This window comes from Cupressus sempervirens, chromosome 3, assembly GCF_028749045.1.
Source record: "Cupressus sempervirens isolate cs-2001-9-10 chromosome 3, ASM2874904v1, whole genome shotgun sequence".
In the NCBI taxonomy this organism is placed as follows: domain Eukaryota; kingdom Viridiplantae; phylum Streptophyta; class Pinopsida; order Cupressales; family Cupressaceae; genus Cupressus; species Cupressus sempervirens.
In genome coordinates, this window is record NC_143120.1 from 513540115 (window position 1) to 513684293 (window position 144179).

At 35.0% G+C, this 144179-nt stretch overlaps 1 protein-coding gene across 1 annotated transcript; it reads left to right on the forward strand.

The window, feature by feature from the left end:
- The first annotated feature begins 38955 nt into the window (after positions 1-38955).
- LOC149567429 (uncharacterized) lies at positions 38956-117072 on the forward strand. Its single transcript, XM_089820615.1, has 3 exons — positions 38956-39433; positions 48813-48896; positions 116705-117072. Exons 1-3 carry the CDS (start codon positions 39148-39150, stop codon positions 116761-116763), a joined length of 429 nt encoding a protein of 142 aa, XP_089676741.1. The 5' UTR covers positions 38956-39147; the 3' UTR covers positions 116764-117072.
- The last annotated feature ends 27107 nt before the right edge of the window (positions 117073-144179 follow it).

A 144179-nucleotide genomic window follows, 5' to 3' on the forward strand; every position in this document is an offset into this window, starting at 1 on the left:
CTTTCTTCTAAGATCATCGTTAAAATATCCTCAGTTTTTGCCTCCAGAACATCTCACTCTCAGTTTTGCATAATCTTTGTAAGATATAACTTCCTCCAAATTTGCATTCTTTGCATCTTCTCTCAACTATCTTGGAACTTCCTCAAAGGTTGTTTTCTTTCCTCTGAGTGGTACCTCCATCAGTGGAGGGAGAAATGACATGGAAGGTCAAGAGCGTGTTGGATAAGGGTTTTGCTTACCTAACACTAAGTCCATGTTGTGACCATTTTGTTCACCAGATATTTTATTATCTACCAATTTCTTAAGAGTTTCTTCCATAAGTCATTGATTCTCATTGATGTGCACCTGATTCCTCGAAATATCTCTTAGTAGTGCCATGAGTTCAATAGTAGTGAGTTCTTATTCTACCATTCTATCAACTGAATGGGATCTTCTTCTTTTTCGACTATAAACTCTCATTCATTGTCCATAGGTTGGTAGGATGATTGGCTCTGATACCACTGTAATGATCTGTTCTAGACATCACTTCCAAAAAGATAAGTTGGTCATATGGTGTGTTTTGGACTCTATGGGAACATTGTATCATAATGTGGGAGTAGGTTAAATACACTAGAAAGGTCATATGGTAGTTTATGTAGCAGGGTCATATGGTAGTAGAATAGGGGTCGTATAGTGTGTATCAATGTCGTACGATGGTGCAACAAGGCCGTATGGATTGGAGGAAGAGGTTGTATGGTCATTGTGGAGGGAGACATATATTAATTAGGGAATGTCATATGGTGATTAGGGAATGTCATATAGTGTCAAGATATAGAATGGATGATGGGGGAATGTTTGTATGATAGGATGGAGGGGTGTACGGAGCTGAGAGATCTTAAGGATGATGGGTATAGTGGGGAAGAGTAACAAGACAAATGCTAATATGCACACAAACAAAATCCAACACAAGTAATTGCACTTTAATGGAGAGTATAAATATTTTCTAATAAGAATATTGATCAAATTTGATAGTTTTGAATCAATAAATACATAGATGGAATAGGGTGAGGGTTGAAGCCCACCAATAGTAGAGAAAGTCAAGTAGGGAAGATCTTTCACTTTTGAAATGGTGAACAATACTAAACTCCAAGAGGAATTTGCAGTACAAATAAATAATCCAAATTGCCTACCAACTACTACCGTAATGTTGTGCTAAAATACTCATTGGAGAAACTTTTTGAGGGTTTACAAAGATAGTTGACGACCACACCTACCTACAAAAATAATTAAGTAAAAATTGGTTAAAGATATACTAAATCAATCAGCCCATTAACAAAGGTTTGATTAATTATTTGTTTTATGATGCAAACATTATAGGGGATGGACTACAGTGCTAGTAGATGCATATGAAGTGGAAGTCAAAAATTGAGGGAAGGAGGATGCAACACCACTAAGTGGGATAGAAGTAAATTGTGAAATTGGAGTAGTGATGGTGGTGGTGTTTATAGATGCAAATAGTGTAGTAGTGGTATGTTGGGTTGTTGTGTGGACTAATGATTGTACCATGGTGGGTTGATTACCTTATGGGATGGGAGCACCAAGTTGGGTTGATGGTATATTTGGATCTATGGGTTCTGGTTGCATCATTTGATGTCCTCATTCTGGTATGGAAAAGGGATCATTTAGATCAAGTGGACCAATGGGGGGTGGTGGTCTTCCAAATAAGGGATGGGTAGGATAAAATATGTCAAAAGGTGGTGGCCTCCCAAAGCCAAAGACACCAATGTTGTCTCTTAGGAAGTTCGCCATGATGGTTTCCCTATTTCTATCTATGGTGACATTAACAATGGTTGCATGTCTTCATTTATTCATAAAGGTGCCTATGTCTAGTGAGGGACCTGACTGTTATATATTCTATGGTGGTGGATCATGTGTGATTATAGATACTATTGGGTACAATTGTGCACTAATTGAACTACCACTTAGATTAGGATCTATGTCTTTCTTATTCCTTTTATTCTTAGCGAGATGTGTGGTAGGTGGCATGAAACGATGATGTTTTCTAAGGATGAAATACAAGATGGTAGGACAAAGTGTAAATATATGTGGGTGGATGTTTTTCCTAAAAATTTCTAATGATATAACTATGATGGTGGGAATTTCTAGGATGAATAAAGATGTTTGATAGATGTGCAAGAAGGATCCTAGTTCTACTGATATGATACCTAGGAAGCCTAAGGATGAGTGATATGATGTCAAAGTGAAAGAGGAGATTTTTTTCCCTATGTGTAGCTCAAGATATGATGGTGATGTCAACATTAAGGTAGACTTGTGACCCTTTCGAAGACAAATGATAATCACGTGTGGAGCCCAACCTTTTTCTCAAGGTGATGAGGGACACAAATGACAAAGATATATTACCCTAAATAGTGCTTAGTTTAAAGGATAACCAACTACTATGATGGATGTAGGATGTAAGGTAGACAATTCTCAACAAAGAAACACCAAATGCTTAAGTATGATGAAGATGATGGGGGGTGTTTTGATCTACGATGTTGATTTGGATGGGGTTGGATTTCTAAAGCACATGACCTAGAAATGATGAAACCATAAAATACCTAAGTAGGATGAGAACTTATATGAAGACCTAAATCTATGATATGATAAGTGTAAAGTGAGTGTGGAAGAAGAAGATCGTAATCAAAGTAGGTGTAGCTAGTGTAGTCAATGAGGCTTTGGTTGACCCCATGTATTAACGTTATGTTCAAAACCTAACGGTCCTACTCAATTTGTAGAGAAACTTCAAAACCTTCTTTCTCGATTTAATCTAGTTTGGCAAGTCTTAGAATAGGTGCATGCTTTTTGTGTCTTGCTTCTATCTCTCTATAAATTGTTGTTTGTGGAAGCTTGAATTTTTTTGAACTTGTTTTTTTGGCTGGTCTAACATAAGGTTTTCTCACTAGGTTTATCTCAACTATGGGTCAAGGTAGTGACTATGCTAAGTATACCTTTTTCTTTAAGTTGGACAATATGAACCTTCTTGATAATAAATAGGTCTAAGTAGATAAAGAAATAGTTTTCATCAAGGGATGGTATAATGACTTTCGTTAGAAAGAGGTGGAATAAAACCAACATAGACTTAGGGTTGTTGTGAATAGACTTGCTAACAACCATTTTGAAATAATGAGGATAAGACTCTTTTGATAATGGATATGTTGTATTGTGAGCAAACAATCTCTCAAAGGACAAAACAACTCTAAGAGAGATAAACATGTGACCTCTTTAGCAAAAGGATCTAATAGTAACCACAAATGTGTATGTTCTACAAATATTTTTCACAAGGTATTTTATAAAAATAAGACAATTCAAGCACACATTTACCCCTAAGGTCAATTTGGTTTCAATGTGTTACTCATTAGGCTTGCCAAGAGGAGCCCATCTTGATGTTTTCTAGATCTAGTGTGATATTTCCCTCTAATCGAATAGGTGAGTCAATACAAGAGTTGATTGAAAAACTTACATGTCAATGATCCTTCAAGGTATGACAAATAGAAGCCCCTCTTCTATGGGGACAATGACTCTTGGAGATGAAACCCAAGTAGCCTTATGCCTCTACCAAGGAAAACACATATGTCAGGTAACTTTAGAGAAGCCTTATATTCTCTTGCACCAAGAGTAAAACACCAAGGATATAGAGGTAGCTACTAAGTTGGTTTGTAATTATATTTGTGGAGTTAGCCAATTGACTGTTATGTATGTGATTCACTTAAGAATCTATTTCAGACATACTGAAATCATGGGAAAAAATTTCCCACCTCAGGCTACCCCAAGAAAGACACTGCCCAAACTTGCTTGATGGAGCAGGAAGGTTTACCCTTTCTCTCATTTATATACTGACCAAAGTATTTTATCAATTTGAGCTTCTATCCAAAGAGGATGTGCTTCCCAAAGGATGATGAACTCACTAGAAGCACTCCTAGGTTCTTGTGGATAATCTTTGCAAACAACTTTCGGTACATGCATCACATATTTAAATGTTTCTATCTTGCATGAAATAGAGAAGTCAAAGATGTGTTAAAGGCACAATCTCAATATACGCAAGGCACTTGATTCATTCTATTTTTGAAGCTTTTAGTTTGTCTTTCCTATTTTATGACTTTGAAAACACTCGTGATTAACATGAAAGGTTTATTTGAACTTAACAACAATGGTCAACAAAGGAAATTGAGTCAACATAATAAATTGTTCATATGAAAGCTTTGAAAAGGATGGAAATAAGAGCAATTTTTCCTTTAGGGCATTCAAGATTGTATGAGTTTGTTTTATGCGCTAAATTTTGAAGTGTTTGATCCATAATGTTCTTTTAACACTCAAATCAAATGTCATCACATTTATTCTTTTTAACGTTTAGCATTCAAGATTTATTCCCTATTTTTCCATTTATTCCATTCAAAAAAATATTAATTTTAAGGCATTCAAGAATTAATTTGATTATTACAAGACTATAGTAAATCTACAAGCAAACAGTAAAAGAACAAAATGGAAAATAATACTTGCATGTTATTCCTCTTGCAAGAATTCAACATAAACAAATTAAAAATACCAGTGAACCCATAGGAGTCAACTTGTGATCTCACAACATGGGAATGCAGCCAAATTTTGTGGGATCATGGTGCAAAAATTGGTGAAAAGGAAAAAAAATTGTGGGCTACGGACAAAATACTCACAAAGCGAACCCACTAGAAATTGATCCCGCGATTATGATAAGCATTCCCTCTAAAAGGTTTTACTATGCATTTGAAGGCAAAAGTTTAAACATGATTTCTAGGATTGAATGTTTTGGTAGAGCGATCCTACATGTATTGCAAGAAAACTCGCTAGTAGTAACAAGCATTCTCCTAGAGAGAAGGAAGGCGAGAATGAAGGGAGGGATGTTAATGAACACATGGCAGGTTTGCGTTCATGGGTTCATGTTCCCACAAAGTTCTTCCTTCAGACTTGTGGTTGCGGGTTCACAGAAATTAGGTGTTTTTAGGTCTTGCTATTTGAAAATAGATGAGATGGTTGGGAGTGTGTTGCCCATATTGGGATTGATACACTTGCATGCATAGTTAAAAATATAACATGCAAAATAAGATGCACAACATGTTAGTTTTTAGGTTAGTGAGCACAAGTGCAAAATAGTTAGATAATGACTCGAATACGGGGTTCCACCAAGCATGCCAAAATGTAGTGCTATGAAATTAGTGTGTAAAGAACATCAAAGTTAATTTAACATTCACAAACTAAAGGAAACAACAATACCTATGCGAGGATGAAGGAAACACTATAGAGGAATGCAAACCAAGTATGGTGAGCTCCTCAATTGTACTTGATACTTCGATGTGTCCAAATGTTGGTAGATGTGTGCTCGAGCATCCTTCAAGCTTGAAATGATGGGATATAATTGATCATGAGGGTGAGTGAATGGTTTTAGAAATGGGAGCATGGAGGGATTTTTCCATTATAGATGGTATTTTGGTAATTTTTAGGCTCACAAAATAGCATTATAAATTAGCATAAAAGTGTGTTAAATTGTGAGAGGGGAAGGATCTAATTTATAGGATAATGGGTGGTGAAATGGATGGCTAGGATGCAAGGAAGGGGTAGCACATGGATTGTGCTTCTTCAAATCCATAGCCTTGTAACAAGTGTCACAAGGGGATGGGATGGGGGAAGTGTTGATATCAGATTGCTTTTGACGAGTGAGTGTCAACACACTTAAGTTATTTACTTAGTTCATGCCAAACTAGTAATACATGTTGAGCACAACATGTAAATATTAGACCATGCCAAGTTGTGAGTCACTCAAGTGCCGAGCAGATAGACCATGCCAAGTGATTCAAGAGCTGAGTAAATAGTGGATCTCGAGTAATGTAGGTGCCGAGTAACAATATAAATAACAGTGCATGTCGAGCATCAGAGACTTCATATGTCGAGTGATATAGTTTTGACATATTTTTTTGTAATGGCACAAATAACTATGAAAACCATTTTTGAGCTGACTTAAGATTATATTTTAAAGATAAGGAGGAATCTAGATTTGGATTCCCTATACAATTACATGTAGCCAATCAAAAAAATGGAAGGATTAAGTGGCAAAATGGATGAATCTTAGCCATAGATTAATACCTAACCCCAAGCCACCTAATTCTTCTTAAGGAGGAAAAAGCCCTAAACTCTTTATCAATGGGTGAATGATCGATGAAGAAGAATTGAAAGAGCAAAAAAGTTAGTTTACGTGCAAAGCATTCGAGGTGACTTAGAAATTATGATGAAAGAGTGAATTGCAAAATCAGTTAGAGAAGAATAGAGGATAGAGTAAAGGATACAACATTGAGACATCCAATCATGAAGGATCAAGAAGATATTGTGTAGAGGTGATATGTTATCAGGCAAGCAAGTGTCAATCGCAAGATCCATGTTGAGACATGTTAACAGGTGATTTCAGTTAAATCTCTTAATAGAGTAGTTGTAATAGGCTGTATGATATCCTTTAAGAGGGTGCTTACTTAGTTGTAAGTTAAATTCTTATAACAAGGCACATTCCTAATAGGGTGTTGAAATCCTCTAACAAGGTGAGACCTAACAGTCTTTGTAAGACTTTAACAACGTAGATCATGTTTCATGGTCAAAACATTGTAACCTTCATTGGATACACTTTATTACTGTAGTAGTAAAGATTTGTGGGTGTTGTCTCCACACTATTTTTACCTTCTCACTTGGAGGGTTTCTGGGTAATCATATTTGGTGTTATGTGTGTGAATGCTTACATGGTTATACGATTTAGATGCATATGCTTTACATGTTATTTCAACTTAATTATTGAATGCAAAATGCATGTGGTGAATGTATGGTTAAAGTTTTATGGGTCCAAGTTTAAACTACTGATTCGCCCCCCCCCCCCACTTAGAAGTTTACCTTTCCTCTTATAATTCCAAAAATTGGTATCAGAGCTTTGTTCTCTAAAAGGGAAGCTTTGTAGCTTTGAGGAAAGATCTTGAAATGGAAGTCTACAAGTTGGGAAAAACTATTGAAAACTAGGAGATTGAAATGCATCTCATACTACATTAACTGAATGAGGCAAGAGAGGAACTAAATAAATCCTTGAAGAGAAGGAAAGAGATTGTTATTGTGGAGAATGACACATTATACACAGAGATAGACACTACCAAGCTATTTGCAAATGGTGACTCCAATGAGTTTAATGCAACAATTGCAGATCTAATGGAAAAAAGTCCAAGCTAAGGAAATTAGAAATCTCAAGATAGAAGAAGAATTACAAGCTATACTGCTATGTGAGGTGATTGAACAAAAGAAGAAAGCTATGGAAGGCAAAGCTATGATTGAAGAAGACAAAAGAATTATGTCCAAAAAATTGGAAGAGAAGTCAACAGAGCTAACCAAGATTTCCAACATGCTTTTGGATACCCTAAGTCAAACGATGAATGCCAATGATGAGTTGAATGTCAAGGACATTGAGATAACTACATTGAAGTTGTAGAATGAACAATTGCAGAATGACCTAAAGAGAGAAAAGGAATTTGTTGAAAGTTTCAACAAACCAAATGAAGCCATCAAATACTTTGAGCAATTGTTGAGATCCCCTACATCTAATAGTGATACATCAAGACTAGGCTATTCAAGCACTGAAGAAGGAGAATCATCCAAAGTTGCAGAAGAAAGGAACATCAAAGGTAAGAAATCCAAAATTGCTTGTCATAATGGTGGTAAGAAAGGACATACTGCTAATGTGTGTAGGAGAAAAACTACAAATCAAAATGTCAAGCCTACGAACATAACTCATTGTCATAAGTGCAACAAGCAAGGTCATCAAGTACATGAATGCAAAACTAGGACCATGCATAGACAAAGATTTGAAAGATATTGCTACAATTGTCAGAAGTATGGACATAGAGCTTTTGAATGCAAATCCAAATCCATGTGGTCATCAAACAAGATAACAAATGTAAGAAACAATGGGAACTCTTACAATTAGGATTATAATACAAGATATAGCTATCATTATTGTCAAGAATGTGGAAATGTTCCTAAAAATTGTATTAGGACACACTCACTAGCAATTACAAAAGATGGTTAAGTCAAACTACATGTTTTAGCTATTTGAAGATTGGTCACATCAATAAATATTGTCCAACAAGGTCAAAGGCACCAAGTTGTGAATTTGATAAAGGTAAAGGCAAGGTAAATGTTGAACACATCAGAAATGAGATGAGCAAGACATGGAAAAAGAAAGATGTTTGCAGAACATCAAATGGAGAAGGGATCACTTCACCCAATGGGTTAGGTGTTCACACCTCATCAAACTAGGCAAACAAGAGGCATGTGGGACTGATATTTAAAGGTTATATCATACATCAGATCCAAAAAGGAGATAGTACTAAAAAGAATACATTAGCATGAATAAAGATGCAAGATGGTTTTTAGAAATTCAAAAAAAATCTTTAAGTTTTTCATGTTGTTGCCAAGTATGAAAAGTTTCCTATATGTGCCAAGTGAAAATCTAGTTGATGACAAGTTATCAGACTAGATAGTTGATGCCAAGTTCGTAGTAGTTACTGAGTGATGGAAATGTTAATGGATGGCAAATAAACTCGAAACTGGTTATGGCCAAGCTTATAGCTGTGTAAGCACTTAACATGAAATGGAAGGTTTTCAAAGGGTATATGATCGATTTGAACTCATTTTTCATCATTTCAAAATTGAGAAAGAGCAAGAAGAACTAGAAGCAACCTGAAATTCGTCAAAGGTCATTGCAGAAGATTTGTGTAGCAATTCATCACCATTTTGACGATTTCTAAGCTATTTATCGAGAGCTGAGCTACATAGTTTAAATTTTCATAAACCCTAGGTTGTCACAATGGCGTCAAGTTCAAAAATGTTGAAGGGAAAGAAGTTTTAAATGTTCAGCTAGTCATAATAAAGTTAAGCAGCCTGTATTTAAAGCTATTCTTGACATCGCCAATAAACAAGACCCTTATGGCACATTATCAATGATCCTGCCAAATGTGATAATGGTGCAAGATGTGAGGAAGTGCTACAATTGCAAGATAGGAAGCATCATAGACATTTAAATAAGAGTTGCATATAACAAATTGTGCGAAAATGGTGTTTTGAAGGAAGAATACAAAATTGTTGAGAAAAAGGGTTTAACACAAGCCGTAGATTTTTTTAATGTATTTAAAATTGAGTGGATAAGAATTGTGTTGAGCCAAATTCATGATGGATCCTTGTGGATGGAAGGAGGACCAATCAAAATAACCAAGAGAATAATTCATAGGGTTACGGGCTATCCAACCCTAGATCAGCCCAAGACGCTCATAAATGATTCCAAGGAAGTGATTGAGAAAAATACTGGAGCAGTTTGGAATAAGAGAGGTATGACTATAGATACAATCACAAATCCTCTTATCAATTTTGTTGTAAGGGTAATCTCACATAAATTCTATCAATCTAGTAGATTGAACAGTGTACCTTGCATAACTATGGATGTTGGTTATAAAATTGTTAAGAAAGATCATACATATGATCTAGCATAACTTCAGCTACAACAACTCATGGAGAACCTTAGAGCAATAAGGAAAACCAAGAGTGAACAATGCAAGTTTGGTTCAATACTAGTTTGTTTATTCTTTTATGTATGGAACACATTTCCTTCATTTGGAAAATTAGGATGGAAAATTAACAGATTAGTTGCAGTACAGATAAGTGTTTACTTTGAGCAACTAGGAGAAAACTTTGAGTCCATCATGACTAGTTATTTTGTAGATTTCAAGAATTCAACGAATTAGAGACTCAGAATTCCAATTTCCTTAGTTGAGAAACATTACAATGATGTATGTTTTCTTTTTGATGTTGAGTATACATTTGTACAAGCTTCCACACAAAGGGTAAGATGGTTGAGACCCTTAGGTTATGAGGTCAATGTAGATGAAGCCTCAATAGCCATAACAACTCTACTTGCAGAAGAAGTAGACAAGACTACAAAAGTCTTTGGAAATTATGAGATGGTGAAATCAAAGATTTCCATGGAACTAAAAACTACATCCATAATCAAGAAAAAGGACAAGTTGGTTAAGAAGTTAAAAGCAAAATTTGGAGATGCTACCAAGGAGGAAGAGGAAGAAGATGAAGAGGATGAACAAACACAAGCTCAAGAACCTCTAGCTTTAACTGAAGGCATGGAAGAAGACAAAGAGGAGGATATTGAAGGTCTCGAGGAAGAAGAAGCCAATGAAACACCTACTCCTGCCGAGTCAAAGAAGAGGAAGGCAATGGCACAACTAGTGACAATGACAAAGAAAATTGTAAAACCAAGTTAGCCAAAGCCTACTACACTTGCAACAAGGGATACCACACGTGCAACTACTCAAAAGGCCAAGGAAAAGTCAAGGCAAACAAAGCAAGGTGGACAGGAGAAGAAAAGACAGAGAAGGAAGTATATGGCTCAACCAGATTCAGATGAAGAAAAGATAGAATTAGAGTATATCAACCAATTCAAGGTGGTAAGTCACAACCCTCTCTCTAATCTTGAGAACTTATGTGAAAATGTTAAAAATAATGTCGATTTATCAGGTTTTAGACATATAGATTTTGACAAATTGAGTAAAGAAGAGAAAACTCAAGTGGAAGAGGCATTATATGCCATGATGTCAAAGTTCAAGAACACACCACTTGAATTTGCCAACTCTATACCTAAAAGTCTATACGACTTAGTTGAGCAAAATTGGCATTATTGTCTAAATTTGGAAAGACAAATTAGGGAGAAAACTTTAGCCCAAGTAATGCCAGAGTTGACAAAGGGACAAATTACTAAGGCAGTGAAGAAATATGCAATTAGGTTCACACCTAAATATAGAGCCTTTAACATTCTCCAAAAGAATATTGAAGATGTGGTTAAGAAATTAACTCAAATATGGAAACTCATTTATGGGTTAACCATTGTTAATCAAGGAGAAGTAGACCCTAAAGAGGGTAAAGATGATAAAGATGATGATAAGGAAGATGATGATAAAGACAATACAGTTGGAGGAGAGGCAGAAAAACAAGATGATGACAAGGCAATAGCTGAGGAGCAACAAGAAGAACAAAGTGTGCATGACACACAATTACCGAGTGTTAGTCCTCCCCATGACATAACCAAAACCACTAAAACTATAACTATCAATGATGTCTCTAATCCATCAACTTATAATATCAATCCTCTTACTATAGAAGATTTGAAGCAGATTTTAGATCAATCCACACTACAAGCAAAACTATGTGGTAATCATGTTTTGATTAGTGTAGAAGAATTGCAAAAAGTAGTAACTGATGTCACAAGGGAAAAGGTGAATCCACAAGAACCACCTTCCATCATCCCTTCAATTACTTATGTACAACCTTTGATCCAAATGATGGTAGATACATCTACTAAGGTTGTTACAATTGAAAAGAAAGTAGAAGATCCAGACACAATTGCAGGACAACAATAGGAAATAGGACAGATAGATTCATCTGTACCTACAACACAAGCACAAGGTGCAAGCCAAGTCATAGTAATAAACTAGGGCAAGCCTAAAGGGATGGAACCAAAAGTGAAGGAACAAGTGGCCATCCAAGCACTGGTAGCCTTACTAGCATCTGCCACTCCCTCTCCACAAACTCTTTAGAGGCCAAGCACAAATGCTACTCCATTGCAGATCTTAGTGCCAAGCCTAAGCTCATCAAAGGTTGGCAAGGTAATACATTATGGAGATATAAGCCTTGATGAATAAATTATTATTCCTAAGTATGACTATGATACTATGACATTGGAGCAAATAGGCATTTTACAACAAGCCTTAGAAAGGAAAAAGCATCAAGAAATGCTTAGGAGAGAACATAAGCAGAAGCAAGCACTTCAAGATATCAAGGACATCTTTTTAGATACATTTAGCATGCCAACTTCGGACGAGACCAAGCCACTAATAGAACAATTGACAGACATGGTGGAGAATGTCAGTAATGAAGACCTTGATACAAATGTAAAACTATTGGAATGGTTTGAAAAGAAGTTTCAAGGCAAGGTAATTGAGAAAATATCCAATGAGATGGCACTACAACAAGTTGCATTAGCAACCAAGGTTGAGGATGTGAAGAAGGTACTTGAGAATATATTCTCATTGTACACCAAACTATGTAATCCTACACTCTTCACCCAAGAGACTAGAAATAACATTCTAAGTTTGGAAAGCAAAAAATCTGCATTAGGTGCAAGCCTACCTACAAATCCAGCTCAGAGTGAGAAGCATTTCAAAACATTGCTTTAGACACAAATCCAGTTAGTTGTCTTAACAACTAATGAGGCTAACATTAGAGCTAAACTGACAAGTATTCAGGCTACCCTCACCCCACATATGGAGATAATGCACAAGGAGCTAGGCTATGTTGAAACTCTATTGAAGAAAGACTCCAATCTTTCTACTTTAGATGGTCTAGTACACCTTGTTGCAGCTCTAAGACTCCAAGACCTTCTACTTTAGATAATAATGGAGGTCCATAAATATTTTTTGGACAAACACACAATAAGTGTATAGCCCATTTGACATAAGTGTCAAAAAGGGTGAGAAATGTACTATAGGGGGAGATATATTTTTGGGGGAGAAATATCATTTAGGGGAGTATGAACACAAAGGGAGAAATAATAAAGGGGGAGCATAGCAATAGGGAGAACACAATAGAGCAGAGATACATCAAAGGGGGAGATATACATTTTTGGAGAGAAAGTAGCAAATAGGGACAGATATCAGCTAAGGGAGAGCATACCAGATGAAAGATTATCAGATACAACACACTAAAGTCAAAGTGTATTAGTAAAGACACATTTACTCAGGGGGAGTTAGATTTTGGGGGAGTCATAAAATTTTGAGGTATACAAGTTAGTACACAATTTTGAAATTTTGTGTATAAGTCGAGTCATGGATATGTTATGCTCAAGAATATTAAGGATAATATTGTATATTCAAGTGTTTTTGGCACTCATGTCAAAAGGGGAGATTGTTGATCTCAGATTGGTTTTGACAAGTGAGTGTCAACACACTTAAGCTATTACTTAGTTCATGTCGAACTAGTAATACATGTCAAGCACAACATGTAAATATTAGACCATGCCGAGTTGCAATGAGTGTCGAGTCACTCATGTGCCAAGTCACTCAAGTGTCAAGCAGATAGACCATGTTGAGTGATTCAGAAGCCAAGTAAATAGTGGATGTCGAGTAATGCAGGTGCCGAGTGACAATATAAATAATACTACATGCTAAACATCAGAGACTTCATATGTCGAGTGACACAGTTTTGACAAATTTATTTGTAATGGCACAAACAACTATGTAAACCATTTTTTAGCTGACTTAAGATTATTTTAAAGATAAGGAGGAATCTATATTTGGATTCCCTATGTAATTACATGTAGCCAATCATAAAAAAGGGAAGGTTTAAGCGGAAAAATGGATGAATCTTAGCCATAGATTCATACCTAACCCTAAGCCACCTAAGTCTTCTTAAGGAGGATGAAGCCCTAAACTCTTTATGGATGGGTGAATGATCGATGAAGAAGAATTAAAGGAGTGAACAAGTTAGTTTGCATGCAGAGCATTCAAGGTGACTTAGAAATTATGATGAAAGAGTGAATAATAGAATCAGTTAGAGAAGAACAGAGGATAGAGTAAAGGATACACCATTGAGACATATGATCATGAAGGATCAAGAAGATATTGTGTAGAGGTGATCTATTATCAAGCAAGCAAGTGCCAATCGTAGGATCTATGCTGAGGCATATTAACAAGTGATTTCAGTTAAATCTCTTAACAGAGTAGTCCTAACAGGCTATATGAAATCCTTTAACAGGGTGCTTAGTTGTAAGTTAAAGTCCTCTAACAAGGCACACTTCTAACATGGTGTTGAAATCTTCTAACAAGGTGAGACCTAATAGTCTTTGTAAGCCTTTAATAGGGAAAACCTTTCACATGGTCAAACTATTGTAACCTTCATTGGATACACTTTATTACTGCAGTAGTGAAGATTTTTGGTTGTCATTCCCACCCTAGTTTTACCTTCTCACTTGGAGGGTTTCTGGGTAATCACATCTAGTGTTATGTGTGTGAATGCTTACATGGTTATATGTTTTAGATGCATATGCTTTACATGTTATTTCAGCTTAATTATTGAATGCAAAATGCATGTGGTGAATGTATGGTGAAAGTTTTATGGGTCCAAGATTAAACTACTAATTCACACCCCTGCGCCCGCACACCATCCCCCCTCATAAGTTTACCTTTCCTCTTGTAATTCCAATAGGAAGAGGGTCAAAATGTAGGTTCAAAGGGAGTTACAAGGGGATGGAGTGTGGAAGAGGGATGTAGGAGCCATTAAAAAGCCATTAAGGCATATACGAGCCTTAAAGTCTTTGGATAGGAATGTAAGAAGGATGGGATAGGACTTTGACTTAGGCTTGGGTTAGAAAGTCTTAACCTTTGTTTATAGTTGTGCACATGTTTAGGAGGAGGATTAGGATTATCTTAGGAGGAGATTATGATGTAAGTGACCTGGCATTAATGAGATAGGTTAATTAGTTGGCTAAGTGAGGTTAGCATGGGTGAGTGGGTTGGGTTTGGATCATGATAGGGTTTAGGAATGGTTAGGGATTGGGAATTGATTTATTAAATGACTTGTTTTAATAAAAGGGGGTCTGAGATTAAATTAAATAGGTACAGTGCAATTATTTAATTTAATAGAGGAGTAGGGATTTAATTAATAATTAAACTTTGGGTTGTCATTTAATTTTATCAATTGGACTATAGTTAATTAAATAAATAAATAAATTAGGGGGTGACAATTAATTAATTTAATATTTAATAAATAATGTCCTAGAAGATGACTAAATAAGATTACTTAGTGATGTAATCAGATTTAGGTGTATACGCCTGGTACATGTTCAGTAAACAAGAAAATATCAAGTGTATATGCTCAATACATAATAGTTGAAGTACAGAAAGCATACATAATCATGTAAAGTAGAGTGAAACACTATGTAGATCCCACAAGCAAGTGAATATGACTTTGTTCCCACTTCATATTGGCACCAACAATCAATCCACACATAGACGTGGTAGAGTACAACATAACAACATACAACTACATAATAAAGCATTTAAATTAAATATTTAAATAATCATTATTCATCAGTTGAGCATATATTTACTCAAGGTAAAATACATATATCCACAACATAAAAAACACTAGAAATGAATCCAATAATATCCATCTGATAACTCATAAATCATAATCCATGTTCAACTACAAAATAAAGCACATATCATGATAAGGCATCATGTCGCATCACTAGCATCATCATGCAGATATGATCAAACTAAATAGTAATACATCTAACATCTAGCACCTATGATACCAGTAATCAAAATAGTGTTCAGCTGTCAAAGCATCTCAATACACAAATAAATATAAAAATACATCAATGTATATCTTAGGTCAAAATAGCCAAGGAACATAATAGAAACATGTGAGGCACTACATACTCCCCCACTAAGCACATGCTTACTCCTAGAAGCTTGTAAAAAGGTAAGTGTACAAATCTCTCAACTATGTGACGTCCTCCTAAGTGGTTGAAGACTCATAAGTCAGGTTCCACTAGACCCTTACTCTATATATTGACCTCTAAGGGTCAACCTATGATGTCAAAGAATGTGAATGAGATCCAAGAAATTTGTCTACCCTCTACCTGTAAAGCATCCCAATCAAGTACATGAGTCTCATTGAGAATATATTGTCTCAAAAAAAAAACATGGAAAACATCATGGGTGTGCAATAGGATAGGTGGCAATGCTAAGTGATAATAAACATGATCAATCTACTCTAAGATCTCAAAAGGTCCAATAAAATGTGGTGCTAATTTAGAGTTTTTCCCATAATGGATTGGGCTTTTATGTGAATGAACTTTCAAAAATACCTCGTCACCAATAGAAATCTTACAATACAACCTATGGGCATCTACATACTTATTCTATCAATCCTAGGAAGTAACCAAATGCTCTCTAATATGAACAACCTACTAGTCTATATCATGAATCATCTTAGCACACAAAACTACATCGTACTCCAATCGATCCTAACTCAAAGGTGTATGACAAGGTCTATCGTACAAGGCCTGAAAATGTGACATTCAAGAAAACTATGACACCCATTGTTATAGACAAACTCAACCAAGTATAAATAGTGTTAGCCCCAACTTATAATATAATCGAGAATGTTATTATTGTATGTGAAAGAGTCATAGTATTGTATGTGAAAGAGTCATATCAGTTATTATGTTTTCATTGATGTCAAGGCTTAGTTGGTTAGACATTATGCTAATTCAATAGAGTGCCATATCATTTGATTGATGAAGAGGATTTGAAGAACTATGACGATGATAGAGTTGATAAGTATTGGTATTCAATGGACACTTGAATGCATTAGATCTTGAGAGTACAATGTTGGTTTTGTTATTTTGCAATCATTTAAAATTGTAATAAATTTCATGTATTCATTGAGCTACACCAGTTACACTAAGTGTAAGAACAAATTGAATATTGCCCAAGCTACTAAAGTAATAACCAAGCACCTAACTTTAGTAGCTCGAGAAATACTATATTCATTCTTTCACTTAGTGTAACTAGTGTAGCTCAATGAATACATGAAATTCATTACAACTTTACATGATTGCAAAATAACAAAACCAACATTATACTCTCAGGATCTAATGCATTCAAGTTCCCATTGAATACCAATACTTATCAACCAAAAAAGTAAATATGGAGTTCAGTGTTAACCAAGTAATCTTAGTGTTAACTGAGCGTAGTTTTGCCAAAGTGAAGTGGTAATATTCACTGAGTGGAGAGAAAATGGAAAGATAAGATCTAGGGCTGACAAATGATGAGAATTAAGAATTTTTGAAAAGCATAAAGGATAAGGATAAAGTTTTCTATGAGATCTACGACTCGAATAATTCAAAGATTAATTATCATATGAAGAAGATTTACTATTTTAAGAATAAGCACAAACTTTGAGGTGAACTAGTATTGACCCAAGATGTTTTGAACCTAAACTAAAATAAAGATCTACAGATGTAATTAAGTAGAAAAATTAGGAAGGATCTAGAAGATGGTCACTATTTAAGGAGATGAGTGAGACCATTTTTGGTTGTTGATTGTTGTTGATAAAGTGTAGACTATTGAAGGATAAAGAAGAACAAGGTGAACCAAGCAGAACTGAGGAAGAAAGATCAAGAAGCGGAAGTCCAAGGTGAAAGAGAAATAGTGTGAATCATCTAGGTAGAGATTTGAAGGAAGAAAACTGAGTGAAGCATATATCTGGACAAGCATAGGTAGAGCTAATCCTAAATAGATCATTTGAGTATTACTTTGTTGCCATTGTAGCAGAGAAAATCTCTTAATCGAGTGGACCTAACCAGTCTATGAAATCTTGTATGGTAACAATGATTAGTGATTTTTGTAAGTCCTTTAAAGTAGACCACTCTTTAGAAATGTCAAGGAGTGAATAAGGTCTAGAATTTCTTTGGTTAAAATCCTCTACCCAGGTCATACTAAAAATGTGCACGTAAACCTTTTACAAGGTTGGCTCATAGCAGAGCTCACTTTAGAAGAGTGAATTATTTTGGTTTTCATTCCCAAGTGGTTATTTCCTTTACAAGGTTTCCACATTAAATTTTGTGATCAATTATGTTATTGTTTATGTGTTACAAAGTTTATTTCATGTTTTATGTTTCAAGTTGCAACTAGGTATAAGCTAATAGTTACTCTAATACTCGGTATAGTCATAGATAGTGAGATAATAGTTTAAACTAAAAAGATCATAAGTGTGAATTGAGATGTTGAATGTGGTTACCGAGTTATTGCTGTAAAAGTTTATGAAGTTTAATTTGGTGTTGTATTGTTTTCAAGGCTTGTCAGATAACTAGATATAATTGATTCACCCCCCCTCCCCCCCCCACCTTCCTTAGTTATCTAGCAATTAGTATTAGAGATGAGTGCTTAAAGGAATGGATTTTAAAGGGACTTGAGTTAAAGACTTGAAGATGTTGTACAAGAGAGAGGCACCTAAGCTAAACAAGGAGAACTTCTCCTCATGGACAAATAGAATGAGGTTGCACTTATCTAGAGTTAGAGATCATGCTCTAGATTGGATAGAAAATGCATATGTTTCTATTATTGTATTGTTGGTCCTATGACTGTGGACAAAATGAATGAGAAAAAAGAACATGACAACATGATGATTGAAACTACATCTTTCCTGAATGATCTAGAATTTGATGCTATCAAGAATTGAACCGATGTTAAAAAGATGTGGGACAAGTTGACACTTGTACATAGTGGAGATGAGAATGTATTAAGAGCTAAGTCATAAAGTTTGAGAGGAAAGTATGATGACATGAGAATGAAGGAAGGTGAGAATGCTACGTAGTACATGAATCAAATTAGGAAAGTTGTGAGTGCAATCAATGCTACTAGAGGAGTTATCAATGATAGTGAAATTGTAAGTAAAATTCTCTAAAAACTCTTGCCTATCGATGCTCTGAAAGTTTTTGTAATTTAGAAAGTTAGAGTTATGCTTGGTAATGCTCTTACACTTGATGGTTTAGTTGGTCAGTTGACTACATTTGAACTAAGAAATTATGATGATAGTATGCCTACACTTGGAAATGCTTTCAAGTCTTTACTAAAAATTGGCAGTATAAAGAAAGACAAGAGCAATAAAGATGAAAGTGAGTCAGAATCAAAAATTGATATAGCTTAGATTGAATCATTTCTTGCAAGGAGGTTACTAATAGGAAAAAGGTAAATACATAGGTAAATTACCACTTATATGTTTCAAATGTAATGAAGTTGGTCACTTTGTTGCAAAAATCCTAACAAGCACAAGAATGACAAACATGAAAAGAGAGCACAAATTCAGAAAGAACAAAGATGACAAGGATTACAAAGACAAAGAGAAAAAGTCATGATATATTGCTGAGGAAAAGAAAATTGAGTCAGATAATAAAGATGACAAATATGGAGTTAAAGTGGTGTATGTTGTTGTTAGAGAAGACCTTAATGAGGAAATGTATGAAGAAGAAAAAGCACTTATTTCGCATGTTAGTAAGAATGATTCTTGGATTGATCGCATCATATGACTAGTGATCTTAGTAAGTTTGACGAATTTGAAGAATGTGATAGTGGAACTACTATGCTAGGGAATGATATTCCGTGTCTAATGAAAGGTAGAGGATCATTGATGATTAATGATAAAATGCAATGTGATGATGCATATTGGGTGCAAGGACTAAGATATAATCTGATGAGTGTTTCTTAGCTAAATAATACAAGACATAATATTGAATTTCATAATAGGAAAGTGAAAATCTTTGATGGTGATGGAAATTTGGTTAGGACTGGTGAACAAACTAAAGTTAATATATTCTACCTTGATCCTATAGTTGATACTTGCTTGTTTGCAACAGTTGAAGATGTATGGTTGTGGCACAAAAAGTTATGTCATGTTAACTTTGAGAATATAGTTAAGGTTAGTAGAAGGAAAAAAAGATAGAGGCTTACTGAATTTGCATAAACATGAGAATACAATGTGAAAACAATGTCAACCTAGTAATATGACCAACTCAAGTTTTTCAAGAAAAATAAATACTTCTAATGATATATTGCAACTTGTGCATACTAATTTGTGTAGACCAATGAAAGTGTGAATTTATTACGGCTATAAATATTTTGTACTATTTGTTGATGATTTTTGTAGGATGATGACTATCATGTTCATAAATGGAAGCCTAGGCATCTCATTTTCAAATCCCCAATTAGTATAGCAATCATGCACACAAGGACAAGCATTCAAGTAAGAATATTTTTATCAAGCATTCAAGATTCAAGGGTCCTTTGTGAGCATCTCCTTTTCAAGATCTAGAGTTTTGTTGGCCATCAAGGGAGGAAATCTACATTGAGACATTCATTGTCATCTTCATTGATGAACATTTATGTCTATTACTCCATGATGTGGTTTTGGTAGATCCATTACATTTGTAGAGATTCCCTATATCCTTCATTGTAAATTCAACATTGACAACACACAAGCATTTACAAAATCCTTATTGATAAGGGTTTCTTCAAGCAAGGTAAATATTTACATTTGTCTTCCTTTACTTTCATGCTTTACATGTTAATTTCAAGGTCGATTACACAATCTATTGTTTGACCAAGGCAAGCCCTCATCAAACCAAAACTAAAACCAAGTTATCATGTGTACAAGAGCAAGATATTTGAATTATGACCAAAGATCTAGAAACTAATTGTTTAACCATTTCTAAAGAAGTTGGGTCAAATTTTCTACAGTGTCCCCCATCTTCCCATAAAGTATCCATACATATTACCACTAGATTAGCATCTTCTTGAAGGTATGAGAAAAATAACATTTGTTGGGTTTTTCACTTTGATTGCGAATTCATAATTAAAATTTCAGTCACGGGTTTAGATCTATGATTTTTTGATCAAAAATTCCCTTACACATTTCGAGGTGAGAAATTTATCATTCATTTCACTTTTTAGTCTAGACCTCTTTCCATACCCTAATTTGGTTGATTGCATATATCTAGCACCTAGAGCTATCTTGCACTTCTCATTTAATCAACTAGTTCAATTTCACATTCATATTTACATTTCTTAAATAAATTTTACATTGCATGACAAAGGAATTTCTTGCATATTTACTTGATATAATTTGGGTTCAACATTGGCATCCCTTCATCTCTTCGGATTCTACTAACCTAACTTGGATTACATTGAGAGTTATGTTTGGAAGCCCCTCTTTCTCTTGTATTTTAATGTTAGTATGAAACTGGATAGCCAATTAATTCATCTCACATAGTTTATATTGTTAAATTCATTTCTTCCATTTGTTCTAAATAGTTTGTTGTGTAATTTATGTGACATTTTGAGGAATTTTGTAACGCATTGTTAAAGTTACATTGTTGCAAATGTATTTATTGTATACAAAGAACATCAAATGACATTATATTATGATTGTTAAGTATTCTTCTATTTGTAGAGGTGTCTTACAAGTACTTGATGTATATAAAATAAATAAGTGTTATTAAATTCTTACAATAATTCATTTTTAAACCGCCAATTTGTATTTACTTAGAGGTGTGACATTTCAAAAAGAGTTTTATCTAAAACATTGAACTAGATTTGTGTTATAGGTGTAGTTCCTACCCCTAGTTTGCTTTCAGTTATATTATTGAACTCTTTTAGGCCAGTTTCCATGCTTATGTTATTTGATTTAGTAAAAATTGGTTTCTTAGATGGTTGACACTATTTCATATTAAATTCATATATGATGAGCTACTTCGTACTTGAGATATTCCGTTCATTATTCTGAATCATGATTATTTGTTTGCTAAGGATATTTTTATATGCTTTTACATAGTGATTGTAGTTATTTTCATGATGATGGTTATATGGATTGTTTATATGGATTTCTAGTTACTTGCCCCATACTTTCATGTGTACGGTGTACATGTATGTTTTATCTTTGTTTGACATATTTGATGTGGTTAAGGGAGGGAGTCGTAGTCACCTGTGAGTTGGGATCTATACAATGCCCCACTCCCTACCATTGCATGCTTAGTTTATGTTTATACATACATATAATGTATGTATGTATATGTATGTACGTGTGTGTGTGTGTGTGTGTATGCATGCACGTATATGTATGTATGTATGTATGTATATGTATATGTATATTTACATGTACATGCTCATCTTTTATGCAGGTTGTAGGTACCAAGCATCGAATTCCTTAAATTTTCAAGATGAGTGTACCCTATCACATAATCTCAATGCTAAAAGAGGGGAGATAGTTTTCAAGTCTAAATCCCTAACGTGAGCCTATTTTGTCCTAAAACAAAGGACAAGTATCTGATTTTTCTACCCTTCTAAAATCTTCAAGATCACGTGAATTTAGGACTTAACCCTTGAGTATGATTTTTATACTTTTATTTTAGTCGTGCCTCTTGTTGGATTACATTGTATGTTTTGTGGTTTTGATTGTATTTATTTAGCCAAGAAAAATTATTAAATAATGTTAGTATTACTCTCCCATGTCTTGAGTGCTAGTATAGGTTAGGATGGAAGTGTGAGAAGATTCTTTGTAGTAACCATGAATAGTTAGTTTCCTTGTCTATACAAAAGGGTTAATGATATCACATAGAATTACTAGGGGATAGGATCCAGAGAGATTGCCAGGGTAACCCTATATTTGGGTCATGTGATGACACTCTCCCATATGTATAATAGGTTCCTACATATTTTTGGTTGCCTCTAGGATAAGATGTTTACTTAGTTATATTTGTGTGCCCTTGAGATAAAGAGTTATGAGGATATCTTTACCTAGATTCCTTGTTGTGATTTGTGGATTGTTATCCATTTGGGGCTTGGTGTTTACTCCTTAGCAAGGTGGGAGTATACCACTTAGGTTCCATGAGGTCAGTTGGTAGTGATTATTTTGCTATTGAGATTTGATAGTTGAGTACTGCTACTGGATGTACCTTATTGAAGATGTTCTATTATTTTCTCATCGTATGGAGACTTGTTATTATGTTTTGTGGTTTTGTTCTAGTATTTTGTACATTGAGTACTTTGAGATCCTACAAGATGTTTCATCATATCATGTTGTATATTATTTTAGCATTTCATACCCTATGACATGTGCAGTGGATGATTACGCATTCTAGTTATGCCCTATAGCGTCTTATGCACCTTATATATTCTTTTATGAGATTTTGTATATGTGATTTATCTATGTCATGGATTTTGTATGATTATTTAACATGTGTGTGATTGAACATTATGAAACCCTTGAGAGATGTAATTGTTATTGTATTGTTTACAATGTATGTGGTGCGTATTTGGTTATTGCTTTCGCTTTATTGTATTTAATTTTTTTAACTTTACAAAAATATAATCAGCAAACTTAGTACATTATAGGTTAATTTCTCTTGAGTTCCCTAGTGGGGCATCACAAGAGGTTTTGACCAAAAACATTATCTCAATTGCATTTATGTGTGAAAGTGTTGTATATGCCAATTCATGTTTGTTAATGCCAAGAGGATCAATGTTAATACTTGCATTGCAAGTCTTGCAATTTATGAATAGTATCCAGACATGTTAGTTGGATTATTTCTTCTTCTAGGAATTAATTTATATTAATTTGAAAATTATTTAATTGGCTTTAATATCAAAATGTGGGCATCTAGCTCTTGCCAATACAATTATTGTAATATTGTGCTAATATTCTATCTCGTTAATGTCTAATTTGTAGATAATTATTTTTGATCCAAAAAATGTCAATGTTATTAGCTTTCATATATGATTTAATTGTTCCATTTGATCCATTTAATAAACTATCTTTTGCAAAGTTTTTTAGCACATTTCAATTAGCATGTTTCATTTAAAGAGTATTTCTGATTTTAGGTTCATTGTTGTATAGTTCTAAAAAAACACCCATTAATTTAGAAGCTCTAGGACATATTGGGCTCCATTTTAGTGATTTCCTAGATTTGGATGTATTTATTCTTGAGTTTCAATCACCTAACACTTCTCAAATCTTGCAATACACCTCAAAATTTACACTTTCCAGGTATAGTTCAAACATATTTTGATCTATACCTTATGGGTTGAATTTTAGTGGGTTTTAGGCCTAATGCAAGGCATTTTCATTGTCTTGCCCAATGTAGTTGACCTTCACAAATTTGGACTCTAAAATCAAAATAAAAGGAGGCACATTCCCTTCATTTTCACATCTCAAGCTATCACATCACGTCCACTCTCAAGCATTCAAGTCCAATATGCATTCAAGAGATTTTTTGTGACTTCTAGAAGGAAATCAAGAATTTAGTTCTGAGATTTGAAGGTTATCATCCCTTAAATATCTCCAAGTGCTTATCCATCCATTCAAAGGAAAATCTTCTATCGATTGTGTGAATCTCTCTCATGTGATCGATTATTAAAGGAATTCCCAATAAAGAAAGGAGATCCACATGCATTCTTCTTTCCCCTTCTTCTCCACCCAAGCTATTGATAATATATACATCCATGATCTATGATTTTCCAAGTTTAGATCCATTGTATTTGTGAAGATATCCTACAATCTACAACACAACATTCAAGCAAGTATTCATACATATTTGTGGATGTAACATATTCATATCCATTCATGAAGGTTTGACAAGCAAGGTGAATACTTACATTTATCTTACTTTACATGCTTTAATTATTTCTCTACAAAGTTAATTCTTATGAATGGGATTCACCAAAGAAAGCCCCTTCCCCTAAATAATTTCCCATTCTCCTTATGTGGAGGTGCATTACCGTGGATCTACAAATCTAGACTTACAGATTTGTGAATATAGTATCATTCATAGTCCATAAACCTTCAATATTAGCCATTATGGTAGAGGTTAAAAGTGTTTTGACCTCTACCTAGTATAGGATGAGCTTGTTTCAACTAGGTTGAACTTGTCTCAACCTATACCTAGTATAGGTCAAACATATTTTGACCTATTCCCATAGCTTTGAGATTTTGACAACTAGCAAATATAGTCTTCAATTTTCCAGATCATAACCAGTTCTCAATCCTAACAACTTCTAACAAGGTTTTTACAACTTTGAAGTTTCCTCCCCTTCTAACCCTTAAGGCGAGTACATCATCATCCTTATTCCTTCATAACACATACTTTGATACCCTAAATTTGATATCTTGTTTTCTATCATTGTACAAGTGTTTCCTTTACTTTACTTTACATTGCATATACACTATATTTAAATTCATACAAGGAAAAAACCCTATAATCACATCCTTTTGTGCTAGTTCATGCATTAGCACCCCCTCATCAATTTGTGTTGTACTAATCATATTTGTTCCAAAGGGCTCACATTTGGGCTCCCTTCTAATGCATTGGTGTGAAACTAAAATCTACCCTTGATAATTATCTTCCTGATACATTTTGGTGAACCTAACACTTTCATGCTTCATACTTTCTAATTTGGTATAGATATTAATTGTATGCATTATTGACACTATACATTTTTTGTAAACCCACAACTTTCATACTTCATACTTTATAATTTGGTAGTTAGATATGAATTAGATGTATTGGCCACCATATACAATTTGGTGAAATCAAGGTTTTAATGTAGCATATTTATGCTTTAGCAGTTAGATCTTCTTTGAAACTAGTTAGCTCTTCTTTCTATCATAGATCTAGATTTACTTTGCATGTGCTATGATTGTCTCTACTTATATTTTATCTTTTCTACATTGATTCAAGTTGTGTTGCATATTCCTTTCCTTTCATCCCTTTGTGTGTGGTATTTATCACTTTGTGTCCAAACTATAGTATTTTAGTTAGCAAAAGTCATGGACTCATGGGTTCTTTTGATCCTAAGTCTCCCTACTTCCTAGGAATCTTGATGAAACCATTATGCATCATAATGATACCAATCCTATCATGAAGAAAAACTCTTCTCATTCTTCTCACGTTGAAGGAAATGCATTAAGAGTTCCTCCCATCCAGGTTCAAAAAATTACTCATGAATTTGAAAAGTTCGAACATTAGTCGGATCAAGAGAATCATAATATTTTAACTCTTTTCTATGTATAAGGTTAAATAAATATTATTCATAATTATTAACATGGTCTTCACCTCTTTTTTAGCATTTACCATCTTATTGATTCCAATGTCAAATCTATAATGGAATGTACTCAAGAATTAGGCTATGTTCCACCTATTACAAATTTTTAAAATCTCTTTTCCTATCTCTACCTTTTTTCCTAGTGTCTCCACCTATTCTCCACCTCTCATCACAACTTCAATCCAAACTTCAAATTGCATACACATGAGTATCTCCAATCATATTCCTTATATTTCCACAAGTGTTCTATGTGTTTTATTGCCTTCATCTATGCCTACTTACCATAGTGTTCCTTTATTATATCTAACCATTTCCTTTATTAAAGATATTCCTAACATTCCCAATGTTTCTCCTTTTATCATCTCTTCTACTGATTCTACCATTAATAGTTTAGCCCAAAATTATGTCTTCTTTGCAGCAACAATTTGCTTCCATGACTCAATCCAAGTTAAACATTCCTACATGTGATATTATTAGTCTTTTGTCGATGGATATTAAGTAGGTTGTTATCCCATAAAGTATTAAGATTCTTCATCTTGATAATTATAATGGTAAGGGTGATTTTGTGACTCATTTAAACAAAAAAATTCAAAACTTGTGTAGTGATTTCTCTCAAGATTATAGGTTCATGATAAAGTATTTTACTAGAACCTCTTGAGATAAAGCTTTGCAATGACATTGTTCTTTGCCTCCTTCCACAAGATTTCTCATGCTTTTATTCAACAATTTTAACACAACATTGCTCCTCAAATTTTTACTTAGTTATTGCATTATAAACAAGGTGTTAAAGAAAAAGTTAGTGACTTTATTATTAGATTTAAGCATTTGCTTGCTCAAATTTCTTTTCCTGTTCCTAATGTTGATATATAATGAATTTCTATTGCTAATTTACAAAAATATATGAGAGATAAGACACTCATTGGATTTTATTCCTTCCACAATTGTGGGTAGTGTTTCATTGTCATCAACTCCAAGTGAGTCGATTTAAGAGCAACACTCCAATAACCCATGTTTCTATTGATAAGTGACGAGGGCACAACTTCAGAAAAAAATGAACATGAAAGAAAAGGGAAATTTCTATCATGTAAACTAAGAATCTACAACATGCATTACTGCAAAAATAGACTCAACTACATGTCATATGGGATAGCATTTTATTAGATTTTAGAGAAAACACCTTCTCATAGTACCCTTTCCCAAACTCCACACAAACTGCCTTTTCACCTCAAGGATGGGCCTTAAATAGCCCACCTTAGATTTTTGGTTAAAGAAAATAATTTATATTTTATTATTTAGAAGACGACACCAAGACAAAGGTTTTAGAATTCAAATTAGAAGTCAGTGCAAAAATAGAAGGTTCTTGAAAAAGTAGTCCAACTTCTGAGAAGCATAACTTTTGATCTAGGACTTGGATTGATGAATTGTTTATATTTATGGAAGAGTCTCTAAGATCTCTATAGCCCTACAAGTAGCCTACCAATGTAGCCCATTTTTTGGGGGTCATAAAAGGCCATTTAGTGCCTCAAATCTAACTTTGATGCATTTCTAGGAGGTCTTTGAACAACTTAAATTTGTAATAACTTTCAAATAGTGGAACATTCAGGCCTCATTCTTTTTTTGGAGTACTTAAAATTTTAATTAAAACCTTCTCTCCAATTCACGCCCTTCAATTATTCATAATTATGATTTCCAACAAAATAACCCATTTTGTGCATTTGTACGTATCTTGAGGTGTGCCAAAATACTAACCCAAAAAAGTAATAATAGAAACATGAAAGTTGGAATCTATATTTTGCCTAATGGGTATCCAAAAATACAAACACATGAAACAAAAACTATCTCTAGACATATTTTTAATTGATACATGATTGCCCTTATATTGTTGGATGCTCTTGCATCAAACACCTATGGTAATTTGAGAAGTGCGCTTATCATGTCTCGATTGGTTGAGGAAAATCCAAATGGTCAATCTTTGCCTTAGATAACTAGGTTGAGTCTTTCATAGGTCATCCTTTCCACTTCACAAGATACTCCTCAAATTGCATGTTTATAGTACTTCTTCCCACACCACTATCCAAGATTTCTTGAATCTCCTCTTCATCAAAGGCAACAATTGGACATTGCTCAGGTACCAATTCCTCCTTTATACAACATTCTTAATACTCTATTGAATATTCAACATTAAACATGGGAGAAATGTAGATTTTGTCTAGAAACTCGACCTCATATGCATTCCTTGAATCATGTTTCTTCAACATGTTGCAGGGACCGAATTTCTTTATCTTTAGCTTTTTGTAGGTTCCCACTGGAAACCATTATGTTCTCAAGTACACCATAACCTGATCCCTAGCTTGAAACTCCTTATGCATCCTCTTTTGATTTGCCTTAGCTTTATACTACATGTTCATTCTAGTGATATGTTCACACACGTCCTCATGTATATTCTTAACATGTTCGACAAAGTCCTCTACCTCAACATTAGTCCAACCTCCTTGCTCCATCTTCCTCAATTCTCATGTAGTTTTTGGAATACTCCCATACATAATTTGGAATGGTGACCTACCAGTACTCCTATTCATAGAATTATTATAATAAATTTTTTCTTGAGGTAGAATTAAATCTCATTTCTTAGGATTATCACCTACTAACACCTCAACATATTACCTAGACTTTTGTTCACCACTTTAGTTTCCCCATCAATTTGTGGGTGATGTGTAGAACTAAACTTTAACTTCATCTTCAACTTGCTCCACGAGGTTTTGCAAAAAATACCCAACAAATTTTATATCTCGGTCTAAAACTATACTCTTTTGAAGAACATGTAACCTCACCTCCTCTTTGAAGAATAAATCTATAATGTAAACCGCATCATAGGTCTTGTGCCAAGGAATTGAATGAGCCATATTCAAAAACCTGTCAATGACTACCAATACTAAATCATTACCCCTGTGTTATCGACAAACCAAGAACAAAATCCATACTTGTATCTTCTCAAGGCCTTGCTGGAATAGACAATGGTTGATTGAGTCATATGTTTTGACTAACTCCTTTAGCTATCTAACGCACTCAACAACTCTACACAAACTTCTTCGCATCTTGTGACAAATGAGGCAAAACATAATATTCACTAACAATGGCATTAGTTGTATCTTGACCAAAGTGTCATGTCATTCCTCCACTATGTTTCTCTTTGATCAAGTTATCCCTCATACAACTCTTGAAAAATTGCAGCTAAATCCCTTTGAATAGCATGTCATCTTGGATCATATAATCTAGCAACCTAGTCCTATCTAAAGAAATAAGATCCTTGGAAGCCTTCAAACCCTCTACAAAGTTAGGATCCTTAGGGTATAGATTATTGATTTCATTTGATACAACCAGCTCAACCTATATTTCTATCAGTAATATTTTCCTCCTACTTAATGCATTTGCAACCCTATTCGATCATGTACTTCTATGTGTCAATACAAATGTATATCTCTAAAAGGACTCCACCCATTTCAAGTTCCTCGTATTAAATTACCCCTAGCTATTTAGGTATTGTAATGCCTGATGACCAATATATAAAACTATTTTTTTTGGAAATAAATAATGCCTTTGTTTTTTTAATGCTTGAACTCTTGCATAGAACTCTTGATCGTGACATAATGCTTCTTCTTTGTATCATTTGCTCACTAAAATATACAATAGGCTTACCTTATTAGCTTAATACAACTTTAATGACACTACCACTAACATCACAATCCACCTAAAATACCTTGTTGAAATTAGGGACTGCTGACACATGTTGCTCTTACACCTTCTTCTTAAAAACTTAAAAACTCCTTTCAACTCTTGTAGTCCATTTGAACTCTTTTCAATTTCCCTTCATTATTTTAGTTAGTGGTGGATAGATACTATTGAAATTTCTATTGAACTTCCTATAGAAAGTAGCCAAAGTGTTGAAAGACCTCACGTTAATGGAAGACCTTGGGGTAGGCCATTCTAGGATGACCTTCACCTTCTCTAGGTCCATTTTGAGACCATTATGTGAGACATGAACCATAAGTAGACTAAATCCTTTTTTTAAGCTACACTTCAAATTAGTTCTTTTAGCTTCTTAAAGACTTTATGAATAAGAAAAAATGCTTATCTAGAACCTTGCTGTAAATCAAAATATCATCTAAGTAAGCAATAACAAATTTTCCCATAGATTTCTTTAGTACCTCATTCATAATCCACATGAAGGTTCTTGCTACATTGGTTATCCCAAAGGCCATGGCTAACCACTCATACACACCTTCCTTGGTATTGAATTCAGTCTTCCATTCATTACCCTCTCTTATATGAATCTGGTGATATCCACTCTTGAAGCCTATCTTTGTGATGTATTGAGCTCCACTCAACCAGTCCATCAGGTCATCCATCCTTAGCAGCGATATTCTATATTTGATTGCTATCTTGTTTATGGCCTTGGAGTATATGCACTTCCTCCATGTTCTATCCTTCTTTGGTTCTAGTACTTTAGGTACTACATAGGGACTCAAGCTCTCTTGAATCAAACCCTTCCTCAAAAGCTCTTGAACTTGTTTGTTCAATGCCTTAGTCTTAGTAGGAGTCATCTTATGAGTAACCTTGTTAGGAAAACTAGCTCTAAGGACTAAGTCTATTTGATGATTAATTTTCCTTACTCATGGAAACCCCTCATGGACATCATCAAATATGATATCTTGAAACTCATTTAACAAACCTGAAACCTCTACTGGAACTTTCAATAGTCACATCACAATATTTACCCTCACACTTGCACCTAGTACAAAAAAATCTCCTACTTTGTCTAGGTTTATACTCACCTCTCAAAAGGACTCTTTTGTTAACTAGGAGCTCTCATCTCTCAACATCTTCTAATTTTTTTGACTTGTCATCTTAATCCACATGTGCAACCCTTGCCTGATCTTAAGCTCTCCTATTTATCCTTGTCATTGAGGGCATTCATGAGCTCTATGACCTTCATATCTACAATGAAAACATGTTCTATGAAAGCCTTACCTTCCTATTCCTTGTCCTCTTCTTTTTCCTCTTCCTCGTTTGTCTCCATAATTTTGGTCACAAGATGGTTAAAACCTTCATTCCTCTGATTTCAACTAGAAATATGAAAGTTAGAATCTCTATTTTGCCAAAATCCCAAGGTGTACTAAAATACTGACATAGAAAAGTAAAAATGGAAATTTAAATGTTGGAATCTTCATTCCTCTAATTTCAACTAGAAATATGAAAGTTAGAATCTCTATTTTGCCAAAATCCCAAGGTGTACTAAAATACTGACATAGAAAAGTAAAAATGGAAATTTAAATGTTGGAACCTCTATTTTTCCAAAATGAGTGTGCAAGAATGCAAACACATCAAATAAAAACTATCTCTAGACATATTTTTGGGTGATATGAATTGCCCTAACATCATTGGATGTTCCTGCATCAATAAGAGTGATGCCTTATCCAATTAAAATAAATTTCATAAACCTAATAACTACATTAGGATACAAAAATTCATCTAATTGTCTTGATGAACAAGTGACAACAACATCCAGAGGTCTTGCTTGTTTGTCCTATGCTTTTTAGCTTACTCATACTTATATTCCATTGTATGAATCTTTGCGTAATGTGATGTTGAATTTAATGAAGAAAGCATGATTAAACTTCCTTAACAAAACCAACTAACCCATCTAAACCACCATCTATAATACTACAAGTTTTTGTCGATTATATCATCAATCCGGTCCTAATATTAAAAAGTGTTATTAATTAAAATTGTGGTTCAAGATGCTAGTATTAATAATGGAACAAACTAGTTTTTTATCATAATCAGAAATTTCAAATTTACACTAATTCTTTGCAATCTCTTTGAACCAATACTATTGAGCAACCTTCTTCTCCCAAGGACATTTATTATGATGAGAAAGTTGACAAAGACAATCACATGGTAACTAATTTGAACATGTTAAAACTAAACCTCAAACTCCATGCCAGTCTTGCATTCCCTTTGATCCCATTGAAATAAATAACATAATTGATGGTCCCCTTACATTGTCTGTCACTAGGGTTGATGGTATTCCTTCCTATGGTACCCTTGTTGACCCCACTTGCATAGTGAATGTGATGATTGACTTAAACATCTTTTTAGGAAACAATTGCAAAAGGATTTATACGATAAATCTTATGTCTTGATTTAAACTTGTAATTTTTTTCTATTTTCTTCTTTATCCTCCCTATGGTCCCATTTCTTTTCCTGTAGAAGTTGATAGTAAGACTTTAGATACGTATTTATCTTTCATTCCTAGTTCCAATCATTTTCAAGTTAAACTAGGTTTTCCTCACTTACCTCATGAAAGTCATGGCTTCTCCTATTCGTGAATATGTTAAATTTACTCATAATGGATATATCATGATTGTTAATCACAGTATTTATCAGCGTTGATTTCTTTGGCCCTTGCATGCCTCAACTACCTAAAATTTGTACTAATTTTCTTTTTTGATCATACCTAGCCTTCGAGATTTAAAAGATTTGTGAAATAAGTAAACCTAAGGATGCTCCTATTCATGGACTTCTTTTTGCACCACCTATTTCTCCTTTATGTGTTTACATTACACTTCCTATTGATTAAACACATCCTCTTCATGTCATCTCTCAACCTAGTGTGGTTCCTTTAGTTCTTCCTCCTAAAGAGGAAAATGACCTAATTTCGATTGATCCAATCTAAACCCAAATATCTAACAAGATCAAATGTAATTGTCATGATCATGATTCTTATTGTAAGCATTGTGCTAAAGCCCATGAACATGCTTCACAATATATTTCTCCACCTCATACACCTCCCCATACTTCACTTCCTTTTGACCAATAGATGTTTGAGCCTAGGATGAAGTGAATTTAAACAAAGTAAATGATTAAAGATGTCAATGCTAATTGTATCTTAGATTCTAATGCAATTAATATAGATGATGAAGGTACTCTTGATAATGACATTGATGCTACTAATAGTGGTATTCGTGCTAGTGATTTTGATGGTATGTATGAGACTATTGATATTGATCATGCTTTATTAGTTATGCTTTCAAACAATTATCTATCATGCATAATAATAAATACAATGACTTGTCTTCACAACATGGTCCTCGTCTGGAATTGGTTATTGTTCAATTTGTCATGCCTAATATTTCTCCTCTTGTGAGTTTCCAACCTTCTCTAAACACTAGAGAGAGATAGGGGGTGAGCGATACACTTGATTAGCTCCTTTTCTGTAGTAAATTTTGTGTTTTATTGTTGTGATATGGTTTCCTGTGATGTGTTGCTTGTTGCATGTATTGTTTAGATTTCCTTAAATGACCCTTGTTGCTTCATTAGTGCAAGATGATAAAGGAATCACATATTTTGTGATTATTCTTATATTTTTACCTCACTTCCTCTATATATTGTACATGTTGTATTATATACATATTAGGGTTCATAAATGTACCCTCGTGTTGTCTACTTGGGGTGATGCACAATAATAACACCTATTCTTTTTGGTCTGCATGATGGCGACCCAATTTGTTTTTCTTCATAACTCTTACATGTCTTCCTTTTATTGTGTTGTAGTTCTACTTCCTTTGAGGAATTATGATATTTCATTTTTACATAATATTTTACATATTATCATACTAACCCCAACATTGGTAGATCCCTTTTATGCTCTCTTTGTCATGCTCTTATTTTCCTTGATCTATCTTTTCTTGGGAGCATTTCATAGTGGAAATGTTTCTTGTGTATGCATGTATGCTTTTTAAAAGTCATTTCTCCCATTGAGGTGTTTTCACTTGCTTTAACATGGGGGCATACACTTCGCTCTTAGTTTGTGCATGCGCACACAAACACAATTTTCAAAGCTAATTTATACTTGCATACCTTATGGTCATATAATCCTTGAGGACTCATCTTCCATTTATGCTTTCAATTCATTGTGGACATATAAGCCTTAAGGACACATTGCTCTTTGTTAGATCCCTTATTGGACATACAATCCTTAAGGACTAATCCTTGATGGATTAATTAGCATGGCAAACAACCTGCTTGAAATTTCAATGCCATCTTGTGAAATGATTTCTTTGTGTGGTCAACAGTAAGGTATACAATCTTAATGGGTATATTAGTCACACTTTTCTTTCTTTGTGTGGCTCATAGTAGGACACACAATTTGACTGGGCCAAGGTGATCTCTCTCTCTCTCTCTCTCTCTCTCTCTCTCTCTCTCTCTCTCTCTCTCTCTCTCTCTCTCTCCATATCTCTCTCCCTCCCTCCCTATCCCCCTCCCCTTGTCCCCCTATCCCTATCCCCCTCCTCCTCCCCCCCCTCTCTCTCTAAACACGAGTTTTCCTCACACTCCTCTAAAGTGAGCGCTAAAATTACAGTCCTAAAAAGCTGGCACCCATTAATTTGGAAGCTCTAGGACATATTGGGGGCCCATTTTAGTGATTTCCTAGATTTGATGGATTTATGTTGTATTTCCCAGTGTATCTTTCTACTTTTCCCACAATCACCTAACACTTCTCAAATCCTTTAACTTCACCTCAAAATTTACACTTTTTGGGTATAGCTAAAACCTATTTTGACCTATGTCATGTACATATCAAATCTATTTTGACCTATACCTTAGAGATTGGTTTTTAACAGGTTTCAGATGTATTGCAAGGTATTTTTATTTTCCCACCCAATATAGTCACCTTTCACAAATTTAGACTCTAAAATCACTATAAAAGGATGCCACTTCACCTCATTTTCATACCTCAAGCTATCACATCACACCCAATCTCAAGCCTTCAAATCCAAGGTGCATTCAAGAGCTACTTGGTAAATTCTAGCAAGCAAGCGAGGATTTGGCTCCAAGATTTGAAGGTTATCATCAATTCAAGTTCTCCACTTGTCCTTATCCATCCATTCAAAGGAAAATATTCTATTGATTGTGTGCATGTGTCTTTCATGATGGAGTGATAGAGGAATTACTAATTGAGCAAGAAGATCCACATTCATTCTTCTTTCCCTTTCTTCAAAGTCCAAGTACCATACATACATACATCCATGATCTATGATTTGGAAAGTGTAGATCCATTACGTTTTTATAGACATCATATACTCTACAACACAACATTAAAGAAAACAATCTTACATCTCTATGGATATAATAGATCTGTATCCAACCATGAAGGTTTGACAAGCAAGGTGAATACTTAAATTTATCTTATTTTAGATGCTTTAGTTATTTCATTACATAGTTAGTTCCTATGCAGGGGCTTGGCCAAGGCAAGCCCCTTCCCTCCAACAATTTTCCATTCTCCTTGTCTACAAGTGGAAGTTTACGAAGTTGCAAATTTATGAACATAATAATAATCATAATCTAGAGACCTTTAATTTTAGCCCTTCTGGATATGGGGTAAACTTGTTTTGACCTAGACCTAGTACATGTCGAACCTAATCTGACCTAGTTCCAAAGGCTTGGGATTATAGAAGTAGGAAGATACAGTCTTCATGTCTTTGAATTTGAATCAATTTTTTCCAATAGCCTCTAAAAGAGGTTTTACAATTTTGAAGTTTCATCCTCTTCCAGCCCTTCAGGTGAGTAAACCATCATCCTTATTCATTCGTAGAACTTACTTTGATACACTAGATCTGATATCTTGTTCTCTATCATTTGTATAAGTGTTTCTTTTACTTAAAATTCCATATACACTATATTTATGTCCATACAAGAAATGGCCCTAAAATCACATTCTTTTGTGTTAGATCATACATTAGCAATGACCCCTCATCTATTTGGGTTGTGCTAATCAGATTTAGTTTAGAGGCATCACATCTTAGGATCTTTCCAATGTATAGGTGTGAAGTGGAAATGTACCCTTGGTAACCATTTTCCCACTATACAATTGTATGATCATATAATTATGTTGTGTTGTGATTTCCATCATATTAATTGAATGCATTGAATGTAATTAGATCTTTGAGTGTGCATTATAGAATATTTTGACTGTGGGTACTGACATCTTTTCTTCTATATAAAAGGAAAGGACATTTGTCTCCACGAGTGTTGGTCAAAAATAAATTAAATTTAATCCAAGCTAACAATTTTTTTGTGACCCAATGCATGTTATATTAAATGCTTCAATACAATTTTCACCTTTAACTGCATAATTAAGTGCAATGCAAAATATTATATACTTTTTTCTATAAAAAAATGATATTTATTTATTTTAAGTAGAATAAATTTCAAATACTGGAGAATTCTATATACATTATAATTGATAAATATCACCATAGAAACTGGTATCAATGTTTTCATAACTAGTATGTCTCTATGTATATCATAATTACTTATTAATGTAACACATAATTTACCTTAAAAAAAATAAATCCAAATAAATTGTACAATTTATTATATTGTTTGAAGTTTGAACAATTTTTTTAAATTTTAGAATGGATACAATAGTACAGTGGTGATGGATTTCAACATATGTGCCTTGTAAAAGAGATGGACTCAAAGATGAAGAGAAAGAAACAAAATGAGAGTGGAGTTTCAAATTTTGTAGATAGAGAAGAGTGAATCTAGAGATGATGATGAGAACAAGGTTTTCTCCTAGTCTATGGTCTCTTGTATGGTGGTGTTTCTTCAAGAGGAGGTGGTTCTTGCTAAGGAGACATTAACATTGACACTTGGTTTTGGTGTAAGGTGTGTTTGAGGTTCCATTTCTAGTGTGTTGGTCCCACATTTTTGGGTTACTCCTTGGCTCCTTATCTTCTTCTAATCACTTTACCCTAGCCTTCGAGTCAATGCACTAGAAAATATTGCTTTGTTTTATTGAGAGGTGTACATGTAGTGTTTTCCCTTGTTCCTCGGTCTTCTCTCAAGGCTTCACTCGTGGCTTTAGCAATTTCCTCTCCAGATCATTTCTTTGGATGGGTCTAGGAATGTTAAGTTTTCTTGGGTACTTCTCTCATTTTAGCTTTCATTTTTAGGGATTCCTCATGTCTCTATTATTGGCGTGTCGCTTGTTTGGTGGTGCATTTATTTTTTAAAACATTTTTCGTTTATTTATTTTTATTTGCCCTTATTCTTTCCATTATCCATTTTCTTCCTTGTAGGTCTCTTTAGGTAGAACTGGTTGTTTGGGTTCTTGCTAGCGTTCCTTTGTGGCCAAAGCTTTTGGGTGCTTTCTTTCTAGTAGGTTTCTTTAATAATTTTTTGGCCCCTTTGTTTTATGTTTCTTCATTTGGAGATATGCTCTTGCAGTTGTTTGGGTTCTTCATTTGAGAAGACTTTGGTTGCCATTGGTGTTTTTGGTTGCTCCTTTTTCCTTGGGGAATAAAAGGATGCTGTTAATTCTCAAGGGCCTTATTTTCTTTGTTTCATTTTTGGTTGGGTTTTTTTTGGCTAGGTTTGTGTTTATCCTTGTTAGAGCCTATGGTGCTTTCTATTTTTCTTTTCTTTTGTGAGTTTTTCCTTTTATTGCTTGGTGTTGTTCTTGTAAAACTTTTAAGGAGGTAGAGTTCCCCCCAATAGAGGTGGGGTATCTCTTGTGGCCTTATAGTTGGAAGGGCTCATTTTGGTCACATTTTCCTCTTTTTTGTATTCTATTGAAAGGGCACACTTTATTGAGGTGTTGTATTGCTTGATGATATTTTGTGTTTTTGGTTGTTTGAGGTCTTCTTATGACTGTGGCTACTTGAGGGTAGGTAAAAACAAAGTGATGGTTTCCTCTTTGGTAGTTTGTGTTGTTGCTTCTCCTATGGAGGTGGAACCCTCTCCTATAGAGCTAAAGAGGAGCTTTACAGGAGTAGTGGTTTGGTTGGCAGAGTAAATTTTTTGTTGGATTCTCTCTGGTTTTGGGAGCCATTTCAAAACCCATTATTGTAGTTTTGGGATATATTATAAAACACATCTTGATGGTTTAGGGATCCTATCAAACCCTGTTTTCTTTTTCATAGTTGTGGTTACTTGAAAAGATTTGCAGGTTAAAAGAGTTTGGAAGAACCACTAGGTTGTGTTGGAGGGTTCTATTTTAAAACCCATCTTAAAGGTTTAGGGAGCCTTGGAAAACCTTTTCTACTCTATGTTTGGGAGGGTTTCTATATCCTAGATGGTACTTCAAAGTGGTATCTTCTGGTATTGGAAGCTTTGGTTTTGGGAGTTCCTTTTTCTCCAAATGTTTAGACTTAGGGAGTTTGGAACAACCCTTGCCTCTATTGGTGGATAAACCCTTGGATTGTGATTCTTTTAACGAGTGTCTATTACAATTATCTAGTAGTTGGTGAAAGTAATGTAATGAGAGCTTGGTAAAATCTCATATTTTTCAAGTTATGGGTACTTGGTAAAATTCTTAGTTTGTTGTTACTAAGCTTAAGAGAGTATTTGAAAAACCTCATTCAAGTTGTAAGGCTTAAGCTTATTGATTTATCTATTTGTGCTTTGTATGATGTTATATTTCTAGGCTACTATTTTTTTTTCATGCATGTTAGTTGTTGTTCTAGATTGCAATCCCCTATGGAGCTATTTGTTGATGTTGGGTTCTAGACCTTTCTCAAAATCTAGCTGTGAAAGGGTTTTTGATCCCTTCAAAACCTATTTTTCTCTTATTAAAATACATCTATGTCTTGTAAATCTTCTATAAAATATATATATTTTCTACATTTTTGTTGTAAATTAAACTAATCTTCATTTCTTTCATGTATTGCATTACTCTCAATTTACCATTAACTATATGTTTGGTTTGGTTTTTGTTTTCGTTTAATTAGAGTTTTTCCTTCTTTACTTTGATCAAAGTTGTTATTTTGTTCTATTTTCACTTGGATTGTTTAGTCTTGACACAGAGAATCCTTCCCAACACCTACTACTTGCAAGAAGAGAATTATGAATTTAATGTAAAAACTACTTCTCACTCATCCTCTAGATAAATCAAACGATTCCATCTATATTCCAAAAACCATTTTCAAAATTTAGAACTTCCAAAAGTTTCAAAATTCATCATTCTTATATTCTAACAAACAACAAACCCATAATAAAAACTAATTTTCCTTTCCATATATATATTATAAATAATAATAATTAAAGTTCTAAAATTTCTTTTCCCTTTGCATCCTCCAGCACATATTTTAAATCCTAAAAATTAAATGGGAATACCTCGGGGAATTTGAAGTTGCCCTGACGTCTGGACAAACAAGACCAGTGAAGGGCATTGCGATTTGGCAAAATACCAACTTTACTGCTATCATCAGTCAGATGCACAATTGCCTGTTCGCGGAAAACTTGAGGGCTTCCTCTGCATCAAGCAACTATGAGTTTGAGTGCGTTCTGTTCACCCCCCATTCTTCACAACGGCTGTCTACAACATCGCAAGTTCGAACCCCTGAAAGCAGTTGCAGGGCTTGAAAGAAGAGCACACTGCGCTCTTCCAGTAATACAATCCAGAATTGTTGAGAGAAGAGGAAGGCCTAAGCCAAGTTATAAAAAATTACAAATTGTAGCTGGGCTGCCGCTGGTGTCGAGCATTCCCATTGTGGGTCCCATCGTCAATTTCGTTGTAAATCCTGCCTTGCTCACTGTAATTTATGTCTTTGGCGGTATGAAGACATATAGCCAATACTCGCACGCTTCTTTGTTTTTATTAGAGTCTGTATTACAATTGTGTGGAATATCTCATGATAGAAATTGTGTAGGAAATAAGGCAAACAGGATTCCTTTCCCTGCATTTTCTTTCTGGAGTTTTTCCAAATAAGGACTATTATTCGGGGAAGCTTGAATTTTTGTTTTGTATGTTGTTCTGCATTATGGTTAAGAAATGGAGTCGCCCGGGTGGTGCTTAACAGGTCCTTAATTTTTCGTGGCATTGTTTTTTTGATGCTATCTTCCACACAATTTGTCCATCATTTTTGTGAAACTTCTTTTATGTTTCTTACCGGCATAGGATTTGTAATTTTCCATTCTTCGTGTACGAGTATGAATTGCTTGAAGCTAACATTTCTGAAATTCAATGTTCATGCTTGCTACTCCAGGGCTTCATTGCAAATTGCAAAACCTTTCAGATATCAGTGTTCTCAAATTTGATTTTCTTGATCAGGCATTGCATGAGTCATTGAGGGATGCTTTAAAGCAATAGTATCTGGTTGATACAATAGATGAAGATCTGATGTAGGACTAGGTCTTATGAGTAATCTTGCATGAGCTAAAAACTATTGCTTTTTAATTTATTTTAAAGTTTAGTGGTTGCGTTCTTCTTTAGTCATTTTGGCTTGCCGCGTTTTGATTTTGTTGACAGTCTTCCATAGGTATTCAAACTTTAACTAACCGAATATAATCATCTGTGTGTTGATGTGTATTTATCAAAACACTTTGTGGTTTTGTCTAAAACCTCAATAGAGAACCGCAAGCATGTCCACATGTCTGTTTGATTTTCTATGCTCGTTTGACTTTGTTGCATGCTAGATCAACTAAGGCTGGGGTCCCATGGGCACCCGCTTGCTTAAAAATAGAGCGGGTGCCACTGAGCTTTTTTAGGAACATTTAAAGGGGAGCAGTCCCATGGGCATTACATATAAATCTGCTTTAAAAAAGAAACTCCTAAATTGAAGGAAATATTAAAAATATAAATTGTTGTTTTTAGAAGTTTTGGTAGGGTGATTTCAATTTGGAGGGAAAATGAAGGGTAGGTTCTTGCCAAGTGGCATAATTCTTCCCTAAACAGTAGGGGCTATTTCCAGCCCCCTCCCCTTTTCCATCCGCTCAACTAAAAAGTAGGGGCTCCTAGTTAATAGGAAAAGATTCCAAATTAAGCTTTAGCCCCCCCAAAATATTATCATGGGACCTCCAGCTCCTGAAATATAGAGCCCAAGCCCCCTCCATGGGACCCCAGGGTAAGAGAGGTCTATGAGATGTGTGCCAGGTTTTAGAACCTTATGCCTACTAACAACCGAACTTGCCAATAGTGTTTATAACAATTAGTGTGACTTGTTCTGTGGGCAGCAAAAAACTCTTGCAACAGATGGAGAAGTCATTATAGAACAAATGATTTTTCTATACATTTGAGAGGGCCACGTCCCTTGTATGATGGAGGTCTTGAAATGTTTGTGTACTTTTTTACCAGAAAATACAAAATGGCACAAAAAAGGAAAAAGTCAAAAGATAAAAACATGGAAAAATCCTAGACAGATTGAAAATGAGGAACCATAAATAGAAATTTTCAGAAAGAAATGGGAAAACAAAGGACAAAAGGGTAGTTTGTTTTAAATTAAATAAAAATGCTGAGTTTAGCTCTATACACACTATTATGATATTAGATAGTTTCTATTTACTCCCTCTTTTGTCTTTTTCTAATGGTCACTCTTTTTGTAATGTTTCCATAAACTCCTTTTGTTTGTTATGGAAACTTTATCTTTCTCGCTTCAAAATGTTTCTATTTCTCTCTCTTTGTTCGTTATAGAAACATTCTTGTGTATGCTTGTATGTATAGATCATTTATGATCTCTGTTTAATAACGCATTCATTATTTTACCATAATATGGTATTAGAGCAAATTCCCGACCTCCTCAAAGTTTTTTAATTTCTTTTTTGAAATTATTATTTCAAAATTTTGAAATGTTTGCTCCAGTGTGTTCCAAATTTGTATCCTTTTTTTTTTCTCTCCAAACTTGACTAGGGATTCTACATCCATTTTTTTCTATTGTAATTTTCTTTGTGCAAAATCGCAGGTCATTAAAATCACATTTTTCCCTGAAGATTGTGGGCATCTTCCTCCTGTTGCAGATGCGTCTCTGACTTCCGGTCACATTTTTCTTGTTTCTTATCAATGGCTTAGGCATTTTTTGGTCTTTTGCAACCATTTTTTATTCATCCACAGTCTCTTTCTCTGCAAAGCGCGAGTTCCGTTGCCGTTTTTAGTGTTTTTCTGCTACTTTTTGCTCAAGTGTGATGCTTCTCTGACTTTTCTTGTGATTTCTGCCTCCATTTTATGCATTCTTCAGCTAACACGACCCCCTGCATGGATTAAAATCTGCCTTATTTTTCAAAAATCTGCCTTATTTTTCAAATCTGTCCTCAGTTCAAGAACTTTGCAAATTTTTTTAAGTTTTTAAATCCGACAGAGGTTTTTTTGAAAACCCTCAATTTCCATGTCGGATTAACAATTTTTTTGTATATTTCCGAAGGGTTTTTGCAGATCTCAACTGGGTTAGTCTCATTTTTTTCTGGGTGCATCATTTTTTGTGCCTCAATTTTTGAACCAGCAAAATCAAAATCTGACAGCAAATTCTATTTGGGTTTTTTGAGTTTTTATCGGGGTGTCTCTTCAAATTTTTTGGGTCTTCTGTCAATTTGTTTTGAAGTTTGTGCCATTCTTGATATTCACTTTTTTTTTTTGCATCGAAAAATGTGCAATGGCATCTCGAACCAATCTTCTCTCAAAAGGCAGATAGTGATTCAATGGAAAGAACTACAACACCTAGAAGCAAAGAATGATGATGATCTTCGAGTATCGTCGCCTTGAGGTGCTTGTTCTGGGTACTGAGACTCATCCTCCCATAGTCAATGTTACTCAAGAGAAGTTTGATGAGTGTAATCGTGAACCGGTTATGCTTTTTTAAGCTTTCAATTATTGATGATCAACTACATCAAGTGTCGTCTGACAAGATAGCTGCAGAGATCTGGACAACACTAGAGAATCTCCACGAGACGTTAGATTAAAACAAAGCCTTCTTTCTAAGGAAGCTATTCTCCATTATTATGGATGAGCACATGTTCTTACAAGAACATCTTCTAAAGATTAAGGACATCAAAGATCAGCTTGAGGCTATTGGCCATACAATGGAGGAAGAAAACATGATGGTCATTACTCTAAATCCTATGAGCACTTAGCTCAACATTACTGCAACTAATGTTGACCTCAAGTTTCCAAATTTGTGCTCCAAACTTCTGTAGCAAGACCGTTGGAAACAATAGTTTGGCAACAGTGCTCTTTCATCCTCCTCTGAACAAGCTTTTTCAGCCCAATCCTTTAACAAGGATAAAGGCTGATCTTAACCATTTGCTTAGTCTCAGAATAGCTCCAAAAAGAAGCAAATATGGTGCAACTATTGCCACAAATTTGGTCATGTGATCCAAGAATGCAAGACTCGCATTACTTCTGACCAACAGAAGCAGGGAGGGTCTCAGCCATAGGTCAACATTGTAGAACATGCAGATTGATCACACCGACGCTGCCTTTTACACTTTGGACATGCAAATTTCTGTTTTTTGAAGATAGATTGACCATTAAGGGAGGGTATTACGATATTAGATAGTTTCTATTTATTCTCTCTTTTGTCTTTTTCTAATGGTCACTCTTTCTGTAATATTTCAATAAATCCCTTCTGTTCATTATGGAAACTTTCTCTTTCTTTCTTCAGAATGTTTCTATTTATCTCTTTGTTCGTTATAGAAACATTCTTGTGTATACTTGTATATATAGATCATTTATGATCTCTGTTTAATAATAGATTCATTATTTTACCATAATACGCACCATCAATAGAAAAATAAAAATCTGATTCTTTATTAGTTTTCACAAAATAAATAGTGGAAATGACGAGGAAATGGATCTGCATGCCAGCTCAGTAATAGCATAGAAATTAATGAGGAAAGGGGAGGGAACAAAGTTCTACAGGACATTCATCATATTCCTTCAGATCTAAACACAAAGTTTCAGTTCTTTTTTCACACATAAATAATCAAACATAAGAAAGACATGGGATCCCAAGGAGAAATCAGATGCACAAAGTTCTGTTGAAATCTTCTTATTTCTTCGCAAATGGGCTCATTGTCCCATGATATTCCCTATACAGTTCGCTATGTATTTGACAAAAGTAGGAACCTCTTTCAAATATCTTGACTTCACAATTTGTAGAAAATGAGGACATTTTGAAATTCATTGAAAAATGAATCTTCTACCAATAACTGCTCAAGTACGTCAATATAGACCTTTGAACAAAAATTAATTAATCCTAAAGCTGCCAAATTACCATATTGTCATAGCTCATTGAAATAGGTGCATTGCAGATTTTTAATGAGGCCAACTTTATTAAAAAATATTAAGTTTTCACTAATTTTGATGGGGATGAGATTGTTGCCAATTGCAACATCACGTCCAACAATTCATGTACATTGGTTGTAGTTGCATCTCCTTGTATGCTGTGTAATAGTGTGTAAAATCATTATTTATTTTATAATCCGTTCAAGCGAAGCATCTATGCTGCACTCATATACATTAGGTATTATAGTACAATTCTCTAACATGATCCAAATGTTATTGCCGACCTTGGGCCTTCGTCTGCCTGTCTTCCTTGGCTTGCAAGCTTTGCAGACAACATTTGGTATATCTTCATGCTTCTATATTTACACTCTTGTTAAAATGCACCCTACTGTTGTACTTTAGCAAATCTTGAACAAAACTTTTCGATTCATTTGTGGTATTTGTATTTGTTGAATAGATGAAGAAACTTGTGTAGTGTCTCCAAGGGGATCTTTTGTTAGTATCTATAAAGTTAACTCCTTCGGAGGAACTAATCTGAGAAGAAATATCATGAATAGTAATCGTAGTTACACTACCTTGGGGGGCAGAGGGACGTTGGTATGGGTAGACAAGTTTCTGGGTGGGGGGACAAAGGGGCCTGGATTTGGGGATGGCGGGGGGACAACGATGGAGGGTTAGTGTTAGGGGACATAAGGGGAGGTGTATATACTATATACTCTATACTATACATGTGGTACTTAAAATGCTAGTTATGAAAAGATGTATAACAATATAAGACAAATATGTAAAATACTATTTTACTAAAATTTAAATACTTGAACATTGCATTGAACATTGAACAATATATTTAAAAATTTTAAATACTCTAATCAACAAATGGGAGAATTCTAACTTCTATTATATAAATATTTATTAATAATAGTCATAAATATCAAAAATATGAGTCATCACAAAGATGATTACATTGAGCAACATGATATGATATTCAATACGACCAATAGAATATTTAAAAATGTTATTTTTGAACAATTTTTTTTTTTTTTTTTTGGTTGAACAGGAGGCGCCCAACTGTCCCTTGGAGGGGTTGAGGGACATGTTCCCCTCCCCCCGTTTCCTCAAGGGATGTCAGGACATCAACTTGTCTCTCGTCTCCTCAGGGGACACTGGGACGTCCCCTCGTCTCCACCAAAACGACGACAGACTAGTGGTGCTGCTAGAGATGCCAACGTCTTCTTATCCCTGGTGTGTCCTCGTCTCATAGCCGTTGGCTTTTTTTTTTTGGGATGCATCCCCATGTTACACTGATTTTTTACTAAAGAGGATTGGATTTCGAGTTTCTATTGGATGAAAAACCAACTATATTAGCCTTCAAAAGATCTTTTGAATTAAAAAAAAATAGAAGCCCTGAATTGGAGTCGAGAAATAGTGTCACCAAGATTTCAAGTAGAGTTGAACTCTTGAACAATGACCTCAATGTACTTGTGGGCATTGATCATATTAACATGATTTAAGGAAGAATTCAGTTTAAAATTATTTTGCAGTTCTGAATCAAAATTTTCTAGACTACCCAAGTCGAGAAATAAGAACTATAAGTAGTTTGTCTCCCATCTGAAACAACAAAAGCTTTGAGGACTGGTCCAATAAACTATTAGCATGCGACTCAAGTAACATTTTCAATTGGTTTTATTTACAATTAATTGATTTGATGACACTAGAGGAAGTGGAAAAGGTCAAAATAGTGTTTCTAAGTTCCATGTTCATTGACCTTGAATTATCTGTATTTAGTAAAAAAGATGTACATGCAAGGCTTCTACAAGGGTCATTTGCCAATTATGTGTTAATGTTATTGTAGCTATGGTTGGATTCCTTTAGGTTGACATACATAACTTAACGGTTGTGATAATATAATTAGTATATTGATGATATGATTATTATATCATATACTAACTATATAATTAATAATTATATAATATAATAATATTTATAGTATATAATATTATTATGCTGATTAGTATATTTAGTATATTGATAATACTAGCATTTGCACCTAAAAGAGGTGCAATGGTTAGGCCGATAGTAAGATATATCTTGTTCAATATTTCTTGTTACCTTCTATTGTAATGCCTCCATGTCTGGCAAAGCGTAATTGCCTTTCAAGGATGATATGTTTGAACTTCTAAAGTCTACACAAAGCTTTATGTCACCATTCCTTCTTATGATTGGAACCAGATTAGATACCCAAGTTGAATGCCCAATAGGCTTAATAATTCCAGCATCTCTTAGCTTCATTAATTCTTCTTCAACCTTTGTAGATAAAGTTGGATTTATTGGCCTTTGTCTTTTTCTGAAGGGTTTTGCATTGGTTGTGGAATCTTATGCTGAAATAAATCTTCTTCTTCTTCTTCTTCCCAATACTTTTGCCATAGTGATAAAGAGGAAAGGAGATATATATGGTCTCCTTGTCTTAGTCCTCTCGAGATATTAAAGAAGCCCTAATGTCCCATTAACCATTGCAAAGATTCTTGGACTTGAAATGCATTCAAATATGAGATTTATCCATTGTTTGGCAACACCAAATGCCTCTAGACTTACATAGGTAAAGCCAATCAACTTCATCATAGGCTCCTTATGTCTAATTTTATTATCAGACTAGGATTATGGATTTTCAGTATGGTGTGGATGACCTCTTGTGCTATGATCACCCAATTGTAAATAGATTTCTTGGGGCAAACCTCTTTAATCCATCACCTATTATGTCTAGTAGTATTTTCTTTATTTTGTTTGCCATGGTTTTCGTGAGTATTTTATAAATAGCATTGCACAGTGAAATTGGTTTGAATTCATCAAAGTTTTCAGCTTTTTCCTTCTTGGGTATGAGAGTAATAAGTGTGTTTTTCTTTTCTTGAGTAGTCTTCCCAAGTTTCTCACACTCTCTATTGCTTTTACTAATTCATCTCCTAAAAAGTGTCAGCACTTGTGGAAGAGGAAGGTTGGGATTCTATTCGGTCCCGGAGTTTTCTCTGGGTGTAACTGTCTCACAACTCTTTCTATTTCTGTCTTTATAAATTTTACTTAAGGAACTTATTTTGCCCTTCTGTAATTATCTTTAGGATATTTGCTAGGATTCTCTTTTAAGCTTCTAGATTCAATCATTCTCGATTAGTTAGATTATTCTCATAATATCTTATTGCTTCTTCAACTATCTGTCTGGGGTCTTCTAAGATTTCACTTCCATTGTTTTTAATCTTTACTATTCTATTAATATTTTTCCTTAGTTTAGTGTTTTCGTGGAAGAATTTCATGTTTTATCTCTCTTCTAACCGGGTTTCTCTAGACCTCTGCCGCCAAAATGTTTTTTTGGCTAGTATGTCTTCATACTTAGCAGGTAGCATTTTTTCTTTTATGTACTTTTCCTGGTCCATTCCTTTATCTATTATTTATTCGGATTCTCTATCTCTTCCTCTATTTTTTCTTTTGATTAAAAAATGTTTTCAAAGTGCTCCTTATTCCATTGAAGCAACTTGCTTTTGATTGTTATTAATTTAGAGATAAAACAAAATAATTTTTTTTGATTGATAATTTTAGTATATTTTATTAATAATAAAAAAGTAGGTGCATTCTTAAAACAAGGTCTTGAAACCATTGTAAACCAAAAACCCTAACCCGCTTATCAAAATACCATTGTTGCAACATTTCATTGACTAGATAGCACCCTTAAATGTTTCTACCATTCGGGATTAAACTGCAATTTTTTTTTACAAGTTCGATAGACTTCGCGCTATCATTACATGATTGACAAAAACCATCTTTACTTATTATATTGACATTATAGACTATACCCACCTATACAGACACTTCACAAAACCATCTTTACAATTTTGTACTCCCTTAACAGGGGCATTCGAGCCATTCATCAAAAAAGAAAAAAACACATAGGGCACAAATACTCCACCATGGTCCTTGATTACCCTATCCATAAGCTGCCTCGTTCCTCCTTCTGCGTCCATAGCTTGTTTTGTGTGCTCGTACTGTCAACTCCGGTGGTTGTGCTTCCACATCGAGGGCCCTGAGAATTCTGGTGTTCTCCGCATACAACATTCGTTTTGAATTTGCCCATGCCACCAGCATCTTATTTTTGTATGCCTCTCGGTTCAAATGACTTGGCCAACAAAGGGCACCGTGCTAAACCTTTTTGCCTCCTCAGGGTCAGAGGGTAGCCAACAAAGGGCACCGTGCTAAAGCTTTCTGCCTCCTCAGGGTCCTCAATACCCTCCGAGATGTCAAACCCTACACCAAGTAGTGCCCATTCAAAGATGGACTCCAGCCCCAACAGCATATAATCCGCCACTAATTTCCTCATCGCCCATTTTGATAATTTTTTCGTCCTTCGCCAATCCCATTCCCCCCGCAAGTATCATAGCCACAATATCAGTATTTATGTGATATTGGTGTCTGCTATTCGCAAATTTATCCCCTAAAGCCTCCACAACAGCCTTCACCACCCTCTTTCTTTTGCATTTCAAAAAACATTCGAGCCACCTCCCCTTTGCCTCACCAAATGTGTGTTGTTGTTGTGTCATGAGTAGAGTGAAGTTTGCCTCTGTGTGTACACCAATTCTCTGCTCAAAACAACAGGTGCCAACACAATGGGACTTATTTTTTTTCACTGGTTTATTTATGATGATGATAGATCCATGACAGTTTGATCTTTGGGGTGGATATGTTGTAACTTTTTTGCCAGATATTTTTCAATATAGAAAACAAATAATGTTTTAATGCAGTCTAACTCTATTTTGAATCATTTCTTAAAATAGTTATGTTCTTATTTGATTGTACCAAATACTCATGGATGTCTGTGGAGATTTTGGTTCTCGTCTATTTTATCTTCACATTGATTGAATGAATTACATAGTTTGATTGTACTTTTGCATTTTTTGTAGCTATCCGGTTCATATTAGGATTCTCACGGACAACATATTCTGACACAGTTATCAATCGATTTGGCTTGACAGCTATGTGGCCAGGTATTCTTCTTAACATTTAATTTGTTGGTAATATGTAGTAACTGGTGCTTCTAAGCTCTATCGGTTACAACTAAAAAGTGTAAGAAAATTTTAGTTTGAAGTCCATGGGAGCTCCATTCATTCAAACTATGTTATTCCGGAGATGTAACTAATGACATTTTGCAGCAAGTAAAGGTCACTACTATTAGCCTTTCTGCTCATTGTTTTATTTGCTGTTCCTTTTACTCAAATCTATGGCAGGTGTGCTTTATTGGTTGGAAATTTTTTTTAATGTGTTGTTGAATGTAAGTTGGATAGTTGAGCACTGGATTTATGCAAAATGGTATGTAATTGCCTTCAAAATTTCATTCTTTTTGGAAGGAGAAAAACCATACACTATGTACTATGTTTCCTTAAGATTTTGGTGTGAATGATCTTAAAGCTCAGTTGACCATTTAATAGATTTACTCCATGTCCTTGTGTGGCTGCTTAGTTGCATTTTCTCTTTAAATTTGAATAGTGGAGAGTTCCCATGCAAATTTGTAATTCTGAGAAAAGGATAATTTGATCTATCCTTCTTTAAGTGGAGCAGCTACTGTTTGGGAATTGAAAACAGCCCCCAGACTCTGCAAAAATGGAGGGGCTGGAAATAAGCAGCAATTCCATATTGACAAGAATGCCATGTGGCTAAACAAATTTCTTGTCTGATTACATTAATTTTTGGATATATTCACACAGTTCCAAATGCTGATATGATGCAAGTTGTCGATACAAATCGGGACCTGACATATAATATAGTGGATTATTGTTCTGACATGGAATGCTTCAAACTGTTGCTAATGAGATTGTGGAGTAGCTTGAATAAAGATGACTGAGCTGAAATCTGATTAAAACTTTGAAATAACTTTTTGGCTCAGAGGCATTTTATCAAACATTTAGTAGAATGACAAATAACATTACTTCTGAGTTTCCATGGTTAGATCAGCTGCAACCTTCATGTATGATCATAGAACTTCTCACCAACAGTTTGAAAACATGGAATAATCAATAATGCACAGACATTTTGACAAACATTTGTCATACAAGTAGGCAAAGCAAATATTAAAAAATACAATGCTCTAAAATTAATAATTTCTGACCCTGATATAGAAGATGTTGGTATAATATTACTGAGTATAGTGGTCAGCAAGTACAAGAAGTGAAGCACAAACCTTGACCAAACTTAATATGTTAACTTCTGAAACTGTCATATCAGTTATAATGGAGGACTGATCTACAAAATGTTTTACCTCCTTATTCCTTCCAGAAGTTAGCAGCACTATCAATAGCCATTAACAATCACCTTGGAGTTCCCTTCAAGTTGGTATGGTCATGAAACAAGATTTTATTCCGTGGATTTATTATTGAATCACAAATCATAAGTACATTTGTTAGGTTCAGCACTCATAAAAACAATTACTAAAAAATATTATTCTCTTTTCAGCACAAAATCTTCAAACTCAAACATTCAACTGGAGTGTGAATCTGTAATGTCCCCTTTTGAGACATCAATAATTCTGAAGTCAAATTCATGAAATATTTAATTTGGCTTATGAAGAGCTTAATGCCAATTTATAAAAGGGTCAATTTATTATTAAAAGGACATTAATAAAGAGACAAACTGACAAGATGACAAGGAGACAAGGTAGAGAAAGCTGAAGAGTCATGGCATTGGACAATAAAAGGAGGAGAGATGGTTTCAGTTTGGGGCTTGGATTTGAGACTTATTTTCTGGTTTCTCTTTGGAGAACTTTGGGAAGCTGCTAGCTTTCTCTTGTTGAGTTTTTTTGAGGACGGAAACCTTCAGGCTCTTCTTGGGTGGATTGGGAAGCTACTAGCTTTCTCTTGTTGAGGATCCTGAGGACAGAAACCTTCGAGCTCTTCTTGGGTGGATTGGACATAGCCTCGATACATCTTTGTGGTGGATTCATATCAGAATTCACACTTGGGATTTATAGGTGCATTTTATTGTTATTTCCAATCTCACTGTATTTTTCTGTATTTAAGATTGGACCTCTTATTAGTCATTGTATTGCTGATGCATAATGCAATAACATGCATTTCTAAAGAATTTATATGAGCAGCTACTGGTTAATATTGTTGGGTTTCAGTGCTTATTTTATTTGGTATATTCTGGAAATTATTTTAGAAAAATTAGAGATAATATCCTATTGGGATATTATAGTGGTATCAGAGCTGGTTATCCTGCTAGCCTGAAGGGTTAAGATTGAAGGAATCTTTTTTTGGAATTCTAAGCAGAGATAAATTTGAAGAAAATTGATATTCTGAAGTAATTCAATTTCTGGGAGTTCTGTCTATTGTTCACAAAGTTTTGATGGAAGGAGTCCATTTTGTATTGTCATGCATGAATAATATTACTGTCAATATGTTTTAGGCTGCTGTCTAAGTTCCCCAATTGGTATATTTTTTATGGGGTGGTTCTATATTTCTGAGTAATATTGGGCAAACATTTCTTCCATTAATTTTGAATATGAAAGATTATGTGGGCCAATTGATTATGTGGAGAATTTGGTCTGAATTCAAGCACAAAAATAATATCACTGGGTCAGTATTAGCAACCATTGGTAATTTCATGTAATGAATCTTTGGGTTGTATTAATAATATACAACATTACGTTGTCCACATTTGTATTGGCACTGGAGTATAAAGTGGTATAGGGGAGGATATTATTATAGCAATATATCTGAAGCCGTGAGTGAAGTAAGCTTCTGCAGAACTCAATATCCCGAAAAAAAGGGGTTTGGTATTAAATATTACAACTTGTTAGTAGTGGCGTAAGAGGGAGTTGAGCTCCTGTTCGTTTCTCTAGACTCATGGATTCAATATTTTTGGGTCATTTCTAATCATTGGAAAGGTAGAATAATTTCTCTGTCGAGAAGAGTAGACAATTCTTTTTTTGGGAGAAGTAACGAACTACAATGGTGCGCCGTTTCATTTGATATTGAATGAAGCTTTGTGGAGTGTTTGTTAACTTGTTCTGAACACCTGTGAGAAGCTGGAGATTGTTTGTTCTCTAAAATACTGGCCCAATAGAGCTCATAATAATTTGGGTTGAATGCATTGAAGATTGAAATGGGATCATCATAACCGAATGTCTCATAGCAGGAAGATTGAATGAAGACGGAAATAGTTGTGCAGGTTGTGAATGGTTATGGATGCATTCATTCTAATCTTCATCGGGTTAAGAATTTGATCTTCTAGAAAGCCGACCATTATTCAGAATTATCAGGAATAACAATTCATTTGAACTCTTATGAGCCTTAATGATTTAATGGCTATCTCTTGTGTCACCTGAACGAGTTTTTCTCATTGATCACAAGTTTCCAATTGTTGTTGCAGATTGGGGAAATTGCATAAAGGTGGTCAATGCTAGAAGAATGTAACTGATGTTGGCAAGGTAAGTGGTTGGAGGAAGATACAGAAAGAGGAGTAACGTTTCTGCTGTGAATAGAAATAAATATTATGGGCAAAGACATTATCTGAAGGTGTCGAAGTATTCAGTTCTGGAACGCTACATGTGGATCCTGCTATCGGGTTAAGAACAAGTGGCATAGGAGTAAATGGTGTTACTACGGGAGTTAAAAGACATTATTCTTTGTGTTCCTTGAGCCGTCCGAGGGTGTAAGTTGAACAGTCAACACACCAATAGAGCCATGTATAACCAATGAAAGGAAGTTTTAATGTTGAATACATCCATTGAGCATGTGTAAATAAAGAGTGCACATCTTTGATTGCTGATGAGTTACAAGCAAAATTGTCTTTTCCATAATCTTGTTGAGCTGGAGTTCCTATGCAGAGGATTCTGAGAGGTGATAATAATATTTGTTTGGGAATCAACATATAAGGATGCTAAGCTCAGATTGATATTATTATCAGTAGAAGGATATAAGTCCTTTACTCCTCGAGGGACTGAATTTATTATCCAGTCAATTGGTTATCACCAGGCTTCTTGTTCGAGGTTGAAATATTAAATTCCCGGTTAGTCGTTGCCGAAACACAGAGTCAAAAAGTTTATTGAGCAAGTAAAAATTGTGGATGTGTGGAGAATTTTGCCCAAGAGTCCAGCTTGAGTTTGAGGAAGTCTGGACAGTCATACCCCCAAATTCAGAGTGACCAAAAGCAACTAGTTGTTTTGTGATTGATATTCGGTGTCGAATCACCATCACTGTCGTGGAAACAATTGGTTCTTCAAGGAGTGTTTTGAATCAGTCTGGGAATAATCATACAAAGATTGAATTGTGCCATTTGGCTGGAAAAATCTTTCCTGTTACTTCTTTGGGAAAATCTACATAGGCTGGGAGCATATTAATTTGGAAACAGGGCAGTGATTTTATGCTCTTACTGAAGCAGAAAGAGAAAAAAAACTCTTCCACCAGTTGTTAACATCTGTGACACACCATTTTTTGGACAGACTTAGAATTTTTTAACTTGCTGGTAGGCAAAGGAGCATTATATGTCCACGTCTTTGCACAGTTGTACAATTCAAGCTATTGCAGACCAGTATATAAGAGCAGATTATACATGGCAAGTGCTTGGACATCAAGAACAGATTAAAAGGTCATTTTTTGAAACAGGGGTACCTTCCCCAGCTGGCCATATTTTGTGTTGTTGTTCTCCAAAAGAAAAAACTAACTGCAATATATTCCCTGATATGTTGGATGAAGTTTTGTTTCTCTATATTTAAATGCAGACTATTCAGTTGCATATTTAATTCCTGAACCTGAATATTAAATCTTGGCAATCCATCTCCTAGCAAATTGTTTGACAAATTAAAGCAGTGTTAGTACAATATAACAGAAGGGGGTGGAAGAAGGTAAACATTAAACCATCAAACAGTTGGCTATTTTTTTTTTTTTGATTGGTAATATTGTTTTGTATTAATATTGAAAAATAGAGTACATTATATTGGTATGGCATCAAGCCTTGCATTTATAGCTACCCTTCCCCCAACATATACCATTAGATAAATAAAACACAAAAAAGAGTATTAACACTCCAAAAGTACATACACCCACCCATACATTAACCAAACTTTAACCCAAAAAGCAGTGCCACCACCTCCATCGTTAGCTACACCTTAAACTAGTTGGCCGCTTCCTCCTGAGTGAATGTTGGGGTAGTACGATCATCCTCCACCGAGAGTCCCTACCCCATTTTGCGATGCTTTCTCTTGCCTTTTCCCTCCTCTGGCAGCAAAGAAGCATCAACCCACATCCCCTCTGTAGTTGACACCCCTTCTTTCAGTTGAGATTTCTTCACAATCTGATGGCAGAGTTTTTGTCCAGAGGCCAGAGTACTTTTCCTCGCCGTTGCCTTCATAAAACCGCGCCCCTCCTCCTTCGACTCCCAAATGTTCTCAACCATGTAATCTAGGATCAATTTCTGTCCCTCGACAACTTTTGGGATATGCACTCCCTGTGGGTTTGAAGACAGCAAAACCACCAATGGATGGATAGAGGAATCCCCTCTGCCAATCAATTGCTAGGGTTCGGTTCCCATTTCAATTCCCACCCCCAGAACCACTCGTTCAATGATTTCGTCCAATCGTAGAAGCCATTACTTGTCAATGCTTGCAACTACCACCCTTCGAACTTCATCTTTTGATCCCCCCATCAACTGAGCAAGCACCACAAACAAAGAGGCCACGTCTAGATTGGACCGCCTCTTCCAAAAATCGTCCAAATACTCTGGCCTAAAAAGCTACTGAACAACCTTCATAAAGTTGGGATCCTCAATAACGAAAATGTGTTTTAGTCGCTGCAGAGAAATCTGACCTTCATAAGTCTGAATTTGTGAATCCAAACCAAGAGCAAAATTAGCCTCCGTTTTTGTCTTTGTGAAAAATGATGACCTTTCCTTTACTTCCGCTTGAATTTAACACCTTCGGAACTCTTTGGAAACGCTGGAAAACGTACCAAAGCCAACCAGACACTTCTTTGCCACGCGCGAAGGATGCGTTGGTATCATAATCAAATGTGCTTATCTTGGGTTGGTTTTCTCATGAGTCTAAATCATAATGTTTCAGACATCAAAATGCAGTACCATGAGTGGGATATATTCTCCAATGGTCATCTAATTTCCTTTCTTAATTTACTCTCCAAGGTGGCGGAAGTCCTCACAAATTACATATTGAGGACCCAATGTTGAATTGACACCTAAGTTGGCTAGCCGATGTGCCACTTTATTCGCTTCCTTGTAACAGTGAGAAACTTTAAAGTCCTCAAAGACCAGCAACAACTCCTTGATTTGCCGTATACTTTGATCCAAATGCCATGCTTCCATCTTTCCTTTCTTGATGCCATTGATGATGATTTCTGAATCACCTTCCAAATGTATACATTGACCTCCAATTTTTACTCCTAACTCCAAAGCTTCCTTGGCAGCTAAACATTCTGCAATATTATTTGTTCCGTTCGGCAATCTTTTGACTGTAAATGCAATGATATTGCCTTTATAATCTCTTGCCACACGTCCACACTCTGATACACCTGGTTTGCCCCTTGCGGCCCCATCAAAATTAATTTTGATCAACCCTTCCTTTGGAGGAATCCATAATGCCTTCTCCCTTTTCGAGATTGGATTAACCCCAAAACACCCATGAACGTGCATCAAACAGTTGGCTATTATAGCAGGTACGAGTGTGCAATAAAAAACTGAAAAGTGATCTCTTCTCGAAAGAATTTAATACCACTTTTAATCATGAGCAGCTAAGGGACTTACAAAAAGAAAAAGAAGTAGGAAATTGGCTGTACCTAATTTGTTTGCAGCCAGGATCCATGAAGTCTCTTGATGCTCTTCTTCCTAAGTTGGAAGAGTAGGAGATATGTTTATCCAAAGTAGACCAGGCAGACTGTAGACTTCTCAATTAGGCTTTACAACCTTCAATGATTGCTTTGGTTCAGCATGGATTTATGGAACACCAGGATAAAAATGTTAGACTTGCAGTGGCCTCATGTCTCAGTGAAATCACACAGATAATAACACCTACAACACCCTTTAATGATGACGTGTCGAGGAAAGTTGTGTAGCTTATTGTGGACAGTCTACAGGGGATAAATGATGACAAGCATCCTACTTGTGTAAAGCAAGTAAAGATTTTAGAACTTATGGAAAAAACCAGATTTTTCATTCTCATGTTGGACTTCAGTTGTAGGGAAATGATTTGACAATTGTTAAAAAAATTTCTTAAGAGAATTGAGGAAATATCATTCTAACAATGTGAGAGTTTGCATAAAAAACATCATGTCTTTAATCATTGATAAGAATGATTACATATATAAGTAATAAAAGTCAGATTTGTTGGCTATGTGCAGGAGGGAGAGCATAATCTCACCTATGGCTTACGAGCTTGCGGAGGAAGTAATTGTACATAAGTTTGACATGTTCAAGGAGTTAATGCCTGAACTGGAGTTAACATCAGCAGGTAAACAAGTTGCAAGATCTCAAAAAATGAGCAAAAACCAAATGAGAAGAGAACATATTTGTTTCACATGCCAACAAACTTGGATCTCTAATCACATTTGTGAGGATCATAATGAAGTTAAGGCAAACAAAGAAATTCAGGCCAACAATGAGGAAAATAAAAATCTGACAACTTCACCCCTACAAAATAACACAAGTATGGGTTATGCAACTCCCTACATTGGTGATTTGAAGTTGGTTATATGCAAACATATTGAAGAGGATGGTCTAATTGGAGGAAAGAGTGTGTTGGAAACTTCAGATGATGAGAAATTGCCTGAAAATGATAACATGACAACCACCTTGTCATTGCACCCAACTCAATCAAACAGGAAGCTTGAAGCTTATGATGGCATTGATGACATCCTTGTGAGGAATGATGAGTCATGTATTTTTTATGACAACTCATTTATACATAATAGTGATTTAGTGGAACAATCAAAAACAAAATTTCAGGATGACGAGTGTTAGCGGTGACCACTTAGAGAATTCATGCCAAAGTGACAATGGTTCTTTGAAAAAACAGCTGAAAATTGATGAAGAGATGATTATTACAGCCTTGGTGTGTTATGATGATACTCACAGGATCATCAAATATATCTATAGGAAGGCACATATAGAAGAGAGGCAAAAGGGAATGGAAAGTGGTTCTATTGTTGCTGATTTACAAAGGGTTAAAGAAGCCTTAGAATCTTTGAAATCAGATTATTTGTGTTTGATTTCAGATAGGGATTATAGTATAAAGGTTGCTGAATTATATGCTGGTCAACTAAGGAAAAAAGAAGACCAGATTAATATGCTTAGCAGGGAGCTTAAGAATGCTCAGGAGACTTTGAATAATACACGAGTTGCTCTTCATGAAGCAGATAATTAGATTGTTGTCACCAAACAATCTAGGGAGCAGGAGGATAAAAGAAGGCATGAGTTTTTCGAGGAAGTGGTTAAGCAACTTCATAGCATTCAACAGACTTATGACTTGGGTAGCTGCCCCAAGAGATCAAGAAACGAAGCTTTGGATCATTTTTAGCTAATAGACAATTCCTTGTTTGAGGTGGATGCTAATTGGACATTTGATAATCCACTTTTTGAGCTAAATACAGAAGATCTTTCCAATTTTTGTGATGAGGATGATCTTGATTGGAGGATGTGGGACCTAGTTGCAATTTCTAGCAGTGAATTTGGTTCTTAGGAGTGGTGTGGTGATCCTATTTTCAGATTTAACACTGATTCTCATTCTCCAATCAGCTTACACGTGGTTTTAGTTGCCGGCTTACACACAAGTTGGATAGACTCCTTGATTCACTAGCTAAGTGGATCTTGGTTGAGGGTTGATGGGAGTTATAATTTGATCATAGGGGATGGATTCTTAGTTCTTTCTTTACTCATGACAGTATCATATCCAGGGGTATTTCAGATTGATGATGGAATGTAAGCCTCTCTACACCTTTGGTACTGATTTCAGCTATTGAGCAATTTGATTCCTTCATTAGTAGTTTAGGATGGATAGTTATGATAGAGTTCAGTATGCATTTCCAGGGGAGATCACTCATAGATGGAGAGTTGTCTAGTATTAATAGCTCCTTGAGAAATTTATATTTTCTCATATCTAATGGCCATGATGGTATAGTAGTGTGGGATCCTGGCATTGGTATGATTGATGCATTACTCCAACAATGTATTGATGAGTGGCTACATAGTTTATGGCTTGGAGCAGTTTTAATCAGAGTAGCGTAGTGGATGGGTGAAGCAGTAATTTTCAGATTGGGCTGCAGGTCTACTTGCAGATTTATATGGGATCCTGGCACCGAATTGCTTGAGGACAAGCAATCTTGAGGAGGGAGGACTTGTAATGCTCCCTTTTGAGACATCAAGCATTCTAAAGTCAAATTCATGAAATATTTAATTTGGCTTATAAAGAGCTTAATGCCGATTTATAAAAGGGTCAATTTTTTAATTAAAGGGGCATTAATAAAGAGATGAAATGACAAGATGACAAAGAGACAAGGTAGAGGAAGTTGAAGAGTCATGGCATTGGACAATAAAAGGAGGAGATGGTTCCGGTTGGGGTCTTGGATTTGAGACTTATTTTCTGGTTTCTCTTTGGAGAACTTTGGGAAGCTGCTAGCTTTCTCTTGTTGAGTTTTTTTGAGGACGGAAACCTTCAGGCTCTTCTTGGGTGGATTGGACATAGCCCCCATTCATCTTTGTGGTGGATTCATATCAGAATTCACACTTGGAATTATAGGTGCATTTCATTGTTATTTCCAATCTGACTGTATTTTCTGTATTTAAGATTGGACTTGTTATTTGGTTATTTGTATTGTTGACGTATAATGCAATAAGATGCATTTTAAAAGAATTTATATGTGCAACTACTGGTTAATATTGTTGGGTTTCATTGCATATTTTATCTGTTATATTCTAAAAATTATTTTGAGAAAAATTGGAGTGGGATATTATAGAATCTTGTGTAAATGAACCCATATCGGCTAGGGAAGATCTTTCACTCTTGAGTCCATTTTTTTCAAAGGCCCAACTCCACAACTAGGGTCTCATTAAAATGTCAAATCCCGAGATTGAATGAGTGAGTTTCTTTAACCTCCTTTTATAACCCCCTGTGGAACTTCCTAGAAATTATTTTTAAAAATGACTTTTTAAATAATAATTCTTTTAGCTCCTTATAAGTAACTTAATATCATTTTACTTTTGATATCTTTCTAGAATCTATATTTATAACCATTTAATAACTTTCTAGAAAAAATCATGTTCATCTCTTTATAAAGTAACTCTTAGTTTAATTTACTATTGAACCATAAGGGTCACTTTATGTTTAAATTATTATATTTCCACAACCATCAAGTTTCACGGAAAATACTAGTTGGTATTGGCATAGTGTGATGCTGAAGTTGTGGTATAATTTAATAACTTTCTAGAAAAATCATGTTTATCATTTTATAAAGTAACTTTTACTTTAATTTACTATTGAACTTTACGAGTCACTTTATATTTAAAATATTTTATCTCCACACAATCATCAAGTTTCACATAAAATACTAGTTGGTATTGGCACAGTGTAATGGTGAAGTTGGGGTGTTGTCTATCTTGCCAACAAGATTATTGGATGCTTATATTAAGATGGGGTCCCTTGTTTGTGACTTCACTATTTCTAGCTTTAAGGAAAAACTATTTAACCAGAGATGCATTGGTATTCGTACCCATACCCCTAAGATGCATACTGGGTATTGGTATGCATACCCAAGTACCGGGTACTCGGTGCAGAGCATCATAGCTAAGGACCTTGATTAAGATTTCTGATTTTTGTTTCAGTTTTTTGTTTGCATATCAGCTTGTTGTTTATCAAGCTTCAATATGTTATTACTAATCAGTTTGAAACTTCGATAAAATGATTGTATGACATTTCAATTTGTGTACTTAATCGTTAAAGTTAATGTTTGACAATAAACTTTATCACTGTTCTTGTTTTGAGAACCCAATGTCATTAAATTTTCTTTAAAATATTAAAAAATATATAAAACAAATTACGTACCCAAAGTAGTCCCATCTCCTACGTTGAAAAAATAGCCATACCCATAATCGTACCCGAAGTAGCCAAGTACCTGTCTTTGTGCAACCTTGCATTTAGCTTTTCAATTTTTTTTTTTGTGGAAGATTTCTTAAATAGGCCAATTAAACCATGCTAACATAAACTTGAGTTTGTAGAATACCAAACTCAATAAGCATTGGCACTTTTCCAAAAATAGAAAACTTCTCCAAGAAGTGTGGAGCACACCCAAATTGTCAAAATTGTTGAACCCAGCTTGATTACCCAAGCTCACTGCCACTGTCAAAGTTCCCTTTTGATAAGGTTGACATTCTCCTAGAAAGTTGATGTTTCCGAAAATACGGAAAGGCTACAGAAATGGGACATAACTGAGGAACGGGGGCTTGTTGATCAGTAGTAAATGATTCTTAAATTCTTACCAATTAAATTCTTTAATAATTTGCTTTAATTGAGTACGGAAATGAAAGCACTAAATTGAAAACTGAAACGAAACATCACACAATAAAGACAGTGCAAAAGAGTTGCCATGGAAATCCAAGATGGGGAAAACCACCTTGAGAAATGCTGCTGGGATCTACTGTTCTAACCCAGCCTCACAGTTGACTTCAATTACAATGTTTAAGGGCACTGACTCTAAGTATTTTCCAAACCCCTTCAAGAGCACCAACTTTTTCAATATGAGCACCCACTCAAAATTTGTAAAGTACTAACTTCTCAAAGCACAATATAATCATCTGAATACAGCGTAACTAAAGCACCTAGGGCAAGGGGGTGAATATAGGAGAGCAACAATTGCAAGTTTTACTGATTTCAACTTCAAAATCATTACACTTTACAACAATGAAAATTATAAGCTTCTCTTAGCAATCTAATTTACAACAACTGCCAAATATGCTGTGTATCTGAGTAGGATCTGCAAGTGAAATTCCTTCAAAACAAATACTGTTGAGTGTCAACTGTCACAAAGATAGTGATCCGAGAATATAAACTGCCACTGCTACTCAGAATATAAACTGTCACTGCTACTCAGAATATAAACTGCCACTGCTACATCAGAAGATTCCAGGGATGAGATGCGCACATAAACTTCTAGAAAATGCACAGTGATAAGAATGATATTCAAAAGACAAAAATTGCTGCCTGCCACTATTCTACCCGATCACTCAATTATCTGAATCGCAGCACACTGAAATGCATTCTCACCTTTTTAACAGCACTGACACACTTTGCAATCTTTAATTCTCTGTCTTCTTCCTTAGCAATTTAACAACCTCAGGCTTGTCACTATTGTACATGGCCTTCAGAATCTCCAAAGATTATCCTTCAAAATACTCTGATTTTTTACTCACTCTTTATTCTTCTGTGTTCAGCGATTTCAAATGTTCTTCTTTCGCATATATCTGAGTAAATACAAGGCATGCTGCATAACACTTCTTACCATTGACGTTAGCATATATATAAACTTTTTTCTCTCCATCAGCACTGGAAGGAGAAGTAATATAATCGACTAGGCAGTTAGACTTGGTTGGGAGGTTTCAAACTTTTATATAACTTCCATCCACTGCAAGCAACTGACAAACCGCCAAATAAGAATTCATTTCAAATGCATTAATAACCATATGTTAACATTATCAGTTTGTAACAACCAATACAAACTTCAGTTACATATTCTTGTGCAAAACTACTATCTGTGCCAAAGATCAAGACTTATTTCTATTTCCTCTGCTCCATTTATGCTGTTATCAATCTGTTCAACTTACTAATGAGCATTGCTGCATAATAAATGAACGGCTTTCCAAAATTGATCAAAGAAGGATCCAACTAGAATATACAGTCAATATATGATCGAACATTCCAGATTTCTTATATGTGTTAGCAAAGATAAATGTGTACATATGGAGAAGACCTGACAATTGAGACTGCAAAAAACACATTGCATATATGAAGCTGCTTGACCATAATACAGTGACATTACATGCCGTCTTCAATTGTAAATTTTGTACTTCATTAATATGATCTATATCAACGATGCTTTAATATTATCACTGCTGCTGACACATCATATTGCCGTTAGACTTATAATTTCAATAAAAAATCTCACTGGTGTCTTTGTCGTGGAGCATACAGTGCCTCCATGTCATACTTGGCCCAATGTCTGAAGATGCATAAACATCGGAATATGTAGAAAACCAGATAAGTCTCTGAAGTCATTCAAGCAATACCTCTGTGTTATGCAAAATGGACACGTATCATATCGTATAAGAATTTCACTTCATGTTAAAAAAGATGTGCCAAAACAAAACTCTTTATGTAACAGGCTACAAAATTTGGAACTGATATTATGAAATAATAAGAAGAATTCTGCTACGCTAACAAGCTTTTTCTTTAATAAATAAATAAAAAGATACAAGAAATATAAAGATTTCATCTCAAACAAAATGAAATGCTGCTAAGAAACAATAAGCTATCATACATGAAATTATTCAACTAATAAGAAGTGCGAAGTAGGGTTAAGAATTACCATGTTATGCACTTGTGGTTTCTCATTCTGAGTTCCTTGTGATCAAATGCAACATATAAGGGAAAGTACCACCCATCCACAATCTGCTGATCCCCCTTGCACCCTAGAAGTAGAAAATATCTTACCATCCATCACAAAAAGTGAATTATCAACTGTTAGCTCTGCCTTCATGTCAAAATGTGTGTTACCAACAAATTGCTCAGTTAAATGTTTTGTACCACCAGGCTGATCTTCTGTCTTTCTAATTGTTTCCTTGCAAAATGAATGAATCATCAATAAAATCCATACCTTAATGTGACTTATCAGCAATAGTTGTTGATTTAGCGAACTCCAAATCAGCATATGGTTCAATCTCAGCATCGTCATGGAGACTTGTGTGCTTCTCACTCGCGGATGTGCCTGAAAATTCAACTTCAACATCATCTTCAACTAAGACATTCTTTTCATAAATATTCTTAAATTCCACTTCATTTGTAATTTTCATCGAAGCAAGTCTGTCATATTCAATCTGAAATTGTTGGAGTGGTTTATCTTCTTTTGTCGTTGCAGATATAAAATCATCGCCATTATTTGCTCTTGACCTTCTTATGCAGTCATAAAGTTCTTTGTTGTTAGGATGCTTCTATTTCAAGCAACCTCAAGAATTCATCAAAAGAAACTTGATTTTTTAACTCATCGGGAAATTCTTGATATTGTTCTAAAATGTTGATGGCTTCACATTCATAATCCCATTTATCTTCATCCCTTTAGGTCTTTCAAATATTTTTCAAATACTTAAAGTAGTTCAATCGTGGATTTCTGAAATGACTTCAGCTTGTTATAGCCACTGAACATTATCATGCATTTTGCTGAAACCAACCTATAACTGCTGAAACTGACATTTAATAGATGCAAGTTGTAAAGATTGTTAATTTCATAACAGGCTGGCAAGACCACCAGCTCTGGCACTGCTGTAGTTTCCAACATTCAGTTTTGTGAATCTGAGCTCATTGACATTTTGTCAAGCACTTAGTGGAACATTAGAATTTATGAATTTACCGATCATGGACATCTATAACTGCCAATATATCTCATAGGCATTATGACAAACAGGTTCTATGCATCCATTTCATGCTTGAATGATCACTCAAACTTTAAGAATAACATGGAAAGCTAATCTCAGTAATTCTTGGATACATTTACATATAGTTCCCAATGCAATTGTTGATACAAATCATGTATAATAGATTGGATCATTTTTCTAATCTGGAATGCTTTAAGCTGCTGCTAACAATATTGTTGACTTCCTTGAATAAAGATGACTGAGGTGAAGTCTGATTTAAACATCCAGACCACCTTTTGGCTCACAAGCATTCATTGGGTAGAACAAATAACATTGTTTCTGAGTTTCTACAATGTAAATCGGCTTTAACCTTAATGTATAATTAGACATTCTCACAAACATTTTGAAGGAATAACACATAGGCTTTTTGACAAACATTTGTCTTAAAGTAATGGAAGCAAATATTCAGACTTACAATGCTTGCTCAAATATTAAGAATTTCTGATCTTTTATCTGATATAGAAGAGGCTGGTATAATATTTGAGTATAGTGATCAGCAGGTATAAGAAATTGGAGCAGCAACCTTGATCAAACTTACTTAATTTACAGTTGAAACTGATCGACACTCGTATCAACAATAGTGAGGGACTGACATGCAAGCCTTTTTACATCCTTATTCCTTCCAAAAGACAGCAGCACGCCCAATTACCATTAGCAGTTTCCCTATAAACTCTTTGAAGTTGGTTATGGCGGACTGAGATGCAAGCTTTTTTACATCCTTATTCCTTCCAAAAGACAGCATCACACCCAATTGCCATTAGCAGTTCCCCTAGAATCTATTTGAAGTTGGTTACAGGCAGGAAAAAGCAAGACTTCACTTCCATGGATTTATTATTTAAATTACTAACGTTCAATAAAATTGTAACTTCCAATATTCATAAAAATAAATACCAAAATGGAAAAAAAATTCATTTTTTGCACAAATCTTCAAACTCAAACATTCAGCTCCAATGTGGATCTTGTGTAGATTCACCTTTGGCCAGGGAAGATCTTTCACTTTCAAAATCAATCTTTGCTTGAGGGTTATCTTCTTTGGGTGGTAGAAATCTGCTGAACTCCACAACTGGGGTAGCAATAGTCAAATGCCAAGAATGAATAAAATGAGATTCCTCAACCTCTTTTTAAAACCCCTTGTGGAACTCTCTAGAATTTATATCTAAAATTCACTGTTTAACTAATAAGTATTTTAGCTCCCTATTAACAACTTTATATTATTTTACTTTTGGGTATCTTTCTATTAGCTATATTTGATGACCATTTATCAACTCTCTAAAAAAATCATGTTTATCTCTTTATATAGTGTCTTTTACTGTACCTCTGAACCATACGAGTCACTTTATAATTAAAATAAGTGTATTCCACATAACCATCAAGTTCCAGAAAATATTAAAATAGGCCAATTATGAATTCTGACCATGCCAACACAACCATGTGTACATAGAATATCAAACGTAATGAAAATTGTGCTTTCCAAAAATAGAAAACTTCTCCAAGAAATGTGGACAGCTCCTGAAGTATTGAAACTGTAATCAGAAAGTACCACTAGACTCATCTTGATTACTTGTGCTTAGTGCCACTATCATAATTCGTGAAATCTTGGACCAAATTGTTTTGCACTTCCTTCAATATTTAATGGAAGATGTTCTGTTAAATTGTTTGAGTGTAATATAGATTTGTGAATTGTTAGAATACTGCTGCTGTATTAGATTGACAATGTATATGCAATGCAAATCCTTTTCTATAGACATTCATTTCAATTGAAATTTGAAGTATTACATCTAATATTTTTTGTCAAATGAAAATAATAGTTTTTCTGTCATAAATAGTTGACCTTTTTGGAACACCATGAATCCAACTTTATTAATTGATGGTAATTGCTTGATACCCATAAGGTGATGGATCTTATAATGCTAACAAAGTGCCCAATAAACACCAAAAATGCCACTCAACAACCCATAAGTTCCCTTGGGACCAGCAACAATTCCAAACGCCACCTTTTGGGGTGCAAAATTACTTCAACCTATCCTTTATTCCTCAGGCCAGCTATCAAGCGATCCTTCACTCCATCAATAACATGCCTAGCAAATGAGGTTGTGACCATCATTCATGACAATGCTACTTTATTTTAAGAGAATTATTTTATATTTTGGCCCGGTGCTATATGTAACTTGTGGCAACCTTGTCCTTGGCAAGGACCTATGTGTAACTTGTGGATCTATTTGTCTTGGCACCATTTGTTGGGCCACTCATTTGAATTTGCATTGAGGCCGACCTGCTTGTTCATGGAGGTGTGAACCTTATAAACATTCGGCTTCTTGAGAGCATTTGTTATCATCATTGATCATCCATCTCGTTGTTTGTTATTTTCAATTTTAGCTTGGAATTGGGTCACTTTCTTGCAGTTTTGGAGGTGTAAGACCCTCCCTAGTTTGCCAATGGTTTCCAAATATGTGAAATCTCTGTAGAGACAAATTTGTAGTCAGATCCAACATTGTTTGCAGACGAAAATTATATGAATATATTGCTCTATTGTTCTTCATTGTAAAATGAAGACTTAGCAATTCAAATGCTTCTCTCTATTGTCTGCATTAAAGATAACTAATTCATCTAATTTTCGAGAGTACTTTGTCAATGAAATAACTTCTTGGTACAAAGACTTCCTCCGTTACAAATATAGGAAAGTCTATTATCCAAGCTGCTTGAAATTATTTGATATGTTGAACTTGATGCAATCTGAAGTGGTCAAATGTCTATTGACTTACTTTCAATTCAAACATGCTACATTATAGAAGATATAATTTAAGTTGTTTGCAACAATAAGTCAAAGCAACTCAATTAATTCCTACGATAATCAAGAGTTGGAATATGAATAGGATACAACAATGTTTGAGCAGTCTTTTATTAGTGTGAACCTCAAGATTGATTGAAGTTCAATAAATTAATAGCGGCACTGGAATACATTAGAGGCGAAACTATCATTGGCGGGCCAAGTCCTTAGTGGTTCGTATGCTTTGTGGAATTGCGGTCAATGAGTCAAGTACTGGGAGTTGCTTGCATTCAGTTAAAATACTATGAGGAAAACTTGATCGAATTATACATGCGTAGATTGGAAGTGATTTACCATGAGATGACTTAGGGGAAATGTAATATCCCTTTCCGGATATTTTACCAAAAATCTCATGATAAAAAGTGTAGATTTAAATCCGAACAAAAATCCAGTATTCAATATAAATTCCAAAACTTAAATCGATTTCAATCTAGCAGATTTACATACAAGAAATCTCCGAAAAGCTTATTTTATTCCTCCAATATCCAGAAAGTACATATATATACCAGCAGTTAATTCAGATAACCACCAAATGTGTTATTGTATTATACAACAGCAATACAATAACATGCAAATATCCAAATGATTCAATCCTATAAACAGTAAAAACAGTCAGATTGACAAATGTAGATAAAACCTGTAAGAAGGCTTTGCGTCCAACAGCCAAAGCGTCTTCAAAGGTTTGCGTTCTCGAAGAAATAACTAGCAATTGTTTCCAGCTCCCAGATTAATATTTGTTTTGAATATTATAATCTTTATATATTCTTTCATGTGGAGCTTGTTGTATCTTTATCACTTTTCCCAATGTGATGCATGCACTTTTAAGCAATGTGGGATAAAACACTTTTTTGCCTTTTAGTCACTTAAGTAAACATAGTACCTTTTTAAAATAAAACGACAAGTTAAATGAACTTTAAAAGTCACTTAGCCATTAAACCATATAATTGTCAGGCATTAAAATAATTGACCAAACGAACTCGGATAAGCACGTGCAATAGCTCATTGGAAAGCTCTCGGCAAGATGCTTCCAAACTAACACTGAGATATCAAGAATACTGAGCTCTGTTTACTTACTAAAAATAGTAAGCATCTGGACAACCTGCCAAAATTGCTCTGATGGGTCTGAAACTGGAAATGTTTGGGTCAAATCTTGAACAGAACCCCGTAAAGAACCTTCTCGCTCCCGAAACTTAGGCGAAGTGAGCCGACAACATTGAATTATTATGTCCCAGAAAAAGAGGACATTACAAAGCCTCCCTTCTCAAAGATTGCTTGCCCTTAAGCAATCCACTCATACCTGCAGAAATCAAATGCTAGGATCTCATACTCGCCTCGAGAATGAGGTTCTACTCTTCAGTCGATGTACCTTGGCATGCATCTTCCCAAACTCAGAATGGTGAAATGGTACAATAGGAATCAACATGCCAAATAACTGAATGCCAGGATCCCAAGTTTCACCATAAAGGGACACCAACTGCCATGTACTGCTGCCCTGTGTGCCAATACCCTCAATCAGGATGAAAGCCTCATTCCATGAGTGACCCTGTGAGTCTCTACTGTCAAGTGAAGATGGGAGTCCAACAATATACCCATATCCACCCCAAGAAGATGGCAACCAAACTCTTCATCTAGCTCCCCAATAAAAGGCAATACCTAGGGATGCTCCACCTGGATCCCAAGTGAGGACACGTGCGCTATCTGAGATACCACTGACTAGTTCTTGTAATAACTATACCATTGTATCACTGTACCACTCCTATAATATCTGTTCCAATGTCAATGATAGATCCAGCCAATCCGATTCCACCACCATATCACTCTGGTGGAAAATGAGTAATCCTAATCTCTGGAACTCTGATATGTCAAAAGCTGAAACACACAGATCATAATCATTTGACTGTGTAGCGACACAGCATAATCCACCTAATGTAAGATAGTATTAACACTTGGATCCCCGACTACCCAATCAACATGATCCTAGGTAAATGAAAGAATGGTTGGTGAATCACCAACATCATGAGTGCTAACACTTTCTTCAATACCCTGCTGAATAAAAATTGTAGATACCTCATGTGGAACGTAGGGTAATGTGTGATCTCCCCACTCACTTGCAAATAACTCGTTGACCCTAGAAGGCCAAATAGAATTAGTGAATATATTACCAACATACACAGGCAAATCACTGATAGTGGAAATATACCAACAAGAAAAATCACCAATCAACAAGTAGGCTGTGGCCACCTCGTAAGAGCTAGGTGATAAATCTTTGGGTAAGCTGAAAAATTCTTCAGCGCATGCGAAGGATAAATCTGAACTTCCTACCCCACCATAAGTGCTCTCGCTTATGTCTAAGTCTTCGTAAGAGGATGGTTCACCATTAATTGAAATCCCTGAATTACCCTCACTTGTTGTATCACTAACCATGTGCTCATGTGAAGATGTACAACTGTTGTCATAAAAATCAGAATTTTCAGACTCATCAACTTGCTGATCCATAGAATTTTTCTCACCATAGGAAGTCTCAAATGGGGAACACGTGATTGAATCAAGTACTCATATTTTATCATTTTTAAAGTTTCAAAAATAGTATGTAAAAGAGTACTTGCGACACCACATACATTCCCATGCCTCTCTTCTATCACAATCTTCCACATGAGATCCTCAATCAACTTGGAAGAATCATCCATCCTCGTCAACACTTGGACAATCTTGTCCTCTTTGACCAAAAACATATCCAATAAGTCAAGGAATGATAATGGTTTTTGACCGTCTCCTGCAAACACAAGTGTGCTGTTCTCCATAGAATTTTCTGATTTTTCATCACCTAAGGGAACAACATTTTCAGATATATGCTCGAATTCATCGTGTGCTGGATCATCTATCCTGCCAACATTGCGCTCCATTTGCTCTTCGAAACTTGACATAATTTCCAGCCTAGTATCATCATAAAATTCATCCAAGTTAATTTCCATGCCCCCAAATAAGATGTTGGTGTTTTCCTTGTCTAAATAAGATGGGGAGTTGCCAACGTTGGCAATTTGGTCAACTCTTCTACTTGGGCCATCAACATGCTCATCAAAAGGACTAGTGTAAACAACTCCACAAGATATTTCTATCTCCCCATTACCTGTTAGCATACTTGAGCCATTATTAGTGCTACTATCCAGTTGATTGATATCGGCTTTATGCAAATTTTAGTAACTGTCCTCTACAAGGAGATCTCGAGCCAATGCATGGTATTTGTTTCTCATCATATCCATCTTGTTTTGCAGCTCTAGCTGAAAGTCCACATAATTAATGAAAAAAAATTCTTTTTGAAGCTTTGATGGAAATTTGTTATAATCATCGTACAATCTCCTTACTTCGGTTTTAATATCGAGTTGGAAATCTTGTCCCACTTCCCCTGCCATGTAGCTTTACTAAATCTGACCACTGAGTTCTGATTTTGGAATTGGGGTATTTTGACAAACAGTTATTTGCCAAACTGAAGATGTTCTGATATTACTATGCTAAACTCAGCTAGTTCTGTTCACTTTTTAAAAATCTAAACCATGTGGCATTATGACGAACAGATAACATGAAATCATAGTTTCAGTCAATCTGGTGAAGAATTCCGACTAATGACTGGTTGTTATCTTGCGTTCTTCACCTCTTCTAACCATTGCCAAGGATTGATTCCTTCTGATCAGTGACACCCGACTGTTCACTAGCCGCTGCCTAACGTGTATGGGTCTGCTCGTATTCCGCTAGGGCCTTCAACCTTGATAATTTTCAACACAGAATACTGAAACCGTATCTAGGGAATTACGTCAAACAGTTGTCCTTCAACAATTAGCTGCTTCTTTCACCAAAGTTCTATATAGATTCAAACCATTGTTGAAATATTCTTAGTAGATTTCCTTATGTTTGCCTTTTGAGTTATGACTAAAGTATTTCGTCATACAATTGCCACCCACCCTCTAATATCTCAGGAAAAAACTTATATGCATGAACAAAATGGTCTACCACATTTGTAAATCCTTAAGAGTACCGCAAAAAGTAGGAAGAATTGATATTTAAAATAGTGCCATGGTAAATAGCTGAGAATTTAGAATGCAAATACCTTAAAACAGTGATACCAAGTCTTTCAAGTTATTTAGTAAACAAGATAGTGTGTATGCTGGCTTGATAATTGTAATGAAATCAAAGGGAGTGTAAGTGACAGACCCGTTTTTCTCCTTGAGTAGTCAGCAATAAAGGATGATGAACTATTGATGGTGAACCTCCAAACGACTATCTTCTGGGCTATGCCGACTGTCACGTTACTGGTGTATTGAAGGAAACAAGCTGCAGGTGGAATGTAAAATGTGAAAGTCTGCTCTGTTAGCTATAAATCCCGTCCACACTATAGGAAAGTCGACCTTTGATCTAATTTGGTGTGGCCCTCGAATGCACGTGAAGACATAATCCTATTTCACAGTTTCTGGAGTAATCCCGTGAGTTCAATGCGTTCAACCTAGGCACGTTCCTTGGTTATTCCTTCCTTGCAACTAGACATGACTTTTGTTCTCTACTAGCCAGCCGGTGTATAAGCCCGTGGAGACTCTGTCCTGCGTTATAACCACCCAGCTTGCCGTAATACCCTGCTAGTCATGTTTTTTTTATACCAACCTGTGGCACCCCATAGTCTTACTCACGTCTTCCCAAATTGCCTGTGAAAATCCGACGTGTGCTCTCACTGAAATCTCTGCAAATCCCGATTGTGTGTACGTATAGGGCTTCCAGCCTAAGTTGCAACTTTCAGAAATCTCCCACGCGTTCCTAATGATGCCCGACGGTTGCTCGTGGCCCCTTTTACGAGTCTGCAGCTTGTAAGAACACAACCAGACACGACCCATGCGACAACTTTCTCCCTGTGGCTCTCATTGACGTGAATGCTGGGTGTCGTGAGGAGGTAAAATACCCACGTGGAGGGCTCAGTCAGCTGTAAGAAAAAACTATACTATTGCCCGTAACGTGTGTATACATTCTGAGTATTTCCCCAGGCCGTGACTAATCATTGGGACTCACGATTTTTAAACAAATATGCAAGCATCCTGCCGCAAACAAGTGCCAAAAGCCTTTGATGGTTTCCTTTCACTTGCTCGAACTTCAACAACAGTTGATGAATTAAACAAACTTCAATGAAATCCTACAATTGATGTCTTGTAGTGTTTCACTGTTCACGGGCTACTGTAGCAACAAGATTTAAACTTTAAATTTGATATTTATGGGTGCAAATAAGAGCATGCAAAATGCTTTCAACCATCTTCTGATTCTACAAAATCTGGGCTCTCTGCATCAGGCAAAGTTGAACACTGAAGCAAGAGTTGAGAGTCAGAAAGCTCAAGAAGTTCAGTTGCATAATATTTCCATGTAGGCCTCCACTTACAAGGGCAATGACAAATCTATCAGAGTATGTATCATATGTTTTCAGCAAATCGCCTTCCCAAGTGGAATCTTCAAATGAAAGGATACTGTAAGTCTCCGGACAATTTCGTCAAGACATCTTGCACTTCTATCAAAGCTGGCAGGCATTACATTACTAGTGACTGTGTTGACCTGTAACTTACTTCCAATACTTCCTTGCTGAAAACAATGGAATTCTCTTTACTCATAACCAGAACCAAAGAGTATTTTGAATCATAAAATCTTTGTGTTGCGTGATTCCACAGGTTGGCAAGATTCTTGGCTCTAATACCACTGTAATATCCCCTTCCGGATATTTTACCAAAAATCTCGTGATAAAAAGTGCAGATTTAAATCTAAACAGAAAACCAGTATTCAATATAAATTCCAAAACTTAAATCGATTTCAATCCAACAGATTTACATACAAGAAATCTCCGAAAAGCTTATTTTATTCCTCCAATATCTAGAAAGTACATATATAAACTAGGAGTTAACTCAGATAACCACCAAATGTGTTACTGTATTATACAATAGCAATACAATAACATGCAAATATCCAAATGATCCAATCCTATAAACAGTAAAAACAGTTAGATTGACAAATGTAGATAAAACCTGTAAGAAGGCTAGGTTTGCTTCCAACCTCCAAAGCTTCTTCAAGGGTTTGCATCCTCAAAGAAATAACTAGCAACTGTTTCCAACTCCCAGATTAATATTTGTTTTGAATATTGTAATCTTCATATATCCTTTCATGTGGAGCTTGTTGTACCTTTATCACTTTTCCCAATGCGATGCATGCACTTTTAAGCAATGTGGGATAAATCACCTTTTTGTCCTTTAGTCACTTAAGTAAACATAGTACCTTTTTAAAATAAAGTGACAAGTTAAATGAACTTTAAAAGTCACTTAGCCAATAAACTATATAATCGTGAGGCATTAAAATAATTGACCAAACAAACTCGAATAAGCACGTGAAATAGCTCATTGGAAAGCTCTCGGCGAGACGCTTCCAAACCAACATTGAGATATCAAGAATACCGAGCTCTGTTTACTTACTAAAAATAGTAAGTATATGTACAACCTGCCAAAACTGCTCTGATGGGTTTGAAACTGGAAATGTCTAGGTCAAATCTCGAACGGAACCCCGTAAAGAACCTTCTTGCCCTCAAAACCTAGGCGAAGTGAGCCAACAACACTGAATTATAATGTCCTAGAAAAAAGGGACATTACAGGAAACCATTGACTTGTTAGCATTGGGAGAAGCTAAGTGGCAAACATATCATATCAAGAGGATTATATACTACTAAGAATAGGAGCAATTGTCCATGGTGAATGTCATCATAACATAGAGGAATAGAGACTAAGATGGTTACATTTCTGGTAGATGAGTACCAGACAAGAAACATCATCTTTGCTCCATATTGCAAGGCCTATCACAATCTCAATTGAGGATCGGTAAAGCATTGGCTATATTCATTTTCGAAGATTATGGACACTTTTGATGATTCATTTTGAAGGTCGGTCACTCTCGTAGAGATACCATTGGCCACAGGACTCTCTAAGATATTGAGAATTTGAAGATACTATCTACTCCATAAATGTCACTATTGCTTTTATGAAATAGAGAACATAAATCTTCAAGTTGGAGCTTCCTTCACTCCTAGACATAATGGACAATTCATTTCACAAATCCAAACATAGAATCGTCGTTAGTTGACTAGGTGTACTTCTAAAATATAATGAGTTGTAGTTGTATTACATTCTGATTTTAATAAAGATTTTGTTTGTGTACATATATTTCCTAGCCTATTGTTTCACCTTTTTCTGTTTTGCTCTTGCATCTATTTTGGGGTTTTCCCTTTACAAATATATTGTTAATAATTAAAACTCTCAAATTTCTCTTCCCTTTGAATCCTCTATCACATATTTTCAAGTTAAAAAATTAAATGGGAAAAATTTCAAAGGAATTTGAAGTTTCCACGAATACACACTTTCCTTCTACCATCAATCAGATACATGATTTCTTGTTCGATGAAAATTTGAGGGCATCTTCCGCATCAACTATGAGTTCAAGCATGTTCTGTTTATTCCCCATTCTTCACAACAACTCTCTACAACATCACACCACACTCCATCTCCAACTTTTCTCAAAAAGTTCACTTTCAAAGTTCAGGTTAGACTATAGAATGTAATTAATTTGACAAACTAATTTGCAATATTGTTGTACACTTAAAGGTGTCCCTCTCCAAACCCTTCTATCCAACGGATTCCATTGAATTCAGAATGCTTGGATGCTGGCTTGGTGCTCCCTATCCACGGAGTGCAAGAGTGTGTGTTTCAAGTAAAATAGCTCTCAGCTGAGCCTTAGGAATACACTTATTGCTAGTAAACCATGCAATGGGAGGTTCCAAAGACAAAATGCAAGGGTGCAAATGTCCACAAGGAATTCCACAATGATGCAATGCAAGATGAAGCTAAGCTAGAATGAGAATGCAAGATGCAACTACTCTAAACAATATGCAAGTATTACAAATCCAGCTAATTACTATGTGAGTTAAGCTATTGTAAAGGAACTACATTAACATGCAACTAGGCTAGAATGCTATACGCTAAAAATGCCATGGATGAGAGAACGTAGACAAGAAATAGAAGTTCTCCACAAAGAGTTCTCAAGAATTCGAATAGTAAACCTGCAGCATAACAATACTCAAGAATGTGGATCCTTTGAGGGGAAAAGCTCTCTCCCTTTTAAAGTCGTACGGACGATAGAGATCAAGATGAAAATGGTGGATGATCAACGGTGGAATTTGAAAAGAGGAGTGATCCATGTGCACACACAAGTCAACCAATAGAATATAAGTTGACTTGTCATATAAGACAAAAGTCACAAAGCTTTTTTTTTCTTTTAATTTGGAAATTAGAAAATGACTTTATGTGTGCACTTTAAGTGGGTTAGAAGAATGGAGTCTTTTATTTAATTAAAAGGGGACATGTTCTTTTAATCAAATAATGAACTTAGGATAGCATGGTCAAATTATATGTTATAATCAAATTAATTGATTATTAGCAATTTGGTCTAGGCAAATGATTAATTGAATTTAGCTAAAATGTGGAGAAGGTGGTTAATAGTCTAGATAACCATTTTTAGGTGATTACATTTGCCCCTCTTTGACTAATGTGTGATCGATCTGGGAACACATTACGTCAAAGAAAATAGAAGCCAAGTAAGCCGTGATAGATATAAATATCTGATTTCGAAGAACAAAATGCAGAAAGAGATAGCACATCCTGAATGTACAGCCTGATAGCGGTGGTATTGAACACTAGGAGAAAAGATGATGTTAGAATTCAAGAACAATGCTAACACCTAGTAAAGCAGATATATTGAAGAGCAAGTGCAAAAGATCAAACAAATGCTCCTAAGAATAGATAGTTGTAGCGAGTGATGATAGAGTATTTCTGCCCCCTCAGGATCGAAATCGAAATGAGTAAATAGATGCAGAAACAAGCACGATATGAGCAAATCGAGATATAGCAGCATCCAAGATGATAGATAGATGATTAGAACCAAAGAGTGACTATTAAGGAATGACAGAATGCCCTAGTTTGACTAGATTTGACCATGAAGTATACCTTATAAAAATGAGGTCAAATCGAGTAGAAAATGATTTTAGACATGAGAGGGTGAATGTGAGTAGATATGAAGCATGAAAATGATGAAGACATGAAGAAATGAAGATAATTATTCGGAGATTAGACCTCAGAAGGTCAGCTAATTACTTAGACGAAGGTAGAATTTTAAAATGCAATTTTAACCATCAAGATGAACTTGGATTTCGATTTTGATCTCGAAAATGGATCCAAGACATTGAAATTAGCCAGGGGTGCAATTTTTGCGGAATTCCAAGGAGTTTAAAAATTAGGTCAAAATGAGGTCGGAGGCTATAAATGGGGCCCAAGTGTCATTTTGAAAATCATTTTGTCTTTTTGTGATATGTGAGAGCTTGTGAGTGGTTGAGAGAGCATCATGGCCTTGGCGAACATTTCGACTCATCGACACCGTTTCGAGTGTCGCTGGTTGCACAATCGATTAGAGCACTACGGGGTGCTAGTAAGTGACTACTCTTTTTGTCATTTTTTGAGTTTTTTTGGTCTTTTCCGCGCGTTTTAAGGGTTTAAACGCAAAATATCGTGCGATATTTTAAAAGTATCGCACGGGTACTTTACAAAATATTGCACGATACATCGTGTTATATAAATTTATCGCACAACTGTTTTGAAATGTGTCGTATGGGACATACCCATTTGTCGCCAGCACTGGTGCGAAATGTTGCACGAAAGAATTGTATCACACCGTGTTTCAAAAGGTATCGCACGATATCTTTCCAGCATTTTGTATCATCTGCATGTAGGAAAAGTATCGCATAGATTGTTTTTGAACATTTTTTCCATTGAATTTTTGTACTACGATCATGTTTTTGATTGTGTACTGATGTTTACATGTTTTATGTTTGCAGGAGATATTTCCAGCACTACTTATCGGAGCCCCCAAAGTGGTGGGGTTGCGAGTTGTTCAACATTTGACCGATGATGAGCTTGCAGTGTATCAACCATGGGATTGAGATGGGTTATTCAGATACCCCATATACGGGCGAATCATGGGTTGTTGACTATGTTGGTTGAGCGGCGGCACAGTGAGCATAATACCTTCCATCTACCAACCGGAGAGGCCTCTATTACATTGGAGGATGTATATTGGATTCTTCGAGTGCCATGCTATGGTGATCTTGGAAGTTATATTCTTGATTGCTCGTCATGCTTTGCAAGTTCTGATATTGTGCGAGGGATACAGATGCTAAGTTTGGTTGAATGTCACAGGTGTACTATGATTAGACCCCGACAGAGGGGTGAGCCGTGATGCAACAGTTGTTCCAAGATGTTACCATCTTGGACCGCCATTTGAGTTGGGAGTGACTCATTGACGAGTATGGAGTAGATTACCCTCTTCCCAGCTTGTTATGCTCTCTAGTAGCCTAGGCCTTGGTGACAGACAAGGGCCAGAAGGGCTTCCCACTTGGATGGGGTCAATTGGTGGTGGATCTGATTGCACGACCATGCAGGATGGCATGGGGGCCAGCTATTCTAGCAGATATGTACCATGAGCTCCATAAGGTAGTATACCATAGTGGTCATTCCTAGGCATGCGGGGTAGTGTTGACACAGATCTATGCCTGGGAGCATATTGCAGTGATCCGAACACGGGTGCAACCATGGGAGCGGAGCCAGCCATATATTTTTGGTTACAGAGGATTTGTCCCACAGACTCATAGTGGGGATGTGACATATTACCGGCGCATTTTTGATGAGCTAACAACATTCACATGGTGACCCTATCGAGATTGCGAGAGGTGGTCAGTCGAGATTGCGAGAGGTGGTCAAATGCTTGGGAGTTGGATTATATGAGGTATAGCAGGCCATTGGTAGGTAGGCATTCAGAGATTGTTGAGAGGTTTGTGATTAGCTAGGTATGGCAACAGTTTGTAGAGTGCCAGGTGATATCCGTTGAGACTACCACTTATGCTCGTTTTCATTATGATGAGGCACCGGGATGGTTGCCTGTGCTGGACTATCAGACAACAGTGTGAGAGACAACAACTCTAGTGCGGACTCCCTCGGACTATCGCCTAGATATGGCAGATGCAGGAGCAAACCCAACATATTTATATGAGATGCAAAGACATCCATTTCCACATTTTACTGAGCCGGATGCAGTGCATGCAGCAGGGGGGCACGGAGGAGGAGGCAGAGGCAGTGGAGGGAGATAGATGGAGGTTGGAGAGGGTTCTCGCTCTGGGAGGAGGATGCAAGCACAGGCTGCAAGGGAGGAGGAGGAGGAGGAGGAGTTGCTTCTGAGGCAGTGGCGAGCGAGGCGAGCGAAGGTGTAGGCAGAGCAGCTAGTCCGAGAGGATGATGACCGAGATGCGAGGATCTCTACTTTAGAGGCAGAGCTACAGGCGGCTTAGGTCACTATTGCAGTACGAGATTAGCAGCTTATAAATAAGTTGGCTCAGGGAGATGAGCTCCATAAGGAGCGAGATGCGGCGAGGCGAGAGGCGTCTCATCATGGTGCGTGCGTTGCATATTATTATGCTTCTTATAGGGGTGTGGTGCCGCCAGGGCAAGGGCTTCCTGATTACTCAGAGTGGGCAGGTAGGTCAGAGGGTGCGGTACAGCCGCCAGATAGGAGACAGGCTCCACCACCAGGGCCACCACTAGCTGGCGAGGGTGCGAGCCAGTCATAGGCTGATTATGACAGTTTTGACATTTTTGATTGTACTCCATGTATTTTTGGGATAGATATCTAGATTTTGGATCTCATTTTTTTGTATATATATATACTATGACACATTGGGATATATATATATATATATATTTGAGATACTATATTTTTGATCGATAGATTTGTGTACTTGTCTCAAATGGATGTTTCAGCATTATAGTTTTCATGTGATGTTTTAGTTTCAGTTTCTTGCTCATGTATGCGTTGCTTGAATACTTATGTGTATATGCTCATGTATCTCTCTCATGTATGATGTTTTTAGTTCTCATGTGTATGATATAGACTTATGTTTCTGAAAATATGTGACACTTAGATAGATTTAATGTGATGTTTAGAGTAACCCCTTGTGATGACAGGATAGCAAAAAACAGAGATGAAGCGAAGATCAAGAAGACGAAAAGACATGATAAAGAAGAAAGCAAAGAAAGATGCGAAAACAGTTAGCTGATATGTTTGCAAAAATGATGAAGAGATAGCTCTCCCCATATGTGCAAAACTAAACTAGAGAATGATCTTATAATGCAAGCTAATATGTAAAGTGGTTTACCAGCAAGAAACACATAGCATTTAGACTCTTATTTCATCATTGAGCGTTTATTAGGCACATCATGATCATACAACCATCACTAGTATAACTATGAGGATATGAATATGATCGATATCAGATAGTTATGTGGAAATCTAATCTAAGCATCGGAGACATGCAAGTCAAGATGACTACACGATTAGATTCCCTATGTTTAGTATATCAACATTACACCTGTATCAAGGCATAAGTGCCAGGATAACCTTCGAGTGCAATCTTGCGAAAACAGTCAAGGATGATACGTTTGTGAGTCAAAGTGTCAAATAAGCCTGAATACTCGAAAACACCTTTAAACAAAGTATACCCACAAGCAAAAATCAAGAAAACATGCCCCATGCCCCCAATCTTCTAGTCAATGACATCTTCGAAAGAATATTAGGGAGGGAACATATCGCAAAGAAATCAGCATAGACACCACACAAAGAAAATAAAGGTCAACATAGCTCAATTGTTTAAATGTTTTAAGTGCGTGTAAGTCACTTGGCCATTTCTTTAGTGCTTGATGAGAAATATCGTGACATCAGAGACTGTAGGTAAATTATCTGAAAAGTGTTGAGAAACACTTGATGTAACATCTGGTTTTCTCAGGTCTAAATTAACATCCAAAATACTCAAGGAATACAGTTACTACTTCGTTTCATAGGAAGACAATTATATCATTCAGGTTCATGTGATTAAGATTTACTGTTAAAATCAGTTAAACAAAATTTCTTAACTAAAACTTAAAAACACTTCAAATGAAACTACTACAAAAATTAAAACCACATACCTCGGAAAACTGAAATCGAAGATCAAAACTATGGATGCTTCTGCAACCACTCGGGTTAGTCCACAATACTAGTTTAACAATATCACCTGACGACTATCATCTAAAAACTGCTATCTCAAAATCAAACGATAATTACAATTAAATACCACCAAATTAATAATTAAGGCATCACATACCATTGTATCAATTAGGGCATCGTTTACCATCGGTTCATTTAGGGCTTTTGATACTGCTAATACAAATAGGGCTTCTAATACAATTGATTCAAATAGGGCTTCCGCTATCACGGATTCAAATTAGGGCTTCCACGGATTCAATTAGTGCTTCCGATACCATTGATTCAAATAGGGCTTCCAATACCGCTGATTCAAATAGGGCTTCCGTTACCACGAATTCAAATTAGGGCTTCCGATACTGCTGTATCATGTAGGGTTCCAGCTGTCACTCAATCAATAGCGCTTCAGATTCCTTTCTTTCTAATTTCTTAACTGTGACAATAACTCAAGATTAGAAATATGCTTATACTCTATATTCAAATAAATAAAAGTAGTCCATGATTCTATCTCTTATATCTAGGTGTAAAATAACAGTAACAATGAAATAACTCGATTTAATCTTACCTCCTCATAAATAAAAGTAATATTACCTGCTTCCAATAAACAATTGAATGCATAGCTTATCTTTGTCTAATGCATGTCTGACATTTTGAGGAGAGGTGAAACATTGTCAGGGGCTTAACCACCCAACCTCGGACCACAACTTTATCCCCACACAATCTCTAACGAGAAAGGCCCTCCCTACCTGGAATAGATAGGGAACATCTTACCACCCATTGGGCATCCTAGTAATTTAACTCACCATACAACTTGGCAGCAGGGGATCATAATAACAGGAAGATGCATGAGCTATTAATTAATTCACATTAAAATGATAAACCTTGAAATGTCATAACTGATACTGATTCATTTTATTACAGATTCCTTTCTTTCACTTCTTCACCCATTTTCTTGGCTACACAGCCGAGTGAATCTCAGGTGTCAAGAATTCTCAAAACCACTGGTTCTACCAATTATACAAGAAGATTACATGCATCCAGCATTTCACACTCGTGATTACATAATTATGTTCTTTAAAGATCTCAAAATTGATAACAATCTTGACAACATTCTTCGTGAGTGGAACATGCATGAGCTAATGCATTGATTATTTTATTGTTTATTTGAATTCTGATGTCATTCTAGTTTTGCAGATATCTCTACACCTCCTCACCAAATTCAGGCCAACAAGCCGGTGATTCCTTGGTGTTTTGGGTTCATTAGCTCAATCTCAGTTGCAATATTTATAACAAGATGTAATTGATTTTACTTGAGAAGATAGCTTTCTTAAAAGAAAATAAGATATTTCATACATTTGGATAACTAATAGAAGACGTCTGATTTAAATATAAATTATTGCCATGATAAGTAAGAGACAATCAGCAGACTAAGAACACGGCAGTCTTTAGATAATTAAGATAGGGTTCATGCATACATCAAATTGTAACTACAAAGGAAAACAATACACTTGTATTGAAGTACAGTAGACTTATATACAATTGGGTCTTACTACACCATACTGTTCAGCCGGCTCAAGGATTTCAGTCATATAACCAAAGAAAGCATAAACGAATTTCATAAGTTAGAATATTTTACGTGACTCTCTACATCACCAAATTCTGAGAAGAGCCCGCACGTGTATCAACCTGTCTATCTAGCACAGTGGCTTGCGGATATGATACTGATTTGTTTCAAGGTGAAAAATGATCAGAACTGGATTCAGTCTCTACAAACAGCTACAAACAGCTACAAGGAACTCAGAATGTTAAAAGAATAGGAAGCCAAAGAAGAGTGCATGGAAAAAGAATGCTGAAAAACCATAAAGAATCCATAATATAGATTGGGCCAGACCCTACAGCTACCTTCAGTTACAAGAAACCTTCGAATGCAAAACAAATTGAATTTTTTAAAAGAAACAAAATAAAGTTAAAAATAATTATACAATTCAATTTGTCAAAAATTAAATTGATCTCCTTGCCAAATGTTATCGCTAAAAAGAAAAGAATATTAAATTGGAAAGAATAGAGTTGGAAAGTTATAATTCGAGAATAATAATATTTGAGATGTTATTATAATTCTAACGTTATTAAAATCTTATATGTACAAGCAACATTACTTTATTAATTATATTATAATGGTGTCAAATCATTTATACATATATAAACGTTTATAATTATTAATTAAAATAATATGATGAAAGAGATAATAAAATTCTTTGAGATATGTTTTTATTTCTAACTCAATTATTTTAATTAAATTATTTATTTAAATAACTCATGCAATTCAACAGATGTATCTTATTTCAAATCGCTAGGTCCTCTACCTGTCTGCCCAGTGATGGTGATGCCCTACCTAATTCTTTTCTGACAATGCTTCCACCCCTTCGACATGCTTCCTGCAAGGAATTTCTCTGTAATTAAATTATAAATTATATAATCATAAATAATCATAACAGTTATTTTGTCATCTTAATTCCATGAATTTGTGATTAATGATCAACTAACATGTCATCTTCACTTGAAATCACAATGACCAACTATCTTACCATTTCGCCAGATTATATCAAATTAAACTGCCAATTGACTTCATGTGAACCTCAACAGCTATATTTCAAGCTAGGTCAAAAATTGGGATGTAACAAATGTCAAGTTGGGGGAGTGTTGAGAAACACTATTTTGTGAGTTGCCAAAGAACCCCTAATGCATAGGGAGACCTCAAGTAGGCTAAGACGCTGTGCCCCCAAGACAAGGACAAGAAACAATCCCAAGCTAGGAAGTGTGTAGCGAAATGGGTGATTGAGACTGATTGACATAGGTGCAAGGGTCTCAAGTAGCGCTTCTTTCTAGGTTCTCACCACTTGGTAGATTTTGTCAAGACTTTTTTTTTCAATTTTTTTGTATTTTTGAATTTTTTGATTTTTTTTGATTTTTTTGGTGATGCATCAAAGTGCCTATTGCTAGGTTTTCACTAATATGATCATTTTTTCAGGACATTTTCTAATTTTAATGATTTTTTCAGGATCATATATGATTTTTTAAAGACTTTTTAGAATGATTTAGAGATCACTAGCTCTCAAGCAAGATCAGATCATTTTGTCCCAATGTCTAGCAAGGTATAGGACACGATGGAGCAACAAGCTGGTGGATAAGTAGAGATGGATAAGAAAGGAGTATGAAGCAAGTGAAAGTGATCCTCAAGTACTGACTCCTCAAGAGTACCCAAGCTAGGGAAAGAGGTGAAATAGTCAGATGAAGTATGTTTTGGATAAGCAATGGAAGTAATGAGCAAGATAGCATGTAGGATAAGTAGTGGAGCCAACAAGTGAGATAGTATGAAGTGTGTAGTCCAAAAGAGTAGCCATGTCAAGAGATCTATGAGAACCATGTTTTATATATTGTGATCAAGACCAAGGGGTCAACTAGATAGGATAGTGATGGGATAGAGCAATAAGAATAAAGCTCAAGATGGAGGCTTTGAATGAGAAAGCACAATAGAGAATTTTGTGGATAAGATAGCCAATATGCAAAGATAGCTCAACATTGTCAAGATCAAAGAGAGAAGAGGGGATACATGGATGATGGAAGAATCACGCATGATCCCTGATTACCAGGTTTTCATCATGGTACTTATCAAAGGTGCCACAAGAAGTAGTTTTCACCATAGGATGAATTTTATTTCTCTTTACTTTTGTTACCAAGGTGCCACAAGAAGTGGTTTTCACCAAGGGACATTTTTTTTTTTTTTGAATTTTTATCTTTTTGCTTTTTGAATTTTTAGAAAGAGCTCAAGTTGTTTGAATGTAGATAGTGCTCCTATAGGAAAGATAAGTCATGATAAGCCAAGACCATAGAAAGGTATGCTCAAAGATGCTGATAGGGTGATGAAAGAGAAATGGTAGTAGGAAAAGTATATGGAGGATAAGAGCTCATGTATAGAAAATAAGTGTAAACTTTAGAGGATTTCATGAGGGTAGCTGAAATATTGGACAAGATTAATGTTGACACACACCTTGAAGGGTATTGGAATGATGGAGGAATCATGGATGAAATAGCTTGAGGTTTAGATGTATGAGGTGGTAGAAGAGATTTGGAAAAAAGTGGAGTGTAAGGCTTTGGAATATTTTTAGGAAGATTTTTGGAAGAAGATGGAATGGAAGCCTTTGGAAGCTTGAATGTCAACTTTGAAGTATTTTCAATATTCAAGTCTTTCAAAAGAGACTTGGGAATCCATATAGCTTTAGATTTTCCGTTGGATACTCTAGAGCATACTTCTTCAATAATGGGTTTAGGAACCCATATTTGCTTTGATATATCTTTTTTAATAGTGGACTTTTGTGGTCTCTTGAATTTCTTCTTTGCATTCACATGTCGATTAGATTGGACATAGTGATCTTCATTTTTCAATGGATTCTTATGTTTATTCTCGCTTCTAAAAGACTTGGGATTTGTGGATGAATAAGGATGATATGACTGGTTTAGATGGATAGATGGGTGAAAAGTCATCAAGGATGAGTGTCTTTGTTGATCTTGAGGTATGATGGGAGAGCTAGGAGTGGAAAATATAGGAGATGAAGGAACATAAGGTCCCAATATAGATGGAAGGTTTGAAGGCTTTAGCTTTGATGGATAAGGACCAAGGATAGACTTTGGATATGCAAATGGATAGTGAAAAGGGATATCAACATCTTTAGAGTGAGCAACATAGTCAAAGCCATCAATAGACTCATGAGTAGCTTTGATAGGAACGGCATTTTTAATAGGAGCACTTGAAGCTTGAGCACAATTTTAAAGTGGATACGGAGAAGTAGAACACGATGGGACGCTTTGATCTTGACAAGTAGCTTTGGATAGCATAGGAAGAGAACTTTTCTCATAATTTTCAGTAAGCTCAAGGGAGATAATGGAAGTGGTATCTTCATCATACTTGGGGGATCGAAAAGACATAGGATACAGAGGGGAGAAATTTTGAAGGAGATGAAAGGGTGCTTTATCTTGATCTTTCTTGACATTTATAGCTTTTTCTTTTTGAGAGTCCTCTTGACATGGAGCCACTTCTAAGGACAAGGGAGAATGAAGAGTGAATGGAGTAGTGCTTGGACCTTTAGGCTTAGTAGCATGGAAAAGGTTTGCAGCCAAGTGAAGGTTAGCTTGAGTTTCTTTTAGAGGTAGCCCTTGAGGATAGGCATAGTGTACGTGAAAAGTATTAGGTTCTTTATTTGATAGAGGCATGTTGGAAAGATTTGAAGTGTTGGGAGATGCATGAGTATTAGAAGAAGTGGAGTTATCAAGGAAACCGTCACTAGACATAGGTTCATTGATATGATCTTGCTTAAGAGAAGTATCCTCATCACATGAGTTATTAGAGGTATCAACAATCTCATCATCAATAAGATCTTGGATTTTATGTTTTAACTCAATGCAATATGAAGTACTATGCTCATTATGTCGATGATAAGCACAATAGATATCCAAGAATGGGTTTGCATATGAGCTAGACTTAGGTAACATGATGAGCTTGGTGCCAAGAAGTGTTTGCAAAGTGTCATCATAAGAATCTTCCAAGGGAGCAAAAGTTCTATCAAAAGTATGTCTAGAGTCCTTTTGTTGTTTCTCTAGTGAATGGTATGCATCCATGTCTTCATCATTGTCTTGGTTAAAGATAGGTCCATCATGATAGCTTGGAATAGGCTCAAAGGAGGTATCACTTTCTTTCTCTCTAAGGAGGTATTTAGATCTAGAAGATGAAGACATTTGATGTCTTGGAGTAGAATATATAGACCTTGAAGAAGATGAACCATGTGTATGTAAAGGTCTTAAAGGAGATTCATTTAAGAATGAAATATTCTCCTCTAATCTTTTCTCAAGTTTAGACTTCATTTCTATTATACGTGTAGAGAGATGAAGGTAAGAAAGATCGTTTGTCTCTTCTAGTTCTTTGTATTGAGCGTATAGATCTTGAAACTCTTTAGTGGCATGGAGGATATCATGATCATCTAGGTTTGGTAGCACAAGGCTTGAATGCCATAGTGGTAGATACATAATCAAGCCTGAAGGAAACTAGAGGAAGCTAAGAAGGTGACACAAGATAACTCGATGTCCAAACTAGAGAGGTAGAGTGTTCACTTGCCAAAATAGTAAAGATAGAGTAAAGTGACTTGTCAAGAAAGTGTCCAAGAAACTTACAACATTAGTGACTCAAGTCAAGATCTAGGCAAGTAGCCAAATAGCCAACTAGATAGAGCAAGCGGGGTGACAAGTGAACAACTTTCCCAACATAAGATTGTACTCAAGAAATCAAGTTGACCATTTCAGAAAAAAGATTAACTAGCAAGCGGACATAGACCATGAAGATAGAAAGACCAAGAGCACTAAGACCAAAGAGTCACTTTAAGCATGTTCAAGCACTAGAGACATAAAAAAGATAAATCAAATGATGAGACTCCCCTTAGCAAGCAACACAAGAAAAATGTTAAGACTTGATGCTTTGACTTGGTTGACAAATTTTGACAATAGTTGATAGCATAGCAAGTTTGATGTTCAAAAGCAATTTCTTTCCAAGCAAGATAGTGACACATGGAGTAGTCTTCAAACAATCAAGCAAGGGACAAAGAAACCTTGCATGATACAAGCATATGTGAGGTCTTAAAAGAAAACCCTAGAACTATCGTCATGTGTATGTTCAAAAGATTTCCACAGGTCTAGCACATTCGAGAACACATCAAGCAATATCTACTTAAAAGTCACGGTTCATTACTCAACAACTTGGCCCACGCTTGATGCCCCTTCACCTCACACCAAGTGGTTTCCCACAAGAGATATTGGATTTGTCATGGAAGTGTCACAAGCACAACCAAAGGAACATAGATGGTGAGTGTAAAAACTTGGGGTGATCCGGGTAGTCCACTAGGATCGATCCTTGCACCAAGAAGTTGAGCGGCAAAATAGTGTAGTTACTAACTTAGGGTGTTTAGAAAGGGCTTCCATACGTAATGGTCCTCTTGTACCCAATTAAAGGACACCCCATCTTGCGGTGTGTAATAGACCTCGTGGCCACAAGAGCATCTTAGGCGTTCTTGCCTGGTGATCTCCTTATGGTTGAAATTCCATAAGCGATCACACTAAGCGAAGACAAACACTACGTCTACCAAGGTTTTGTGTCCTTGATAGCATCGAGTTTATGGTGGGTTGGAAGAGCCGGGTAATTTGCTTGTCCCCATTTGGGTCATTCCTCTTAGGTTATCCAAGAGCAGAGGCCCTTTAAAGGATCCTAACTACCACAAAATGGATCCACTCTCAAGGGTCAAGATTTTTGATTCACCTCAAGGGTGAAGAGCATACTCTCCTATCTTGATTGCTTCCCCCAAACACACCAAGAAGATACAATTAACCCCTTGCTTTCAAAATTCAAAGGTGGGTCAAGATTTCTGATTCACCGCAAGGTGAAGAGCATACTCTCCTATCACCAAGGAATCCCAATTGCAAGTTTAACGTGCCTACAAAAAAAATGAACTAGTAAATGCCGCACATGAAATAAAAAAGCAAGCAAGTTTGGTTTTTATGCTTTGGGCAGCCCTGCAAACAATCATTAGTAGCCCTTGCGCATTTGAAGCTTTGACATGCATTCTTTTTAGCAATGAAAATAAGAAACTCCCTGCAAAGAAACCAAGGTCAAGGTATAACAACCAAGTAAGACCTGCAACATAAAGTGGTTTGTTGCCTCAAAAATCCAAATTATCTTCCAACCAACTGTATGCAAAGAAAGTGCAATCTAATCACAAATTGATCTCTTCTTTACTCTTTGATTTTGACCTAGTCAACAAGATTGAACTTTTTTTCTATGATTTCGGATCCAAAAACAGAAATGACAAGAAGAGACCCTTGCTAAAAACTAGAGAGTTTTCCAAAATTGCAAGAAATTCAAAAAAATCTTTTCACTTGTGCCCTAGGGACCCATTTTGTCAAAACAGACAGATTTATCAAATAGAGTTTTTGATCCTTAATATGACCTCAAAATTCAAAACACAAAGAAAGTACCCCTTGTAGAATTCAAAAACCTTTTTGAAAATGTAAGTTTTTCCGAACAAGTCGCTGATTTGCGACCAAAAACGACTTTTTATGAAAAACAAATAAAAATTCATAACTAGTGCAAATCAAGTCAAAATAATCTGAAAATCGGACTGAGACATCTCAAACACATAGTCAACTTGCAAAAAAAATTTCAGAACCAAACTCCAAGTGGTTTAGGAGATATGATCAAATCTTTCAAAACTAGGGTTTTGGCCTTCAAACAAATCTGCACAAGGCTTACCCTAAAACCAAAGTAAGAAACCTGCAAAACCACTTGATTAGATCCAAGACGTTGCTGTAAAAAAATTAGAAATGATAATATAACCAAAATGCAAGCAAGAAAATGGAGCTAGAAACTTAGTTCTAGCCCCATGGTGGGTGCCAAAAATGTACACTCAAAGGTGTCCCTCTCCAAACCTTTCTAAGGGATTCCATTGAATTCAGAATGCTTGGATGCCGGCTTGGAGCTCCCTATCCACGAAGTGCAAGAGAGTGTGTTTCAAGTAAAATAGCTCTTAGCTGAACCTTAGGAATACAGTTCTTGCTAGTAAACCATGCAATGGGAGGTTCCAAAGACAAGATGCAAGGGTGCAAATGTCCACAAGGAATTCCACAATGATGCAATGCAAGATGAAACTAAGCTAGAATGAGAATGCAAAATGCAACTACTTTAAACAATATGCAAGTATTACAAATCTAGCTAATTACTATGTGAGTTAAGCTATTGTAAACGAACTACATTAACATGCAACTAGACTAGAATGCTATATGCTAAAAATGCCATGGATGAGAGAACGTAGACAAGAAATAGAAGTTTTCCACAAAGAGCTCTCAAGAATTCGAATAGTAAACTTGCAACATAACAATACTTAAGAGTATGGATCCTTTGAGGGGGAAAACTCTCTCCCTTTTAAAGTTGTACGAACGGTAGAGATCAAGATGAAGATGGTGGATGATCAACGGTGGAATTTGGAAAGAGGAGTGATCCATGTGCACACACAATTCAACCAATAGAATATAAATTGACTTGTCATATAAGACAAAAGTCACAAAGCCTTTTTTTTCTTTTAATTTAAAAATTAGAAAAGGACTTTATGTGTGCACTTTAAGTGGGTTAGAAGAATGGGGTCTTTATTTAATTAAAAGGGGACACGTTCTTTTAATCAAATAATGAACTTAGGATAGCATAGTCAAACTATAGGTTATAATCAAATTAATTGATTATTAGCAATTTGGTCTAGACAAATGATTAATTGAATTTAGCTAAAATGTTGAGAAGGGGGCTAATAGTCTAGATGACCATTTTTAGGTGATTACAATTGCAGCCCTCAAAATGAACTTTTCAACAATTATATTTTTAATTTATTATGGTTTTATTGTATGTTTTATAGTTTACTTAACATAGGTTTTTCACTGAACATCAAGTTCTATATTCTACACATAGAATAATAGTAAATTAATGAAACAAAAATTCTAAAACGTATCCAAGCATTAGGCATTGATGCCCTTGTTCTAACAAATATAATTGAATTCTGATGCATACAAATCATGTCATGTGTTTCACCATATGCCTTTGTCTAAATTATAAGTACTTTAACTTAAAAATTCAATTTAAAAAGAAAGAACACAATATAATGAAACAATTCAAGCTACAAAGTTAGAAAAGCTAGAATTTTATCTTCTGTCGACAATAATTTATGTGTATATTTAGTTTTATAGGTTGGAGGCTTTAGTTTTCATTCTTCAGTTGGATGCATCATGTCGAGTTGATAGTGATGATATAGGATGGAGGAGATTTTCTTGCGCTTCGACATCTTATTATGAGTAGGATGATTCCTTGCTTGAGCTTGGTGGTGCCCTAAAATCAAAAAATTCTGATCTACGGAATGATGTCAGTGATCCCTTGATAAAGCTTGATGCTATCCTATACCCAGTAGGCTCTGATTTTCTTGTTGATAGCAATTTATTGGTTGGATATATTGCTGCTCGAAACTTAGACTTCGATTTTCCAAATGGTGACAGTGGTTTCTTGTTCAGACTCAATGCTCTAATTATAAATAGCAATTACTTGATGGGGTTTGATGCTTACCCTAAACTTCAAAAATTCTGATTTTGTGATTTTGGACAGCAACATTTCAGTTGGGATCAATGAGGAAAATGACGTTTGGTGGGGTACATACCTTAAGATCACAACAATCGATGACACACCTATGGATATGAAGACCAAAAGAATGGAGATACAAACTGAGCTTGGGGCATGTGATCTTCAGTTGGAGACATATCTTGAAGCAGCACTTGTTGAAGAACCTTCTACGAAGAAGAAAGGAAGGCTTGAGGTTCTTGAGGACACTGTGGACGTGTATGACTTATATTTTGATTTGTTGCGAGGAAAAAGCTTACCCTCACCTCTGCACGATCATGAGATAGAAGCCACTTCACATGGGGATGATGGTAATATGGTCACTCACATTGTGTGTGAAGAGTGTACAAAATATTCTGATTTTATACATTAGGTCTTGGAGGATGTAAAGGAGTTGCAAGGAATGTGCGATGGATGGCTGCAAAGAGATAGGACGGCTATGTTTATATTCAGATCTGTATGGGCATGGAGTGAGGTGTGTTTGTATGCGTCATGAGGCTTATGCGCTTCCCCTTTTTGAGAGTCCTTTGGGGGTTAAAATGACAGAGGAAGAGGGGATTGTCGAGCACATGTTTGGTGGATCAGCCACTAGGGTCATATATATACATGTTGAGGGAGACAGAAGTGGATTCACATTTGTTTGTCTCATTGGTCTTTCATGGAGGTTTTGAGGAGTTATCTCTTCTAGAGGCTCTTGTAGTGGAGCTTATGTCCTTCGGACCTGTCTATGAGAGAATATGCATTATGGTGACATGGTTGGTTCGTTTGTGAATGAGGACATTCTTGTAGAAGCGATTGATATTTCCCCATTGGTATACTTCTCCCTTATGATGCAATGTTGGAGTATGGAGTTTTTCACCTTGTAGTGCTTGAGACACACATTATTTGTTTCTTTTTAAAGAGGGTGGCATCTTCGTAGAGAGAGCAAGTGGTAGCCAAGCTTTTAGATTTCAGTCTATCATTTTTGGACAGCAACAGACTGGTATGATAGCGTGACGACTTGGGAACTGGGTATCAATGTCTTTGATGATTTACTTCAGCAAGATCTTGATGAGTTGCTTCCTAACTTCGGCCTTAGTGATATTTATATTAGAGTAGAGCAGTGTAAGCTTGCTGGATATTTGCACCATGTTGGAAGGCTTTTTCCGCCTACACTCAACAGAGTCGAAGGGTTAGCATTTGCAATCATGATGCAACATAGAAGCTTCAACCAATTTTCCTACTAGTGTCCATGCTTGGGTTGGGACATGTGTACTTGTTAGGGCTATCAATTTGATGACAGATTGCTTGAAAAAAAGCAATGTTTGAGTTGGGAGGACTGTCATGCCCCTTTATATTAAAGGAATTTAATTATATTTTGGCTTAGTTCTAAATGTAACTCATGGCAACCTTCTCCTTGGCGAGGACCTATGTGTAACTTATGGACCTATTTGTTTTGGTGCCATCTTTTGGGCCACTCATTTGAAACTTTCTTTTTCATAGAGGTGTGAACCTTGCACATAATTGGTTTCCTAGGAACATTTGTAATCATCATGAATCATCCATCCCATTGTTTTTTGTTTGCAATCTCAGTTTGTAATTGGGTCTCTTGCTTGTAGTCTCAAAGGTGCAAGACCCTCCTTAGTCTCCTAGTAGTTTCCAAAATTGTGTAGTCTTTGTAGAGACAAATTTGTAGAATTGAATCCGATATTGTTTGTGCAAGAAAATTATGAATATATTTCTTTGTTGTTCTTCATCGTAAAGTCAAGACTTAGTGATTCAAATGCTTCTTTCTATTGTTTCCAATAAAGATAGCCAATTCATTTATTGTGGGAACATCTGATGTGATCAAAATATATCCGATGTTTGCCAATTCATCTAATGTGTAGGACTAGTTTCTCAGTGAAATATTGTCTTGGTACACAGATTGAGTCCCTTGTAAATATACAAAAGTCTACTATCCGAGCTTTCTGAAATTATTTGATCTATTGAACTTGATACTATCTGAAGTAGTCCAATACCTGGTGACTTGCAATTGTTGATTCAAATAAGCTATAGTACTGAAGATATAATATAAGTTGTCTCCAATAACAAGTCAGAACAACTCAATTAATCCCTATAATAATCAACAGTTGGAGTAGGACATGACAACATTTGAGTGATATTTTATTGGCATGAAATTCAACATTATTTCAAGAGCAATAAATTGGCAGATCCAATCCTTAGTCAATGATTCACATGCTTTGTGCAATTGTGGTTGATGAATTAAGTATTGGGAGTTGCTAGCGATAAGAAATAGCACAATGTGACAATTTGAATCGAATTATATATCCACAGGTCAAGAATATTGTAGAGTCAATAAAGTGTGATTTGCCGTGACATGACTCGGGAACTGTTGGTGTGCTATTATCAAGAGTCCCTTGGTAAGTGGTGCAAATATCAAATTAGGAGAATTAGATATTGTATAAAATGAGAGCACTTGTCCATGATGAAGATCTCATCATAATGTAGAGGAATAAAGGCTAAGACAAGTACATTTCCTGGGTGGGGTTACCAAATAAGGAACACCTTTGCTGCATGTAGTTAGGGTTATCAGATATCTCAATTGAGGAGCAGCAAAACATCGACTATATCCATTTTCGAAGATTGCTGACAATTTTGACGATTCATTTTGAAGGTCAATCAGTCTTCTAGAGAACAATTGTCATGTAACTCTCAGATACATTGGAAGTTTGAAGGTAGCATCTACTCTCCATAAATGTGTGTGTGCTGCTTCTAGGAAACAGAGAACAAAAATCCTCAAGGTGGAGCTTCTTTCATTCCTAGACACATCGGATTGCAAATCCAAATGTGGAATCATTGTCAGTAACCTATGCACACTTCTAAAATATAATGAATTTTAGTTGCATTGTATTCTTAATTCAATATATATTTTCTTTGTGTACCTATATTTGCTGGTCTATTGCTGCACCTTTTACTATTTTGCTTGTTTCTGTTTGGGGACATTTCATTTCGACCATCATTCATGACAATGCTTAACAATATGGAGGTCCCATATTCCACTAACTCTATTAAATACCCACCATTGATGTCGCTGATAATAGTGACCTTGAATACTTCACAGTAACCCACCAACAATGTAAGGAACCCACACCTCAATAAGTCAACGTTACTTGAAATTCCTAGAAATGAGGAATTGTTTACTAGAAATTCCTATCAAATACTCTTAATTGTCTTGCTTACAAGACTTTCACAATTTATGCCCCCATTGGTTAGGTGAGTTGGTCTGAGGTTGTGCGTAGTTCCCCATGGTCTTGGGTTCAATTCTCCTGCTCGTCATAAACCCATCATGGACACTTGGGGGGAGTGTTGGTTATCCCATGGTCGGAGGCACTAGTTTCGCCTCAAGCTCGCTCCATAAAGGGATCCGCTAGGCTTGGGTAGTGGGAATACCCTTCGAGATAAAAAAAAAAGACTTCACAATCTATAAATCTTCAATTATTCAATCCAAGTGTGAAACTTGTGTAGTTGCACCTGAAACCAGCTAGGGTAGATCTCTTAGTAACGAAACTAATATCCTTGAGGGTGTCCATCCTAGGGTTTGCACAAGCATAAAGCTCAACACAACAATAGAAGAAAATTACCAGTATACCAAATGAGTTTTCAAAATCATCTTTTTATATTCCCTTAGAACATTTTCAAATGGCTCTTCAGATTCCCACTTAAATTATACATTAAAGCGCATTAATAAATTAACTTTTAATATTTCTTTTATATTTTGTCGAGAGGCCTAACTACAAAGACAACATGGGGTAAGATTTGAGCGTGTTAACAAAAGTTATAAAAGAATTGGCGTAAAAAACTAATAAAAATTAAAACTAAAATCATAAAATAACAATTAAGTGAATAAAATTAAATATATATAACTTTAGAGTAACTCTTGAGAAAATGAAAGTGAAATATAATTAGAACTATCATTTCAATGCTTAGATGATTTGTAACTGAATTTTCAAAAAAATTATTGAAAATTTTATTCATATGAAAAATAAAAATAATTGATGAAGTATTCTTTATGCAATAATTTTTATTTCTAGTCTTTTTTTTATAAATTAAATTACTCTTTAATAAAATATAAAATAAATAATGCGACAAATACTATTTAAATTTTAAAATGATGATTATTTACAAAATATTACTTACTAATTATATGTCTTTACTTAAATGTAATACTTTATTGTTTGATTTATTAAACGAATTACATAATAAGTATTTATTATTACTATTATAGTAAACATTACTCTTTTAAAAACTAAACTAAAATTAAAACAGTTGCCACCATAATGATATCTCTTGGTGTGTTCTATAAATAAAGCTATTCCTATGATGCCTCAATCTTGTCAGCTCATTACTTCCTTCTTCACAAGGCTGCACTCAGCACATGACACAAGTTTCAGCTTTGCCCTGCCCTTTGTTCTAGATCTGTGAGGCCCAGGATGGGCTCCTATCAACAATGAACCCTCCTGTTCCAGGCTCATTCTGAGTCAGTGCAGGGCTCTGACTAGTCCTATAGCCTATCCTTATGTTTTGTGGTTCTTCACTGTTGTTCAGAATCCTTATCGGTGTTCGGGTGGTTTATTTTGGAGCCCCATCTTTGTTTTTGTTTCGATTGTGGTTGCTTTCTTTCTTTGGGTTCCGTTTGGTGTCCCTACTATGGGCTGGCTCCTCTTGTTCTTCTTGGCAGTCCCGTTGACCTTTTTGTGGTCTTTTGCTAGAGATTAATAAATTTAAGTTTTAACTTATCTACATTGACCTTTCTAAAGATATGTATGCTATTTTTTCCATTAGAGATAGTTGATCAACTGAATACAGAAGCAAAATTAAGAAGTTAACAGTATTACCACCATTATGGTGGCCATCACGATCAGAGTGTACTTAAGAACATGTGCGGTATAATGGGACTGTGATTCTACAGACCTATATGCATATAAACATTTAAAAAAATATAAGCCTGAGCTCCAAAGGACCTAGGTATACATCTATTAGGGCTACTAATTCAAAAAGAGAGAAAGCACCTAACAAATCTGTCCACTTTGAAGACTGCAAACAGTGTACCAAATGAAGGTACAATGATGCCAGCGCACCCTAGTTGCAGACCAGGTTTTCCTCCCTAAACATTTCCTATGTATGCTAGTTTTACTTTCACTTAATTAAATTGATTAGAGTAAAGCTATCTATAAAATTTACTTTATTGGTCAACTTTAAGTAATGAATTTAAATTACTCTCTGATATTCAAAAATTAGTCCATGGATATATTTAGCTAAACATATCATTTTTACCACTCTACGGGAAGGGACTTTAGAGAATACCTTTATGATAAAGTTGGCACTTTCTAAGAAAGTTGGAAGTTCCAAGATACTAGAAAAGCCACAAAAAGGGGACATTACACACCCAAGAAGTACAATGAAGAGATAAAATTGGCCATAAAGGAGCTGTTGGAGGTGGAGCACATTAGGAGCTTTTGGAGATGGAGCACATTAGGCCTAGTCTAGCCTATTTGTCCCCATTGTGTTTCTTGTGAAGGACGAGGATGACACCATGCAAATTTGTAATTGTGATAGAGTTTTGAACAAGAAGACCATGAAAAACAAGTATTTGATTAATGACCAAATTGAGAATTTGCACGAAAATATGTTTCTCGATTATTGGTTTAAGATTAGGTTACCACCAAATTTGTGTAGGGGATGAGGACACCCGACAACATCTAAGTGCTACTTTGGTCATTTTGCATTCTCAGTCATGCTTTTGATTCGACAAATGCAGAGCTACGTTGCAGTCATGCATGAACCATATTTTTAACAATCAGTTAAGAAATAATTTTTTGGTCTTTGTTGATGACATTATAATTTAGAGGACTTTCAAAGATCATTTGAAGCGTCTAGATGCAATCCTTGGAATACTAGAGTAGCAAGCTTTCATTACAAAGGAATTAAAATGTGATTTTACAGTAAAATTGCTATTGTACTTGAGCAATGTAATTTGTGCTTAGGGAGTTTAATTGAATCAACAAATGATTGAAGTCAATTGAAAAAAAATGTTTTGGTCTTTGTTGATGACATTATACATTATAGCAAGGCTTTCAAAGATTATTTGAAGCATCTAGATGCAATCCTTGGAATACTAGAGTAGCAAGCTCTCTTTGTAGAAGAATCAAAATGTGATATTAGGGTAAAAGAGCTGTTGTACTTGAGCAAAATAATTAGAACCTAGGGTATAAAAGAAAAACTGCAGGGTGTTCAAGTGAGTCCCCGAGGGCTGAACTGCAGCAATAGGGTTTCATTTGAAGCTCTCCTCACGAGCCTTCCTTGTCTCCACCTCAAAGACGAGTTGTGTATATGATGAAGGCAGTTCCATACTTCCCATGGGAGGGATTTCATTCAAGTTATCTTGCCCCACCTAGCTTGGTGACTTCATTTGCTCTAGTAGGCTATCAGTGAATGGATAGTCCTCTAACTCACTATGAGTCTTGTCCTTCTGCACTATTTTCCTAGAGATAGATGGGGAAGAACATTTGGCCTTTGGCTTAGGTTCATTTTGAGTTGGAACTTTGCAATCCGCCATAACATGACCCTACTTAGCAAATCTTTGATAGTAGAGGGTGACATTCTCATACACTATAGCTTGGGTCCATTTCCCCCTTTTAGATTTCAGGGTAATAAAATTAGGAAGAGACTCATTGATGGCTACATTGACACTAAAATGGAAAGATCTTATGAAATGATGTGTAACATTGACAATATAAGACGTAAAAATGTAAAATAAAAAATACTAATTTTCTAAAATTTAACTATTTGAACATTGCATTGTGATTGAACATTGTGTTGGTTCCCAAAACCGCAGATTGGAAATCCAAGAGCCTGCCACTTCTCTGGTAGGATTCCGCAATCAATTTTGGCCAACGAATGAGAATCACCTTGATTCTCTTGCACTTTAGGCTCCGCTACACCTAGGTGGGTAGACCTCCTCAAACTTGATCACTTGGTTCAAAGCTTTTCTAAAAAGAATTTAAGCTTTGTAGTTCTCCGGCTAGCAAGGTCCTTAAACTCGATGAAAATGAAATTGAATGATGAGTACTTGAAATAATTGAATGTTTTGTATAAGGTTTGTTAATAATGAATTTGATGCTTGTAGGAAGGAATATGTAGATTTTTTGACTTCAATAATAGAAAGACGAGTGCCTCTACTCATCCGAGCAATAGAGTCAACTTCAGTGCATTTTCACTTACAACTTTATGAAGTTCTTATGTACTTGAACTATCAACAATTTAATAATCAAGATGCGACATACCAAATATTATGCAATCTTAAATTAGTCCAGATTGAATTTTAACTCCTCTGGTACGGAGACAATTGGAAACAATTATACATTTTACTATATCTATGATGATCAAATTTAAAATGCTAAATGACCATGTCCACTTATCCGACATTAAAATCGCTTGTAGAATTTTTAAAAATAATTACAAAGGATGAATCCACTATAGTTTAAATCTCCATGCCATTTAGAAATAAGCAAAAGACATTTTATTGTATTATTTAAAATAAAATAAATTAATTTATATTACAAGTCATATTTAAGCCCTTATTCCTCCTTCGTACAAATACATATAAAATGTTTCTTGTTGAATATAAATGTTCGAATACAATTTTTTTTTTTAATAAACTCCACATATATATGGAAGATATCTCTTAATAATTACAACCTTTCATTTTATTTAATCCCTTCTAACTATAGTTGCAGCTCTTCAGAATTAATAAGTGACCACTGTTAACATAGATTGGTAACATTTTAATTATAATCTAGCTCTATTCATATTAAATAAAATGCCTGATCCTTAACAATAATCGCACCGCACAAGAATATGCTCCTATCATAGTGTGGACTTTTTGGTTTTCATCAGGCCTTTTCAATTCATCGGAATTCCTCTTTCATCAGGCATATGATATGCGACTATGTCTATTCGAAAGGAATCACATATGCATTGGGAATGATTAATACGAAAAAATACATTCTTGAACATGGTTTGGAATTCAACACCTTCCAAATCTCTTTACACGGAATCCATTTGTGTTTGACGTTCCTCTATTTCATTACTATTACTACTATCTTTGTCTGTCATAGTCTTCACTTTTGCATCTGCATGTTTGCCACCAAATTCCTCTTACTCGGATGCTGAGCATTGAAGTTAACCAAGTCACACATCATATACACTAAGCCTCGAACATTTCTTGTCATAATATTCAATTTGACCGACTTCTAATTATGGCTCAAATAGGATGCGAGGGATCCGATAGAAAGTGCCATGACATCGGGTGTTGTCCAAACATTTATGAAAACTCCACAATCAAACGCTAGCATAGTTGATGCAAGTGCACATTGAAGCTAACCTCTTAATGTGTAGTATTTTGGCTTGTTTTTGACTCTAGCCAAGTTAGGAAGTTTAGATTAGGTTGTTTTAAGACCTAAAAGGTCATTTCATTGTGGACTAGGTGAGTTAGTCATTAGGACTAGGGTCATCAAAATAGTCATTGTTAGTTGCATTTCAATTTCTTAGGCTTAGAAGCTTAGTGTTGGATTAGAGTCTTAAATGTGTTCTAAACACATAAAGTGGTGAGAAAGATGCTTAATGGCCATAAATGGTGTTGGTTCCTCGGAATATAGAAGTTAAAGGTCCTAAAAAGTAGGATGAAGGCATAATGGCAAAGATGCCAAATGTTGTCAAGAAGTTGTCATGACAACATTCGCAATTATTGCATATGTTGCATGCAACTTAGTTATCTTGGATTCCCTTAAGTATAGGGAGTGGGAAATCGACCAACAGGCCCTAGAATGGTGGAGATGACATCTAATATCGTAAAAAGACTCGAATCTAGAAACATGGGTATGCATTGTAATAGTTTTGAGTGGGGAATAGAGCTCTGCAACAACATTTTTCAGCCATTTCTCGAGTTTTAGTAGTGACAATGCCTTATGCTGGATTGAAAGATTAGTTTTGATGATAGTATAGTGTTCTTTGATTAGTTTGGAGAGCTTTACATTTGATAAGCGAGTTGATTAGAGTAGGTATTAAGTGTTGAATAAATTGTTTAAGTTCTAAACCTCTTACTGGTTTTGTGCTGACCAGTCTATATAGATATGGCTCCCCCATGAAATCTAGCCATGGAAAACACCTAAGGGTAGATGGAAATGCTAGGAGAGTCAGTAATGTACATAGGTTTAGGATTGGGAGTCATGGAAGTATGGGAAGCTATTTTTACTACTAAGCCCTAGGCGAGCAGATAGAGTCCAATTCTGAGGCTTCAGATAGGAGAAAGTGAAGATTTATTGCAAGGTAATTTAGTACAGTATGGAACAAGTATAGTTCCAGGTGTGATATGAACATATCTTGCTATGTTAGAAGGATCCAGGGATTATCAATCCATGTGAGTGGGTTTTGATCAAGAAACCAATGAATTCCTAAGAAATAGGCCTTTTAGCCCTATTAGACCTAGATAGTAGGAACCCCTTGTACAAATGACCTAGGAGTATTAAGCCTATAGAATCCTTTAGAGAATCCAAAAGGGTATTCGAGTTTGGGATTAGTTTTCCAAGTTGTTTGGAAAGTTTTGGCAAGAAAGTGGAATTAGTCATTTTAAAGGGCTAATTGCAACTAGGCCTAAATAGGCTTCCTAGAGACCAAATCTTGAAATCGATAGGGAAATGACCTAAAGATCTTTCCAAATGGATAAAAAAGGAAGCAAATGGAATGTTATCATGTTGATGGTACCCCTGCAATGAAGAATGGAGTTTGTGAGCAAGTTGCGCGTAGAGTTTTTTAAGTGAGGGTGAAGGATTGTACTATCTAAAGGTGTTAGTCTTTCAAGGTTAAGCACAAGGGTTAAGAACTCTTTGAAAAGAGTTGGAATTGGACTTAGTTAATCACCTAAGCCAATTAGGACCTAGAGGAGACTAGGTTCCTAGAAGAGACAAGCTAGGTCTCTTAGTAGTAGTGCAAGCAAGCCTTGGAACACATACACCAATAGCCCACCAAATAGAATCATGCTTCAATGGTGTTTCCAATATTCAACGGGCCTATCTTCCCCAAGTTTCATGAGTATTTGCTCAGAAAATTGATTCTCAATGTGCCCCTGTAGAAGTATATTTTAATGGCTGCCACATATTTGAACAATGTTGGTCCTGCGATATATATATATATATATATATATATCATTCCCTTGTGTGTATCTTCCTCACATATTCATTTTTTGGCAGTTTAAATAATGGATGGTTGAGCATCATAATCATAAAGAGGTCTTCACTATTCAATATAGCATTGTATTTGCTTTAGTCGAGTGTATGTAAAGTTGGGAACTCCAATTAGTGATATTAGTTTTGATTCATGTTGGGCTAGAAAATTCCATTGCGAGTCTCTGTACTTCTGTTAGATCAGTTCTGAAAAACATATACTTAGAAGTAACAAAATTCTTCATCTCTGCACTTTTGTGGTTGATTTCCATAAAGAGATAATAAGGGCCCATTTGGTTGCAGGTAGGAATGGAGAATAGGAATGGCTATTCCAATAACAGCTATTTTTTGGAATGGGTGTAAGCTCATTTTAGAGGCAAAATGAGAATATGTATTCCTATGCCTTATTCCAATTGATGAACCAAACGAAAAATAGAAAACGTTTTCCAAATTTTCTATTCCTATTCTAGTAACCAAATGGTAAATGACAACGGTTTTATTTTCTGTATTTACTTTATCAATTGTATGAGAATTTGGATATCCATTTTAAATATATAATGCTCTGCCAACATGATTTGAACCACCATAATTTGACTATGCCAACTTGTTGGATATTCTCATTCTCCTATGAGCACATGTATAATCAACTTCTAGAAAGTATAGTTCCTTCACCAGCTCTCAAAGTTCATACAATCAAAAAATGGTATGAGGTAAGATGGAAACATCGGATTGGACCTGTTGGTTGGTTTCTATATTCCATTAAGTATATAGTCATAGATTCTTTACAAAATCTCCAATGTGCTTTTGGGCATCTTAACATGAATCAATGACAAGACTTCATTATTTCTCAAATGGAGGCCTTAATTTTCGCATAAAATTTGGGTTCCATCACATTGAACTATAAATATTAGAATTTCAAATACTTGAATCAGCAAAGCCAAATAATAATACTGTCATAGATATCAAATATTTGAGTATCTCATTAATCATCATAAAGATGATTACATTGAGCAAGTGCAACATAATATCAATATGATATTCAAATTTCAGTGTTCATATATCAAAATGTCAAGGGCCAAGGCCTAAAATGTAGTGAAGGAGGCCTCTAATCATCCCTCGGGAGGTCAACAAACTTGTCATAGTCAGAACTATCAGACTCTCCAAGGTTAAGAGCCGCGAAAGGAACACCAACCAACCTTGCATCTATAGTATCCTCATCGTTATCAATCTGTGATGGCTCCTTTGGCTCTACATCCCATTGTGCTGTTGGGCTTTCCTTGTACACACGTGTCTTGGGATCATTCATATGCAAGAGACTATGTAGAACCACTAGCTTCTTTATTCTCTGAGAGGTAAGCTTGCTCCTCTTAATAGAGTGGATAAAGCTATATGTAGACCTGTTCCTCTCAAAAGATGAAGAACTAGATACTTGATATAGCAATCAAATGTGTAGTGTGATAACAGTTGAAAAGTAAAACTCAAGTTCCTTAGAAAGTAAAAACTTAAAACATTAATTGATTACATATTATTATTAAATAGGTTCTGAAGTTAAGGAACTAGATACTTGAGACAATAAACAAATAGCTAGTGTGGTAGTTGTTGATTTCAGTCCATGACAAGTCCACCACAAAATCTGATCCTCCTGTGCCATAGTTTTTTGGTCCATCTTTGACACAATCCTATAACCCCTAAGAGCAGCAAATTTTATCCACTTAAGGCGAACCTTCCCAACAGTCTCAGAGTCATACATCCCATCAATGCACTTGAAGAACCCTTCCTTCACCTAGAAAGTTCAAAATTCAAAAATTCAATTATTGGCAAATAGAAGATGCTAGTTATGAAAAGGTTCAAGTATCATGATGTATAACAATATAAGACATAAAGATGATTAAAATAAGTAGCATGATATGAATCACCTACCAAGCCTATGCATGTACCACTTGGATTTAATGCATAAGCAACCATATGTAGGGGAGTGCTTAGACCATTCCATTTGAGCTGAATGATAGGCCAAATGTGCGCATGGTAGAATGCTAAATTGAGATGTCTCTCTTGCACAACCGCCCTCATCTAGCCAAGTATAGAATCAATGCACTCATACACATTACCAAGGCTAGGCAGATTCCCATCCCCATGTCTGATGACCTAGAAAACTAGAGTGATGATAGAGATTATGTATTTTGCATTACTCCAAAATACATCACTCTTCACTATCTCCTTCACCTTCCTCCCTTGGCACCTACTGCACTCATTCGTCATAACCATGAGTTGCAATGACTCTTGTAACTCAATCATTCTCTCCAAAAGAATGAAGTAGGATGCATATTTGGTCTAAACTGGTTTTAGGAACTTCTTCCTAGTGAAGCTCCTAAAGGGCAGTTGTAGATATACATTCGCACATCTTCAACATCGTTGACCACTTTCTTAATCTAGTCAATCTTCCCCATGTCCTTAAGTGCATTGTTCATGGCATGCACACAACACAAAGTCCACCAGATGTGTCTATATGCTGCCTCAACAAGCCTCCCTGCCGCTTTACACACAGGTGCTGCACCAATCAACACTTGGACCACATTTTGTGGCTCAATCTCCTCTAAAGTCTGATGGTTGTAGATATACATTTGCACATCTCTAGTATTGCTGACCACTCCCTTAATCCAGTCAATCTTCCCATTGTCCTTGAGTGCATTTGTAACATCTAGTTTTTCAGGGTCTTAGTTAACAACTAATATATTCAAAGAAATACAATTATTACTTCATTTTCATAGGAAGACAGTTAAATCAATTATGTTCATGTGAATGAGATTAACAGGTACAATTACTTAAATGGAAAACTCATAACTAACATTTGAAATCACCATCAATAAGTTTACTATGGAAATTAAAATCTATTTACAATGGAATTTGAATCCGAAAATCAATGTAAGGATACTTCTGCAATCACCTAGATTAGTCTATAAATATCACTTATGATCAATTGACGATTACCATCAAATACCATTATATCAAAATCAAATGACGATTACCATCAAATACCACTATACCATTTAGGGCATCACACACCACTATATCAATTAGGGCATCAATTACCATTGGATCAGATACCATTATATCATTTGAGGCGTCAATACCACTGTATCGTTTAGGGCTTCAGATACCATTGTATCATTTAGGGCTTTAATTACCATTGGATCATTTAGGGCATCAGATACCACTGTATCATTTAGGGCTTCAGATACCATTGTATCATTCATTTTCTTCCGATTGCTTAACTATAGCAATAACATAAGATTAGGAGGTATGCTCATAATCATTATAAATGAAAGACTGAAATAACAATCCATCAGATAAATCTCTCTCTCACAATTAAATATATTCCATGTTCAGTTAGAAGATCAATCGATTTAACTGGTTGTCAATTATATTGACGATAAGAGTTGCTTTCTTCTAAAGAAATAATTGTAATGATGATACAACTCAATTAATCTTACCTTTTGCTTGAATATACATCATAAAAGTAAAAATACTTGTTTCCGACAAACATTTGAATGCATAACTTATCTTTATTTGGTGTACGTTCGACATTTTGTAGAGGGGAAACATTGTGAGAGGCTTAACCACCCAACCTTGGAGCATAACTTATCCCCACACAATCTCTAATGAAAAATGCCCTCCCTACTTGGAATAGGCATGGGACACCTTGTCAACCACTGAGCATCCTAGTATCTAATCACACCACTCGACTGGACAGCAGAATTAAACAATAAACATGATCATGCATGAGCTATTAAATGATTCATTTAAAAAATAATAAACATTGTTAGATCACATCTGATTCAGTTTCTTATTATTTCAGGTTTCCTTTGTCTCACCCCTTCACCCTTTTCCTTGGCTATACAGCCGGGTGAGTCCTAGGTGTTGGAATCTCAGAGCCGCTCTTTTTGTTGATTCTTAACTGTTCATGAATAATATATGTTCCATCTTATCACAATCTGTGATTTGATGAATGTGTTTTTTAAGACTTGCATAAAATATCATTTGAATTCTAATCTCCAATGGCATAATAAATCATAATTTCATAACATGGTTACTTGGCATTTATTTGCCATAAACAACTTTAACTTAGAGGTTGTCTGACCTATGTCATCAAGCAAGATATTTTGCATCGTGATATAAGCTGTAGCTTACTGCTATGTAAATCGGATTTGCTGTAACAAATGAATAAGAAAATCATATTGTAATGTTTGGATTTTGGATCTGCACATAACCTGGAATAAATTTTGGAAATGCCTGAGCCTTGTTAGATGCTTGTATATCTGTTCTTCATCAAATTAATTTCTTGGTGTAATCACAGTAGGCAAAGACAACCTTAATTCCAGCAAGGTAGAGTGATATTCAGCTGCTTGCAAACAAGGATGGTAGCATTGCAATCTGCAGAGAACTTGCAGGGATTCAAATGGAAATGGTAGCTAGAAGTATGAGTAGAGAAAAACGGAAATGATGAAGGAGTCGAAGATGTTTAAGGGAGCCGGAATGAGCAAGGAAAGTGCCATAGTAAAATGGAAATTGAGAATGTGTTCTCTTCTTTATTTCGTCTCACTCGACCCATGATATAAAAAGGTTTTAAAAAAACTCTTTGGCTTTCGTAACTTAAAGAATTATCTTGGCTCTTTGAGCACCAACTAAATGCCAAGTGTTCAATCGGTTTTTAAAAGAAGAATAAAGAGATGGAAAAAGAGTTGGAAGGTTATAATTCGAAAAATATTATGATTTATATTTATCTACGTATACATAGATATATTGGTGAGGTGGCATCATTTTATTATAAGAAAATAATATTATGGTGTCACTTCATTTTTATGTCTATGTGTACGTACATAACTATACATTGTTGTCGGTAAACATATATTAAAATAATATGGTGTAAGATCATTCAAAATCCTTTGAGGTACTTATTATATTTTAATTAAATTATTTTATGTTTTAAATTATTTATTTAATAGCTCATGTGGTTCTATCGATTGTATCCTAATGTTCAAGTCACTAGGTCCTCAACTATGGTGATTCACGATTCATACCCATTGCCCAGTGATGGTGATGCTCTTGTGCCCAATTCTTTTTTGACAATGCTTCCACCCCTTTGACGTGCTTCCTACAAGGAAATTCTCTGCAGTTAAATCATATTACCATAACAAGTTATTTAATCATAAATAATCATAATGGCTAACTGTCTTTTCAATTCCACGAATTCGTAATAAATAAACAACTAGCATGTTATCTTCACATGAAATTATAACGACCAACCATCTTACCATTTCGAAGGATTATAACAAATTTAACTGTCAACTGACTTCATGTGAACCTCAACAGCTATATGAACATTTTAAATTAGGTCAAAAATTGGGATGTAACAACATTGTTCATAGCATGCACACAACACGAAGTCCACCAAATGTATCTATATGCCGCCTCAACAAGCCTCTCTACCACTCTACACACAGGTGCTAATCAGTCACCACTTGGATCACATTTTGTGGCCCAATCTCCCCTATAGCTATTCGAAGGATGTCAAATTGAAAGTCAACATCCTTTTGACGCCTTATACAATCAATGCCTTGAGAAAGAATGGGCCATCTGAGCATGTAACTATGATATTGATGAGTGGACGGTTCCTAATGTCTATCCACCCATCCATGATAATGTTGCATCCTGAGTTCTCCCAAATTGTCCTTATGGTCTTCGTCATTTGACTCATTTTGGCATACTCATTATCCAAGATTGTGGTCTTTAATTTTTGCTCATTTGGGGAACAAATGATGGTAATTCCCCCTTCGCAACCTTTTGCAACATCTCCTTATAATAAGGAGATTGGGCTATATGAGGTGGTACGCTATTGGAAAAAATGAATCTACTAATGAATTCCTCTATCTCTTTTTTTATATGTGCATTAAATAAAAATGCTATGGAGTTTCTTTCAATTGTCACCTTCCATTTTCCCTTGCTTAGTTCTGTACATGAGAGAAATGTGTATTCACGAGACCTTGGTGTGAAATCTAGTGAGAATAGTAGTGAGCTAAGCTAGACCCAAGAAACAACTATCAAATAAGCAATCCACGAACATCTCATGTTTCTCGAACGACAACTGCAAAAATTGCTTTTAGACCAACATCTTAGTGACAATTCTAGAATGGGATTATGCTATTTGTGCAGATCTATGAAAAACTATATGAGATCTAATGCGAATGCAAGATATATCAAGATGAGAACATGAAAATGCTATAGATATGTGTATTTATGAAACTAAACAATGCTAAATAATGCTAGATAATGCTTAAATGATGCCAAAATGATGCTAAATGGATTATCAAATGCTAGCTCTAGTATGCCTATAGTAAGGATGCATAAAACTTGGGTCCTTTTGCTCTTGATTTTCCCTCCTATTTATAGGATTTTAGGAAGGGCTGGGGTAAAGATGTAGGAATTACTTTTTTATCCAGGGAAATGGTAAGTCTGAAAATATCTCATAAAATCTCAAAAGGAAAAGCCCAACAGACTTAGTTTGTGAAGATAAAAGAGCTTTTTCTTTTCTTTTTAATCGAAAAAGGTGGATATTCACTATTTGAGGGGATAATGACTTTATTTGTTTTATTTAATTTTGCATTTTCTTCAATTTGTGTTTTTCTCTTTTTATTTGGTTTTTGATTTCCCCTTTTGAATTAAATTACCTTTTTGAAATGATTTTAGAATTTAGAATTGTAAAATGCTCAAGAAATTAGGCAATTAATTGATTAAATTAATTGTGTAAGTAGCTTGATATTGTGATTAATCCAAAACTTTGTTGTTTTTCCTCGTTTTTCTCTAAATTTTCTCTTAATCTTTATTGATTTGATGAAAATTATGTTTCCAAAGTTCTGCCAATTTTAGGGTGTCTACAAGTTCTACTTCAGCCGTAGCACTAAAAGTGGAAGAAGGGCCTAAGCCTACCCCTGAAGATGATGATGCTCTACTGCGATCTAGGAGAAAAAAATATGTGGCTGCCCTTGACTATTGAATAGACTGAATTTGTTGCTTGCCAAATGAGGTAGTAGGCATTTGAATCCCCAAGTCCTCTGGAATGCCCCAAAACTTGCTGAATTTAATTCTATAACACAAACTTTTACTTGGCTTCAAAAAGTCAGATGTTCCCACACCTTTTCCTGTCCAAAAAAGAAAGTGTGCATTTACTCTAGTGATGCTACAAAACCATTATATACCACGTATGTTGCATTTCCACTTCCTTGTGCCACCATCTACTTATGTTGGAGCATCTATCCTCATTGCAAATTGTCTAAGAGGTGATTTAGGATTGTATTTACCCCTAGCCGAGTTTGTCAAAAGTGTGACCTCGTTGCAAATTGTCTAAGAGGTGAGTTAGGATCGTATTTACCCCTAGCTGAGTTTGTCAATAGTGTGGAGGGGCAATTAGTAGATGGTGGACCAGGTGGCCAATTATCTGTGGATTGAGATTTAGTTTGCTCACTCCCCCTCATTGCTTTCATCATCATGCTCAGCCTTAGATTCATGTTCTTGGCTACTATGAGAATGAGTTTCCAATTCCATCTCATCATCATTGCCACTTGTTTCATGACTGTGGCAGCTCATTTTGACACTGCATTTTACCAAAAGAAAAAACAAACAATAAATACATGGTTTCAGCCTATGCCCTTCCTTAAAATAACAAAATTTTTAGTCAAAATTTAAGCAACAATTATAATTGAAATGATATGAATCTATTTCAATCTAAAAATGAAATTCAAATAACTATAACAAAAAAAATATAAAATTAAAACAATGAAAAATCAGTGAGAAACCCTACCTTTTGCTTGAAAGATCTCTTCAACAAGGTGAAGAATCTTCTTCCTCCTCTTCTTCTTGCTCCTTGTCACTACTCTTTGCCTTGCAATCACTCTTTTCACTCTTACAAGCACCCTTTTCTCAACTCTGCACTCTTCTTCTTGCTGCTGTTGCAAACAATAACAAACCCAAAATGAATGCAAATGAAAGCCACATAGTGAATGCAAGCAATATAACACAACTAATGGGCCCCACATGTCCTAGGGTACTTTGGAGGAGTCGAGGGATACGTCCCCATCCTCCTATCCCCTCAAGAGACATCGTAACATCTCCCTGTCTCCTTCGGGACGGAGACCATTGGGTGGCACCTTGGAGATGTTGAAATGGCATCCCAATGTCCCCAGTGCATCCCCGTCTCTGAGACATAGGGCTTTTTGGGGGAAGAGATGTCCCTGTGGTACTCTGTTAAATATCCTTGATCGAATTAGTTGTAATAGCAAGTAGTAACACTAAATATAAAGTTCTGCACTTAGCTGAAATATAAATGCTTGAAACTCATAAACAAATCCCCATAATAGAAATTGATAATGTAGCGAAGCATGAGACAAATGATTGGAATTTGTAAAACAATATAATGTTCCCACCAAAGCTGCAACACATTGCATTACTTTTGAATATAATATCTAGTAAATGATCAAATAGCGGCCTCCAATAGTTGAGCTCAACCGCACGGTGACTGTTTGATGGTGAAATGTTCCAAATTGCTTGACAAAACAGTTCCAAAGAGGTTGTAGTAGACTTAATTAACCTATGTTCAAAGAGTTTGTCGTACAAGTCAGCATATTCTCTCGTAATACTCTATAGGAATGTGAATAGGCTAGCTGCTAAATGAAGGGTAAATTGGTGAAGGCAAAATATACGAATTGGACATCTGTCAGAAATTTATTTTAAACACAATAAAATATTACAGAATTATTTTTTATGGGTTGTGACTGGGCCCACAAGCAAACCATAATTTTTGAATGTTGGACCATATGGTTTCCCTCAGATCTGCAAAGAGAAATATATCTACATTTTTGGAATGCAGTTCCCTTTACACATGTATGAATACCTGCAAATTTAAAATTTCTAACATTTGAATAAATCAGATAATGATACAATGAGTACAGTTACTAATATGAGGATATATGTAGTCATTAAACATTAGACTTTTAGTACTAGTAATATGATTTTTGTAAGGCCTCATCTGGGAATCTTTGGAAACAAGGATAAAACAATACTCTTTTTTTTGTTAAATGAAAGCATGAATACATACATCAATCGTAACGATAGCAAGCGAAAGACTTAACTGACTCACCAAAGATTACCAAGTGTTCCATTACTTACAAAATGTATGCATTTATGCCTAGGTGATTAATCATGCAAGGTTAATTCCATTATCCAAGGTAGCATTAGATTCGACGTTCATTTTAGTGCCCAAATACAAGTTCCCAAATGATTAAACATACAAGTTCATTTTCGGCTAAAATGCAAGAATAATGCAACAACCTTGCCAACCCACCCGAAATGTTCGATATTTGATATGTTCCGAATTGGGAAGAGTAACATCTAAACGGGTATCTGGAAATCCAATTTACAAACTTTGAAAAAATCCCGAAGTGCTCTTTGTTCAAGGTGCAACAATTTCTCTATAGTTTAGTGCAATGAAACTCATAAAGAGACAATACAAGATTTCATCGTGCAATATGATGCTCAAAACTGGTGAGATCTTTTGCCAATAAATGGTGTGATAGGATACATCATCGTGCGATACGATGCTTCTATTGCATGTGATGCAATGTAATAACTACACGCGATGAGATGCTAAACGATCTTTCACCACACAATATGATGCTCAAGAGGGGTGTGATACAACACCCTTCTCAATGAGAAAACCATATCAGGTGCCAAATAAAAAAAAAAGATCCTCTACACCGGGGAGTACTAGATGCACACAAATTGAGGAGATAAGCAATTGATTATACCACAATAATTAAAACATCAATTAAATCATTAAAACATCTATCTAATCAGATACACGAATTTCAAAGAATAAGAGAAAATCCACACCAAGTGCAAGTACAAAATGAGATCGAGAGGACAAGAGAAGAAGGGGTAAGTCAACGATATCCTGCAACTGGAAGATAGTCGCCCATGTTCTCCGATCCCTAGCAGTAGTATAGGTAGCAATGCCTCCCAACCACATGGAACCTATAGGCCCACTCTGTTGTGCTCATGGAGATAATGACTCGACCATAGTCACGCTAATCAGTGCAATACACAAGAACTCAATGATCATGAATACAATGCAATACATTAGGTCACTAGTCAAACACACTATAGGATAACTATGTAGGGACTTTAGTGGAGTGTCGTTGCTTGGCTCATACTAGCCCAAGCTATATAGGGGTATGAACCCTTAGGAGACTACGTACTGTATCCTCGCACCAAATTCTTTAGAAAGTTGGCAACTATATAAAGACCACGCCCTTGTGTTTGCTCCCTCGGTCAACAACCGTACAGGTGGGTAGATCAAATATCTTATATTAGTTTTATCACCCATTTAATTTAGTCTGATTATCATTTGTTAAAACCTCCCCATGTTACTTTGTCGGCCACTTCCAGGCTGGGGTGCACGTGAAAGGTCACTTCCATGCCTCTACACTACCATGCTCGTCCTACGAGTGCCATAAGGTAATGCAAGTTCCCAACCTAGCCCCCAAGTGAACAAACACTCAACCAGCCTAAATCCAAGAGTTAGGGTCTTGCAAGATCCCACTATATACACGTGCACGTGCACGTGCTTGTGGGTGGGCACAACTTACTCCACGAAATATCAGGATAAAACCAATGCAAGGGTTGGATTCCAGAAATGCAACAAAAGAATTCAAGTACAACAGTTCACTCAATTGGGCATCTTGTTGAGAGTATGGATTTGTCAATGAATCTGAATTCGACAAAGTAAAACCATAGGATGGATGGAAACAAGGAGTGCACTTCATATCCATTATCCAAACATACGTCAAATTCTTAACAAAATTTGGGTGGCACACAAAATGAGGTGAAGATAAAAATGCCCAAAAACAAAACTTCTTGGATTTCAACGAAATCGAAAACCCACTTGTATTATGTGTTCAAACTTTCAAAAATCAAATAAAAATCAAGGTCTAAGCTCACATGCAAAATCCATTAGTATAACACTACGAAAACTTATAAAGCTCTCACACCCGACCAACTGAGTCAAATCAACACATGAAAACGAAGGGGGACACTAGTTCTCAATCTCCAGCCATCTAGCAATCAAAACAACACATTAAAATGGATTAATTTAAAAGAATGAGAGAGACCTACCTCTCACAAAATGCTCAAATACGAAGAATGCAATAAGAAAATGGAGAGAGCTCCAAAGATACTGAAAGTCATGGCTTAGAAGGAGATCCCCACTATGAATCCGATGAGTCCACTCTCGCAAAGATCCCATGAGCCAAACTATGGCAACGAGCAAAACTATAAATCTTCTCAAAAGCGTTTTGGAGCAAAATCCTCTAAACATAAAATTGCGAAGTGAGAAGTGAGTGATAAAACTCACTTTTGCCCAATGTAAGCACTTCTATTGAAGTGACTTATAACTTAGATTATTAAATCACTCAGTAATCTAACCCACCCCTTTTCCTAAATAAATTAGATAGTTCCAAGCATTTGGAATTCAACCACGACAAATTAGCCGGTAATTAAAATAAATTAAATCAAATAGAAAAATTTCCCTAAATCAATTAAATCAACATTTTAATTAACATTTTCCGTGACAACTATGGAACCCTAAATGCATAGATACGCTCACGGGTCTAAGCACATAATGCATTATGAATAAGAATTTACTATTATCAAAGGGCTAATAATAATATAGGGATGGCATTAGCTCAACTTGAATGGTCAAGGTCTCTATCTCTTGGTGCCATTGCCAAGGATATAGGTACATGCTCAGGTCTTGATTTCAGGGTGAATGTACCTGGTACTGATTTAATAAACAACAATCATCGAGTATAGATGCTCAATATATAAATAGCCAAAGCACATAAATATACATAATCACAAGGAGAACGGGGTATTGCATAGATCTTGCAAGCAAGTGACCACGACTTTGTTCCCACTTTGTACTAGCACCAATAGGCAATCCACACATAGCAATGGTGCAATACATCATAACAACATATGATCACATGATAAGACATTTAAATTAAATCCTTTAAATAATCATTATTCATCATTTTTGCATATATCTATTGAATGTAAAAGATAGATATCTATAGCATAACAACACATTGGAAAGAATTCAATAACATCCATCTGATAACATATAAACCATAGTAAAAGTCCGAATACAAAATAAAGTAGGTATCATCATAAAACATCATGTCACATCACTAGCATCACCATGCAGATATGATCAAATTGAGTAGTAACATCATCTAACATCTAGCAGCTATGATACTAGTAATCAAAATAGTGTGTAGTCATCGAAGCATCTTATTATGCAAATAAACATGTGAAATCCATCAAAGTATATCTTGGGTCAAAATAACCATGGAACAGATGCAAACACGGGAGGCACTACACAATGAGTAATATGACGATATGTGCGCCATCAAACATTAGACTTTTAGTATTAGTAGTATGATTGAAATAAAAACTTGATCAAACACAAAAGTTAAAGATTATTCAGCAATGATAATGTGATCATCATAAATATATATATATATATATATATATATATATATATATATATATATATATATATATATATATATATATATATATATCTGCAAATAGAAAAATAAACCAGGAGGCATGGCTTGGTTTTTTGAATATTTGGTCACACAAATACCGGAAAGAAATACATCATTAATCACCATAAAACGAAAACTAAAACCATAGCTTAAAGCCACAAAATGAATATCAAACAATCTAGGAAAATATGACAACAAAACCAAGCCTTCGCTATGATCAAATTGGAGGAATTTGACTTTCATCCTCTTATGTGTTCCTCACACCACTGAACAGCAACCCGCATTTTTGTCAAAGATTCTTGAGTTCAATGCAGCTTTGTTTTTGCATCCCAAGCGCGCAGTAAAGAGCCCTTCTTGTGCGGGGCATAACATCAACAAACTACTTTTGCACACTTCCACTACCCTGCTAACTATTGTTAAATTTTTGAGCAGAAATAATATAAGTAGAAATAAAACAAATTAAATGCAAAGCAATCAGAAAACACAATGCAATTATCCTGGGAAAAACCCTCCTCGGTGAGAAAAACAACCCAGCCCACCAAAATTAGTTCCTTTATTGAGATCTCCAAAACAAATTACAAAGTCTCTGCTCCTGTCAAGTCAATGCTCAATGATCATTCATTGATCAGATTTTTAATAGAATATATATTGCTTCAGGTAAGACATGATACACACAATATTAAATCTCAGAATGTCAGAATGTAGACATTTTCATGCACAAGAAAGATACAGAATAATATCCTGCTCATTCTTCATCGATGACTGCAAAAGCCAATACAACGATTGTCTAACTTCTCAAATCTGAGAATATATATTCGTATCTGAAGAACTGGATAACTAATAAAATGCTGCTTCAATGTTCAATCCAGATGATATCCAGGAAAAAATAATTAAGAGCTCCAAAAATTCATTAAAAAAGTCTCAGACATCATAACACCGCACTTGCCAAAAATCCCGATATGCATTAGAAAGTGAACACAATCTCTTGGAATCCCTAACGGCAACTGTTCAAGATGCACAGACGAAGATCAATGATGAATATCAATAAACACTGCCAAGAGAGAGCCATTAGGATGAGCAAAGAACTGTTGATTTCAAGAAGAGTTGCCAACCCGAGCGGATTTACACTTGACGGTATCCATAAAATCAAACGCATGAACCACATATGATGCCAGATCACTAGGAACAATAACCATCACGCTGCCATGTCACCGGAATTATTACGCTGAAGGAAAGCATATTAACTTCGATTATTTCAATAACATCATAAGAGAGTGGACCTAAAGCTCGAACACCAAACAGGAACATGGAACAAAACATAGCAAAGCTGGAGTCTCCAACATAGAGAGACACGACTAAAAATAATACAAAGCTGAAGGAAGAAGAAGCAGAGCTGGAGCATTGAGAATAGAAGAGACTCAAAAAATTCACAATAAGCATCTCAGGTGAAAGATCTGTCTCACTGCTACAGATTTAACAACTACTTGGTATCCATGCACTGCTTTTGTTCCCATAATGCACTCAGATCCATACCCGTGAACGATAAATAACGGTGCTCAAAATGAACAATATTTTATAATATTCAGCCCTGATTACATTCTATAATATAATTGTACTTTGTGCATAAGTTCCACTGATAAGACAAAGTTTTACGTAGAATTTAAGGACCACAACAATAGCAAACACACAGGATCCATACAATTAAGAACACAAGGTTTATGTGGAAATCCTTTTGGGAAAACCTATGGAAAACGATTGTTTGGATCTGTTGTCTGAATTCAGCCGCAATAAAAAAAAAATGATCTTATAATATTGGCAGGCACCAACCCACTGTAGACACTAACCCTCACAGTGTTAGTTTAGTTAGCTTTGGACAGCTGTTCATCCATTTGCTATTATTTAGCAAGTAATTGTTTTGCTAATTAATTGGTTAGGTTAGAGACAAATATTTGTTAATTAATTGACCACTTTTGGAAACAACTAGAAACCGACTTGGTTAGGGTTGTTAAGTTGTTTTAATCTCGACCGTTGATTGAGAATCAATCTCGGCCGTTGGTTTACCAACAAGAGTAGTATAAAAGGAGGTCAGGGGGGCATTTGGAGAACAAGAAGGTTGGAGAAACATTTGCAGTGCTAGCAAATGAGTTTGTAAGTTTGCAGTGCTAGCAAACAGTCTTGCAGTGTTAGCAAGGGTGCAGTGTTAGCGTGAGAATAGCAGTGGGGAATATCAGCAGGAGAAATTAGGAGGTTGTCGGAGTTTTACGAGTGAGAGGCAAGGAATTTTGTATCTCTTGATTTGCTGAAGTTTAATATAATTCCTCATCTGTAGAACTGGTTTTCCCTTAGGGGTTTTTCCAGAGACAATTTGTCCGAAAATATTGTGTTCATTGTGTTGCGCATTTCTTTTGGTATTTTATAAGTGAAGTTGCAGTTGTGTTATTTTTCTATAGTAAACTGTGAATTTATTTTCGGCAGTTAAATAATCTATTAAGATAGGAGATTAATAATCAGTGATTGCAATAGTTGATTGTTCACACACAGAATTTGTAGGCACCAACCTACTGGAGACACCAATTCCCACAACTGGCGCCAACTCAGCAAGAGACTCTAATCTCTTGTTTTAGGAGGTGCCGACTCTTCTGCAAACTTTCACCATTATGTTGGATTTTCAACAGATGACAAGCACATTATTCTGCACATTCACAATTCATGGAATCTGCTCTGCTCTGTATTCGAATGATAAATCATTTTGTGACATTACGCTTACATACATGCTTCACCTTTTCATACCCTTCCAAGCACAAAAGCTTGTTACATAATGATAAAACACATAAGTCAGCTCTATAAAATTAAATCACAGCAATAAAATTTCATTAGTTGACCTCCAATTACTCCTCTTTCAAAATAATAAAATTCCCTCAGTTGGCCTCCAATCGTACCTCTTTCAAAGTAATAATATTCTCCAAGTTGACCTCCAATCAAAACCAATATAATACTCAATGTTGCAAACTTTGATATCAACAACCTTCTCATCAATAACAATATTCCCAACAATCTCCCTTCTTGAACAAAACACACTTTGACATCAATGAAAACATTTTCAACACCTTCAAATTCATGTTCAAATTTAGAAGAAAACTATGCTTTGTCAATCTACCTAGACCAGGAGTGCTCTTAATCCTTTTTATCTGAATATCATTCATTTCTGTTTGTAATAGCCTGCTAGGCTGCAAATTAATGCCTTTTGGTGAATAAAGTCATGGAGGCTTTTCCATCCTCTAAAAGCATCCATTGGTCACTTGGCTGTTTAATTTGGCGTAATCGCTATCTTCTTTAGGTTGATGAAGAAACTTGGGCAGGCGTTCCTAGAGATGAGTGAGTAGCCTTGAATGAAGGTTGAGGAGCTGTGACACCCCTGAAATATGGAGAAAATAATAAAAAGAAACATGCTTCCGAGCTCACTGCAACTTTCTTGTTAGACTGGGAACAGGATGAGGGTGATATGAACGTCTTTGTTACACTAGATATTTTTGGATGTCTTAGTTGCACTGGATATTGATGAATTTTTAACTTGGGATATCTGCATTTCAAAGTAACTTTGCTTGTGACAATCACATCATTTGCACTGGATATTCAGGAATTTTTGACTTAGGATATCTGCATTTCAAAGTAACTTTGCTTTTGACAATTGCATCATTCTTGTCAAATCATCCTCACTAGTTAATTAAGAACTTGAGAGGGCCATTGCAAGTTATCTTTTTTCCCCTGAAACATTACTATTGAAGACTATATATAGGAGCTTTGATTCTCAAATAAACATTTTTGTTGCAGCTGTTTGCATACAAGGATAGGTGTTTGTATCGATTAATGATAAGTTGAAGTAACCTGTTTTATTGTTTTTGATTCAAGAGAAGTGGAAATGATCTGAAACTGGTGCTTGTTTTTGCAGTCTTGTTTTTGGCATCAAAGTCATTTCGTGAGAACTTCAAGAAAGCTGTTACAAGCTAGAGAGGAGTTTATTTCAACATTTGCTGAAAGTTGCTGTCATTTAAATGAATCTTTCATCAGGAGTCTAGACGTTTCTTCACTTTTTCATAGTTCCGCAAACATTAGGGTGCTGAAGTTGTTTCAAGTGTTTTTGTATTATTACGGAGTGATGGAAACTTTTGTGGAACCGTGGAAGTCATTGTGATCATATTTTATTCTAAACTTATGAAGCCAACATAGTAATTCTTCCTCATAAACATGTAATCTCAAACTGGATCACAGAGTTTTACTGAAGCCAATATTATTCCAGTGTTCAACTTCTCACATTAATTGGGGGTATATATCTGCAGATGAAATCTTCTTTGTCAGTATTTTTATGATCACACATTCACCATTATAAATTTGTCCTTTAAGTATAGTGTTGAGCGTTTCTGTGATGCTCATAAACCACATGAAACTTTTAGTTTTATCAATATTTTGTGCCCTTGGTTTTGTATATGCAAGTCTGTCCTATAAATGTTTTATATACATTGGCTTGGACAAAGGGATTGGTTTAAGAACGTCTGAATACTAGACATTAAGTACTATAAATAGATGTAGCATAAAGAAATGCTATATCAGTCAAGGATTGACAAATACATGTTTTGAAAAAAGTAGCTGATTGGAGCTGATTGGTTTAAGAACATGATCCTTGTTTTGGGATTTGTATTTTCTCACATAGTTTATATCATCTCAATTTTCTGGCTTGAAAAGAATTTCATTTTAGCTTACCTTTTGCCACAGCTAGAAAGAATTCTTTCGCTGGACGTACACAAGATGCCTAAGAAATAATTATGCTCTAGAGACTGAGTCCTATAAATAGATATAGAGTAAATAATTGCTATATCAGCGAAGAATAGTTAAATACTTGCTCTGTGTTATGAACCTCAATATGCTAGTGAATACCCAGTTTTCTAATATATGAACGAAAAGTATGAAAAAGTAAGAAGTTTATGACTTGGTGTATCGCACCATATTACACGGCTACAATGGAAATGAAACCATTTGTTTCACATGAATTTTAACAGAATTAAAATTGGCAGGAAAAGTGAAACCAATGTTTTATTCATAATTTCCTATAATTAAATAGTCTATAAAATACCTGTACTAAAATAACCTATAAAATATATGTAGTAAAATTTGATTCATTTTATTATTTTCATGCTAAGGATGGCTGTATAATTAATAGGGAAAATGTAAAATATGTAGGGAAATCTCAAATATTTATATGATAACATTGATAAATCTGAAATAATTCATCATATACGTTATGCATAGGAATTGAGTTGAAGTGAGATTAAGATGAGAGTTTAAATTTATAAATTCAAGTACTTTGTTTCCAAGAATAAAGGTATACTGATGTAGCTTGACAAATTCTTATTATCTAATTTGATAGGTGATAGAAAAAACTGATCGGAATCCATAGTCTTGAGTTACCTGCTAGCATATGTTAAACCTCTAGTCTTGAGTAACCTGCTAGCATTTATTAATAAACAAAAGAACTCAATTGGCAACAGGAATTTCAACACACTTGAAGAAACAAGAAACAGATATTCATATGCTGTTTTGTTTTCACATACAAATTGTATCTTGTAAATTACTTCCCACCATTTAACACTTGTAAAGCTTCCATAAACATTAAAAAAAAAACGAAAAAAAACCACTCATTATTAACCGTATGTTGCCCGGTTCCTACTATAGCCAAGTTTTTTTCGAGTCAAATGCTCAATTCAAATTACGTGGCTTAAGTTTTGATAAAAGTAAGTAATAAAAATTATTTTCGGGAATAATTTTAATTTTAATTACCTTATGGTTCTCTTCATTCCTACAGCCCAGGCACACCGAAAAAAGACTTAATTTGCCAAAGTTATGACTTGTTGCTAAAAAAATAATAATTCCTAACCAAAAAGTTTCCAAAATACATAACAAGAGACAGAATGTGTCAAAGTTCCTGCTAATAATTGGAAAAGAAAGAAAATAGAGATTTATAGATTAAAAAGAAGGATATGTAGAGAGAGCTAAAAAAGAGAGTGATATGTTATTGTAAGGACAAGTAAAGGTAGAATTATAGAGAGAGTTGAAGGGAATTTAAAAAATATTAATAATTATATTACTTTAAGAAATATATAAATAACAATAAAAATTATATTATATGAATGAACTACTCATTTCTACCAATTCAATTGTAAGTTGAAATATTTAATTAAAAATAAATAAATTGTTGAATACTTAATTCAAATTACCAAAATATCAAAATATCTAGTAAGTTTGTGGGGTAGTATTAGTTTTACAATTTGTAAAATGGTATTAAAAAATTAGAACAAAATTGTAAAATAGCAGCTAGTAAAACATAGTGTAAAGTTAAAGAAATAACATCTTACAATTGTCAAAAATCAACATCAATGTAAAACTAATAATAAATATATTTAAAACAAGAGCTCTTTGTGAGCTGGAGTCCCTTCCTTTTAGAGTCATAGGTGTGGGTTCGTAAAGGAAATTATGATTATTTTTATAGAAATTATTGATATTACATACATGTTGAGATATTTTGACTTTATGAATGAGTATACTACAAGAAGATGGGTAATGAGTGTAAAATTGGATCCATGACATAATCCAGGAACATATCACAATCCTCACTTGACAACAAATTGAGCTTCCACCTTTTCGTTGAAGTGTTTTTAATATATAGCTTATAGCTTATGAAAAAAAGAGTGACTTAACTTTAATTTTTTGGTGTTTTTCAAGATTAACTTTGATCCAAATCTTTAAAAAAATAAAATAATAAAATATTATTATTTTTATATAAAAAATCTATATTTAAAAATAAATATAGATAAATAAAGAATAAAGAATAAGGAAAGATAAATATACCCAAGTCTAATATAACTATATTAGAAGTATTGATATATTAGTATTGTGCATTTTCACAAAAAAACAAAAATAAAATTAAAACTATTAATATATTATTATTACATATTTTTATAAAAACAAAAATTAAATTAAATAAGAAAGTAAATAAATCACTTTCCCATTTTTAAATATCTAACAATAAAAAAAAACATTTATCAAAACTTTAAAATTATATATATATATATTTAAATATATTTAGAAAACAAATTAACCGAAGGTATATGCTCTTTTCAACATTATTTATTAATCAAACGGTTTTTGTGTTGGGATACACGAACCATTTTTATTAAAGATTTATGACACATGATTAGGAATATCTTGGGATTTACAATGTACTCGTTATACATAAATATGTGTGGTTCATCATTTTGTTCAGAATTAAAAAAGAAATGGTTTTTAATGGGGAAGGGTTTGTTAAAGAAAGGGGTAAGTCAAAAGTGACATCAATGGCCTGGTTTCTCGCAGATTTAAATGAGAAAGTGAGTTGATGGCTTGTTTGCTGATGTGAGTTTGAGATTTTGCTTTCCCATCATTGTTGTGCAAGTCTTTTCAATGGTCGTATGATTTGTAAGGATTTTTGTTTTCAATAGACACGAATTCTGAAAAAGCTGCAATAGATTGTCAGTGATTTTGATAAGTATTAATTACATGTCAATTTGTTATTTTTTCGTTGATTTTTTAATTTACAAAAAATGTTTAATGTCGACCAATCAGAAAAAATAATTTTACTTTTGATAAATAAATTTAAAAATTTTAGAAATATGATACTGACTTCCTAAAAAAGAAATAGTTAGGGCGGGGTAAACAAAAATATTAGTACCCTGCCTTAGGGACTAATAAGAAATTAAAAACATTTAACTTTGCATTTGAACTTGGTAAGAAAAAAAGATTGTCATAATTAATTTTGATTAGACATTCATTAAAGTTGTGTAAGGTGGAAGATAAAATGAATTTTTTAAAAAGAAAATCTAATCAATTTGTCACAAATGTGGAAAAGATAAAGTTGTAATTAATGCATGATAAGTATTTAAATTTTATAAATTGATTGGCTAATTGAATTGAAAAATTTAATTGAATAAAAGCTTTGGTAGAAAAATACTCAAATTATTAAATAAGCACCCATAACTTAAATGATTCTCAATGCTTCACAAATGAGCACTTAAAACCTACGTACTTTTCCAAATTGCTCCAAAAAAAAGTCAAATCAAGTCAAACCAGCAATCAAAGTGTTCATAAAAGTCAAAGTGAAAACCATTGGAAAAGTTGTATATGAAAATTGGAGTGGACATAGCCATGACGCTGTGTGAAATGCTCCAAAACGGTTATTAAGGCATCTGGATTAAATGTGAACTGTAGTTCCTCAATAAATGAAATCTTTTAAATGCTTTGCAGATACACATGCCGCGTGTAGAATTACAGTGGCAGTTATGTGGAGGTGAATAACAGTTGGAAGACGCTTGTGAGGGCAAACTTTCAAAGATGCAATTCCAGCCTTGGCCGCATTTCTTGTGGCACGAGATAAAGTAACAATTAGAAATTTACCCCATGTTTCAATGCGCGCCCTGAAGAAATTGGTTTCAAAAATTATATAAACCGAGTGCCAAGTGTTTGACTAAATACCGATACGAGAGATTCTGTAAACACAAAGAACACAGTGGCTACTTAGCATGATTCTTCAAGGCGAATGGTCTCTTCAAAGGTAGTGCAAAATAGAAGCATGATAATGTTTCAAGAAACACCTCTGCGAATGCATGCAAGGCGGTCACTGTTTTGAGGAAGCCAGATAAAGATGACTCTTATCAAACACGATATTTCTGAAACCCCTATTAGATATGCATGCAAGGTTGGCAACGATGCATGCTATCGCAATATTAACCTATCAAAGCATATAAATGGTAATAAGGAATCGAAGAACTTATGATGGACATTACTACCAAGTGGAATCATATATAGAAACAACGAGTTATTTGACATAATACACTTCATTGTTGATCGGGATTTCCATGGTTGACTGGGCACTCGCTTTCCGAATCAATTCCAAAATGGAGCATGCGGATTAATGTTCAACCAAATGACTAAATGCAAAATGCGGATGCACACACATGTATCCAAAAAGATTATAAATGCGTTAACGGAACATGAGAAGAAGTGTTAAAAGTGTTTGACGAAATGTGCATCATCGAAATGGGCATCTTAGGGAATGAATTGATGGCACAATGAAATGAATCTTCTCATGGACATGCATGCACACAAACTGTTTGATGTAATACCTAACTGCATACATATTGAGCTTAAAGGGTGTCATTATAGGAAGACGAAGCCACTCAAGCAGACTCAACACAAAGTACAGATGCTCGAAGCCAAGAAATTACCAAAGATTTTTCAATAACATATTCCAAATACGAGTACAATAATATCTTTGCTGGAGGAGAGCGCTTAGATTCAAATGCATTTTAAACATGGGAGGTCCAGTTGAAAATGAGAATCAGGGCAGATCACATGGCTCGAGGAGAAACTCATCTGATTTTCCTTCCCTGACAATGCCCAACATTACTCCTCCACAGGTTCCACCCATTGCGCTTCCCAAAGAAGCATCTTCAACTTATTATCAAGTTTCTTTGCAACATGTAATCACTTCCAGTGGCCCTCAGTTACGTATAAAGAAGCATCATGCACCCCTTTGATTGATATACATCGTAGGTGTAAAGTTAAATTTCACATTCATTGTGAAACATCCTGTCATCCCATGCCAGAATGGGAATTTTGGAACAAACATTAATATCGGAAAGAGCACGGGCATGTTGATTTTATGATTATATTCCTAAATTGTCGTTTCTGAATGCGGCCTGCACAAGAGAACAAATTATGCACATGAATGGTCTGATTGAAGTCGTCAGTGAACTATTTAATCAAATGTCTTAAAAGTTACACGGTCAAAATGTGGAGTCAAAAAAATTCCATATCAAAAGGCATGATGCTTCACGGACTATGGTGAACCTTTTGGAACGTGATTGTTAATGCATATTCAAGTATAACTGTGCAGATAATTTTTATCAGGAAGCATCGTATGCAATGCTCTGATCGGCATGAAGAACATGGAAAATACGGGCATCCATTGAAGAATAAAAGATTCTCATGGTTGAAATGGGTGCGATGCGCTAATGACTAATTAATACAAGTCAACCAGTTCATAAAATGCTTGCAGGCTCGCACGTTTGAATGCAAATATGGAGTCATGGACGATGTGAGTTGCTTGACATTATGCCTCAAAGATATGATATTTCCTGGCATGCAATGATTGCAGGTTATGCGCAGAGTGGGTTGGTGAATATAAACTTTCTAATTTTCCTTGTACAACATCCCAAAATGGATATGTTTAGAATCCATTAAGTTTTCTAGCAACTGAGAAATACAAGCTTCCCCACACCAAAATGGGAATGTTGAACTAAGAAGGTGCATGCATGGGGTTTTGCAAGTGGAGGATGTTTTCTCAGTATGTTAATGAGAATGTATGGAATTACAGAGAGCGCCACCCAGTTGCTTGATAAATTGATTCTTTCCTTATAATAATATCTCAAAGCAATGTAATGAATGGCAACGTAGACAATATTTCTACAAGAAAATCAAAACCTTTTCAGTAAAAGGCCAGTTCAGATCCAGTGTTTGTGAGAATGTTTGGCAAATGTGCAAGGAGTGCGTATGAAGCTGAAAAGATGAAAAAGCTATCTAAGTGACTCTAATTATAGGTCTCTCTTTTCAAACTATAATGGTTTGAAGTTATGATTTTGTCAATCATGATTTTTGTTACTTTTGGTCGAAGTGAAGAATTTAATTAATTTTATGTTAAATTTGTAAAATCTATAATCTTATTCTAATTGTGCAAAAATGAGTTAGTTATTAATTTGAAAGCGGTTAATCATGGAAGCATATCTATATATACAAGATTTTTATCATTGTAAAGAAGGGGGAAGATTTTTTTGCAAAGGAGAAACTCTACAAAATTTTGTGGAACACTTGATATTCATATTTTGTACTTGAAGGTTTAAAACTTGTATATTTTCAAAAGAATAACTATAAATGCATTTAATTTGTATGTCTTAGATGCATTTTGTAGTTATTGTTATTAATTCCTCGTATGTTAAATTGATAATTCCTTTGAGCACTTTGGGTATATGTAAAAGATGAATCATGTTTACATTGTGGTATCTTGGTTAGAAAATGTTGAAATTACTTGATTCCTCATATGTGGAAATATGTTTTCTTCTTTTCATCAATTTCATGTATCCATCATAACTTGTACTTTATCCCCTTTGTAAGTAGTTGTTCTTTGGGAATCCCATATGGTATTCGTAGGTCTACTTGTGGGATTTCTTTCATTGATTTCTTTTAGTTTTTCTTTGCCTCTTTTTTGTACTTATAGGTGAAAAGTATTTAAAAATCTCAAATACCCACATCATATAAGCGAGATGTCCCTCTCAAATGCAGAGGAAGATTGCAAGTTGATAATTATTATTTGCAATCTTTCCAATTGTTGGCACAATTGTCATTGTTCACAGAGAAAACACGGTCAATTTCAAAGATAATTTCACAGTGACCAATTCGTTTTCTAGCACAACATAAGATAAACAACCGAATTTACACATCAACAATTTTTTTAAAATTTGGGTGAATTTTTTTCTTTGAAAAACACTACTAAAAGGAGAAAATCAACCATCTTTGGGATGGTTGGGAGAGGTTTGAAATGTCCTTGGCCATCTTGGGGATGGTTGACCACTGCCCATCCTCCTTTCACCCCATTCCCCATTTCCGCTCCTATTTCTAGTTTTTGCAAGGTTTTGGAGATGAGGTTTTGGAGATGACAAGGGGATGGTCCCTAGGATGTTTACATTTTTAGGATGCATAGTTTTTCTAGGAAACGTGTCAAATAATATTGGTTGCATGATCTCCCATAACTTGGAAAATATAATAGTGGTCCCTTGGTTATTACATGATTCACATTTAATTGCTTAAATGTTATGGCAATGTAGGATTGAATTGTTATGTCAAGCTCTATTGTGCACTCTCCTTAAAGCCATTTCCTCAACTAGGTCTCCTCTACTCCTCTAATCCCCTCCTTGAATTCTATGTGCCCTTTTGAGCCCACCTTTCATAGCTAGATTATAGGAGGCAAGGACATCCTCTTGAAGCCCTAATTTGGGACATGAAACGACTCACAACTTCTAAGAGAGCATCTCTTGGAAAAGGAGAACAATCTTGTAAGGGGTAAATAAGATTGTTTATCGCCTAGATTCTAGGCACTCTTTTCCAAACCAAATATCCTCTTTTTGAAGGAATTTCCTACAAAACTCCCCCACAAAGGAGATGGACTATATGATGTGGCTGGTTGAAGAATATTCCATGATTTGTGATTGCTAGGAGCTTTCCTATGGTCATAAAGATTTCAAGTTGGATCCAAGAAATCTTAGAACTCATGGGATGTATATGCCTTGTAATAATGAATCCCTAAGGATCCTTTAGTTGTGGTCTTGATTGCGTTTTCCAAGGGGGTCTATGTGTTTTATTTGAAGTCAAGTTTGGTTGTGAAGCACCCAATGTTGGTGTTTATTTTTGTGCAGAAGCATCTGTTGGGGGAAGAGTATATGAAGTAGTGAAAACGTGACTACTGTGGGAGAGTATTGATATACATATAGTATTTGGAAAATTAGTTATAAAAAAGATTTATAAGAATTCTATTTGAAATGAAAGTTTGTCAATTTAGTAAAATAGTAAAATTGCAAATATGAATAATGTCAAATATGAAATATGTTAAATATGGCTGTTGATTATCACAATTTTTTTTATCGACATTGGTATTGTCATTCACCACTATTTGTATGAAACCCTTATACATTAGAATTAACCATATATGAAAATGAAATTGGATTGATTGTTGGATTAATATGATAGTAGTAATAAATATGGAAACAACATAGAAATGTTAGCTATGTTTTTTTTTATGGTGACTACCTAAAGAATAATGATGTTTGAAACAATAACTACAAATCCTCCTAAGTTGCTCACATTAGGTTTACAAATCATCAAAATCTCCTTTAATTAGACACACCCACACTCTAACCCCCACCCCACCCCACCCCACTGTCTCCCAACACACACATTTCTCATAAATTTCTCATATTAGGTTTTCAATTTATCTGAATATATCCTCCACCCAACCACATGTGTGCGTGCGTGTATACATGTATGTATTTCTTTGTACATGTACATGTATATGTGTGGGTGTGTATATGTATACATATATATAGTTCCATCTCTCGTACTATAGGAGAGTTTTTATAACAACTCCGTAACATAGATGAATTATTTTTAACAATTTACTATACAAACTATTGAAGTTGATGAAAGATGAACCCTGCAACTCTCAAGAATCACTTGCATGCAAACACCTCTCACAGAAAGAGAGAAGCATAAGCTATGGAGGTTGAAATTCCCAGATCCATAGATGAGACATTCTTGATGAGAACAAAGAGATTGCTATTATCAAAAGTGAATGAATGATAAATAATGTCAAAGAGAGATAGTTCTTATAAAGGAGATCAAAACCCTAATAGGTACTAGGTTGCATGATAATAATTAATAAAAGAATTAATTATTATATGCCTAAAGTTTAGCTTAAGTAAACTAGAGATAATAAGTAACTTAATAATTAAATCATTATTATTTAATTAATAAGAAAATACTTTATTACTCTAACATGCCCCCTGCCACCCCCCCTCCCTCCAAGATAAACTTAAGGAGTAGCTAGAAACCTAGAAACTACTACTGAAAGTAAATTTGGGTCCCAACAACAAGACTTGATGAGGTACCCAAGCACAACCAAATCTCTAAAAAGAGGAGAAATAGCGAAAAACACATGGGAAAAACTCTACTCCAAAAAGAGATGGAAATAATGCTGAAAGAACTAGTGAAGGACTAAAGAAGCCTCCAAACTAGGGAATGTTCCAGAAGATAGGAACAAAAGATGATCATGAAGAACACCACTTAAGCATGAAGCTGCAAACATTGCCAAACTACTGATTTGAAGAAGCTCCACTATATAGAACATGACTAGGTAGAGAAGACTAAGTCTGAAGAGCTGATCAATCGAACATAGAAGGTATCTTCATGGTCTCCAAAAATAGGAAAGAAAGAATGTCTATATGGTAAATGATCAATCTTGTCAAAATGCATAGGTATCCAGCCACTGTAATTGCCTAGTAGATAGGATTAAATACTGAATACATAGCTCACTCCATCAAACCAAGAAATCAATAAAATCAAGATAGCCTCCCCCTAATGCTGAGAGGTAAGACATAAACACTGAAACTGAATGCAATATCTCTTGGAGAAAGAAGAACTAGGAACATTGAGAGTGCAAAAGAAGTACAAACACCTATAATGACATATGTCATTGACACATCATGAGGCTAATGTCATGGAAGAAACACTCACTTGACAAAGGAAGATGGCGAATATGACAAACATGAAACCCCTCAAAACACTTTATAATGTAGTGTGAGTACAACCAAACAAAAAGATGTGCAAGATCCCAAAATGCAATATAGTGACACTTTATCTCAGTGCATTTGTAAAAATACTACAAAAGGATATCAACAAAGATCAAAAGAAACATAAGAATGATAAAAGAGATAGTACAACCCATGATAAATCATTTGAAGTAACAAAATTGATCTCCGGACCTGAAACAACCAAGATATCCATCAGAATGCAAAAAAAACAAAAAACTGAATGGGATGTGCCTGGAGCAGAATCTGGAAAATAGAATGTCTTAAGATATGTCTCTTAGAGTGTAAAATATAACCTCTGACTTTGATTGCATAATTTGGAAACCAAACAACTTCAATAGTTCAAATAAACTACACCATCACGATGGGTGCAGAATCAACTTTTCAACAATATCTCGTTTGCAAAAAACAGAGTTCATATGAGCAAGTTTCGACCAAAAAACCATAGGTAGGTAAAAAAAAGCCAGAAGGGCAAAATAAAAAATCACCACCTCGGGAAGTGTGTTTGCTAGTACCAGAAACTACATTGGGAAGCATGCTAGTTCATACTAAAAACTGTCTCAAGAAGTGTGCATTTTTTGGTACCAAAATCACCTCGGGATGTACGTTGGTCTATGCCTAAAATGCAATGGGAAGCGTGAGAGACTCGTACCAAAAACCTTCTCAATTTTCATGCCAAAAACCTTAAAAGTACCACCTCAGAAAATGTGCCAAATCTAGGAGCAATATATTTTTCCTCAAATTCCAATTGTGTACAAATTGGACAAAATTTATATGAAAATAGGGGTTTTTGGGTACTCTAAGCTCAACAACGATGTCTGTTTATGCTTAGAGTGCATTGAAAAAAAAACAACCCCTAGATCCAATACAAAAAAATTTGAAAAATGAAACCCTCCGAAAGAAAAAACACAGATCTGAAAGCGAAGCCCATCTTCTCATAAATAGAACAATGACATGGAGATCTGGATCTCTCATACCATGTTGAAGTTGATGAAAGATCAACCTTATAACTCCCAAGAATCACTTGCATGTAATCACTTGTGAAAAAAAGAAAGAAGCAAAAGCTATGGAGGCTGGAATTTTCAGATCCATAGATGAGACATTCTTGATGAGCAAAAAGAGAGATTGCTATTATCAAAAGTGAATGAATGTGTAAATAATTACAAAGAGAGATCGTCCTTATAAAGGAGATCAAAACCCTAATAGGTAAAACCTATGTTGCATGATAATGATTAATAAAAGAATTAATTATTATATGCCTAAAGTTTAGCTTAAGTAAACTAGAGATAATACGTAACTTAATAATTAAATCAATATAATTTAATTAATAAAAAAATACTTTATTACTCTAACACCCCCCCTTAAGATAAACTTAGGGAGTATTTAAAAACCTAGAAACTACTATTGAAAGCAAATTTGGGTCCCAACAACAAGGCTTGATGAGGTAACCAAGCACAACCAACTCTCTGAAAAGAGGAGAAATAGAGAAAATCACATGGGAAAAAATCTACTCTAGAAAGAGATGGAAATAATACTAAAAGAACTAGTGAAGGACTGAAGAAGCCTCCAAACTAAGGAATGTCCCAAAAGATAGGAACAAAAGATGATCATGAAAAACACCACTGAAGCATGAAGCTACAAACACTACCAAATTGTTGATTTGAAGAACCTACATTGTATAGAACATGACCAGGTAGATAAGGCTAAGTCTGAAGAGTTGATCAATCGAAGATAGAAGGTATCTTCATGACCTCCAAAATTAGGAAAGAAAGAATGTCTATATGGTAAATGATCCATCTCACTGAAATGCATAGGTATCCAACCACTGCAATCACCTAGTACATAGGATCAAATACTAAATACACAACTCACTCCGTCAAACCAAAAAAGAAATAGAATCAAAATTAAATCTTGATAATAAGTTCAGCTTAAGTAAACTAGAGATAATAAGTAGCTTAATAATTAAATCAACATGATTTAATTAATAAGAAAATACTTTATTACTCTAACACAAAAAAATGAACTTCTATGACACCCACCACCAAATTTCCATCATATTCCAACTTTGTATAGGTGGACTTATAGTTCTTGATGACCATGTTCAATAATTCATACATAAAGTGTGAGTAGGACATACACAAGTAATACTAGAACTTCCCTCATAATGCTTATAAAATTTCATCCAAGGGTAGGAGCAAGCACTTCTACTCATGGAACTAAGTTACTAACACATTTATCCAAAGGTCATACAACATGTTTGGATAGGGTCAAACATTTTTATCCAACGTAAAATTTATGAACATGAACACACATTTGTCATGACACTTATGACTTCCAAGACACACACATCCAATCATAGTCAATCAATAAATGTGAATCGAGACAAACACAATTATCATTGTTACTCAACAATGTGATTCGAGACATACACGTCTAATCATAAACAAGAACCCTTAGTTTTATTTAGAAAATGTATTCCTCCTCTTCTCATGTGTAGGGTCTTCAACGACCACTTCAAAAAACATTCTTAATCATTGTGTGCAACTGTTACCTTATTTTTTGCCATCTAGGAGATCCTTGACCTACTCAATACAATTCATTATAATATGCCAATTTTTCTTGCAATAGCAACACAAAATTCTATCCATAGAGAGTTAATGTCCCTTTAAGTAGAAGAATTGGATTTGGTGGACTTGTCAACCTTGTTTTTCACAAGCATTGTAGTTTCCTCTATATTTGAATCATATTTTTGGTTCATTTATCAATCAAGATAGAGCTTATATCTACTAGAGTAACATCTACTTTGTTCAATGCGAACATATTTTACCATAATTCATAGGCATGCTATTTAAGAAAATAGCTTTTGCATCATCATTTCGTTTGGCTTTTATCTTAACTAGTTGATTCATAAGGAAACACAAATATTGATGCATTAAATAATGTAGTCACCCTCTATCATTTTTAGGCTAGATTTTTTTTTTCCTTTAAGCCCAAACAATTCTTTTTTAGGTTCATCTTTTCACTTGAAGTTTGTGATCTAAATAAGAAAATGAGATAATCTCATATACTTCAATGTAGAAGAGGTATACATCTTAAAGTCCAAGACCAATCAAAACTTTTTTTACAATCATTTGCAATCCATTTTATAATTTCATCAACATTAGTTAGTGTTAGTGTTTTTTTAGTATCAGGTAAATATATAATCTAATCAACCAACATCATATATGTTTGAAAGGAAAACCAAACTATCTTAAGGAGACACCCACAAATAGCCATGTCTCCTACATAGGTGTTAAAATTACCCATCTTTCTTTGGTTGTATTTATTTGTTTTGGTTAAACCAAGGTATCCATTATGTCATTTTTGTCTCATAGTACAAGTGTGAGGACATGCCACTTGTTTGTCCTCTTGTCCATGTGTGAGGACATGCCACTTGTTTGTCCTCTTGTCCATGTGTGAGGACATGTCATTTTAGTAATTCTTTTATTAAGGAAAATAGTTTATTCCTCCTTACGAGGATTATGACACTTGGGACTCTTTCATTCTCAATAGAACACCACTATATAGTGCTTGTAATGAGTTTATGGATATATCTCTCTCTCTCACACACACATGCACACACACACACACACACACACACATGTGTGCACACGTGCATGCACGCACGCGCGCGCACACACATGCACAAGGTTTTTTCTTGTCTTCATGTGTTGATCTTTAGAATTACTTTCAAGATTATGCATTGATGGTTACTATTTCCTTTATAAATTTCTCTTAGATTCTTTCCTTTGTAGTTTTTCATTAAAATATTTCTTATATGGTCTTAGAACTTGTTTAATCCTTGTTTGAATGTCATTCTGAGGGTTACCATTTCTTTGTTGGAGACATTGTTGTTGCAAAAGGAAGAAAAACTTGAGCTTCATTTCTAACTTTAAAAAATAAAATACTATAGGCTATTTTATTTAAATCTAGAAGTTATTTTTTTTCGAATACTAATCCTCTTTGGACGACCTGTCACCAAAGAGCTATAACTTGATTCTAACAAGTCTTATTTACAAGTTCAACTTTCATTTGTTACACTTTACCCCCCCCCCCCCCCCCCCCCCCCCCCCCCCTTTTTGATTCTAATCTATCTGGACTTTAATATTTTTATATAAAGTAATACTTTCTTCTTCATTTATTATTATTTCTGAAAAAAATTGATTTATTCATGTGCTTTTTGCATGTAACATTTCATTTAGAGATCCAAGACCATATAAAACATCAACAAATGTTTACTTGTCCTTCAATTCCCAAGCACATCTTTATATCTTATATTGCAATACATCTTTTCATAACTAGTATTTTAAATATACCATATGTATAGGATACACAACCTCTCCCATCCTTCATCTTCAAATTAAGCCCCTCTATACTTCGTCCCCAAAACTTGAACCAAGTTCATCCATCCCCAAGATAATGTAACTATGTTGACAATTGATTCCTTTGTTCTATTGATACTAAACTCTTGACAATTGGGAAGCTTACCAATTTAGGGCATCCAGTCAATAATGACACAAGAAGGTTGTGATTTATTTCATCTCGAGTCTTCCTTTCTAATGTTTTATACCCTCTATTTCAAGCAGTTTCTTTAAGATTCATGCAAAGACTTTCAAAAGAATTTTGAAATGATTTTTTTTCATTATCTTTGTCGTCTATAGTAGTTTTAAAAATTTTTGACAATTTATTTTCTGTTACGTTTTTACTTATTAATTCTGTTATTTTTTGTAACATCAACCTCTGCTTCTTTCCCAAAGAGTCATTTTATGCGTAGTACATTCTAATGAAGTCTTTTATCAATCATTATCTGGTAGTTTTTATCTCTTATTATTCTCTGTTAGTGGCACTTTTAAATTATTACTTCTACAAGGTATTATATTTAATTTATTTAGATTATTTTCTAGCTCTTTTGATTTCATAGTGGAATCTCCCATTAATATAATCGTATTTCTAAAATCTTCTTAAGTTTTTTTAGTCACTAGCCAATAGTGGCATGTTGTGATGGTTAAGTTGTTGTGTTGTTATCCTTGCCATCAAGGTTCAAATCTCATGGGGATGAGGTCCCCCATTTGTGGCCTCACTGGTTCATAGCTCCAGGTCAAAGCGTTTACCCCTCTTTAAATAAAAGTTTTTTTAGTCACTATAATTAAACTCATTAAAAATCATTATAAAATCATCCTCATTATGAAAAACGTCATAATATATAATTTTAAACCAACTCGAACTACTATTAAAATATGTTATTATAGAGTTAATTTAAGACTAACGTTCTAAACTTTTCATTTAATCACTTTAGTATTCAACTATTAAGTTTTTTATAATAAAGCTTTGTTTCATATATTGATTAAAATCTTTAAACTTAATTTTTAAAAAACTTTATTATCTTTAATTATTAATTTTGTATTAAAATATTTTTTCTTACATTGGCTTTAAATAAAAACTTTGTTTTATATAAAGAAGGGATTTATTTCTTTTCATCAATTTTCAAATTTATTTTAAAGAGGGGATAAATTCTCTTTTCTTTTAATTATGCCTACTCTAATTCTTAAGATTAGAATTAAAAAATCCTATATATCGCGCTTGGGAAACCCATATAGTGAAGTGTGCTTTATAGATTTATGGTTACTTACATTTTTTATTACAAAGTAGGTGTAACATTTTTTTTATTAAGTCTTACTTCCATAAAAATTTATTAACATTAGTTTTATTTATCCAACTTTAAACACTTATTTAATTAAATATTGTTTACTTTATATAAGTCACATTGCTACTAACCATTTATTTTTAAGTAAGAGATAATTTGTAAAGACTCTTCCACCTTAATTCAATTTCTCTTCTATGTCTTATAAAAAGAGTTTTCTTTACATACAAATATTATAATTTGAAGTTTTAATATCATATGATCTTTATCTTTACCAACATTATTTTTCCTATTCAAATTTCTTATTAAGTATTTTCTTACCTTACCCTTATTAGTTTTTGTTTTAGAATAACGTGGTTTCATTTTTTGTTTCACAAAACACCAACTATAATTATTTTTATCATTTGATTGATTGCTTCATCTATACTATTGATGTCCCAATTATAGGTATATTTATTCGAGTATATATGGGTGCTCACATATATGTCCAGATAAATATACAAGCTAGTGTAACTATGATGATTGCAAATTTTATGGGTATATTTTTGTGTAAATTAAATCTGTTTAATAATTCAATAATTAAGTACCAATGTTCATACCTTCAGTGTAGTTTCTAACTGATATTGATACATACTTCTGTTGCTCATTGCTCTTCCAATTATACTACATTTATCTCAAAATTCTTCGAGTTTGGAATTATCATACACAATTCCCTTCAATTTTACTATGCTCTATTGATTTGCACATAGGTATAGTTTCATGGTTTTATAACATCTTTTTTATGCCTCACGTTGACTTTTTATGGTTTTATACCATTTATTTATAAGAATTTTATTGGATTTGTGTAAGTTGCATTGGGAGCCAATTTTAAAAAAATTACTACAGAGGACCACTCTGTTATACTTGGCTCATATTATGAAGGACCCATCAATTATAACTGATGCAATTGTTTTATTTGACCTATGGAGAAATTCTCATCCTATAATGGTGTCCTCCATTTTGTTCCATTTGGTTTCACATTAATAAGAATGATATTTATATCGAGTTTCCCTCTATCTTTTTCATTTGTTCCACTTTGAAAGGATGATATTTATGGAGTTTTTGTCCATTTGGTTCCACATTAAAGAATGACATTTTTGGAGTTTCCCTCCATTTTGTTCCTTAGGAAGAGGATGTTATTCATGGAGTTTCCCTCCATTTTAAGTTGATTTAACCCATCATGAAGGCAATGTGTTTTTATTTGAGGGTAATATGTTGTTACTTATAATCCTTCCCTTTGGTACCTAATGGTAAACATATTTGGAAAATCAAGATCTTCTTGAGTTGATCTGGTGCTTGAGTCACATGTTCTAGTGATTTATCTTTGTCTCTCTCATATTTCTTTAATAAATATACTAACGTGATAATGCTTTGCATACTTCATTTCTTAGATCGTGAGTTATGTAAGTGGTGGATGGCACACCCATTCACTTGTCGTGGGATGGTTCATTAGTGGATTGTCTATATCCATGTGATTAATGCAATGTTGTTGCAGGTGACATAGTTGGCATTGTCTGTGGTCATTTGTGTATTAGTACATTACTTTCATGAGAGCATTGATAAATACTTTTATATCTAACTTTTTTTGATATTTGGAGCATATGATTTATTTTGGTATTAGGTTAACTGCATTACTTTGTGGTGACAAGTTCCAATCATCTTTATCACTCTATCTCAGTTTACTCTATAAGAGCTTTTGTATAACTTTACATTTCAAAAGGTTTGCTAACTTTAATATAAGATGAAATTCTCCTTGTGGATTGTTGCCTTGTTTCTTGTTTTTTAGGCGATCCATCAAGGCACATACTAGACATCATTATTTTTTACTTACCCTATGCACAACAACTACACTTGAAGATGTTGATATACTTCCTCTTGAATACATTCAAAGGACCCATTCACTTCTTTTGGCTCTACAAAGATGAATGTAAAAAATATACCCACACTGACAGAAGATCCTACACACTTGCAAAGATTCCAATTTCTTCCTTATATCGAAGATTAATTTGTAGATTTTTGTAAAAATTTGGGTTTGATACCATTTGTTGTAATCTTCCCAAGTAAAGATTAAAGGGGGGGTGTTAGAATTAGTAATATTTCCTTGGTTGTATTTTTATTTTTATTTTGGATAAACCAAGGTATCCCTTATGTAATATTTGTTCTCTAGTGCAAGTGTGAAGATATGTCACTTGTTTATCCTCTTGTCCATGTGTAAGAACATGTCATTTTTGTAATTCCTTTATTAAGGAAAATAGACTATGACACTTGACACACGATTATGAATGTGACATTTATTCACTTGGGACTTATTAAGAAACTTATTTTCTAATCTCTGTATAAGAGATGCCCATCTCTCATTTTCAATGCACAACACACACTACATAGTGCTTGTAATGAGCTTATCTCTCTCTCTTTCTCTCTCACACACACATTAGAAATTTTCCTCATTCATATAATTTACATGAACTTTTTTCTTATTTTTTCCCCTTCAAAAATTTCGTGTTCATGTGTTGACCTTTGAAATTACTTTTAAGCTTATAGATTGATGGTAACTATTTTCTTTCCAAAAACCTCATGGATTCTTTACTTTATAGTTTTTCATTTAAATATTTCTTAGAAGCACACATCTATTCATGGACATGAATCCTTAAAGCCTCACTTTTCATATATATTAATGCACTCGATGACAATAACAAAACCATTGAAGAACACATACTTTACTATCAATCTTCTACGTAATGGGCTTACTATCTATTACCAATAAAACTAAAGTCTGCATTTATATAAATTCTGAAATTGAATAAGAAAATTCAAACAATATATTCTGATACTAAATAAGAGTTTCTAAACTCAAGTTTAGACAAATTAATACAAAAATTATCAATTAAAATTATGAGTTTATGTAGATGCTTAAAATCGTCCCAAACGCTATATTAATTTATTTCTTGTGACATAATAATTAATTTTCTATTAGTTAATTTTATTTGTCATATTCTTCTACTTATTTAATTAAATTTATTTAATTAAATAGGTTCATTTTTCCCTAATGTATTTAGATTTAATTTGAATACTTCCCCTCCAATGTATTAAATTCATTTAATGCATAGTGCTCCATAAATCCCCTTTTAAATAAATTCTAATTTATTTAATTCCCTCCACTTTATTAAATTCTTTAATCCTAATCCCTTCCTAAAACCTAGTCTACAACCATCACTCTCATCCTTCTAAGCCTACTCACTACATAATCCCACTTATTTATCTTAAACACCTTTCTAAACACCTTTTAGCTCCTAAGTGTTTGCTCACACGTGTGAGAAGCTCATGATCCAATAAAGCTTCCACTTCATTTACACCTCTTACACCTTTGTCCTCCACTCTTTCCCCCAAGGTTGCTCACACATGTGTGAGCACACCTTGAGCTTCTCAATCATAAAGGTCATTTTTGACTTTTGCATGGCTTTTTCCTTTAACCCATGTGTCTCCCTTGTGGCACCTATGTAGGTGCCACATAGATGCTACCTCCCCAAGGCCTCTCTCAAACCTATAAATAGAGCCCTTGTTGCAAGCATTTTTCATCTCCCTCATTTGCATTGTTATCATGCTAGTTTGGAGTTACAAGTTTTCTAGTTGTTTTAATGATTTGCATGTTTGCTACTAACGTTTGGGAGATGTTAGATTTATTGCATTTATGCTTGCATCTTTCATGATAGATTCTTGTTAGTAGTTTGGTTCTTTGCATTTCATTTCACATCCTAAAATCCTTTGAGGATTGACTCACTCATAGCCATTTCTTGAAGGTATTCTCCACTCATTTAGTCTAGATTCACTTATTTTATATTAAATTTTTATTACATTGGGATTCAATAGTCGTGTTTGGGAGAGCACATTCACATCCCTCACACTTGAGCACACTGACAAGGCCTCTTATATGGGTGCCCTAGTTGACCTACTTAGAGGTTGTATGAGGACGTTTCTTTTTGGTTGCATTGAGTTGTAAAACTCAAGCATAGTGTTAGTTGTGTTTTACTTTCTTTTGAACATTCAATATACATGTGCAACTAACGTGCGCTTGTTTAAGCATGCTCCCGACAGGTTAGGTTTTCTTGTATACATTTTGGCATGCCCAGTGGGACCCACATCCCTCTAAACATTCAAATTTTAAGTTAAAAAGTTGTCATTTAAAAAAAAAAATCACGGACTTTGATTTTTTGTTCATACACAGTGTCATCTATGTTTTTTTAGCATCTCTGCCATGTAAAGTGTCATCTCTACAATGTAAACTGGCTTTTCTGCCTCTCAACAGGCATTTCTGCCTCTAAATTGGCATCTTCACCACTAAACTGGCATCTCTACATCAAAACTGGTGTCTTTGCCTCTAAACTGGTGTCTTTGCTATAGGCTGTCATCTATGCTTTTTTGGCGACCTTCTACTTTGTCGTCTACACTTCTCTAGCGACCATCTATTTTGTCTACGCTTTTTTGGTGACTTTCTATTTTTTCGTCTGCGCTTTTTCGGTGACCTTCTATTTCAGCATTTATGATTTACTAGCAACCTTCTATTTTGTTGTTTGCACTATTTAACTTGTTCCATCATCTGCATTGTGGGCGGCCAAAAATGTGTAATATTTGTTAACAGTTGTCTTTGAAATTTGGTGTTTTGTTGTCTGTGTGGTTTGGTGTCTCTAATCTACATTTTGTTGTCTACAATCTACAAGTGTAAGTATTAGGTATATTATACTTCTTTTTATTCTGTCATCTATGTTGTTTGTCGTCTTTGCATTTTGTCATCTCTGCCTACATTCTATTGTTTGCGATATATATATATATATATATATATATATATATATAAGAGTATAAATAAAAATTTGACTTTTTGTGGATCCGTAGGATTGGAGTCATTCTAAGCTTATTTATGTATAGAAAAAATTACAAAAAAAGTTAAAATAAAATTTCCCATGGTTAGCTTTCATTTTTTTTGAGATTTTGTTGAAGCTAATCAACTTATTTATTGTAGCATTGTAGATGGGAGCATTTTAGAAACACCTAACCATATTTTCTTGTAGGTTTTCCTTAATGTTTTATTGCTCTTAGGAATAAACTTGAATTCTTAATCATTTGTCTTGGAATGTATGTTGCAATTAATTTGATAAATCTAACACATTCTTGAATGCCTTAAAGCTAAAACAATCCAAAACTCAATCTTGAATGCCTTAAGGGAACTTACAATCTATCATTGGAATGAATGTGCTAAACTCAATGTTGAATACCATGGATTAAAACCTACATGTTTTTCATTGGAATGAATGCTAAAATACACTCTTGATTGCCCTAAAGAGAACACATCTGTCATTGGAATGCATGCTAGTCAAATACACTCTTGAATGCGTAAAGGTCAAAGAACAATGCTATGATACACATTTTAATTTGGATTTAAAATGAATCTCATCAAATCTTGAATGCTTAAGGATCAAAGAACATTGCAATGAACCTTTGAATTTGGTGCTTAAAATGAACACTCACTCAATCTTAATGCATAAAGGAATTGACTCTTTTCTTATTGAATTTTTTATGTTGACAATGATCGATTTATTTTTGTTGATGAATCCTTACTTTTATTATGTTGATGATGCTATCAAGTTGGAAAGAACAATGCATACTTAAACACGAGTGTCTTCAAGAGTAGATAGAAAATTTAAGCTTCAATTGGCAAAAAACAAGTGTCTTTAAATCCCAAGACCACTTATGTATTCACTCCTCTCGTGCCTTTGGGTGATCTTGAGTGCACAAGAAATAAGTGGCCTTGTTTTACACTTTTTAGGAGGCTTGCTTGGGGATTTCATCACCCCTTGAGACAACCTCAACTCTAGCATTCTAGTGAAGTATAAATATTGGGAGGTGAATCGTAAGACACCTCTCTTGGAAGTAAATCTTGTCACTCTTGGCTAAGTCCTAAAGAAATTTATACTTTTGAGAAGTGAAGGTGGAGATTTGAGTTATTGTCTCCTCCTAGCTGTGTGGCATTATTTTCTTTCATCTACAGATTTGAATCTCAGATACCTTGTGTATATTGAGGACACCCCTAGTTGAGCTTGTATATCCTAGTCAAAATCTTATAGGATTGTTGGTGTGTTTGACATGCTAAGTGTTAAAAAAACCTCCCCATTTGAAGGGGACACACCATCTAAGATTTTCTTATATATATATTTCATTGTATGCTTTGTATGTTATGTTTTAGAAAAATCCAAAAATATCATAAAAATTCAAAATCCAAAAATATTTCAAAAACAACAATAACAAAAAGAAGCTCTTGTTTTTCACATCACTTCTTCTATCCATCAAATTCATCACCATCATGCATCTCTCGTCTTAATCATTCAAATCATTCCTCAAAGTATTAATCATCTCTATTCGTCCAAATCATTTCCTCATCCTCTTAATCATTCAATCAAATCCCTAATCATCATCCTAATCATGGTTCATAATCCACATCAAGATCCAATTCCCTCATTCGATGATTCATCCTCATGATTCTTAATCCAATCCCTTGTTGAATTCATTTATTTTCTAATCAATTCCTAAGCCAATCCATTTACATCTTCAATCCAAAATGAATCAATCTTTCTTCATCTATTCAAATTCTTCTAATTCAATTTTCATAAAATCTTCTACTTTGGACTTAGGAGCACCATCATAATCCTTGGACTTTAATCCCAGTTATCTTGAATGACCCAAATCTTATCTCAAACCTTCATCCAATATCAAATCAGATCAAGTCAAATCCAATCCAAATCAAATTAAAACCAAGTCCAAAATTGCTCCTAGTCCCAAGTTCATATTTCATTTCTCATCAAATCTCTCACCGCTCCTTAGCTAATCTTAATGGATAATAATTGGCTTAACCAAATGGTTGGGGACCTTCAAAGGCAATATGGAGTCACACCTCCATCACAAACCCCATGTCAAATCAATTCTCACAATTGTATGTCCAATCCTAATCCATCTCACATTCCTTATTCCTCTACCTTTGACAAGGGAAATCTACCTCATTATCCTTCAACCAGATACAATTTTATTCATAGCCCACACAATTCCTCAAAGAAAAATTTCATTGCCAAAGAAATTGAGGAATTCAAGAATTCTATTTTGAGCTTAGCAAATCCAAAACAAAAGTCTACCTTCCACAACATACGTTCTCTTCCCCCATGTTTTGAAGACCATAATCCTCATATTCCATCCAACCCAAATCTTCCATGTAGTTCCCCATACTTCTAGCTTAATGTTCAAAACCATCATCCCAATCCCCTACCCATGCCTCAACCTCCACACAATCCTAATCCTCCAAAATCAACATCAACCCCACCTTGTAATAGGTTTATCTCACTAGAAATCTTATCTAAGTACAAAACTAAAGTGATCCAATCACCCAAAGTTATACATTTAATGCCATCTCAAGAACTTGTTCCAAAGCATGTCATTATAGATTCCTCTTCTCCTCTAGATCCGAGCATTTCTCCATCCCATTATTTCCTTATCCCTTAAGATCCATTTATCCCTCTTAGTCCATCTCATGATCCCCTTCCTAATCAAGCTCAAGACATTCCATGTACCATGCACACTACAGATTCCATTCCATCTTAAGAGTTAGCATCCATAGATCCTTCACTTCATGAAGATTCTCCTTCCACTTCATCCACTACAATTCCTCCATGTCAAGATCAAAATGTCCTATCTCATAATTCCATTCCATCCACTCTATTATATGATTCTATTCCTTTATATGATCCAATCATTCTTCCATTCCACTCCATGACCCTCTTTTAAGTCAAGATCAAAGTACACCTTCAATTGCATTTCATGATCCCAACCCATCTCACGATCCTATTATCCCTTATAATTCCCCCCATGATCCTAATCCTCTATAAGACCTTATCACACCTATCCAATCCACTAATGAACCCCATACACATGGACTTGCATCTTGTATTGAAAATGATAAGTATCCCATTCAAGAAATAATGTCTCAAGATGTTGGTACACCTTCCACTCCTGCCCGTGGCTAAACAGCCACGAAAATGCACTTTCTTTACATTGCTTTTTCTAACTTTTAAAAAAATCAACTAAGTCCTCTCCATCGTATGGAAGTGCATTTTCGTGGCTGTATAAACGTTGCCTCCACTCCTTCCAAACCTAAAATTCCTCCATCCAAACCTAAATATTCCCATTACCCATATTCCATGTCCATTTTGGGCCCTTATATCCATATTCCCATTCCTTCCTCATTTCCATCCATTTTGGGTCCTTATGTTCTGAATCCAAATCCTTCATCCCTTCCATCCATTTTGGGTCCTTATATACATCCATCTACCATATCCAATTCTTTCGCTTCATCCCCTCCTGTTCCTAGTAAAGATCAACAACGACACACATCCTTGAATTCCTTCCAATATTCCCCAGCCATAATTTCACCCATAAGCTCTTCATCCCATTTTTCCTCACATTGTTGTACCATTGCCAATGGAAGCAAATTAGATTCCAAAGATAAAGTGAATAAAGCCAAAAATTTGCAAAACTCCAAGGATCAACATGTCTCCTCTAAATGACATGTTCAAGAAAAGAAAAATGTGATCCAAAGGAAAGAAAAAATCAAAAGGCTACAAAGGCTCAAAATAAAAAATGAAAAAATCATGTGGATTCCAAAGCTACTTAATGAAGTAATGAATCTCAAAGAAAACTTAAAATGGCATCCAATTTCGCTAATCCAAAGGCTTCCCTTGTTCATAAATCATCCAAGCTTCCATTTTTTAGATCCATTTTGGGTCCTTATGTACCCAAATCTACAATCCTAAATCCATCATCTCTTTCATCCATTTTGAGTCCCTATATCCCAAAATTCAAACTTTCTCCTACATATCCTCTAAGATTTTCTCCTTTCCATCACCCTTCAAGGTGTGTGTCAATGATGATCTTTCCACCTCCTTCATCCACTCATTCATAAGTCTTCGAACCTAGCATCCATCAACCATGTCTTTCTCACAACCACTCCACCACCTTAATCCAAATTTTTAAAAGTTGTTGACCTCCATTTCCCAACCCATTTCACCCTTCTTTTCACTATCATACCAACATATATGAGAAAATAGTAAAAAACTCCTTGAAAATAATAAAGAAAGATTAGTAGATATCAAGGGATACCATCCATGTATCTAGATGCTTGAGTCCTCCCTTTATTTTCCTATCATGAGTCCAATGTCTTCCAATTCCACTTATCAACCCATTAATTGTTCCTCTTCCACTTGCACTCTACACTAGGGGCAAGATGCATCTATCTCACACTACCTTATCTATCTTCCATATTTCCATCTATTGGCCATCATCCTTTTCTATCTTTGACCTTGGCTATCCTATTCCTTTCATCCATTCATGCTCACTTTCCATATCCCTTTCTCATTATCCACATGTTATCCTACATACTCCCACCATCCGTTCACATATTTGATCTTGACATCCTACAAATATCTTGCATCCCATAGTCCTTGACATTTTCCTTTTTGTTATCCTCCATCTATACACCTACATACTTCCATCCTCCTTTCATATGTCCTTGGTCTTGGTTGTCCCATTCATTTCATGTCCCACATTTCATCCATACTCTTCATATCCTTATCCCTATTTCATACCCTCCCTCCCATATCCCTTATTCATTCCACTTTCATGCCTATGCTCATGATCAATACTAGAGGCACAAGAACATTAATGTTCATACATGCTTTGGAAATACACATGTCTTCCCTTCCTCCATACAATAGCCTTTGCACCATCTATCCATTTTCATGCATCCTTTCCCACCATATTTCCTTCCATTTTCCTATCCTTGTTGTGGGGCATTTTAAACCCTTTGAAACACGGTCCTTGGCTCCCCATTTTCCTATAACAACCCTTTGGTCCCCGGTATTGTTCCGCCATTCAGATATCCCAACTCTTCCCATCCATTTACCATTCCTTGGTTATCCCTTTTCATTGGTTCTAATCCATTCCAACTTCCATCAATTTATACTTCTTCCAATTTAATTCAATCAATTCATTTCTCCTCTAATCTAATCATATTCCCTTCTTCTAATCCTTTCATACAAATCATTTTACTTAATCAATTGCTTCATTTTTCCATCTATTTACATATACCTCGATCAAATTTCTAGTCTTCCATTAAACAAACTTTCCTCTATAGAACATTTATCACTTCCTCTCTCGCATTCCTCTTCCATTCCAATTAAATTCATCCATCATCTTATCATATCTTATCCAAATTCTTCTATTTATCTGATGACACTGAGCTTCACCCCAATAAACTGAGCTTATCAAAATAGTGATTGCAAACAAAAATTACACAAATTCACACCGAGACTAAATGATTTGAGAACCTTGTTCCTTTCACATCATTTCCAACAAAAAATCACAAACATTTCAATACAATTCAATCAAACAATCAATTTTTTCCTTACAGGATGAATCCTTCCTACACAGGCTTTACAAATTCACCATCAAAATAAAGTTCATGGCAAGAACTGTGGATTGAATGACTACTTGGTAATAAGGTTTTTTGTTGATTTTATCTTTGTGTATTAGTGATAGTCTCCCCAAGTGTGCCTCAATCTTCAATATCTTGGTATCATTTGAATGACTTAACCTAATTACACATGTCATTTTGCAATATGATCTATTTTCATGATTCTTTAGCACATCTGTGTTGGTTTCAAGTTATGGTTATGAATTGCTCATTGGGGGCAATGGGTTAGCACTTTCCACCAAGATCCCTAAAAAGAATTTGGGTGTGCCTAGACCTCTCTAGTGCATATACATCATTTGTTCCATCATGACTATGAAACCTACATTTATATTGCTCAAGCCTCTATTTTGTTGAGAGTCTAGTCCACGCAAAGGAATATTGTCATCTATGCTTCTATAGCATTTGGTGCATAACTCCTCTTGCAATATCAAACTAGGGTGTGCTCTCCCATATGAACACAACTGAATCCCATGCATTCATATAGTTCAACTGCATTTAGATTAATCATTATCCAATTCACCCTGCTTCATTCCACTCTTACCAACAAGTCATGGAAGGTCATCTTTTAAGCTTTTTCTCTTTCCCTTTTCCTTCTCGTGTCTTTTCAAGAAAATTGGGCAAATATATTCCTTTTTCCATT

Excerpts from the sequence above, each read along its gene's own strand:
- LOC149567429 (XM_089820615.1), top strand. The coding sequence starts at position 39,148 with ATGAGTTTGAGTGCGTTCTGTTCACCCCCCATTCTTCACAACGGCTGT. Across the intron at positions 39,434-48,812 it reads TGTAATTTATGTCTTTGGCG|CTATCCGGTTCATATTAGGA; the intron begins GTATGAAGACAT and ends CATTTTTTGTAG. Across the intron at positions 48,897-116,704 it reads CTTGACAGCTATGTGGCCAG|TCTTGTTTTTGGCATCAAAG; the intron begins GTATTCTTCTTA and ends TTGTTTTTGCAG.